General features: G+C 57.4%; 3 protein-coding genes across 3 annotated transcripts; 2 read left to right on the forward strand and 1 right to left on the reverse strand.

The window, feature by feature from the left end:
• Window positions 1–45,493: 45,493 nt before the first annotated feature.
• On the forward strand, window positions 45,494–52,238 carry GLOD5 (glyoxalase domain containing 5). Its single transcript, XM_075345926.1, has 4 exons — window positions 45,494–45,620; window positions 46,112–46,261; window positions 47,949–48,104; window positions 52,003–52,238. Exons 1-4 carry the CDS (start codon window positions 45,582–45,584, stop codon window positions 52,138–52,140), a joined length of 483 nt encoding a protein of 160 aa, XP_075202041.1. The 5' UTR covers window positions 45,494–45,581; the 3' UTR covers window positions 52,141–52,238.
• A 404-nt stretch (window positions 52,239–52,642) lies between these two features.
• PRADC1 (protease associated domain containing 1) lies at window positions 52,643–70,607 on the reverse strand. Its single transcript, XM_075345913.1, has 5 exons — window positions 70,390–70,607; window positions 61,446–61,546; window positions 60,384–60,493; window positions 54,515–54,682; window positions 52,643–52,976 (listed from the first exon to the last, which is right to left on the reverse strand). Exons 1-5 carry the CDS (start codon window positions 70,448–70,450, stop codon window positions 52,856–52,858), a joined length of 561 nt encoding a protein of 186 aa, XP_075202028.1. The 5' UTR covers window positions 70,451–70,607; the 3' UTR covers window positions 52,643–52,855.
• Window positions 70,608–70,908: 301 nt separating this feature from the next.
• Window positions 70,909–121,484, forward strand: CCT7 (chaperonin containing TCP1 subunit 7). Its single transcript, XM_075345940.1, has 12 exons — window positions 70,909–71,012; window positions 78,708–78,861; window positions 78,976–79,082; window positions 79,174–79,299; window positions 83,727–83,779; window positions 83,853–84,024; window positions 84,570–84,734; window positions 84,809–84,998; window positions 85,084–85,174; window positions 119,367–119,505; window positions 119,604–119,810; window positions 120,610–121,484. The coding sequence occupies exons 1-12, from the start codon at window positions 71,007–71,009 to the stop codon at window positions 120,826–120,828; spliced, it is 1,629 nt and encodes a 542-aa protein (XP_075202055.1). The 5' UTR covers window positions 70,909–71,006; the 3' UTR covers window positions 120,829–121,484.
• Window positions 121,485–121,896: the final 412 nt, after the last annotated feature.

Here is a 121,896-nt window from a genome sequence, read left to right on the forward strand (position 1 = left end):
AAGCGTCTGTATGTGAGGAGCTCCCCCTAGTGGAGACTGTACAAGCGTCTGTATGCGGGGAGCTCCTCCTAGTGGTGACTGTGCAAGCGTCTGTATGCGGGGAGCTCCTCCTAGTGGTGACTGTACAAGCGTCTGTATGCGGGGAGCTCCTCCTAGTGGTGACTGTACAAGCGTCTGTGCGGGGAGCTCCTCCTAGTGGTGACTGTGCAAGCGTCTGTATGCGGGGAGCTCCTCCTAGTGGTGACTGTACAAGCGTCTGTATGCGGGGAGCTCCCCCTAGTGGTGACTGTACAAGAGTCTGTATGCGGGGAGCTCCTCCTAGTGGTGACTGTACAAGCGTCTGTATGCGGGGAGCTCCTCCTAGTGGTGACTGTACAAGCGTCTGTATGCGGGGAGCTCCTCCTAGTGGTGACTGTACAAGCGTCTGTATATGAGGAGCTCCCCCTAGTGGCGACTGTACAAGCGTCAGTATGTGAGGAGCTCCCTCTAGTGGTGACTGTACAAGCGTCAGTATGTGAGGAGCTCCCCCTAGTGGTGACTATACAAGCGTCTGTATGCAGGGAGCTCCCCCTAGTGGAGACTGTACAAGCGTCTGTATGTGGGGAGCTCCTCCTAGTGGTGACTGTACAAGCGTCTGTATGTGAGGAGCTCCCCCTAGTGGTGACTGTACAAGCGTCTGTATGTGAGGAGCTCCCCCTATTGGTGACTGTACAAGCGTCGGTATGCGGGGAGTTCTCCCTAGTGGTGACTGTACAAGCGTCTGTATGCGGGGAGCTCCCCCTAGTGGTGAATGTACAAGCGTCTGTATGTGGGGAGCTCCCCCTAGTGATGACTGTACAAGCGTCTGTATGCGGGGAGCTCCCCCTAGTGGTGACTGTACAAGCGTATGTATGTGGGGAGCTCCCCCTAGTGGTGACTGTACAAGCGTCTGTATGCGGGGAGCTCCTCCTAGTGGTGACTGTACAAGCGTCTGTATGCGGGGAGCTCCTCCTAGTGGTGACTGTACAAGCGTCTGTATGTGGGGAGCTCCCCCTAGTGGTGACTGTACAAGCGTCTGTATGCGGGGAGCTCCTCCTAGTGGTGACTGTACAAGACTCTGTATGTGAGGAGCTCCCCCTAGTGGTGACTGTACAAGCGTCTGTATGCGGGGAGCTCCCCCTAGTGGTGACTGTACAAGCGTCTGTATGCGGGGAGCTCACCCTAGTGGTGACTGTACAAGCGTCTGTATGCGGGGAGCTCCCCCTAGTGGTGACTGTACAAGCATCTGTATGCGGGGAGCTCCCCCTAGTGGTTACTGTACAAGTGTCTGTATGTGGGGAGCTCTCCCTAGTGGTGACTGTACAAGCGTCTGTATGTGGGGAGCTCCCCCTAGTGGTGACTGTAAAAGCGTCTGTATGTGGGGAGCTCCCCCTAGTGCTGACTGTACAAGCGTCTGTATGCGGGGAGCTCCTCCTAGTGGTGACTGTACAAGCGTCTGTATGTGGGGAGCTCCTCCTAGTGATGACTGTACAAGCGTCTGTATGTGGGGAGCTCCCCCTAGTGGTGACTGTACAAGCGTCTGTATGTGGGGAGCTCCTCCTAGTGGTGACTGTACAAGCGTCTGTATGCGGGGAGCTCCACCTAGTGGTGACTGTACAAGCATCTGTATATGGGGAGCTCCTCCTAGTGGTGACTGTATACACTTCTGTATGTGGGGAGCTCCTCCTTGTGGTGACTGTACAAGCGTCTGTATGCGGGGAGCTCCTCCTTGTGGTGACTGTACAAGTGTCTGTATGCAGGGAGCTCCCCCTAGTGGTGACTGTACAAGCGTCTATGTGGGGAGCTCCCCCTAGTGGTGACTGTACAAGCGTCTGTATGCGGGGAGCTCCCCCTAGTGGTGACTGTCCAAGCGTCTATGTGGGGAGCTCCTCCTAGTGGTGACTGTACAAGCGTCTGTATGTGGGGAGCTCCTCCTTGTGGTGACTGTACAAGCGTCTATGTGGGGAGCTCCTCCTAGTGGTGACTGTACAAGCGTCTGTATGCGGGGAGCTCCCCCTAGTGGTGACTGTACATGCGTCTGTATGCGGGGAGCTCCTCCTAGTGGTGACTGTACAAGCGTCTGTATGCAGGGAGCTCCACCTAGTGGTGAATGTACAAGCATCTGTATGCGGGGAGCTCCTCCTAGTGGTGACTGTATACACTTCTGTATGTGGGGAGCTCCTCCTAGTGGTGACTGTACAAACGTCTGTATGTGTGAAGCTCCTCCTAGTGGTGACTGTACAAGCGTCTGTATGTGGGGAGCTCCTCCTAGTGGTGACTGTACAAACGTCTGTATGCGGGGAGCTCCTCCTAGTGGTGACTGTACAAGCGTCTGTATGTGGGAAGCTCCTCCTAATGGTGACTGTACAAGCGTCTGTATGCGGGGAGCTCCACCTAGTGGTGACTGTACAAGCGTCTGTATGCGGGGAGCTCCTCCTAGTGGTGACTGTACAAGCGTCTGTATGTGGGGAGCTCCTCCTAGTGGTGACTGTACAAACGTCTGTATGCGGGGAGCTCCTCCTAGTGGTGACTGTACAAGCGTCTGTATGCGGGGAGCTCCCCTAGTGGTGACTGTACAAGCGTCTGTATGCGGGGAGCTCCTCCTATTGGTGACTGTACAAGCGTCTGTATGCGGGGAGCTCCTCCTAGTGGTGACTGTACAAGCGTCTGTATGCGGGGAGCTCCCCTAGTGGTGACTGTACAAGCGTCTGTATGCGGGGAGCTCCTCCTATTGGTGACTGTACAAGCGTCTGTATGCGGGGAGCTCCTCCTAGTGGTGACTGTACAAGCGTCTGTATGCGGGGAGCTCCTCCTAGTGGTGACTGTACAAGCGTCTGTATGCGGGGAGCTCCTCCTAGTGGTGACTGTACAAGCGTCTGTATGCGGGGAGCTCCACCTAGTGGTGACTGTACAAGCGTCTGTATGCGGGAAGCTGCTCCTAGTGGTGACTGTATACACTTCTGTATGTGGGGAGCTTCCCCTAGTGGTGACTGTACAAACGTCTGTATGCGGGGAGTTCCTCCTAGTGGTGACTGTACAAGCGTCTGTATGTGGGGAGCTCCTCCTAGTGGTGACTGTACAAGCATCTGTATGCAGGGAGCTCCTCCTAGTGGTGACTGTACAAGCGTCTGTATGCGGGGAGCTCCTCCTATTGGTGACTGTATATACTTCTGTATGTGGGGAGCTTCCCCCCTCCGCCCAGTGGTGGCTGTATTCACCTCTGAAGGTACTGAGTGACCCCCTGGTCGTGTCTGTGTTCAGTGAGCTCCCCCTCTTGAAGGCTGTATACACCTCTGTAGTTACGGAGTGTCCTCTAGTGGTGTGTCGATGCAGGGAGCTTTTCCTGTTGGTGGCTGTATACACCTCTGCAGGTACTGTGCACCCTCCAGTGGTTTCTATGGAGGGAGCTCACCTTGTTGGTGGCTGTATACATGAAGGGAGCTCCCCCACGTGATGGCTGTATACACCTCTGTATGTACTGAGCACTCTCCAGTGGTGTCTATGGAGGGATCTCCCCTAGTGGTGGCTGTATACACCTCTGCAGGTACAGAGCGCTCTCCAGTGGTGTCTATGGAGGGATCTCCCCTAGTGGTGGCTGTATACACCTCTGCAGGTACAGAGCGCTCTCCAGTGGTGTCTATGGAGGGATCTTCCCTAGTGGTGGCTGTATACACCTCTGCTGGTACAGAGCGCTCTCCAGTGGTGTCTATGGAGGGATCTCCCCTAGTGGTGGCTGTATACACCTCTGCAGGTACTGACCACTCTCCAGTGGTGTCTATGGAGGCAGCTCCCGCTAGTGGTGGCTGTATACACCTCTATCCATTGAGCGCCCTCTAATGGTCTCTTCTTAAGAGAATGTCATCCATCACATGACAGAAGGTCAGGAATAAATGGGGGTTTGACCTCTGATGTATTATTTTCTAATGGTTGGAATTGGGCTCTCTGAGGACGGAGGGTGTGCGCCCCCTGAGCAGCTGCTTCTCTTCTGTTAAATGCAGGCAGGTTCCACAGCGCTGGTCTGTTTCAGCGCGGTCATTTACCTCTGAGCTCTTATAATGTTATGGACTTCAGGTCACTCGTCACCAGATGTCACCATCATTCCTCTGCAGCAGAGATAGCACTCCTGTGCCCGATTTATCCCGGAGTTACCCGGGTCTATTTTCCACTGCTCCTAGGGGGTCACAGAAGCTCCACCAAGATTCCAACTATTCATGTCACATCTGCCGCTGCGCCCCCTCTAGTGTCTCCTCTGCTGCTGCGCCCCTTCTAGTGTCTCCTCTGCTGCTGCGCCCCTTCTAGTGTCTCCTCTTCTGCTGCGCCTCCTCTAGTGTCTCCTCTGCTGCTGCGCCCCCTCTAGTTTCTCCTCTGCTGCTGTGCTCCCTCTAGTGTCTCCTCTGCTGCTGCGCCCCCTCTAGTGTCTCCTCTGCCGCTGCGCCCCCTCTAGTGTCTCCTCTGCTGCTGCGCCCCCTCTAGTGTCTCCTCTGCTGCTGCGCTCCCTCTAGTGTCTCCTCTGCTGCTGCTGTGCTCCCTCTAGTGTCTCCTCTGCTGCTGCGCCCCCTCTAGTGTCTCCTCTGCTGCTGCGCCCCCTCTAGTGTCTCCTCTGCTGCTGCGCTCCCTCTAGTGTCTCCTCTGCTGCTGCGCCCCCTCTAGTGTCTCCTCTGCCGCTGCGCCCCCTCTAGTGTCTCCTCTGCTGCTGCGCCCCCTCTAGTGTCTCCTCTGCTGCTGTGCTCACTCTAGTTTCTCCTCTGCTGCTGTGCTCCCTCTAGTGTCTCCTCTGCTGCTGCGCCCCCTCTAGTGTCTCCTCTGCCACTGCGCCCCCTCTAGTGTCTCCTCTGCTGCTGCGCCCCCTCTAGTGTCTACTCTGCTGCTGCGCTCCCTCTAGTGTGTCTTCTGCTGCTGCGCTCCCTCTAGTGACTCCTCTGCTGCTGCGCCCCCTCTAGTGTCTCCTCTGCTGCTGCGCTCCCTCTAGTATCTCCTCTGCTGCTGCGCTCCCTCTAGTGTCTCCTCTGCTGCTGCGCTCTCTCTAGTATCTCTTCTGCTGCTGCGCTCCCTCTAGTGTGTCTTCTGCTGCTGCGCTCCCTCTAGTATCTCCTCTGCTGCTGCGCTCCCTCTAGTGTATCCTCTGCTACTGCGCCTCCTCTATGTCTCTTCTCCTGCTGTGCTCCCTCTAGTGTCTTCTCTGCAGCTGCGCCTCCTCTAGTGTCTCCTCTGCTGCTGCTCACCCTCTAGTGTGTCCTCTGCTGCTGTGCCTCCTCTAGTGTCTCTTCTGCTGCTGTGCTCCCTCTAGTGTCTCCTCTGCTGCTGCGCCCCCTCTAGTGTCTCCTCTGCTGCTGCGATCCCTCTAGTGTCTCCTCTGCTGCTGCGCCCCCTCTAGTGTCTCCTCTGCTGATGTGCTCCCTCTAGTCTAGTGTCTCCTCTGCTGCTGTGCTCCCTCTAGTGTCGCCTCTGCTGCTATGCCTCCTCTGCCGTCTTCTCTGCAGCTGCGCCCCCTTTAGGGTCTCCTCTGCTGCAGCGCCCCCTTTAGTGTCTCCTCTGCTGCTGCGCCCCCTTTAGTGTCTCTTCTGCTGCTGCGCCCCCTCTAGTGTCTTCTCGGCTGCTGCGCTCCCTCTAGTGTCTCCTCTGCTGCTGCGCTCCCTCTAGTATCTCCTCTTCTGCTGCGCTCTCTCTAGTATCTCCTCTGCTGCTGCGCTCCCTCTAGTGTGTCTTCTGCTGCTGTGCTCCCTCTAGTGTCTCCTCTGCTGCTACACTCCCTCTAGTGTCTCCTCTGCTGCTGCGCCCCCTCTAGTGTCTCCTCTGCTGCTGCGCTCCCTCTAGTGTCTCCTCTGCTGCTATGCTCCCTCTAGTGTCTCCTCTGCTGCTGCGCTCCCTCTAGTATCTCCTCTGCTGCTGCGCTCTCTCTAGTATCTCCTCTGCTGCTGTGCTCCCTCTAGTGTGTCTTCTGCTGCTGCGCTCCCTCTAGTGTGTCTTCTGATGCTGCGCTACCTCTAGTGTCTCCTCTGCTGCTGCGCTCCCCCTAGTATCTCCTCTGCTGCTGCGCTCCCTCTAGTGTATCCTCTGCTACTGTGCCTCCTCTAGTGTCTCTTCTGCTGCTGTGCTCCCTCTAGTGTCTTCTCTGCAGCTGCGCCCCATCTAGTGTCTCCTTTGCTGCTGCACCGCCTCTAGTGTCTCCTCTGCTGCTGCGCACCCTCTAGTGTCTCCTCTGCTGCTGCACCTCCTCTAGTGTCTCTTCTGCTGCTGTGCTCCCTCTAGTGTCTCCTCTGCTGCTGCGCCCCCTCTAGTGTCTCCTCTGCTGCTGCGATCCCTCTAGTGTCTCCTCTGCTGCTGTGCTCCCTCTAGTCTAGTGTCTCCTCTGCTGCTGCGCACCCTCTACTGTCTCCTCTGCTCCAGCGCCTCCTCTAGTGTCTCCTCTGCTGCTGTGCTCCCTCTAGTGTCTTCTCTGCTGCTGCGCTCACTCTAGTGTCTCCTCTGCTGCTGCGCCTCCTCTAGTGTCTCCTCTGCTGCTGTGCTTCCTCTAGTATCTCCTCTGCTGCAGAGCCCCCTTTAGTGTCTCCTCTGCTGCTGCGCCCCCCTTTAGTGTCTCTTCTGCTGCTGCGCCCCCTCTAGTGTCTCCTCGGCTGCTGCGCCCCCTCTAGTGTCTCCCCTGCTGCTGTGCTCCCTCTAGTGTCTCCTCTGCTGCTGTGCTCCCTCAAGTGTCTCAACTGCTGCTGCGCTTCCTCTAGTATCTCCTCTGCTGCTGCACTCCCTCTAGTGTCTCCTCTGCTGCTGCACCCCCTCTAGTGTCTCCTCTGCTGCTGCGCCTCCTCTAGTGTCTCCTCTGCTGCTGCGCCTCCTCTATGTCTCCTCTGCTGCTGTGCTCCCTCTAGTGTCTCTTCTGCTGCTGTGCTCCCTCTAGTGTCTCCTCTGCTGCTGCGCCTTCTCTAGTGTCTGTTCTGCTGCTGAGCCCCCTCTAGTGTCTCCTCTGCTGCTGTGCCCCCTCTAGTGTCCTCTCCTGCTGCTGTGCCTCCTCTAGCGTCTCCTCTGCTACTGTGCTCCCTCTAGTTTCTACTCTGTTGCTGTACTCCCTCTAGTGTCTCCTCTGCTGCTGCGCCCCCTCTAATGTCTCCTTTGCTGCTACACCCCCTCTAGTGTCTCATCTGCCGCTGTGCTCCCTCTAGTGTCTCCTCTGCCGCTGGGCTCCCTCTAGTGTCTCCTCTGCTGCTGTGCTCCCTCTAGTGTTTTCTCTGCAGCTGCGCCCCCTCTAGTGTCTCCTCTGCTGCTGCACCCCCTTTAGTGTCTCCTCTGCTGCTGTGCTCCCTATAGTGTCTTCTCTGCTGCTGCGCCTCCTCTAGTGTCTGCTCTGCTGCTGCGCCCCATCTAGTGTACTCTCTTGCTGCAGTGCCTCCTCTAGTGTCTCCTCTGCTGCTGCTGTGCTCCCTCTAATGTCTCCTCTGCTGCTGTACTCCCTCTAGTATCTTCTCCGCAGCTGCGCCCCCTCTAGTGTCTCCTTTGCTGCTGCACCCCCTCTAGTGTCTCCTCTGCTGCTGTGCTCCCTCTAGTGTCTCCTCTGCTGCTGTGCTCCATGTAGTGTCTCCTCTGCTGCTGTGCTCCCTCTAGTGTCTCCTCTGCTGCTGTGCTCTCTCTACTGTCTCCTCTCTGCTGCTAAGCTCCCTCTAGTGTCTTCTCTGCAGCTGCGCCCCCTCTAGTGTCTCCTCTGCTGCTGCACCCCCTTTAGTGTCTCCTCTGCTGCTGCGCCTTTTCTAGTGTCTCCTCTGCTGCTGCGCCCCCTCTAGTGCCTCCTCTGCTGCTGCGCCTCCTCTAGTGTCTCCTCTGCTGCTGTGCTGCCTCTAGTGTCTCCTCTGCTGCTGCGCCCCCTCTAGTGTCTCCTCTGCTGCTGTGCCCCTTCTAGTGTCTCCTCTGCTGCTGCGCGCTCTCTAGTGTCTCCTCTGCTGCTGCGCCTCCTCTAGTGTCTATTCTGCTGCTGTGCACCCTCTAGTGTCTCCTCTGCTGCTGCGCTCCCTCTAGTATCTCCTCTTCTGCTGCGCTCTCTCTAGTATCTCCTCTGCTGCTGCGCTCCCTCTAGTGTGTCTTCTGCTGCTGTGCTCCCTCTAGTGTCTCCTCTGCTGCTACACTCCCTCTAGTGTCTCCTCTGCTGCTGCGCCCCCTCTAGTGTCTCCTCTGCTGCTGCGCTCCCTCTAGTGTCTCCTCTGCTGCTATGCTCCCTCTAGTGTCTCCTCTGCTGCTGCGCTCCCTCTAGTATCTCCTCTGCTGCTGCGCTCTCTCTAGTATCTCCTCTGCTGCTGCGCTCCCTCTAGTGTGTCTTCTGCTGCTGCGCTCCCTCTAGTGTGTCTTCTGATGCTGCGCTACCTCTAGTGTCTCCTCTGCTGCTGCGCTCCCCCTAGTATCTCCTCTGCTGCTGCGCTCCCTCTAGTGTATCCTCTGCTACTGTGCCTCCTCTAGTGTCTCTTCTGCTGCTGTGCTCCCTCTAGTGTCTTCTCTGCAGCTGCGCCCCATCTAGTGTCTCCTTTGCTGCTGCACCGCCTCTAGTGTCTCCTCTGCTGCTGCGCACCCTCTAGTGTCTCCTCTGCTGCTGCACCTCCTCTAGTGTCTCTTCTGCTGCTGTGCTCCCTCTAGTGTCTCCTCTGCTGCTGCGATCCCTCTAGTGTCTCCTCTGCTGCTGTGCTCCCTCTAGTCTAGTGTCTCCTCTGCTGCTGCGCACCCTCTACTGTCTCCTCTGCTCCAGCGCCTCCTCTAGTGTCTCCTCTGCTGCTGTGCTCCCTCTAGTGTCTTCTCTGCTGCTGCGCTCACTCTAGTGTCTCCTCTGCTGCTGCGCCTCCTCTAGTGTCTCCTCTGCTGCTGTGCTTCCTCTAGTATCTCCTCTGCTGCAGAGCCCCCTCTAGTGTCTCCTCTGCTGCTGCACCCCCTTTAGTGTCTCCTCTGCTGCTGTGCTCCCTATAGTGTCTTCTCTGCTGCTGCGCCTCCTCTAGTGTCTGCTCTGCTGCTGCGCCCCATCTAGTGTACTCTCTTGCTGCTGTGCCTCCTCTAGTGTCTCCTCTGCTGCTGCTGTGCTCCCTCTAATGTCTCCTCTGCTGCTGTACTCCCTCTAGTATCTTCTCCGCAGCTGCGCCCCCTCTAGTGTCTCCTTTGCTGCTGCACCCCCTCTAGTGTCTCCTCTGCTGCTGTGCTCCCTCTAGTGTCTCCTCTGCTGCTGTGCTCCATGTAGTGTCTCCTCTGCTGCTGTGCTCCCTCTAGTGTCTCCTCTGCTGCTGTGCTCTCTCTAGTGTCTCCTCTCTGCTGCTAAGCTCCCTCTAGTGTCTTCTCTGCAGCTGCGCCCCCTCTAGTGTCTCCTCTGCTGCTGCACCCCCTTTAGTGTCTCCTCTGCTGCTGCGCCTTTTCTAGTGTCTCCTCTGCTGCTGCGCCCCCTCTAGTGCCTCCTCTGCTGCTGCGCCTCCTCTAGTGTCTCCTCTGCTGCTGTGCTGCCTCTAGTGTCTCCTCTGCTGCTGCGCCCCCTCTAGTGTCTCCTCTGCTGCTGTGCCCCTTCTAGTGTCTCCTCTGCTGCTGCGCGCTCTCTAGTGTCTCCTCTGCTGCTGCGCCTCCTCTAATGTCTATTCTGCTGCTGTGCACCCTCTAGTGTCTCCTCTGCTGCTGCGCTCCCTCTAGTATCTCCTCTTCTGCTGCGCTCTCTCTAGTATCTCCTCTGCTGCTGCGCTCCCTCTAGTGTGTCTTCTGCTGCTGTGCTCCCTCTAGTGTCTCCTCTGCTGCTACACTCCCTCTAGTGTCTCCTCTGCTGCTGCGCCCCCTCTAGTGTCTCCTCTGCTGCTGCGCTCCCTCTAGTGTCTCCTCTGCTGCTATGCTCCCTCTAGTGTCTCCTCTGCTGCTGCGCTCCCTCTAGTATCTCCTCTGCTGCTGCGCTCTCTCTAGTATCTCCTCTGCTGCTGCGCTCCCTCTAGTGTGTCTTCTGCTGCTGCGCTCCCTCTAGTGTGTCTTCTGATGCTGCGCTACCTCTAGTGTCTCCTCTGCTGCTGCGCTCCCCCTAGTATCTCCTCTGCTGCTGCGCTCCCTCTAGTGTATCCTCTGCTACTGTGCCTCCTCTAGTGTCTCTTCTGCTGCTGTGCTCCCTCTAGTGTCTTCTCTGCAGCTGCGCCCCATCTAGTGTCTCCTTTGCTGCTGCACCGCCTCTAGTGTCTCCTCTGCTGCTGCGCACCCTCTAGTGTCTCCTCTGCTGCTGCACCTCCTCTAGTGTCTCTTCTGCTGCTGTGCTCCCTCTAGTGTCTCCTCTGCTGCTGCGATCCCTCTAGTGTCTCCTCTGCTGCTGTGCTCCCTCTAGTCTAGTGTCTCCTCTGCTGCTGCGCACCCTCTACTGTCTCCTCTGCTCCAGCGCCTCCTCTAGTGTCTCCTCTGCTGCTGTGCTCCCTCTAGTGTCTTCTCTGCTGCTGCGCTCACTCTAGTGTCTCCTCTGCTGCTGCGCCTCCTCTAGTGTCTCCTCTGCTGCTGTGCTTCCTCTAGTATCTCCTCTGCTGCAGAGCCCCCTTTAGTGTCTCCTCTGCTGCTGCGCCCCCCTTTAGTGTCTCTTCTGCTGCTGCGCCCCCTCTAGTGTCTCCTCGGCTGCTGCACCTCCTCTAGTGTCTCCTCTGCTGCTGCGCCTCCTCTATGTCTCCTCTGCTGCTGTGCTCCCTCTAGTGTCTCCCCTGCTGCTGTGCTCCCTCTAGTGTCTCCTCTGCTGCTGTGCTCCCTCAAGTGTCTCAACTGCTGCTGCGCTTCCTCTAGTATCTCCTCTGCTGCTGCACTCCCTCTAGTGTCTCCTCTGCTGCTGCACCCCCTCTAGTGTCTCCTCTGCTGCTGCGCCTCCTCTAGTGTCTCCTCTGCTGCTGCGCCTCCTCTATGTCTCCTCTGCTGCTGTGCTCCCTCTAGTGTCTCTTCTGCTGCTGTGCTCCCTCTAGTGTCTCCTCTGCTGCTGCGCCTTCTCTAGTGTCTGTTCTGCTGCTGAGCCCCCTCTAGTGTCTCCTCTGCTGCTGTGCCCCCTCTAGTGTCCTCTCCTGCTGCTGTGCCTCCTCTAGCGTCTCCTCTGCTACTGTGCTCCCTCTAGTTTCTACTCTGTTGCTGTACTCCCTCTAGTGTCTCCTCTGCTGCTGCGCCCCCTCTAATGTCTCCTTTGCTGCTACACCCCCTCTAGTGTCTCCTCTGCCGCTGTGCTCCCTCTATTGTCTCCTCTGCCGCTGTGCTCCCTCTATTGTCTCCTCTGCCGCTGCGCTCCCTCTAGTGTCTCCTCTGCCGCTGGGCTCCCTCTAGTGTCTCCTCTGCTGCTGTGCTCCCTCTAGTGTTTTCTCTGCAGCTGCGCCCCCTCTAGTGTCTCCTCTGCTGCTGCACCCCCTTTAGTGTCTCCTCTGCTGCTGTGCTCCCTATAGTGTCTTCTCTGCTGCTGCGCCTCCTCTAGTGTCTGCTCTGCTGCTGCGCCCCATCTAGTGTACTCTCTTGCTGCTGTGCCTCCTCTAGTGTCTCCTCTGCTGCTGCTGTGCTCCCTCTAATGTCTCCTCTGCTGCTGTACTCCCTCTAGTATCTTCTCCGCAGCTGCGCCCCCTCTAGTGTCTCCTTTGCTGCTGCACCCCCTCTAGTGTCTCCTCTGCTGCTGTGCTCCCTCTAGTGTCTCCTCTGCTGCTGTGCTCCATGTAGTGTCTCCTCTGCTGCTGTGCTCCCTCTAGTGTCTCCTCTGCTGCTGTGCTCTCTCTAGTGTCTCCTCTCTGCTGCTAAGCTCCCTCTAGTGTCTTCTCTGCAGCTGCGCCCCCTCTAGTGTCTCCTCTGCTGCTGCACCCCCCTTAGTGTCTTCTCTGCTGCTGCGCCTTTTCTAGTGTCTCCTCTGCTGCTGCGCCCCCTCTAGTGCCTCCTCTGCTGCTGCGCCTCCTCTAGTGTCTCCTCTGCTGCTGTGCTGCCTCTAGTGTCTCCTCTGCTGCTGCGCCCCCTCTAGTGTCTCCTCTGCTGCTGTGCCCCTTCTAGTGTCTCCTCTGCTGCTGCGCGCTCTCTAGTGTCTCCTCTGCTGCTGCGCCTCCTCTAGTGTCTATTCTGCTGCTGTGCACCCTCTAGTGTCTCCTCTGCTGCTGTGCTCCATCTAGTATCTCCTCTGCTGCAGTGCTCCCTCTAGTGTCTCCTCTGCTGCTGCGCCCCCTCTAGTGTCTCCTCTGCTGCTGTGCCCCCTCTAGTCTCTCCTCTGCTGCTGCGACCCCTCTAGTGTCTCCTTTGCTGCTACACCCCCTCTACTGTCTCCTCTGCTGCTGCGTCTCCTCTAGTGTCTCCTCTGCCGCTGCGCTCCCTCTAGTATCTCCTCTGCTGCTGTGCTCCCTCTAGTGTCTCCTCTGCTGCTGTGCTCCCTTTAGTGTTTTCTCTGCAGCTGCGCCCCCTCTAGGGTCTCCTCTGCTGCTGCACCCCCATTATTGTATCCTCTGCTGCGCCTCCTCTAGTATCTCCTCTGCTGCTGTGCTCCCTCTAGTGTTTTCTCTGAAGCTGCGCCCACTCTAGTGTCTCCTCTGCTGCTGCACCCCCTTTAGTGTCTCCTCTGCTGCTGTGCTCCCTATAGTGTCTTCTCTGCTGCTGCGCCTCCTCTAGTGTCTGCTCTGCTGCGGCGCCCCCTCTAGTGTACTCTCCGGCTGCTGTGCCTCCTCTAGTGTCTCCTCTGCTGCTGCTGTGCTCCCTCTAATGTCTCCTCTGCTGCTGTGCTCCCTCTAGTATCTTCTACGCAGCTGCGCCCCCTCTAGTGTCTCCTTTGCTGCTGCACCCCCTCTAGTGTCTCCTCTGCTTCTGTGCTCCCTCTAGTGTCTTCTCTGCAGCTGCGCCCCCTCTAGTGTCTCCTCTGCTGCTGCACCCCCTCTAGTGTCTCCTCTGCTGCTGCACCCCCTTTAGTGTCTCCTCTGCTGCTGCGCCTTTTCTAGTGTCTCCTCTGCTGCTGCGCCCCCTCTAGTGCCTCCTCTGCTGCTGCGCCTCCTCTAGTGTCTCCTCTGCTGCTGTGCTGCCTCTAGTGTCTCCTCCGCTGCTGCGCCCCCTCTAGTTTCTCCTCTGCTGCTGCGCCCCTTCTAGTGTCTCCTCTGCTGCTGCGCACTCTCTAGTGTCTCCTCTGCTGCTGCGCCTCCTCTAGTGTCTATTCTGCTGCTGTGCACCCTCTAGTGTCTCCTCTGCTGCTGTGCTCCATCTAGTATCTCCTCTGCTGCAGTGCTCCCTCTAGTGTCTCCTCTGCTGCTGCGCCCCCTCTAGTGTCTCCTCTGCTGCTGTGCCCCCTCTAGTCTCTCCTCTGCTGCTGCGACCCCTCTAGTGTCTCCTTTGCTGCTACACCCCCTCTACTGTCTCCTCTGCTGCTGCGTCTCCTCTAGTGTCTCCTCTGCCGCTGCGCTCCCTCTAGTGTCTCCTATGCTACTGTGCTCCCTCTAGTGTCTCCTCTGCTGCTGTGCTCCCTCTAGTGTTTTCTCTGCAGCTGCGCCCCCTCTAGTGTCTCCTCTGCTGCTGCACCCCCATTATTGTATCCTCTGCTGCGCCTCCTCTAGTGTCTCCTCTGCTGCTGTGCTCCCTCTAGTGTTTTCTCTGAAGCTGCGCCCCCTCTAGTGTCTCCTCTGCTGCTGCACCCCCTTTAGTGTCTCCTCTGCTGCTGTGCTCCCTATAGTGTCTTCTCTGCTGCTGCGCCTCCTCTAGTGTCTGCTCTGCTGCTGCGCCCCCTCTAGTGTACTCTCCTGCTGCTGTGCCTCCTCTAGTGTCTCCTCTGCTGCTGCTGTGCTCCCTCTAATGTCTCCTCTGCTGCTGTACTCCCTCTAGTATCTTCTCCGCAGCTGCGCCCCCTCTAGTGTCTCCTTTGCTGCTGCACCCCCTCTAGTGTCTCCTCTGCTGCTGTGCTCCCTCTAGTGTCTCCTCTGCTGCTGTGCTCCATCTAGTGTCTCCTCTGCTGCTGTGCTCCCTCTAGTGTCTCGTCTGCTGCTGTGCTCCATCTAGTGTCTCCTCTGCTGCTGTGCTCCATCTAGTGTCTCCTCTGCTGCTGTGTTCCCTCTAGTGTCTCCTCTGCTGCTGTGCTCCCTCTAGTGTCTCCTATCTGCTGCTGTGCTCCCTCTAGTGTATTCTCTGCAGCTGCGCACCCTCCAGAGTTTCCTCTGCTGCTGCACCCCCTTTAGTGTCTCCTCTGCTGCTACGCCTTCTCTAGTGTCTCCTCTGCTGCTGCGCCCCCTATAGTGTACTCTCCTGCTGCTGTGCCTCCTCTAGTGTCTCCTCTGCTGCTGTGCTCCCTCTAATGTCTCCTATGCTGCTGTGCTCCCTCTAGTATCTTCTCCGCAGCTGCGCCCCCTCTAGTGTCTCCTTTGCTACTGCACCCCCTCTAGTGTCACCTCTGCTGCTGTGCTCCCTCTAGTGTCTCCTCTGCTGCTGTGCTCCATCTAGTGTCTCCTCTGCTGCTGTGCTCCCTCTAGTGTCTCCTCTGCTGCTGCGCCCCCTCTAGTGTCTCCTCTGCTGCTGTGCTCCCTGTAGTGTCTCCTTTGCTGCTGCACTCCCTCTAGTGTCTCCTCTGCTGCTGCACCTCCTCTAGTGTCTCTTCTGCTGCTGTGCTCCCTATAGTGTCTCTTCTGCTGCTGTGCTCCCTCTAGTATCTCCTCTGCTGCTGTGCTCCCTCTAGTGTCTCCTCTGCTGCTGCGCCCCCTCTAGTGTCTCCTCTGCTGCTGCGCCCCCTCTAGTGTCTCCTCTGCTGCTGCGCCCCCGCTAGTGTCTCCTCTGCTGCTGCACCCCCTCTAGTGTCTCCTCTGCTGCTGCGCCTCCTCTAGTGTCTCCTCTGCTGCTGCTGTGCCTCCTCTAGCATTTCCTCTGCTGCTGTGCCTTCTCTAGTGTCTCCTCTGCTGCTGTGCTCTCTCTAGTGTCTCCTCTGCTGCTGTGCTCCCTCTAGTGTCTCTTCTGCTGCTGTGCTCCCTCTAGTGTCTCCTCTGCTGCTGTGCTCCCTCTAGTCTAGTGTCTCCTCTGCTGCTGCGCCCCCTCTAGTGTCTGCTCTGCTTCTGTGCCTCCTCTAGTGTCTCTTCTGCTGCTCTGCTCCCTACAGTGTCTCCTCTGCTGCTGTGCTCCCTCTAGTATCTCCTCTGCTGCTGTGCTCCCTCTAGTGTCTTCTCTGCAGCTGCGCCCCCTTTAGTGTCTCCTCTGCTGCAGCGCCCCCTTCAGTGTCTCCTCTGCTGCTGCGTCCCCTTTAGTGTCTCCTCGGCTGCTACGCACCCTCTAGTGTCTCCTCTGCTGCAGTGCTCCCTCTAGTATCTCCTCTGCTGCTGCGCCCCCTCTAGAGTCTCCTCTGCTGCTGCGCACCCTCTAGTGTCTCCTCTGCTGCTGCGCACCCTCTAGTGTCTACTCTGCTGCTGCTGTGCCTCCTCTAGCATTTCCTCTGCTGCTGCGCCTCCTCTAGTGTCTCCTCTGCTCCAGCGCCTCCTCTAGTGTCTCCTCTGCTGCTGTGCTCCCTCTAGTGTCTTCTCTGCTGCTGCGCTCACTCTAGTGTCTCCTCTGCTGCTGTGCCTCCTCTAGTGTCTCCTCTGCTGCTGTGCTTCCTCTAGTATCTCCTATGCTGCTGTGCTCACTCTAGTGTCTCCTCTGCTGCTGCGCCCCCTCTAGTGTCTCCTCTGCTTCTGCGCCCCCTCTAGTGTCTCCTCGGCTGCTGCGCCCCCTCTAGTGTCTCCTCTGCTGCTGCGCTCCCTCTAGTGTCTCCTCGGCTGCTGCGCCCCCTCTAGTGTCTCCTCGGCTGCTGCGCCCCCTCTAGTGTCTCCTCTGCTGCTGCGCTCCCTCTAGTGTCTTCTCTGCAGCTGCGCCCCCTCTAGTGTATCCTTTGCTACTACACCCCCTCTAGTGTCTCCTCTGCTGCTGCTTCTCCTCTAGTGTCTCCTCTGCTGCTGTGCTCCCTCTAGAGTCTCCTCTGCTGCTGCACACCCTCTAGTGTCTCCTCTGCTGCTGCGCACCCTCTAGTGTCTACTCTGCTGCTGCTGTGCCTCCTCTAGCATTTCCTCTGCTGCTGCGCCTCCTCTAGTGTCTCCTCTGCTCCAGCGCCTCCTCTAGTGTCTCCTCTGCAGCTGTGCTCCCTCTAGTGTCTTCTCTGCTGCTGCGCTCACTCTAGTGTCTCCTCTGCTGCTGCGCCTCCTCTAGTGTCTCCTCTGCTGCTGTGCTTCCTCTAGTATCTCCTATGCTGCTGTGCTCACTCTAGTGTCTCCTCTGCTGCTGCGCCCCCTCTAGTGTCTCCTCTGCTTCTGTGCCCCCTCTAGTGTCTCCTCGGCTGCTGCGCCCCCTCTAGTGTCTCCTCTGCTGCTGCGCTCCCTCTAGTATCTCCTCTGCTGCTGTGCTCCCTCCAGTGTCTCCTCTGCTGCTGCGCCTCCTCTAGTGTCTGTTCTGCTGCAGCGCCCCTTCTAGTGTCTCCTCTGCTGCTGTGCCCCCTCTAGTGTCCTCTCCTGCTGCTGTACCTCCTCTAGCGTCTTTTCTGCTGCTGTGCTCCATCTAGTCTCTACTCTGCTGCTGTGCTCCCTCTAGTGTCTTCTCTGCAGCTGCGCCCCCTCTAGTGTATCCTTTGCTACTACACCCCCTCTAGTGTCTCCTCTGCTGCTACTTCTCCTCTAGTGTCTCCTCTGCTGCTGTGCTCCCTCTAGTGTCTCCTCTGCTGCTGTGCTCCCTCTAGTGTCTCCTCTACTGCTGTGCTTCCTCTAGTGTCTTCTCTGCAGCTGCTCCCCCTCTAGGGTCTCCTCTGCTGCTGCACCCCCTTTAGTGTCTATTCTGCTGCTGCGCCTCCTCAAGTGTCTCCTCTGCTGCTGCCATTCCTCTAGTGTCTGTTCTGCTGCAGCGCCCCCTCTAGTGTCTCCTCTGCTGCTGTGCCCCCTCTAGTGTCCTCTCCTGCTGCTGTACCTCCTCTAGCGTCTCCTCTGCTGCTGTGCTCCATCTAGTTTCTACACTTTTGTTGTGCTCCCTCTAGTGTCTTCTCTGCAGCTGCGCCCCCTTTAGTGTCTCCTCTGCCGCTGTGCTCCCTCTAGTGTCTCCTCTGCTGCTGCGTCTCCTCTAGTGTCTCCTCTGCTGCTGTGCTCCCTCTAGTGTCTCCTCTGCTGCTGCACACCCTCTAGTGTCTCCTCTGCTGCTGTGCTCCCTCTAGTGTCTCCTCTGCTGCTTTGCTCCCTCCAGTGTCTTCTCTGCAGCTGTGCCCCCTCTAGTGTGTCTTCTCTGTTGCTGCACCCCCTTTAGTGTCTCCTCTGCTGCTGCGCCCCCTCTAGTGTCTCCTTTGCTGCTGCACCCCCTCTAGTGTCTCCTCTGCTGCTGTGCTCCCTCTGGTGTCTCCTCTGCTGCTGTGCTCCATCTAAAGTCTCCTCTGCTGCTGTGCTCCATCTAGTGTCTCCTCTGCTGCTGTGCTCCCTCTAGTGTCTCCTCTCTGCTGCTGTGCTCCCTCTAGTGTCTTCTCTGCAGCTGCGCCCTCTCTAGTGTCTCCTCTGCTGCTGCACCCCCTTTAGTGTCTCCTCTGCTGCTGCGCCTTCTCTAGTGTCTCCTCTGCTGCTGCGCCCCCTCTAGTGTACTCTCCTGCTGCTGTGCCTCCTCTAGTGTCTCCTCTGCTGCTGTGCTCCCTCTAATGTCTCCTATGCTGCTGTGCTCCCTCTAGTATCTTCTCCGCAGCTGCGCCCCCTCTAGTGTCTCCTTTGCTGCTGCACCCCCTCTGGTGTCTCCTCTGCTGTGCTCCCTCTGGTGTCTCCTCTGCTGCTGTGCTCCATCTAGTGTCTCCTCAGCTGCTGTGCTCCCTCTAGTGTCTCCTCTGCTGCTGCGCTCCCTTTAGTGTCTCCTCTGCTGCTGCGCGCTCTCTAGTGTCTCCTCTGCTGCTGTGCACCCTCTAGTGTCTCCTCTGCTGCTGCTGTGCCTCCTCTAGCATTTCCTCTGCTGCTGTGCCTCCTCTAGTGTCTCCTATGCTGCTGTGCTCTCTCTAGTGTCTCCTCTGCTGCTGTGCTTCCTTAAGTGTCTCCTCTGCTGCTGTGCTCCCTCTAGTGTCTCCTCTGCTGCTGTGCTCCCTCTAGTCTAGTGTCTCCTCTGCTGCTGCGTCCCCTCTAGTGTCTGCTCTGCTGCTGTGCCTCCTCTAGTGTCTCCTCTGCTGCTGTGCTCCCTCATGTGTCTTCTCTGCAGCTACGCCCCCTTTAGTGTCTCCTCTGCTGCAGCGCCCCCTTCAGTGTCTCCTCTGCTGCTTCGTCCCCTTTAGTGTCTCCTCTGCTGCTTCGTCTCCTTTAGTGTCTCCTCTGCTGCTGCGCCCTTTTTAGTGTCTCCTCCGCTGCTGCGCCCCCTCGGCTGCTGCGCACACTCTAGTGTCTCCTCTGCTGCTGTGCTCCCTCTAGTATCTCCTCTGCTGCTGCGCCCCCTCTAATGTCTCCTCTGCTGCTGCGCACCCTCTAGTGTCTCCTCTGCTGCTGTGCACCCTCTAGTGTCTACTCTGCTGCTGCTGTGCCTCCTCTAGCATTTCCTCTGCTGCTGCGCCTCCTCTAGTGTCTCCTCTGCTCCAGCGCCTCCTCTAGTGTCTCCTCTGCTGCTGTGCTCCCTCTAGTGTCTTCTCTGCTGCTGCGCTCACTCTAGTGTTTCCTCTGCTGCTGCGCCCCCTGTAGTGTCAAGTCTGCTGCTGTGCCCCCTCTGCTGCTGCGCCCCCTCTAGTGTCTCCTCTGCTGCTGCGCCTCCTCTAGTGTCTCCTCTGCTGCTGTGCTCCCTCTAGTGTCTGCTCTGCCGCTGCGCTCCCTCTAGTGTCTCCTCTGCCGCTGTGCTCCCTCTAATGTCTCCTCTGCTCCTGGGCTCCCTCTAGTGTCTCCTATGCTGCTAAGCTCCCTCTAGTGTTTTCTCTGCACCTGCGCCACCTCTAGTGTCTCCTCTGCTGTTGCACCCCCTTTAGTGTCTCCCCTGCTGCGCCTCCTCTAGTGTCTCCTCTGCTGCTGTGCTCCCTATAGTGTCTATTCTGCTGCTGCGCCTCCTCTAGTGTCTGCTCTGCTGCTGCGCCCCCTCTAGTGTACTCTCCTGCTGCTGTGCCTCCTCTAGTGTCTCCTCTGCTGCTGTGCTCCCTCTAATATCTCCTCTGCTGCTCTGCTCCCTCTAGTATCTTCTCCGCAGCTGCGCCCCCTCTAGTGTCTCCTTTGCTGCTGCACCCCCTCTAGTGTCTCCTCTGCTGCTGTGCTCCCTCTAGTGTCTCCTCTGCTGCTGTGCCGCCTCTAGTGTCTCCTCTGCTGCTGTGCTCCCTCTAGTGTCTCCTCTGCTGCTGTGCTCCCTCTAATATCTCCTCTGCTGCTCTGCTCCCTCTAGTATCTTCTCCGCAGCTGCGCCCCCTCTAGTGTCTCCTTTGCTGCTGCACCCCCTCTAGTGTCTCCTCTGCTGCTGTGCTCCCTCTGGTGTCTCCTCTGCTGCTGTGCTCCCTCTGGTGTCTCCTCTGCTGCTGTGCTCCATCTAGTGTCTCCTCTGCTGCTGTGCTCCCTCTAGTGTCTCCTCTCTGCTGCTGTGCTCCCTCTAGTGTCTTCTCTGCAGCTGCGCCCTCTCTAGTGTCTCCTCTGCTGCTGCACCCCCTTTAGTGTCTCCTCTGCTGCTGCGCCTTCTCTAGTGTCTCCTCTGCTGCTGCGCCCCCTCTAGTGTACTCTCCTGCTGCTGTGCCTCCTCTAGTGTCTCCTCTGCTGCTGTGCTCCCTCTAATGTCTCCTATGCTGCTGTGCTCCCTCTAGTATCTTCTCCGCAGCTGCGCCCCCTCTAGTGTCTCCTTTGCTGCTGCACCCCCTCTGGTGTCTCCTCTGCTGTGCTCCCTCTGGTGTCTCCTCTGCTGCTGTGCTCCATCTAGTGTCTCCTCAGCTGCTGTGCTCCCTCTAGTGTCTCCTCTGCTGCTGCGCTCCCTTTAGTGTCTCCTCTGCTGCTGCGCGCTCTCTAGTGTCTCCTCTGCTGCTGTGCACCCTCTAGTGTCTCCTCTGCTGCTGCTGTGCCTCCTCTAGCATTTCCTCTGCTGCTGTGCCTCCTCTAGTGTCTCCTATGCTGCTGTGCTCTCTCTAGTGTCTCCTCTGCTGCTGTGCTTCCTTAAGTGTCTCCTCTGCTGCTGTGCTCCCTCTAGTGTCTCCTCTGCTGCTGTGCTCCCTCTAGTCTAGTGTCTCCTCTGCTGCTGCGTCCCCTCTAGTGTCTGCTCTGCTGCTGTGCCTCCTCTAGTGTCTCCTCTGCTGCTGTGCTCCCTCATGTGTCTTCTCTGCAGCTACGCCCCCTTTAGTGTCTCCTCTGCTGCAGCGCCCCCTTCAGTGTCTCCTCTGCTGCTTCGTCCCCTTTAGTGTCTCCTCTGCTGCTTCGTCTCCTTTAGTGTCTCCTCTGCTGCTGCGCCCTTTTTAGTGTCTCCTCGGCTGCTGCGCCCCCTCGGCTGCTGCGCACACTCTAGTGTCTCCTCTGCTGCTGTGCTCCCTCTAGTATCTCCTCTGCTGCTGCGCCCCCTCTAATGTCTCCTCTGCTGCTGCGCACCCTCTAGTGTCTCCTCTGCTGCTGTGCACCCTCTAGTGTCTACTCTGCTGCTGCTGTGCCTCCTCTAGCATTTCCTCTGCTGCTGCGCCTCCTCTAGTGTCTCCTCTGCTCCAGCGCCTCCTCTAGTGTCTCCTCTGCTGCTGTGCTCCCTCTAGTGTCTTCTCTGCTGCTGCGCTCACTCTAGTGTTTCCTCTGCTGCTGCGCCCCCTGTAGTGTCAAGTCTGCTGCTGTGCCCCCTCTGCTGCTGCGCCCCCTCTAGTGTCTCCTCTGCTGCTGTGCTCCCTCTAGTGTCTGCTCTGCCGCTGCGCTCCCTCTAGTGTCTCCTCTGCCGCTGTGCTCCCTCTAGTGTCTCCTCTGCTCCTGGGCTCCCTCTAGTGTCTCCTCTGCTGCTAAGCTCCCTCTAGTGTTTTCTCTGCACCTGCGCCACCTCTAGTGTCTCCTCTGCTGTTGCACCCCCTTTAGTGTCTCCCCTGCTGCGCCTCCTCTAGTGTCTCCTCTGCTGCTGTGCTCCCTATAGTGTCTATTCTGCTGCTGCGCCTCCTCTAGTGTCTGCTCTGCTGCTGCGCCCCCTCTAGTGTACTCTCCTGCTGCTGTGCCTCCTCTAGTGTCTCCTCTGCTGCTGTGCTCCCTCTAATATCTCCTCTGCTGCTCTGCTCCCTCTAGTATCTTCTCCGCAGCTGCGCCCCCTCTAGTGTCTCCTTTGCTGCTGCACCCCCTCTAGTGTCTCCTCTGCTGCTGTGCTCCCTCTAGTGTCTCCTCTGCTGCTGTGCTCCCTCTAATATCTCCTCTGCTGCTCTGCTCCCTCTAGTATCTTCTCCGCAGCTGCGCCCCCTCTAGTGTCTCCTTTGCTGCTGCACCCCCTCTAGTGTCTCCTCTGCTGCTGTGCTCCCTCTAGTGTCTCCTCTGCTGCTGTGCCCCCTCTAGTGTCTCCTCTGCTGCTGTGCTCCATCTAGTGTCTCCTCTCTGCTGCTGTGCTCCCTCTAGTGTCTTCTCTGCAGCTGCGGCCCCTCTAGTGTCTCCTCTGCTGCTTCACCCCCTTTAGTGTCTACTCTGCTGCTGCGCCTTTTCTAGTGTCTCCTCTGCTGCTGCGCCCCCTCTAGTGTCTCCTCTGCTGCTGCGCCCCCTCTAGTGTCTCCTCTGCTGCTGCGCCCCCTCTAGTGTCTCCTCTGCTGCTATGCTCCCTGTAGTGTCTCATTTGCTGATGCACTCCCTCTAGTGTGTCCTCTGCTGCTGCGCACTCTCTAGTGTCTCCTCTGCTGCTGCGCCTCCTCTAGTGTCTCTTCTGCTGCTGTGCTCCCTCTAGTGTCTCCTCTGCTGCTGTGCTCTCTCTAGTATCTCCTCTGCTGCTGTGCTCCCTCTAGTGTCTCCTCTGCTGCTGCGCCCCCTCTAGTGTCTCCTCTGCTGCTGCGCCCCCTCTAGTGTCTCCTCTGCTGCTGTGCTCCCTATAGTGTCTTCTCTGCTGCTGCGCCTCCTCTAATGTCTGCTCTGCTGCTGCACCCCCTCTAGTGTACTCTCCTGCTGCTGCGCCCCCTCTAGTGTCTCCTCTGCTGCTGTGCTCCCTGTAGTGTCTCCTTTGCTGCTGCACTCCCTCTAGTGTCTCCTCTGCTGCTGCGCGCTCTCTAGTGTCTCCTCTGCTTCTGCGCCTCCTCTAGTGTCTCTTCTGCTGCTGTGCTCCCTCTAGTGTCTCCTCTGCTGCTGTGCTCCCTCTAGTATCTCCTCTGCTGCTGTGCTCCCTCTAGTGTCTCCTCTGCTGCTGCGCCCCCTCTAGTGTCTCCTCTGCTGCTGCGCCCCCTCTAGTGTCTCCTCTGCTGCTGCGCCCCCTCTAGTGTCTCCTCTGCTGCTGCGCCCCCTCTAGTGTCTCCTCTGCTGCTGTGCTCCCTGTAGTGTCTCCTTTGCTGCTGCACTCCCTCTAGTGTCTCCTCTGCTGCTGCGCGCTCTCTAGTGTCTCCTCTGCTTCTGCGCCTCCTCTAGTGTCTCTTCTGCTGCTGTGCTCCCTCTAGTGTCTCCTCTGCTGCTGTGCTCCCTCTAGTATCTCCTCTGCTGCTGTGCTCCCTCTAGTGTCTCCTCTGCTGCTGCGCCCCCTCTAGTGTCTCCTCTGCTGCTGCGCCCCCTCTAGTGTCTCCTCTGCTGCTGCGCCCCCTCTAGTGTCTCCTCTGCTGCTGCGCACCCACTAGTGTCTCCTCTGCTGCTGCGCACCCTCTAGTGTTTCCTCTGCTGCTGCTGTGCCTCCTTTAGCATTTCCTCTGCTACTGTGCTCTCTCTCTAGTGTATCCTCTGCTGCTGTGCTCCCTTTAGTGTCTCCTCTGCTGCTGTGCTCCCTCTAGTGTCTCCTCTGCTGCTGTGCTCCCTCTAGTGTCTCCTCTGCTGCTGTGCTCCCTTTAGTGTCTCCTCTGCTGCTGTGCTCCCTCTAGTGTCTCCTCTGCTGCTGTGCTCCCTCTAGTGTCTCCTCTACTGCTGTGCTCCCTCTAATGTCTCCTCTGCTGCTGTGCTCCCTCTAGTATCTTCTCCGCAGCTGCGCCCCCTCTAGTGTCTCCTTTGCTGCTGCACCCCGTCTAGTGTCTACTTTGCTGCTGTGTTCCCTCTAGTGTCTCCTCTGCTGCTGCGCCCCCTCTAGTGTCTCCTCTGCTGCTGCGCCCCATCTAGTGTCTCCTTTGCTGCTGTGCTCCCTTTAGTGTCTTCTCTGCTGCTGCGCCTCCTCTAATGTCTGCTCTGCTGCTGCGCCCCCTCTAGTGTACTCTCCTGCTGCTGCACTCCCTCTAGTGTCTCCTCTGCTGCTGCGCGCTCTCTAGTGTCTCCTCTGCTTCTGCGCCTCCTCTAGTGTCTCTTCTGCTGCTGTGCTCCCTCTAGTGTCTCCTCTGCTGCTGTGCTCCCTCTAGTATCTCCTCTGCTGCTGTGCTCCCTCTAGTGTCTCCTCTGCTGCTGTGCTCTCTTTAGTGTATCCTCTGCTGCTGTGCTCCCTTTAGTGTCTCCTCTGCTGCTGTGCTCCCTCTAGTGTCTCCTCTGCTGCTGTGCTCCCTCTAGTGTCTCCTCTGCTGCTGTGCTCCCTCTAATGTCTCCTCTGCTGCTGTGCTCCCTCTAGTATCTTCTCCGCAGCTGCGCCCCCTCTAGTGTCTCCTTTGCTGCTGCACCCCCTCTAGTGTCTACTTTGCTGCTGTGTTCGCTCTAGTGTCTCCTCTGCTGCTGTGCTCCATCTAGTGTCTCCTCTGCTGCTGTGCTCCCTCTAGTGTCTCCTCTGCTGCAATGCTCCCTCTAGTGTCTCCTCTCCGCTGCTGTGCTCCCTCTAGTGTCTTCTCTGCAGCTGCGACCCCTCTAGTGTCTCCTCTGCTGCTGCACCCCCTTTAGTGTCTCCTCTGCTGCTACGCCTCCTCTAGTGTCTGCTCTGCTGCTGCGACCCCTCTAGTGTCTCTTTTGCTGCTGCGCTCCCTCTAGTGCCTCCTCTGCTGCTGCGCCCCCTCTAGTGTCTCCTTTGCTGCTGCGCCCCCTCTAGTATCTCCTCTGCTGCTGCGCCCCCTCTAGTGTCTCCTCTGCTGCTGCGCCCCCTCTAGTGTCTCCTCTGCTGCTGCGCCCCCTCTAGTGTCTCCTCTGCTGCTGCGCCCCCTCTAGTGTCTCCTCTGCTGCTGTGTTCCCTGTAGTGTCTCCTTTGCTGCTGCACTCCCTCTAGTGTCTCCTCTGCTGCTGCGCGCTCTCTAGTGTCTCCTCTGCTTCTGCGCCTCCTCTAGTGTCTCCTCTGCTGCTGTGCTCCCTCTAGTGTCTCCTCTGCTGCTGTGCTCCCTCTAGTATCTCCTCTGCTGCTGTGCTCCCTCTAGTGTCTCCTCTGCTGCTGCGCCCCCTCTAGTGTCTCCTGTGCTGCTGCGCCCCCTCTAGTGTCTCCTCTGCTGCTGCGCCCCCTCTAGTGTCTCCTCTGCTGCTGCGCACCCTCTAGTGTCTCCTCTGCTGCTGCGCACCCTCTAGTGTCTCCTCTGCTGCTGCTGTGCCTCCTTTAGCATTTACTCTGCTGCTGTGCCTCCTCTAGTGTCTCCTCTGCTGCTGTGCTCTCTCTAGTGTATCCTCTGCTGCTGTGCTCCCTTTAGTGTCTCCTCTGCTGCTGTGCTCCCTCTGATGTCTCCTCTGCTGCTGTGCTCCCTCTAGTGTCTCCTCTGCTGCTGTGCTCCCTCTAGTGTCTCCTCTGCTGCTGTGCTCCCTCTAGTCTAGTGTCTCCTCTGCTGCTGCGCCCCCTCTAGTGTCTCCTCTGCTGCTGTGCTCCTTCTAGTGTCTTCTCTGCAGCTGCGCACCCTTTAGTGTCTCCTCTGCTGCAGTGCCCCCTTCAGTGTCTCCTCTGCTGCTGCGTCCCCTTTAGTGTCTCCTCTGCTGCTGCGTCCCCTCTAGTGTCTCCTCTGCTGCTGCGCACCCTCTAGTGTCTCCTCTGCTGCTGTGATCCCTCTAGTGTCTCCTCTGCTGCTGCGCCCCCTCTAGTGTCTCCTCTGCTGCTGCGCACCTTTTACTGTCTCCTCTGCTGCTGCGCACCCTCTAGTGTCTACTCTGCTGCTACTGTGCCTCCTCTAGCGTTTCCTCTGCTGCTGCGCCTCCTCTAGTGTCTCCTCTGCTCCAGCGCCTCCTCTAGTGTCTCCTCTGCTGCTGCGCCTCCTCTAGTGTCTCCTGTGCTGCTGTGCTCCCTCTAGTTTCTTCTCTGCAGCTGCGTCCCCTCTAGTGTCTGCTTTGCTGCTGCACCACCTCTAGTGTCTCCTCTGTTGCTGTGCTCCCTCTAGTGTCTCCTCTGCTGCTGCGCTCACTCTAGTGTCTCCTCTGCAGCTGCGCCCCCTCTAGTGTCTCCTCTGCTGCTGCACCACCTCTAGTGTCTCCTCTGTTGCTGTGCTCCCTCTAGTGTCTCCTCTGCTGCTGTGCTCCCTCTAGTGTCTCCTCTGCTGCTGCGCCTCTTTTAGTGTCTGTTCTGCTGCAGCGCCCCCTCTAGTGTCTCCTCCACTGCTGTGCCCCCTCTAGTGTCCTCTCCTGCTGCTGTACCTCCTCTAGCGTCTCCTCTGCTGCTGTGCTCCATCTAGTTTCTACTCTGCTGCTGTGCTCCCTCTAGTGTCTTCTCTGCAGCCGTGCTCCCTCTAGTGTATCCTTTGCTGCTACACCCCCTCTAGTGTCTCCTCTGCTGCTACGTCTCCTCTAGTGTCTCCTCTGCTGCTGTGCTCCCTCTAGTTTCTTCTCTGCAGCTGCGCCCCCTCTAGTGTCTGCTTTGCTGCTGCACCACCTCTAGTGTCTCCTCTGCTGCTGTGCTCCCTCTAGTCTAGTGTCTCCTCTGCTGCTGCGTCCCCTCTAGTGTCTGCTCTGCTGCTGTGCCTCCTCTAGTGTCTCCTCTGCTGCTGTGCTCCCTCATGTGTCTTCTCTGCAGCTACGCCCCCTTTAGTGTCTCCTCTGCTGCAGCGCCCCCTTCAGTGTCTCCTCTGCTGCTTCGTCCCCTTTAGTGTCTCCTCTGCTGCTTCGTCTCCTTTAGTGTCTCCTCTGCTGCTGCGCCCTTTTTAGTGTCTCCTCGGCTGCTGCGCCCCCTCTGCTGCTGCGCACACTCTAGTGTCTCCTCTGCTGCTGTGCTCCCTCTAGTATCTCCTCTGCTGCTGCGCCCCCTCTAATGTCTCCTCTGCTGCTGCGCACCCTCTAGTGTCTCCTCTGCTGCTGTGCACCCTCTAGTGTCTACTCTGCTGCTGCTGTGCCTCCTCTAGCATTTCCTCTGCTGCTGCGCCTCCTCTAGTGTCTCCTCTGCTCCAGCGCCTCCTCTAGTGTCTCCTCTGCTGCTGTGCTCCCTCTAGTGTCTTCTCTGCTGCTGCGCTCACTCTAGTGTTTCCTCTGCTGCTGCGCCCCCTGTAGTGTCAAGTCTGCTGCTGTGCCCCCTCTGCTGCTGCGCCCCCTCTAGTGTCTCCTCTGCTGCTGCGCCTCCTCTAGTGTCTCCTCTGCTGCTGTGCTCCCTCTAGTGTCTGCTCTGCCGCTGCGCTCCCTCTAGTGTCTCCTCTGCCGCTGTGCTCCCTCTAGTGTCTCCTCTGCTCCTGGGCTCCCTCTAGTGTCTCCTCTGCTGCTAAGCTCCCTCTAGTGTTTTCTCTGCACCTGCGCCACCTCTAGTGTCTCCTCTGCTGTTGCACCCCCTTTAGTGTCTCCTCTGCTGCTGTGCTCCCTCTAGTCTAGTGTCTCCTCTGCTGCTGCGCCCCCTCTAGTGTCTCCCCTGCTGCGCCTCCTCTAGTGTCTCCTCTGCTGCTGTGCTCCCTATAGTGTCTATTCTGCTGCTGCGCCTCCTCTAGTGTCTGCTCTGCTGCTGCGCCCCCTCTAGTGTAATCTCCTGCTGCTGTGCCTCCTCTAGTGTCTCCTCTGCTGCTGTGCTCCCTCTAATATCTCCTCTGCTGCTCTGCTCCCTCTAGTATCTTCTCCGCAGCTGCGCCCCCTCTAGTGTCTCCTTTGCTGCTGCACCCCCTCTAGTGTCTCCTCTGCTGCTGTGCTCCCTCTAGTGTCTCCTCTGCTGCTGTGCCCCCTCTAGTGTCTCCTCTGCTGCTGTGCTCCCTCTAGTGTCTCCTCTGCTGCTGTGCTCCCTCTAATATCTCCTCTGCTGCTCTGCTCCCTCTAGTATCTTCTCCGCAGCTGCGCCCCCTCTAGTGTCTCCTTTGCTGCTGCACCCCCTCTAGTGTCTCCTCTGCTGCTGTGCTCCCTCTAGTGTCTCCTCTGCTGCTGTGCCCCCTCTAGTGTCTCCTCTGCTGCTGTGCTCCATCTAGTGTCTCCTCTCTGCTGCTGTGCTCCCTCTAGTGTCTTCTCTGCAGCTGCGGCCCCTCCAGTGTCTCCTCTGCTGCTTCACCCCCTTTAGTGTCTACTCTGCTGCTGCGCCTTTTCTAGTGTCTCCTCTGCTGCTGCGCCCCCTCTAGTGTCTCCTCTGCTGCTGCGCCCCCTCTAGTGTCTCCTCTGCTGCTATGCTCCCTGTAGTGTCTCATTTGCTGATGCACTCCCTCTAGTGTGTCCTCTGCTGCTGCGCACTCTCTAGTGTCTCCTCTGCTGCTGCACCTCCTCTAGTGTCTCTTCTGCTGCTGTGCTCCCTCTAGTGTCTCCTCTGCTGCTGTACTCTCTCTAGTATCTCCTCTGCTGCTGTGCTCCCTCTAGTGTCTCCTCTGCTGCTGCGCCCCCTCTAGTGTCTCCTCTGCTGCTGCGCCCCCTCTAGTGTCTCCTCTGCTGCTGTGCTCCCTATAGTGTCTTCTCTGCTGCTGCGCCTCCTCTAATGTCTGCTCTGCTGCTGCGCCCCCTCTAGTGTACTCTCCTGCTGCTGCGCCCCCTCTAGTGTCTCCTCTGCTGCTGTGCTCCCTGTAGTGTCTCCTTTGCTGCTGCACTCCCTCTAGTGTCTCCTCTGCTTCTGCGCCTCCTCTAGTGTCTCTTCTGCTGCTGTGCTCCCTCTAGTGTCTCCTCTGCTGCTGTGCTCCCTCTAGTATCTCCTCTGCTGCTGTGCTCCCTCTAGTGTCTCCTCTGCTGCTGCGCCCCCTCTAGTGTCTTCTCTGCTGCTGCGCCCCCTCTAGTGTCTCCTCTGCTGCTGCGCCCCCTCTAGTGTCTCCTCTGCTGCTGCGCACCCACTAGTGTCTCCTCTGCTGCTGCGCACCCTCTAGTGTTTCCTCTGCTGCTGCTGTGCCTCCTTTAGCATTTCCTCTGCTGCTGTGCTCTCTCTCTAGTGTATCCTCTGCTGCTGTGCTCCCTTTAGTGTCTCCTCTGCTGCTGTGCTCCCTCTAGTGTCTCCTCTGCTGCTGTGCTCCCTCTAGTGTCTCCTCTGCTGCTGTGCTCCCTTTAGTGTCTCCTCTGCTGCTGTGCTCCCTCTAGTGTCTCCTCTGCTGCTGTGCTCCCTCTAGTGTCTCCTCTACTGCTGTGCTCCCTCTAATGTCTCCTCTGTTGCTGTGCTCCCTCTAGTATCTTCTCCGCAGCTGCGCCCCCTCTAGTGTCTCCTCTGCTGCTGCGCCCCATCTAGTGTCTCCTTTGCTGCTGTGCTCCCTTTAGTGTCTTCTCTGCTGCTGCGCCTCCTCTAATGTCTGCTCTGCTGCTGCGCCCCCTCTAGTGTACTCTCCTGCTGCTGCACTCCCTCTAGTGTCTCCTCTGCTGCTGCGCGCTCTCTAGTGTCTCCTCTGCTTCTGCGCCTCCTCTAGTGTCTCTTCTGCTGCTGTGCTCCCTCTAGTGTCTCCTCTGCTGCTGTGCTCCCTCTAGTATCTCCTCTGCTGCTGTGCTCCCTCTAGTGTCTCCTCTGCTGCTGTGCTCTCTTTAGTGTATCCTCTGCTGCTGTGCTCCCTTTAGTGTCTCCTCTGCTGCTGTGCTCCCTCTAGTGTCTCCTCTGCTGCTGTGCTCCCTCTAGTGTCTCCTCTGCTGCTGTGCTCCCTCTAATGTCTCCTCTGCTGCTGTGCTCCCTCTAGTATCTTCTCCGCAGCTGCGCCCCCTCTAGTGTCTCCTTTGCTGCTGCACCCCCTCTAGTGTCTACTTTGCTGCTGTGTTCCCTCTAGTGTCTCCTCTGCTGCTGTGCTCCATCTAGTGTCTCCTCTGCTGCTGTGCTCCCTCTAGTGTCTCCTCTGCTGCAATGCTCCCTCTAGTGTCTCCTCTCCGCTGCTGTGCTCCCTCTAGTGTCTTCTCTGCAGCTGCGACCCCTCTAGTGTCTCCTCTGCTGCTGCACCCCCTTTAGTGTCTCCTCTGCTGCTACGCCTCCTCTAGTGTCTGCTCTGCTGCTGCGCCCCCTCTAGTGTCTCTTTTGCTGCTGCGCCCCCTCTAGTGTCTCCTCTGCTGCTGCGCCCCCTCTAGTGTCTCCTCTGCTGCTGCGCACCCTCTAGTGTCTCCTCTGCTGCTGCGCACCCTCTAGTGTTTCCTCTGCTGCTGCTGTGCCTCCTTTAGCATTTCCTCTGCTGCTGTGCTCTCTCTCTAGTGTATCCTCTGCTGCTGTGCTCCCTTTAGTGTCTCCTCTGCTGCTGTGCTCCCTCTAGTGTCTCCTCTGCTGCTGTGCTCCCTCTAGTGTCTCCTCTGCTGCTGTGCTCCCTTTAGTGTCTCCTCTGCTGCTGTGCTCCCTCTTGTGTCTCCTCTGCTGCTGTGCTCCCTCTAGTGTCTCCTCTACTGCTGTGCTCCCTCTAATGTCTCCTCTGCTGCTGTGCTCCCTCTAGTATCTTCTCCGCAGCTGCGCCCCCTCTAGTGTCTCCTTTGCTGCTGCACCCCGTCTAGTGTCTACTTTGCTGCTGTGTTCCCTCTAGTGTCTCCTCTGCTGCTGCGCCCCCTCTAGTGTCTCCTCTGCTGCTGCGCCCCATCTAGTGTCTCCTTTGCTGCTGTGCTCCCTTTAGTGTCTTCTCTGCTGCTGCGCCTCCTCTAATGTCTGCTCTGCTGCTGCGCCCCCTCTAGTGTACTCTCCTGCTGCTGCACTCCCTCTAGTGTCTCCTCTGCTGCTGCGCGCTCTCTAGTGTCTCCTCTGCTTCTGCGCCTCCTCTAGTGTCTCTTCTGCTGCTGTGCTCCCTCTAGTGTCTCCTCTGCTGCTGTGCTCCCTCTAGTATCTCCTCTGCTGCTGTGCTCCCTCTAGTGTCTCCTCTGCTGCTGTGCTCTCTTTAGTGTATCCTCTGCTGCTGTGCTCCCTTTAGTGTCTCCTCTGCTGCTGTGCTCCCTCTAGTGTCTCCTCTGCTGCTGTGCTCCCTCTAGTGTCTCCTCTGCTGCTGTGCTCCCTCTAATGTCTCCTCTGCTGCTGTGCTCCCTCTAGTATCTTCTCCGCAGCTGCGCCCCCTCTAGTGTCTCCTTTGCTGCTGCACCCCCTCTAGTGTCTACTTTGCTGCTGTGTTCCCTCTAGTGTCTCCTCTGCTGCTGTGCTCCATCTAGTGTCTCCTCTGCTGCTGTGCTCCCTCTAGTGTCTCCTCTGCTGCAATGCTCCCTCTAGTGTCTCCTCTCCGCTGCTGTGCTCCCTCTAGTGTCTTCTCTGCAGCTGCGACCCCTCTAGTGTCTCCTCTGCTGCTGCACCCCCTTTAGTGTCTCTTCTGCTGCTACGCCTCCTCTAGTGTCTGCTCTGCTGCTGCGCCCCCTCTAGTGTCTCTTTTGCTGCTGCGCTCCCTCTAGTGCCTCCTCTGCTGCTGCGCCCCCTCTAGTGTCTCCTTTGCTGCTGCGCCCCCTCTAGTATCTCCTCTGCTGCTGCGCCCCCTCTAGTGTCTCCTCTGCTGCTGCGCCCCCTCTAGTGTCTCCTCTGCTGCTGCGCCCCCTCTAGTGTCTCCTCTGCTGCTGCGCCCCCTCTAGTGTCTCCTCTGCTGCTGTGCTCCCTGTAGTGTCTCTTTTGCTGCTGCACTCCCTCTAGTGTCTCCTCTGCTGCTGCGCGCTCTCTAGTGTCTCCTCTGCTTCTGCGCCTCCTCTAGTGTCTCCTCTGCTGCTGTGCTCCCTCTAGTGTCTCCTCTGCTGCTGTGCTCCCTCTAGTATCTCCTCTGCTGCTGTGCTCCCTCTAGTGTCTCCTCTGCTGCTGCGCCCCCTCTAGTGTCTCCTGTGCTGCTGCGCCCCCTCTAGTGTCTCCTCTGCTGCTGCGCCCCCTCTAGTGTCTCCTCTGCTGCTGCGCACCCTCTAGTGTCTCCTCTGCTGCTGCGCACCCTCTAGTGTCTCCTCTGCTGCTGCTGTGCCTCCTTTAGCATTTACTCTGCTGCTGTGCCTCCTCTAGTGTCTCCTCTGCTGCTGTGCTCTCTCTAGTGTATCCTCTGCTGCTGTGCTCCCTTTAGTGTCTCCTCTGCTGCTGTGCTCCCTCTAGTGTCTCCTCTGCTGCTGTGCTCCCTCTAGTGTCTCCTCTGCTGCTGTGCTCCCTCTAGTGTCTCCTCTGCTGCTGTGCTCCCTCTAGTCTAGTGTCTCCTCTGCTGCTGCGCCCCCTCTAGTGTCTCCTCTGCTGCTGTGCTCCTTCTAGTGTCTTCTCTGCAGCTGCGCACCCTTTAGTGTCTCCTCTGCTGCAGTGCCCCCTTCAGTGTCTCCTCTGCTGCTGCGTCCCCTTTAGTGTCTCCTCTGCTGCTGCGCCCCCTTTAGTGTCTTCTCGGCAGCTGCACCCCTCGGCTGCTGCGCACCCTCTAGTGTCTCCTCTGCTGCTGTGATCCCTCTAGTGTCTCCTCTGCTGCTGCGCCCCCTCTAGTGTCTCCTCTGCTGCTGCGCACCTTTTACTGTCTCCTCTGCTGCTGCGCACCCTCTAGTGTCTACTCTGCTGCTACTGTGTCTCCTCTAGCGTTTCCTCTGCTGCTGTGCCTCCTCTAGTGTCTCCTCTGCTCCAGCGCCTCCTCTAGTGTCTCCTCTGCTGCTGCGCCTCCTCTAGTGTCTCCTGTGCTGCTGTGCTCCCTCTAGTTTCTTCTCTGCAGCTGCGTCCCCTCTAGTGTCTGCTTTGCTGCTGCACCACCTCTAGTGTCTCCTCTGTTGCTGTGCTCCCTCTAGTGTCTCCTCTGCTGCTGCGCTCACTCTAGTGTCTCCTCTGCAGCTGCGCCCCCTCTAGTGTCTCCTCTGCTGCTGCACCACCTCTAGTGTCTCCTCTGTTGCTGTGCTCCCTCTAGTGTCTCCTCTGCTGCTGTGCTCCCTCTAGTGTCTCCTCTGCTGCTGCGCCTCTTTTAGTGTCTGTTCTGCTGCAGCGCCCCCTCTAGTGTCTCCTCCACTGCTGTGCCCCCTCTAGTGTCCTCTCCTGCTGCTGTACCTCCTCTAGCGTCTCCTCTGCTGCTGTGCTCCATCTAGTTTCTACTCTGCTGCTGTGCTCCCTCTAGTGTCTTCTCTGCAGCCGTGCTCCCTCTAGTGTATCCTTTGCTGCTACACCCCCTCTAGTGTCTCCTCTGCTGCTACGTCTCCTCTAGTGTCTCCTCTGCTGCTGTGCTCCCTCTAGTTTCTTCTCTGCAGCTGCGCCCCCTCTAGTGTCTGCTTTGCTGCTGCACCACCTCTAGTGTCTCCTCTGTTGCTCTGCTCCCTCTAGTGTCTCCTCTGCTGCTGTGCCCCCTCTAGTGTCCTCTCCTGCTGCTGTACCTCCTCTAGCGTCTCCTCTGCTGCTGTGCTCCATCTAGTTTCTACTCTGCTGCTGTGCTCCCTCTAGTGTCTTCTCTGCAGCTGTGCTCCCTCTAGTGTCTCCTCTGCTGCTGCGTCTCCTCTAGTGTCTCCTCTGCTGCTGTGCTCCCTCTAGTGTCTCCTCTGCTGCTGCGCTCCCTCTAGTGTCTCCTCTGCTGCTGTGCTCCCTCTAGTGTCTCCTCTGCTGCTGCGCTCCCTCTAGTGTCTCCTCTGCTGCTGTGCTCCCTATAGTGTCTTCTCTGCAGCTGCGCCCCCTCTAGTGTGTCCTCTGCTGCTGCACCCCCTTTAATGTCTCCTCTGCTGCTGCGCCTCCTCTACTGTCTCCTCTGCTGCTGTGCCTCCTCTAGTGTCTGTTCTGCTGCAGCGCCCCCTCTAGTGTCTCCTCTGCTGCTGTGCCCCTTCTAGTGTCCTCTCCTGCTGCTGCACCTTTTCTAGCGTCTCCTCTGCTGCTGTGCTCCATCTAGTTTCTACTCTGCTGCTGTGCTCCCTCTAGTGTCTTCTCTGCAGCTGTGCCCCCTCTAGTGTTTCCTTTGCTGCTACACCCCCTCTAGTGTCTCCTCTGCTGCTGCGTCTCCTCTAGTGTCTCCTCTTCTGCTGTGCTCCCTCTAGTGTCTCCTCTGCTGCTGCGCTCCCTCTAGTGTCTCCTCTGGTACTGTGCTCCCTCTAGTGTCTCCTCTGCTGCTGTGCTCCCTCTAGTGTCTCCTCTGCTGCTGCACCCCCTTTAGTGTCTCCTCTGCTGCTGCGCCTCCTCTAGTGTCTCCTCTGCTGCTGTGCTCCCTCTAGTGTCTCCTCAACTGCTGCGCCCCCTCTAGTGTCTCCTCTGGTGCTGTGCTCCCTATAGTGTCTTCTCTGCTGCTGCGGCTCCTCTAGTGTCTGCTCTGCTGCTGCGCCCCCTCTAGTGTCTCCTCTGCTGCTGCGCCCCCTCTAGTGTCTCCTCGGCTCCTGCGCCCCCTCTAGTGTCTCCTCTGCTGCTGCGCTACCTTTAGTGTCTCCTCTGCTGCTGTGCTCCCTCTAGTGTCTCATATGCTGCTGCGCCTCCTCTAGTGTCTGTTTTGCTGCAGCGCCCCCTTTAGTGTCTACTCTGCTGCTGTGCCCCCTCTAGTGTCCTCTCCTGCTGCTGTGCCTCCATTAGCGTCTCCTCTGCTGCTGTGCTCCCTCTAGTTTCTACTCTGCTGCTGCGCTCCCTCTAGTGTCTCCTCTGCTGCTGTGCTCCCTCTAGTGTCTCCTCTGCTGCTGCGCTCCCTCTAGTGTCTCCTCTGCTGCTGTGCTCCCTATAGTGTCTTCTCTGCAGCTGCGCCCCCTCTAGTGTGTCCTCTGCTGCTGCACCCCCTTTAATGTCTCCTCTGCTGCTGCGCCTCCTCTACTGTCTCCTCTGCTGCTGCGCCTCCTCTAGTGTCTGTTCTGCTGCAGCGCCCCCTCTAGTGTCTCCTCTGCTGCTGTGCCCCTTCTAGTGTCCTCTCCTGCTGCTGCACCTTTTCTAGCGTCTCCTCTGCTGCTGTGCTCCATCTAGTTTCTACTCTGCTGCTGTGCTCCCTCTAGTGTCTTCTCTGCACCTGTGCCCCCTCTAGTGTTTCCTTTGCTGCTACACCCCCTCTAGTGTCTCCTCTGCTGCTGCGTCTCCTCTAGTGTCTCCTCTTCTGCTGTGCTCCCTCTAGTGTCTCCTCTGCTGCTGCGCTCCCTCTAGTGTCTCCTCTGGTGCTGTGCTCCCTCTAGTGTCTCCTCTGCTGCTGTGCTCCCTCTAGTGTCTCCTCTGCTGCTGCACCCCCTTTAGTGTCTCCTCTGCTGCTGCGCCTCCTCTAGTGTCTCCTCTGCTGCTGTGCTCCCTCTAGTGTCTCCTCGGCTGCTGCGCCCCCTCTAGTGTCTCCTCTGGTGCTGTGCTCCCTATAGTGTCTTCTCTGCTGCTGCGGCTCCTCTAGTGTCTGCTCTGCTGCTGCGCCCCTTCTAGTGTCTCCTCTGCTGCTGCGCCCCCTCTAGTGTCTCCTCGGCTCCTGCGCCCCCTCTAGTGTCTCCTCTGCTGCTGCGCTACCTTTAGTGTCTCCTCTGCTGCTGTGCTCCCTCTAGTGTCTCATATGTTGCTGCGCCTCCTCTAGTGTCTGTTTTGCTGCAGCGCCCCCTTTAGTGTCTACTCTGCTGCTGTTCCTCCTCTAGTGTCTCCTCTGCTGCTGTGCTCCCTCTAGTTTCTACTCTTCTGCTGTACTCCCTCTAGTGTCTCCTCTGCTGCTGCACTCCCTCTAGTGTCTTCTCTGCAGAAGCGCCCCCTCTAGTGTATCCTTTGCTGCTACACCCCCCCTAGTGTCTTCTCTGCTGCTGCGTCTCCTCTAGTGTCCCCTCTGCTGCTGTGCTCCCTCTAGTGTCTCCTCTGCTGCTGCGCTCCCTCTAGTGTCTCCTCTGCTGCTGTGCTCCCTCTAGTGTCTCCTCTGCTGCTGTGCTCCCTCTACTGTCTCCTCTGCTGCTGTGCTCCCTCTAGTGTCCTCTCTGCAGCTGCGCCCCCTCTAGTGTCTCCTTTGCTGCTGCACCCCCTTTAGTGTCTCCTCTGCTGCTGCGCCTCCTCTAGTGTCTCCTCTGCTGCTGTGCTCCCTCTAGTGTCTCCTCGGCTGCTGTGCTCCCTCTAGTGTCTCCTCAGCTGCTGTGCTCCCTATAGTGTCTTCTCTGCTGCTGCGCCTCCTCTAGTGTCTGCTCTGCTGCTGTGCTCCTTCTAGTATCTCCTCTGCTGCTGTGCTCCCTTTAGTGTCTCCTCTGCTGCTGCGCTCACTCTAGTGTCTCCTCGGCTGCTGCGTCCCCTCTAGTTCCTTCTCTGCTGCTGCGCTCCCTCTAGTGCCTCATCTGCTTCTGCGCTCCCTCTAGTGTCTCCTCTGCTGCTGTGCTTCCTCTAGTGTCTCCTCTGCTGCTACACTCCCTCTAGTGTCTCCTCTGCTGCTGCGCCCCCTCTAGTGTCTCCTCTGTTTCTGTGCCCCCTCTGGTGTCTCCTCTGCTGCTGCGCTCCCTCTAGTGTCTCCTCTGCTGCTGTGCTCCCTTTAGTGTCTCCTCTGCTGCTGCGCCTCCTCTAGTGTCTCCTCTGCTGCTGTGCTCCCTCTAGTGTCTCCTCGGCTGCTGCGCCCCCTCTAGTGTCTCCTCTGGTGCTGTGCTCCCTATAGTGTCTTCTCTGCTGCTGCGGCTCCTCTAGTGTCTGCTCTGCTGCTGCGCCCCCTCTAGTGTCTCCTCTGCTGCTGCGCCCCCTCTAGTGTCTCCTCGGCTCCTGCGCCCCCTCTAGTGTCTCCTCTGCTGCTGCGCTACCTTTAGTGTCTCCTCTGCTGCTGTGCTCCCTCTAGTGTCTCATATGCTGCTGCGCCTCCTCTAGTGTCTGTTTTGCTGCAGCGCCCCCTTTAGTGTCTACTCTGCTGCTGTGCCCCCTCTAGTGTCCTCTCCTGCTGCTGTGCCTCCTCTAGCGTCTCCTCTACTGCTGTGCTCCCTCTAGTTTCTACTCTTCTGCTGTAATCCCTCTAGAGGCTCCTCTGCTGCTGCACTCCCTCTAGTGTCTTCTCTGCAGAAGCTCCCCCTCTAGTGTATCCTTTGCTGCTGCGTCTCCTCTAGTGTCCCCGCTGCTGCTGTGGTCCCTCTAGTGTCTCCTCTGCTGCTGCGCTCCCTCTAGTGTCTCCTCTGCTGCTGTGCTCCCTCTAGTGTCTCCTCTGCTGCTGTGCTCCCTCTACTGTCTCCTCTGCTGCTGTGCTCCCTCTAGTGTCCTCTCTGCAGCTGCTCCCCCTCTAGTGTCTCCTTTGCTGCTGCACCCCCTTTAGTGTCTCCTCTGCTGCTGCGCCTCCTCTAGTGTCTCCTCTGCTGCTGTGCTCCCTCTAGTGTCTCCTCGGCTGCTGTGCTCCCTCTAGTGTCTCCTCAGCTGCTGTGCTCCCTATAGTGTCTTCTCTGCTGCTGCGCCTCCTCTAGTGTCTGCTCTGCTGCTGTGCTCCTTCTAGTATCTCCTCTGCTGCTGTGCTCCCTTTAGTGTCTCCTCTGCTGCTGCGCTCACTCTAGTGTCTCCTCGGCTGCTGCGTCCCCTCTAGTTCCTTCTCTGCTGCTGCGCTCCCTCTAGTGCCTTATCTGCTTCTGCGCTCCCTCTAGTGTTTCCTCTGCTGCTGTGCTTCCTCTAGTTTCTCCTCTGCTGCTACACTCCCTCTAGTGTCTCCTCTGCTGCTGCGCCCCCTCTAGTGTCTCCTCTGTTGCTGTGCCCCCTCTGGTGTCTCCTCTGCTGCTGCGCTCCCTCTAGTGTCTCCTCTGCTGCTGTGCTCCCTTCAGTGTCTCCTCTGCTGCTGCGCCTCCTCTAGTGTCTCCTCTGCTGCTGTGCTCCCTCTAGTGTCTTCTCTGCAGCTGCGCCCCCTTTAGTGTCTCCTCTGCTGCAGCGCCCCCTTTAGTGTCTCCTATGCTGCTGCGCCCCCTTTAGTGTCTCCTCTGCTGCTGTGCCCCCTCTGCTCTTGCGCCCCCTCTAGTGTCTTCTCTGCAGCTGCGCCCCCTTTAGTGTCTCCTCTGCTGCAGCGCCCCCTTTAGTGTCTCCTCTGCTGCTGCGCTCCCTTTAGTGTCTCCTCTGCTGCGGTGCTCCCTCTAGTTTCTACTCTGCTGCTGTACTCCCTCTAGTGTCTTCTCTGCAGATGCGCCCCCTCTAGTGTATCCTTTGCTGCTACACCCCACAGTGTCTCCTCTGCTGCTGCGTCTCCTCTCGTGTCTCCTCTGCTGCTGTGCTCCCTCTAGTGTCTCCTCTGCTGCTGTGCTCCCTCTACTGTCTCCTCTGCAGCTGCGCCCCCTCTAGTGTCTCCTCTGCTGCTGCACCCCCTTTAGTGTCTCCTCTGCTGCTGCGCCTCCACTAGTGTCGCCTCTGCTGCTGTGCTCCCTCTAGTGTCTCCTTGGCTACTGTGCTCCCTCTAGTGTCTCCTCTGCTGCTGTGCTCCCTATAGTGTCTTCTCTGCTGCTGCACCCCCCTATTGTCTGCTCTGCTGCTGTGCTCCTTCTAGTATCTCCTCTGCCGCTGCGCTCACTCTAATGTCTCCTCGGCTGCTGCGCCCCCTCTAGTGCCTCCTCTGCTGCTGCGCTCGATCTAGTGCCTCCTCTGCTTCTGCGCTCCCTCTAGTGTCTCCTCTGCTGCTACACTCCCTCTAGTGTCTCCTCTGCTGCTGGGCCCCTGTAGTGTCTCCTCTGTTGCTGTGCCCCCTCTGGTGTCTCCTCTGCTGCTGCGCTACCTCTAGTGTCTCCTCTGCTGCTGTGCTCACTCTAGTGTCTCCTCTGCTGCTGCGCCTCCTCTAGTGTCTCCTCTGCTGCTGTGCTCCCTGTAGTGTCTCCTCTGCTGCTGTGCTCCCTCTTGTGTCTCCTCTGCTGCTGTGCTCCCTCTATTATCTTCTCTGCAGCTGCGCCCCCTTTAGTGTCCCCTCTGCTGCAGCGCCCCCTTTAGTGTCTTCTCTGCTGCTGCGTCCCCTTTAGTGTCTCCTCTGCTGCTGCGCCCCCTTTAGTGTCTACTCTGCTGCTGCGCCCCCTCGGCTTCTGCGCCCCCTCTAGTGTCTCCGCTGCTGCGCTTCGTCTAGTGTCTACTCTGCTGCTGTGCTCCTTCTAGTGTCTCCTCTGCTGCTACGCTCACTCTAGTGTCTCCTCTGCTGCTGCGCCCCCTCTAGTGTCTCCTCTGCTGCTGCGCCCCCTCTAGTGTCTCCTCTGCTGCTGTGCCCCCTCTAGTGTCTCCTCTGCTGCTGTGCTCCCTCTAGTGTCTCCTCTGCTGCTACACTCCCTCTAGTGTCTCCTCTGCTGCTGCGCCCCCTCTAGTGTCTCCTCTGTTGCTGTGCCCCCTCTGGTGTCTCCTCTGCTGCTGCGCTCCCTCTAGTGTCTCCTCTGCTGCTGCACCCCCTCTAGTGTCTCCTCTGCTGCTGCGCCCCCTCTAGTGTCTCCTCTGCTGCTGTGCCTCCTCTAGTGTCTCCTCTGCTGCTGTGCTCCCTCTAGTGTCTCCTCTGCTGCTGAGCCCCCTTTAGTGTCTTCTCTGCTGCTGCGCTTCCTCTAGTGTCTTCTCTGCTGCTGTGCTCCCTCTAGTGTCTCCTTTGCTGCTGTGCTCCGTCTAGTGTCTCCTCTGCTGCTGTGCTGCCTCTAGTGTCTCCTCTGCTGCTGGGCCCCCTCCAGTGTCTCCTCTGCTGCTGCGCCCCCTCTAGTGTCTCCTCTGCTGCTGCGCCCCCTCTAGTGTACTCTCCTGCTGCTGTGCCTATTCTAGCATCTCCTCTGCTGCTGTGCTCCCTCTAGTGTCTCCTCTGCTACTGTGTTCCCTCTAGTGTCTTCTCTGCAGCTGCGCTCCCTCTAGTGTCTCTTTTGCTGCTGCGCTCCCTCTAGTGTCTCCTCTGCTGCTGTGCTGCCTCTAGTGTCTCCTCTGCTGCTGGGCCCCCTCCAGTGTCTCCTCTGCTGCTGCGCCCCCTCTAGTGTCTCCTCTGCTGCTGCGCCCCCTCTAGTGTCTCCTCTGCTGCTGTGCTACCTCTACTGTCTCCTCTGCTTCTGTGCTGCCTCTAGTGTCTCCTTTGCAGCTGGGCCCCCTCTAGTGTCTCCTCTGCTTCTGCGTTCCCTCTAGTGTCTCCTCTGCTGCTGCGCCTCCTCTATTGTCTCTTCTGCTGCTGTGCTCCCTCTAGTATCTCCTCTGCTGCTGTGCTCCCTCTAGTGTCTCCTCTGCTGCTGCGCCCCCTCTAGTGTCTCCTCTGCTGCTGCGCCCCCTCTAGTGTCTCCTCTGCTGCTGCGCCCCCTCTAGTGTCTCCTCTGCTGCTGCGCACCCTCTAGTGTCTCCTCTGCTGCTGCGCACCCTCTAGTGTCTCCTCTGCTGCTGTGCCTCCTCTAGTGTCTCCTCTGCTTCTGTGCTCCCTCTAGTGTCTCCTCTGCTGCTGTGCTCCCTCTAGTTTCTCTTCTGCTGCTGTGGTCCCTCTAGTGTCTCCTCTGCTGCTGTGCTCCCTCTAGTCTAGTGTCTCCTCTGGTGCTGCGCCTCCTCTAGTGTCTCCTCTGGTGCTGTGCCTCCTCTAGTGTCTCCTCTGCTGCTGTGCTCCCTCTAGTGTCTTCTCTGCAGCTGCGCCCCCTTTAGTGTCTCCTCTGCGGCTGTGCCCCCTTTAGTGTCTCCTCTGCTGCTGCGCCCCCTCGGCTGCTGCGCCCCCTCTAGTGTCTCCTCTGCTGCTGTGCTCCCTCTAGTGTCTCCTCTGCTGCTGCGCTCCCTCTAGTGTCTCCGCTGCTGCGCTACCTCTAGTGTCTACTCTGCTGCTGTGCTCCTTTAAGTGTCTCCTCTGCTGTAGTGCTGCTTCTAGTGTCTCCTCTGCTGCTGTGCTCCCTCTAGTGTCTCCTTTGCTGCTGCGCTCACTTTGGTGTCTCCTCTGCTGCTGCGCCCCCTTTAGTGTCTCCTCTGCTGCTGCGCCCCCTCTAGTGTCTCCTCGGCTGCTGCGCCCCCTCTAGTGTCTCCTCGGCTGCTGCGCCCCCTCTAGTGTCTCCTCTGCTGCTACACTCCCTCTAGTGTCTCCTCTGCTGCTGTGCCCCCTCTGGTGTCTGCTCTGCTGCTGCGCTCTCTCTAGTGTCTCCTCTGCTGCTGTGCTCCCTCTAGTGTCTCCTCTGCTGCTGAGCCCCCTCTAGTGTCTTCTCTGCTGCTGTGCTCCCTCTAGTGTCTCCTCTGCCACTGTGCTCCCTCTATTGTCTTCTCTGCAACTGCGCTCCCTCTATTGTCTCCTTTGCTGCTGCGCCTTCTCTAGTGTCTCCTCTGCTGCTGCACCCCCTCTAGTGTCTCTTTTGCTGCTGCGCTCCCTCTAGTGCCTCCTCTGCTGCTGCGCCTCCTCTAGTGTCTCCTCTGCTGCTGTGCTGCCTCTAGTGTCTCCTCTGCTGCTGCGCCCCCTCTAGTGTCTCCTCTGCTGCTGCGCCCCCTCTAGTGTCTCCTCTGCTGCTGTGCTGCCTCTAGTGTCTCCTCTGCTTTTGTGCTGCCTCTAGTGTCTCCTTTGCTGCTGCGCCCCCTCTAGTGTCTCCTCTGCTTCTGCGCTCCCTCTAGTGTCTCCTCTGCTGCTGCGCCTCCTCGATTGTCTCTTCTGCTGCTGTGCTCCCTCTAGTATCTCCTCTGCTGCTGTGCTCCCTCTAGTGTCTCCTCTGCTGCTGCGCACCCTCTAGTGTCTCCTCTGCTGCTGCGCACCCTCTAATGTCTTCTCTGCAGCTGCGCCCCCTCTAGTGTCTGCTCTGCAGCTGCGCCCCCTCTAGTGTCTGCTTTGCTGCTGCGCCCTCTCTAGTGTCTCCTCTGCTGCTGTGCTCCCTCTAGTGTCTCCTCTGCTGCTGTGCTCCCTCTAGTGTCTCTTCTGCTGCTGTGCTCCCTCTAGTGTCTCTTCTGCTGCTGTGCTCCCTCTAGTGTCTCCTCTGCTGCTGTGCTCCCTCTAGTCTAGTGTCTCCTCCGCTGCTGCGCCCCCTCTAGTGTCTCCTCTGCTGCTGTGCCTCCTCTAGTGTCTCCTCTGCTGCTGTGCTCCCTCTAGTGTCTTCTCTGCAGCTGCGCCCCCTTTAGTGTCTATTCTGCGGCTGCGCCCCCTTTAGTTTCTCCTCTGCTGCTGCGTCCCCTTTAGTGTCTCCTCTGCTGCTGCGCCCCCTTTAGTGTCTCCTCTGCTGCTGGGCCCCCTCGGCTGCTGCGCCCCCTCTAGTGTCTCCGCTGCTGCGCTTCCTCTAGTGTCTACTCTGCTGCTGTGCTCTTTCAAGTGTCTCCTCTGCTGCAGTGCTGCTTCTAGTGTCTCATCTGCTGCTGTGCTCCCTCTAGTGTCTCCTTTGCTGCTGCGCTCACTCTAGTGTCTCCTCTGCTGCTGCGCTCCCTCTAGTGTCTCCGCTGCTGCACTTCCTCTAGTGTCTACTCTGCTGCTTTGCTCTTTCAAGTGTCTCCTCTGCTGCAGTGCTGCTTCTAGTGTCTCCTCTGCTGCTGTGCTCCCTCTAGTGTCTCCTTTGCTGCTGCGCTCACACTAGTGTCTCCTCTGCTGCTGCGCCCCCTTTAGTGTCTCCTCTGCTGCTGCGCCCCCTCTAGTGTCTCCTCGGCTGCTGCGCCCCCTCTAGTGTCTCCTCTGCTGCTACACTCCTTCTAGTGTCTCCTCTGCTGCTGCGCCCCCTCTAGTGTCTCCTCTGTTGCTGTGCCCCCTCTGGTGTCTGCTCTGCTGCTGCGCTCTCTCTAGTGTCTCCTCTGCTGCTGTGCTCCCTCTAGTGTCTCCTCTGCTGCTGAGCCCCCTCTAGTGTCTTCTCTGCTGCTGTGCTCCCTCTAGTGTCTCCTCTGCTGCTGTGCTCCCTCTAGTGTCTCCTCTGCTGCTGCGCCTCCTCTAGTGTCTCCTCTGCTGCTGTGTTCCCTCTAGTGTCTCATCTGCTGCTGCACCCCCTCTAGTGTCTCCTTTGCTGCTACACCCCCTCTAGTGTCTCCTCTGCTGCTGCGTCTCCTCTAGTGTCTCCTCTGCTGCTGTGCTCCCTCTTGTGTCTCCTCTGCTGCTGTGCTCCCTCTAGTGTCTCCTCTGCTGCTGTGCTCCCTCTAGTGTCTCCTCTGCTGCTTTGCTTCCTCTAGTGTCTTCTCTGCAGCTGCGGTACCTCTAGTGTCTCCTCTGCTGCTGCACCCCCTTTAGTGTCTCCTCTGCTGCTGTGCCTCCTCTAGTGTCTCCTCGGCTGCTGCGCCCCCTCTAGTGTCTCCTATGCTGCTGCACCCCCTTTACTGTCTCTTCTGCTGCTGCGCCTCCTCTAGTGTCTCCTCTGCTGCTGTGCTCCCTCTAGTGTCTCCTCTGCTGCTGCATCTCTTCTAGTGTCTCCTCTGCTGCTGTGCTCCCTCTAGTGTCTCCTTTGCTGCTGTGCCTCCTCTAGCATTTCCTCTGCTGCTGTGCTCCCTCTAGTGTCTCCTCGGCTACTGTGCTCCCTCTAGTGTCTTCTCTGCAGCTGCGCCCCCTCTAGTGTCTCCTCTGCTGCTGCACCCCCTTTAGTGTCTCCTTTGCTGCTGCGCCTTATCTAGTGTCTCCTCTGCTGCTGCGCTCCCTCTAGTGTCTCTTTTGCTGCTGCGCTCCCTCTAGTGCCTCCTCTGCTGCTGCGCCTCCTCTAGTGTCTCCTCTGCTGCTGTGCTGCCTCTAGTCTCCTCTGCTGCTGCGCCCCCTCTAGTGTTCCCTCTGCTGCTGCGCCCCCTCTAGTATTTCCTCTGCTGCTGCGTCTCCTCTAGTGTCTCCTCTGCTGCTGTGCTCCCTCTAGTGTCTCCTTTGCTGCTGCGCTCCCTCTAGTGCCTCCTCTGCTGCTGCGCCTCCTCTAGTGTCTCCTCTGCTGCTGTGCTGCCTCTAGTCTCCTCTGCTGCTGCGCCCCCTCTAGTGTTCCCTCTGCTGCTGCGCCCCCTCTAGTATTTCCTCTGCTGCTGCGTCTCCTCTAGTGTCTCCTCTGCTGCTGTGCTCCCTCTAGTGTCTCCTTTGCTGCTGCGCTCCCTCTAGTGTCTCCTCTGCTGCTGCGCGCTCTCTAGTGTCTTCTCTGCTGCTGCGCTCCCTCTAGTGTCTCCTCTGCTGCTGCGCCTCCTCTAGTGTCTCCTCTGCTGCTGCGCCCCCTCTAGTGTCTCCTCTGCTGCTGTGCACCCTCTAGTGTCTCCTCTGCTGCTGCGCACCCTCTAGTGTCTCCTCTGCTGCTGCTGTGCCTCCTCTAGCATTTCCTCTGCTGATGTGCTCCCTCTAGTGTCTCCTCTGCTGCTGCACCCCCTCTAGTGTCTCCTCTGCTGCTGCGCTCCCCCTAGTGTCTGCTTTGCTGCTGCACCCCTCTAGTGTCTCCTTTGCTGCTGTGCTCCCTCTAGTGTCTCCTCTGCTGCTGTGCTCCCTCTAGTGTCTCCTCTGCTGCTGTGCTCCCTCTAGTGTCTCCTCTGATGCTGTGCTCCCTCTAGTGTCTCCTCTGCTGCTGCGCTCACTCTAGTGTCTCCTCGGCTGCTGCGCCCCCTCAAGTATCTCCTCTGCTGCTGTGCTCCCTCTAGTGTCTCCTCTGCTGCGCTTCCTCTAGTGTATACTCTGCTGCTGTGCTCCTTCTAGTGTCTCCTCTGCTGCTGTGCTCCCTCCAGTGTCTCCTCTGCTGCTGCGCTCACTCTAGTGTCTCCTCTGCTGCTGCGCCCCCTCTAGTGTCTCCTCTGCTGCTGCACCCCCCTCTAGTGTCTCCTCTGCTGCTGCGCCCCCTCTAGTGTCTCCTCTGCTGCTGCACCCCCCTCTAGTGTTTCCTCTGCTGCTGCACCCCCCTCTAGTGTCTCCTCTGCTGCTGCACCCCCCTCTAGTGTCTCCTCTGCTGCTGTGCCCCCTCTAGTGTCTCCTCTGCTGCTGCACCCCCCTCTAGTGTCTCCTCTGCTGCTGCACCCCCCTCTAGTGTCTCCTTTGCTGCTGCACCCCCCTCTAGTGTTTCCTCTGCTGTTGCACCCCCCTCTAGTGTCTCCTCTGCTGCTGCGCCCCCTCTTGTGTCTCCTCTGCTGCTGCACCCCCCTCTAGTGTCTCCTCTGCTGCTGCGCACCCTCTAGTGTCTCTTCTGCTGCTGCGCCCCCCTCTAGTGTCTCCTCTGCTGCTGCACCCCCCTCTAGTGTCTCCTCTGCTGCTGTGCCCCCTCTAGTGTCTCCTCTGCTGCTGCACCCCCCTCTAGTGTCTCCTCTGCTGCTGCACCCCCCTCTAGTGTCTCCTTTGCTGCTGCACCCCCCTCTAGTGTTTCCTCTGCTGTTGCACCCCCCTCTAGTGTCTCCTCTGCTGCTGCGCCCCCTCTTGTGTCTCCTCTGCTGCTGCACCCCCCTCTAGTATCTCCTCTGCTGCTGCACCCCCTCTAGTGTCTCCTCTGCTGCTGCACCCCCCTCTAGTGTCTCCTCTGCTGCTGCACCCCCCTCTAGTGTCTCCTCTGCTGCTGCACCCCCCTCTAGTGTCTCCTCTGCTGCTGCACACCCCTCTAGTGTTTCCTCTGCTGCTGCACCCCCCTCTAGTGTCTCCTCTGCTGCTGCACCCCCTCCAGTGTCTCCTCTGCTGCTGCACCCCCCTCTAGTGTTTCCTCTGCTGCTGCACCCCCCTCTAGTGTCTCCTCTGCTGCTGCGCCCCCTCTAGTGTCTCCTCTGCTGCTGCACCCCCCTCTAGGGTCTCCTCTGCTGCTGCACCCCCCTCTAGTGTCTCCTCTGCTGCTGCACCCCCCTCTAGTGTCTTCTCTGCTGCTGCGCCCCCTCTAGTGTTTCCTCTGCTGCTGCACCCCCTCCAGTGTCTCCTCTGCTGCTGCACCCCCCCTCTAGTGTCTCTTCTGCTGCTGCACCCCCCCTCTAGTGTTTCCTCTGCTGCTGCACCCCCCTCTAGTGTCTCCTTTGCTGCTGCACCCCCCTCTAGTGTCTCCTCTGCTGCTGCGCCTCCTCTAGTGTTTCCTCTGCTGCTGCACCCCCCCTCTAGTGTTTCCTCTGCTGCTGCACCCCCCTCTAGTGTTTCCTCTGCTGCTGCACCCCCCTCTAGTGTTTCCTCTGCTGCTGCACCCCCCCTCTAGTGTTTCCTCTGCTGCTGCACCCCCCTCCAGTGTCTCCTCTGCTGCTGCACCCCCCCCTCTAGTGTTTCCTCTGCTGCTGCACCCCCTCCAGTGTCTCCTCTGCTGCTGCACCCCCCCTCTAGTGTTTCCTCTGCTGCTGCACCCCCCTCTAGTGTTTCCTCTGCTGCTGCACCCCCCTCCAGTGTCTCCTCTGCTGCTGCACCCCCCCTCTAGTGTTTCCTCTGCTGCTGCACCCCCCCTCTAGTGTTTCCTCTGCTGCTGCACCCCCCTCTAGTGTTTCCTCTGCTGCTGCACCCCCCTCTAGTGTTTCCTCTGCTGCTACGCCCCCTCTAGTGTCTCATACACTGTGCATTATTGGTATGTAGACATTTGATAATGTATATATCACTAGGGCACTATGTGCGGGGCATTGTATGTTATGGGGGTCTCTAGTCCGTACACTGTATTATGGGGGTGCTCTGGGCAGAACAATGTACGTTATCGGGGGTCACTGATTATCATTGGGACGCTCTGGGCAGGTTACACCTGTATCTCCTCCTGCTCCCGGCTGTGGAGGGGGCGGGGACTTCTCCTCCTCTTCCTCCTTCCCCATCAGGAAGTAAAAACTAATAGAATTCTGAAGAACAGAACGTTCCAGAGAAGAGACCCCAGAGCCGAGACCAGAGACCCCAGACCATGCTGCCCCTGTGCCGCCTGCTCTTACCCAGAGCCCAGGTAATGTGTGTCTCCCCCCCCCCATATATACACCTGAGCAAAGTCTACAGCAGCACAGAGGATGTCAGGAGAGGAGGGAGCAGAGCCCACAGCAGCACAGAGGATGTCAGGAGAGGAGGGAGCAGAGTCCACAGCAGCACAGAGGATGTCAGGAGAGGAAGGAGCAGAGCCCACAGCAGCACAGAGGATGTCAGGAGAGGAGGGAGCAGAGCCCACAGCAGCACAGAGGATGTCAGGAGAGGAGGGAGCAGAGCCCACAGCAGCACAGAGGATGTCAGGAGAGGAGGGAGCAGAGTCCACAGCAGCACAGAGGATGTCAGGAGAGGAAGGAGCAGAGCCCACAGCAGCACAGAGGATGTCAGGAGAGGAGGGAGCAGAGCCCACAGCAGCACAGAGGATGTCAGGAGAGGATGTCACAGGCTGTGGGTTACATAGTGGGGGTGTTGGTTACACAGCAGCACAGAGGATGTCAGCACAGCTCTCTCTTTCAGCTCTGCCCGCGGCTCCTCCGCTTTGTTTCGGACTCTCCGGTTCCGTTTCGTATAAAGCATCTGGATCACCTGGTGCTGACGGTGCGGAGCGTGGAGGAGACTGTCGGCTTCTACACCCGGGTGCTGGGGATGGACGTCGTCACCTTTAAGGTACTGACCCTACTCTCCCCTGGGAAATCCACCGGCTGGAAAAACTTTCTTACTGACAACTAGAAGCTCAGGGCTTACTAACAGCTGGTGGATCTTACTGACACATTATTTTACTGACTGGTAACAGATATTCCTAAATGATCAAATGAATTGCTGACATCTAAGAGATAGTTTTACTGACAAGGAGATGGACATAGTGACAGATAGACGAGTGCTTTTACTGACAGATTATCTTGAAGGAAGGTTTTACTGACACCTAATAGAGAATTTTACTGACAGGTAGTGTGAAATACTAACAGAAAGTATTACTGACGAGACTTCCTTACTGTATTGTATCAGGCATTACTAACGGGTAGAGGATTTACTGACATGTAGATTATGATACTGACAGGTAGAGCTCCTACTGACGGGTATATGATGTTTCTGGCAGGTAGATCTCTTACTGACATGTAAATGACATTATTGACAGGTAGAGCTCTTACTGACGTGAAGATGATGTTACTGACGGGTAGAGTTTTTACTGACGTGTAGATGATGTTACTGACGGGTAGCTTGTTACTGACGTGTAAATGATGTTACTGATGGGTAGCTTGTTACTGACGTGTAAATGATGTTACTGATGGGTAGCTTGTTACTGACGTGTAGATGTTACTGACAAGTAAAGCTCTTACTGACGTGTAGATGATGTTACTGACGGGTAGAGTTTTTACTGACATGTAGATGATGTTACTGACGGGTAGCTTGTTACTGACGTGTAGATGATGTTACTGACAAGTAGAGCTCTTACTGACAGGTAGCTGACCTTACTGGTGGGTAAATGATGTTACTGACGTGTCGATGATGTTACTGATGGATAGATCTCTTACTGATGTGTAGATGATGTTACTGAAAGGTAGATTTCTTACTGACAGGTAGATGAGGTTACTGACGGGCAGAACTCTTACTGACGTGTAGATGACCTTACTAGTGGGTAAATGATGTTACTGAAGGGTAGAGCTCTTACTGACGGGTAGATGACGTTATTGACGTGTAGATGATGTTACTGACGAATAGATCTCTTACTGACGTGTAGATGACCTTACTGGTGGGTAAATTACGTTACTGACATGTAGATGACATAAATGACAGGTAGAGCTATTAATGACGTGTAAATGACGTTACTGACGTGTAGATGATGTTACTGACAGGTAGATCTCTTACTGACGTGTAGATGATGTTACTGACAGCGAGATCATTTACTGACGTGTAGATGATGTTACTGACAGGTAGATTTCTTACTGACGTATAGATGACCTTGCTAGTGGGTAAATGATGTTACTGACGGGTAGAGGTCTTACTGACGGCTAAATTATGTTACTGACGGGTAGAGCTCTTACTGACGTGTAGATGACCTTGCTAGTGGGTAAATGATGTTACTGACGGGTAGAGGTCTTACTGACGGCTAAATTATGTTACTGACAGGTAGAGCTCTTACTGACGGGTAGATGACGTTACTGACGGGTAGATGATGTTACTGACAGGTAGATCATTTACTGACTTGTAGATGATGTTACTGACAGGTAGATCATTTACTGACGGGTAGATGATGTTACTGACAGGTAGATCTCTTACTGACGGGTAGATGATGTTACTGACAGGTAGATCTCTTACTGACGTGTCCCCTCGTGTATTTTCGGTCTCTCCTCAGGGGCACAGGAAGGCGCTGACGTTCGGGATACAGAAGATTAATCTCCATGAATCTGGGAAGGAATTTGAGCCAAAAGCAAAACACCCCAAGCCGGGCTCCGCGGACCTGTGCCTGATCACCGAGACCCCGCTCAGCGCCGTCCTACAGCACCTGCAGGTCTGTCACCGGCGAAACAGCAAGAGAGGGTTAATGAGTCCGCACTCCTCATTATCCAGAGTCAGTGTGTGCTCACTGTTATCAGCCACTATGAGTCCTGTTCACACTATATCAGTCAAGACAATCCCTGAGTCTGGGGCTGGTGGTCCTGATCAGTGAGGAGCGTCCCCTGAGGACGGTGATACGGGGAGGGTCCCTGCAATGATCCCTGGTGGTCCTGATCAGTGAGGAGCGTCCCCTGAGGACGGCGGTATGGGGAGGGTCCCTGCAATGATCCCTGGTGGTCCTGATCAGTGAGGAGCGTCCCCTGAGGACTGTGATACGGGCAGGGTTCCTGCAATGATCCCTGGTGGTCCTGATCAGTGAGGAGCGTCCCCTGAGGACGGCAGTACGGGGAGGGTCCCTGCAATGATCCCTGGTGGTCCTGATCAGTGAGGAGCGTCCCCTGAGGACGGCGGTATGGGGAGGGTTCCTGCAATGATCCCTGGTGGTCCTGATCAGTGAGGAGCGTCCCCTGAGGACGGCGGTATGGGGAGGGTTCCTGCAATGATCCCTGGTGGTCCTGATCAGTGAGGAGCGTCCCCTGAGGACGGCAGTATGGGGAGGGTTCCTGCAATGATCCCTGGTGGTCCTGATCAGTGAGGAGCGTCCCCTGAGGACGGCGGTATGGGGAGGGTCCCTGCAATGATCCCTGGTGGTCCTGATCAGTGAGGAGCGTCCCCTGAGGACGGTGATACGGGGAGGGTTCCTGCAATGATTCCTGGTGGTCCTGATCAGTGAGGAGCGTCCCCTGAGGACGGCGGTATGGGGAGGGTCCCTGCAATGATCCCTGGTGGTCCTGATCAGTGAGGAGCGTCCCCTGAGGACTGTGATACGGGCAGGGTTCCTGCAATGATCCCTGGTGGTCCTGATCAGTGAGGAGCGTCCCCTGAGGACGGCAGTACGGGGAGGGTTCCTGCAATGATCCCTAGTGGTCCTGATCAGTGAGGAGCGTTCCCTGAGGACGGCGGTATGGGGAGGGTTCCTGCAATGATCCCTGGTGGTCCTGATCAGTGAGGAGCGTCCCCTGAGGACGGCGGTACGGGGAGGGTCCCTGCAATGATCCCTGGTGGTCCTGATCAGTGAGGAGCGTCCCTTGAGGATGGCAGTACGGGGAGGGTTCCTGCAATGATCCCTGGTGGTCCTGATCAGTTAGGAGCGTCCCCTGAGGATGGCAGTACGGGGAGGGTTCCTGCAATGATCCCTGGTGGTCCTGATCAGTGAGGAGCGTCCCCTGAGGACGGCAGTACGGGGAGGGTTCCTGCAATGATCCCTGGTGGTCCTGATCAGTGAGGAGCGTCCCCTGAGGACGGCGGTACGGGGAGGGTTCCTGCAATGATCCCTGGTGGTCCTGATCAGTGAGCAGCGTCCCCTGAGGACGGCGGTACGGGAAGGGTTCCTGCAATGATCCCTGGTGGTCCTGATCAGTGAGGAGCGCCCCCTGAGGACGGCAGTACAGGGAGGGTTCCTGCAATGATCCCTGGTGGTCCTGATCAGTGAGGAGCGCCCCCTGAGGACGGCAGTACAGGGAGGGTTCCTGCAATGATCCCTGGTGGTCCTGATCAGTGAGGAGCGTCCCCTGAGGACGGCGGTACGGGGAGGGTTCCTGCAATGATCCCTGGTGGTACTGATCAGTGAGGAGCGTCCCCTGAGGACGGCGGTACAGGAAGGGTTCCTGCAATGATCCCTGGTGGTCCTGATCAGTGAGGAGCGTCCCCTGAGGACGGTGGTACGGGGAGGGTTCCTGCAATGATCCCTGGTGGTCCAGGGCCATCCTGCACAGATTCTCATGGACCCCCGGACTGTGGTCATTAGGGGGCTGATGTCTTCACTCCTGTAGGCTCCAGGATTCACAGTGTTAATGGTATCGATCCTGGTGATTCTCATTAGTGAAGGAAAAAGTATTTGGGGGCTGAGAAGAGATGTCACCCGTCCCTGTGACTGCTTGATCCTGTGTGTGATGAGCGCACTATCAGGATTCCCCGCGGATGAGCGGTCCCGTGATCACACACTATGGATTCCCCGCGGATGAGCGGTCCCGTGATCACACACTGTGGATTCCCCGCGGATGAGCGGTCACGTGATCACACACTATGGATTCCCCGCGGATGAGCGGTCACGTGATCACACACTATGGATTCCCCGCGGATGAGCGGTCACGTGATCACACACTATGGATTCCCCGCGGATGAGCGGTCACGTGATCACACACTATGGATTCCCCGCGGATGAGCGGTCACGTGATCATACACTATGGATTCCCCGCGGATGAGCGGTCACGTGATCACACACTATGGATTCCCCGCGGATGAGCGGTCACGTGATCACACACTATGGATTCCCCGCGGATGAGCGGTCACGTGATCACACACTATGGATTCCCCGCGGATGAGCGGTCACGTGATCACACACTATGGATTCCCCGCGGATGAGCGGTCACGTGATCACACACTTGTGGAATAGATCCTCTCTATGTGCTAGAGGAGACGGCAGTTGGTGAATGTCAGACATAGGCATGAGACGTCCGCCCGCGGGGAACCGGGAGATGATGACCGTGCGCCATCACACACGGCCTGACTCTGCAGTCACGCAGGGGTTAATGTCCGCCCCCGGCTGTCCCGGTTACAGGAGGGGGATCTGAGTTAATTCTTCCAGGGTCTTTCCTGGGTCTCGGGTCGCACCTCCCCCGCTCCACACCTGTTAGTTTTGTCGGAATGTTTCCAGGGGAATTAGAATCTTAGAATTGATCCGGTTTCCATGGTTTCCATTGTTCATCCTCCTGAGAATTTTCAATTCAGTTTACAGGGAACCAATCACCAGATTTGTGGCCTATGAGCTGCGCCCCCACCACCGGGCTCTTATACTGTATACACCATTCCAACACTCTGTATATAAGAGCCACTGGTGGTGGCCGCAGCTTACAGGCCCCAAATCTGGTGATTGGTTCCCTTCAACTCCATATTGGCTTACAGGTAACGTGGGAGAGTTCTATGACCGGCTGCAGAGCGTCACCCTCTCCCCCATGTGACCGGCTGCAGAGCGTCGTCCTCTCGCCCATGTGACCGGCTGCAGAGCGTCGCCCTCTCCCTCCATGTGACCGGCTGCAGAGCGTCGCCCTCTCCCCCATGTGACCGGCTGCAGAGCGTCGCCCTCTCCCTCCATGTGACCGGCTGCAGAGCGTCGCCCTCTCCCCCATGTGACCGGCTGCAGAGCGTCGCCCTCTCCCTCCATGTGAGCGGCTGCAGAGCGTCGCCCTCTCCCTCCATGTGACCGGCTGCAGAGCGTCGCCCTCTCCCCCCCCATGTGACCGGCTGCAGAGCGTCGCCCTCTCCCCCCCCCATGTGACCGGCTGCAGAGCGTCGCCCTCTCCCCCCCATGTGACCGGCTGCAGAGCGTCGCCCTCTCCCCCCCATGTGACCGGCTGCAGAGAGTCGCCCTCTCCCCCCCATGTGACCGGCTGCAGAGCGTCGCCCTCTCCCCCCCATGTGACCGGCTGCAGAGAATCGCCCTCTCCCCCCATGTGACCGGCTGCAGAGCGTCGCCCTCTCCCCCCATGTGACCGGCTGCAGAGCGTCGCCCTCTCCCCCCATGTGACCGGCTGCAGAGCGTCGCCCTCTCCCCCCATGTGACCGGCTGCAGAGCGTCGCCCTCTCCCCCCATGTGACCGGCTGCAGAGCGTCGCCCTCTCTCCCCATGTGACCGGCTGCAGAGCGTCGCCCTCTCTCCCCATGTGACCGGCTGCAGAGCGTCGCCCTCTCTCCCCATGTGACCGGCTGCAGAGCCTCGCCCTCTCCCCCCCATGTGACCGGCTGCAGAGCGTCACCCCTGTGATCTCACATTTCCCTCTTGTTTCCTGCAGATCTGCGGCGTCCCGCTGGAGGAGGGCCCGGTGTCGCGGACCGGCGCAGTGGGGAAGATCCAGTCCGTGTATTTCCGGGATCCCGATCACAATCTTATAGAAGTGTCCAACTATACGGCTGACATCAAGAATCCCTGATACCGGCCCCCAGCTGAAGACCCCTCCATACTGCGCATAGCTGAGGGTTTGCTACATTGTAACCGACTGGATACAACTATCAGGGTGGACCTCGGCTTCTCACGTCTCCAGGACCGGACCTCCACCCCGACAGAGGAATCTGCCATTCACTGAGAGCAAGCAGAGATTTTGAGAACATGAAGCCCTTTATGCTGCAATCATCACTGGTCAGTAAATACCCCTCACCCCCCCTTCCCTCACATCCCGGCCTCTGGGAGCTGCCCCCCTCACATCCCGGCCTCTGGGAGCTGCCCCCCTCACATCCCGGCCTCTGGGGGGGGGGGGGGGGGCCGCACCTCGCTCTGCACTGAATAACATTGTTATCTTCTGAGTGTTACATGCAGAGCGACCGCCATGAGATTATAATGTCATCTTTTCATTAGATGTTGCATTTATCTACATGTGAAGCCTTCAGAGCTGCACTCACAGTTCTGCTGGTTCTTTCTGTGAATAAAAGTCCCCATAACAGCTGAGCTTATTTTATTATAAATGCGGAGTGTCGTGTGTGAGGTCATCGGGGATTTCTATAATAAACACTCAGTCCTGGAGGAAGACGGGAAATACAAAAGTCTGCTGCGTCACAAAAGCGGAAAACCGCCAATAGAAATACACTGATTAGCGCCATCTGCTGGAGAACAGGTGGGACACTACAGGCCACGAGCGGCGGCATCAGAGACTACCAGAAGGTCCATGGCGGCTGCCGGAGCTCAAAGGTGGAGATGCTGCTGACGTTCACCGGGATGGAGATGATCGCCCAGGGAAGGCCGTGCTGCTCCAGGGAGCGCTGGATCATGTACCTGCAGAAGACACGGACATGAGACCCCGCCCTGCTCTCACCCGAGAGAACCAGACCCCGCCCCGCTCTCACCCGAGAGAACCAGACCCCGCCCCGCTCTCACCCGAGAGAACCAGACCCCGCCCCGCTCTCACCCGAGAGAACCAGACCCTGCCCCGCTCTCACCCGAGAGAACCAGACCCTGCCCCGCTCTCACCCGAGAGAACCAGACCCTGCCCCGCTCTCACCCGAGAGAACCAGACCCTGCCCCGCTCTCACCCGAGAGAACCAGACCCTGCCCCGCTCTCACCCGAGAGAACCAGACCCTGCCCCGCTCTCACCCGAGAGAACCAGACCCTGCCCCGCTCTCACCCGAGAGAACCAGACCCTGCCCCGCTCTCACCCGAGAGAACCAGACCCTGCCCCGCTCTCACCCGAGAGAACCAGACCCTGCCCCGCTCTCACCCGAGAGAACCAGACCCTGCCCCGCTCTCACCCGAGAGAACCAGACCCTGCCCCGCTCTCACCCGAGAGAACCAGACCCTGCCCCGCTCTCACCCGAGAGAACCAGACCCTGCCCCGCTCTCACCCGAGAGAACCAGACCCTGCCCCGCTCTCACCCGAGAGAACCAGACCCTACACTGCTCTCACCCGAGAGAACCAGACCCTGCCCCGCTCTCACCCGAGAGAACCAGACCCTGCCCTGCTCTCACCCGAGAGAACCAGACCCTACACTGCTCGCAGCCGAGAGAACCAGACCCTGCCCCGCTCTCACCCGAGAGAACCAGACCCTGCCCCGCTCTCACCCGAGAGAACCAGACCCTGCCCCGCTCTCACCCGAGAGAACCAGACCCTGCCCCGCTCTCACCCGAGAGAACCAGACCCTGCCCCGCTCTCACCCGAGAGAACCAGACCCTGCCCCGCTCTCACCCGAGAGAACCAGACCCTGCCCCGCTCTCACCCGAGAGAACCAGACCCTGCCCCGCTCTCACCCGAGAGAACCAGACCCTGCCCCGCTCTCACCCGAGAGAACCAGACCCTGTCCCGCTCTCACCCGAGAGAACCAGACCCTGCCCTGCTCTCACCCGAGAGAACCCAGGTGTTATACTTCTCTCATAACGAGATCCTGCACTGCTGACACTAAACCAGCAGGGGGCATTTGTGAGGTGAGGACCGACCTAAACTCCCAGGGTCCTGGCTCACTCCACACTCCCCAGACTGACCCCTTATCCACAATCCCACCCACGTCCAGACTCCATCCACATACATCAACCCTTCCACAATACAGACATGCTCCACCAAGCCCCCTCCCCAGATTTAGTCTCACCCACCCCAGTCCAGATTATCTCCATCAACCCTTCCAGAATCCCATTACCGCCTGATGAATCCGGCTGCAGGCGAAACCACAGCCCCCCGAGGCCCGATCCCTCCCACTGACTCCTCATGTAAAGTCTCTGCTCGTTGCTTTTGATAATTACAATATTTGGATCATTTCTCCGGGATCTTCGGTTAATTAAAGTGGTTATTTATTCACGGACTATCGGGGGTCACGATACGCACCCATCTCTCCCCAGCAGGAAGAGAGCCGGGATCTCCGCCGTCCGCCCACTGTTGTCTTGGATCATTTCCACGTACACGCTATCGTTGTCAGATGCATTGTCAGCGATGATCACCGCACGTCCGCCATGTTCCTGGATCACCCGCGTCTTGGAAAGGAAGGAGCAGCCACTGTGAACAGAAGGGGAGACCGTGACCGCGCGGAAGGGGGGAGACAGTGACCGCGCGGAAGGGGGGAGGCCGCGACGGCACCGAAGGGGGGAGGCCGCGACGGCACCGAAGGGGGGAGGCCGCGACAGCACCGAAGGGGGGAGGCCATCCTTATCAGATAGTCAGTTATTGATCTAGGGCTCCATTCACTAACAGCAAATAGTTACCAACTCCCCACCTCCCTCCCCCCCACACAGCTTCTCTTTCCTCCATGACTCTCCCCTCTAGTCGCAGACTCCTCACCTATCCCCTCCCACTACCTCCTCTCTCTCTATTCCGGTCGCCAGCTCTCCGCCTCTGCCACTCCCTTTCCTCCGGTCGCCGCCTCCCCGCCTCTGCCACTCCCTTTCCTCCGGTCGCCGCCTCCCAGCGTCTGCCTCTTTCCTCCGGTCGCCGCCTCCCAGCGTCTGCCTCTCCCTCTCTCTTTCCTCCGGTCGCCGCCTCCCTGCTTCTGCCTCTCCCTCTCTCTTTCCTCCGGTCGCCGCCTCCCCGCTTCTGCCTCTCCCTCTCTCTTTCCTCCGGTCGCCACCTCCCCGCGTCTGCCTCTCCCTCTCTCTTTCCTCCGGTCGCCGCCTCCCTGCTTCTGCCTCTCCCTCTCTCTTTCCTCCGGTCGCCGCCTCCCCGCGTCTGCCTCTCCCTCTCTATCTCTCTTTCCTCCGGTCACCGGCTCCCCGCCTCTGCCTCTCCCTCTCTATCTCTCTTTCCTCCGGTCACCGGCTCCCCGCCTCTGCTTCTCCCTTTCCTCCGGTCGCCGCCTCCCCGCTTCTGCATCTCCCTATCTCTTTCCTCCGGTCGCCACCTCCCCGCGTCTGCCTCTCACTTTACTCCGGTCGCCGCCTCCCCGCTTCTGCCTCTCCCTCTCTCTTTCCTCCGGTCGCCGCCTCCCCGCGTCTGCCTCTCCCTCTCTCTTTCCTCCGGTCGCCGCCTCCCCGATTCTGCCTCTCCCTCTCTCTTTCCTCCGGTTGCCGCCTCCCCGCGTCTGCCTCTCCCTCTCTCTTTCCTCCGGTTGCCGCCTCCCCGCGTCTGCCTCTCCCTTTCCTCCGGTTGCCGCCTCCCCGCGTCTGCCTCTCCCTCTCTCTTTCCTCCGGTCGCCGCCTCCCCGCGTCTGCCTCTCCCTTTCCTCCGGTCGCCGCCTCCCCGCGTCTGCCTCTCCCTCTCTCTTTCCTCCGGTCGCCGCCTCCCCGCTTCTGCCTCTCCTGCTCTCTTTCCTCCGGTCGCCGCCTCCCCGCGTCTGCCTCTCCCTCTCTCTTTCCTCCGGTCGCCGCCTCCCCGCCTCTGCCTCTCCCTCTCTCTTTCTTCCGGTCGCCGCCTCCCCGCGTCTGCCTCTCCCTCTCTCTTTCCTCCGGTCGCCGCCTCCCCGCGTCTGCCTCTCCCTTTCCTCCGGTCGCCGCCTCCCCGCGTCTGCCTCTCCATCTCTCTTTCCTCCGGTCGCCGCCTCCCCGCTTCTGCCTCTCCCGCTCTCTTTCCTCCGGTCGCCGCCTCCCCGCTTCTGCCTCTCCCGCTCTCTTTCCTCCGGTCGCCACCTCCTCGCGTCTGCCTCTCCCTCTCTTTCCTCCGGTCGCCACCTCCCCGCGTCTGCCTCTCCCTCTCTCTTTCCTCCGGTCGCCGCCTCCCCGCGTCTGCATCTCTCTTTCCTCCGGTCGCCGCCTCCCCGCTTCTGCCTCTCCCGCTCTCTTTCCTCCGGTCGCCACCTCCCCGCGTCTGCCTCTCCCTCTTTTTCCTCCGGTCGCCACCTCCTCGCGTCTGCCTCTCCCTCTCTCTTTCCTTCGATTACCGGCTCCCTGCCTCTCTCTTTCCTCCGGTTGCCGGCTCCCTGCCTCTCCCTCTCTGTTCCTCCGGTCGCCGGCTCCCAGCTACTTTCTCTTTCCTCCGGTCCCCGGCTGTCTCTCTCTCTCTCTCTGTGTGTCCCCCCGCCTCTCCACCATCCCGTCCCCCCCCCCACCTCTCCACCATCCCGCCCCCCCCCCCACCTCTCCACCATCCCGTCCCCCCCCCACCTCTCCACCATCCCGTCCCCCCCCCCACCTCTCCACCATCCCGTCCCCCCCCCACCTCTCCACCATCCCGTCCCCCCCCCACCTCTCCACCATCCCGTCCCCCCCCACCTCTCCCCATCCCGTCCCCCCCCCACCTCTCCACCATCCCGTCCCCCCCCACCTCTCCCCATCCCGTCCCCCCCCACCTCTCCCCATCCCGTCCCCCCCCCCACCTCTCCCCATCCCCCCCCCCCCCCACCTCTCCCCATCCCCCCCACCTCTCCCCATCCCGTCCCCCCCCACCTCTCCCCATCCCGTCCCCCCCCCCCACCTCTCCCCATCCCCCCCCCCCCCCCACCTCTCCCCATCCCCCCCACCTCTCCCCATCCCGTCCCCACCTCTCCCCATCCCGTCCCCCCCCCACCTCTCCCCATCCCGTCCCCCCCCCACCTCTCCCCATCCCGTCCCACCTCTCTCCATCCCGTCCCCCCCCCACCTCTCTCCATCCCGCCCCCCCCCACCTCTCTCCATCCCCCCCCCCCCACCTCTCTCCATCCCGCCCCCCCCCCCCACCTCTCCTTATCCCATCCCCCCCCCCCACCTCTCCCCATCCCCCCCCCACCTCTCCCCATCCCCCCCCCACCTCTCCCCATCCCCCCCCCACCTCTCCCCATCCCCCCCCCCACCTCTCCCCATCCCCCCCACCTCTCCCCATCCCCCCCCACCTCTCCCCATCCCCCCCCACCTCTCCCCATCCCCCCCCACCTCTCCCCATCCCCCCCCACCTCTCCCCCCCCCCCACCTCTCCCCATCCCCCCCCCCCCACCTCTCCCCATCCCCCCCCCCCCACCTCTCCCCATCCCCCCCCCACCTCTCCCCATCCCCCCCCCACCTCTCCCCATCCCCCCCCACCTCTCCCCATCCCCCCCCACCTCTCCCCATCCCGTCCCCCCCCCCACCTCTCCCCATCCCGTCCCCCCCCCACCTCTCCCCATCCCGTCCCCCCCCCCACCTCTCCCCATCCCGTCCCCCCCCCCCACCTCTCCCCATCCCGTCCCCCCCCCCCCACCTCTCCCCATCCCGTCCCCCCCCCACCTCTCCCCATCCCGTCCCCCCCCCACCTCTCCCCATCCCGTCCCCCCCCCACCTCTCCCCATCCCGTCCCCACCTCTCCCCATCCCGTCCCCCCCCCACCTCTCCCCATCCCGTCCCACCCCACCTCTCCCCATCCCCACCCCACCTCTCCCCATCCCCACCCCACCTCTCCCCATCCCCACCCCACCTCTCCCCATCCCCCCCACCTCTCCCCATCCCGTCCCGTCCCCCCCCCACCTCTCCCCATCCCGTCCCGTCCCCCCCCACCTCTCCCCATCCCGTCCCCCCCCCACCTCTCCCCATCGCGTCCCCCCCCACCTCTCCCCATCCCGTCCCCCCCCACCTCTCCCCATCCCGTCCCCCCACCCCCACCTCTCCCCATCCCCCCCCTCTCCCCATCCCCCCCACCTCTCCCCATCCCCCCCCACCTCTCCCCATCCCGTCCCCCCACCCCCACCTCTCCCCATCCCCCCCACCTCTCCCCATCCCCCCCACCTCTCCCCATCCCCCCACCTCTCCCCATCCCCCCCACCTCTCCCCATCCCCCCCACCTCTCCCCATCCCGTCCACCCCCACCTCTCCCCATCCCGTCCCCCCCCCCACCTCTCCCCATCCCGCCCCCCCCCCACCTCTCCCCATCCCGCCCCCCCCCACCTCTCCCCATCCCGCCCCCCCCCCGCCTCTCCCCATCCCGTCCCCCCCCCGCCTCTCCCCATCCCGTCCCCCCCCCGCCTCTCCCCATCCCGTCCCCCCCCCCCGCCTCTCCCCATCCCGTCCCCCCCCCCGCCTCTCCCCATCCCGTCCCCCCCCCCGCCTCTCCCCATCCCGTCCCCCCCCCCGCCTCTCCCCATCCCGTCCCCCCCCCGCCTCTCCCCATCCCGTCCCCCCCCCGCCTCTCCCCATCCCGTCCCCCCCCCCGCCTCTCCCCATCCCGTCCCCCCCCCCGCCTCTCCCCATCCCGTCCCCCCCCCGCCTCTCCCCATCCCGTCCCCCCCCCGCCTCTCCCCATCCCGTCCCCCCCCCGCCTCTCCCCATCCCGTCCCCCCCCGCCTCTCCCCATCCCGTCCCGTTCCCCCGCCTCTCCCCATCCCGTCCCGTTCCCCCGCCTCTCCCCATCCCGTCCCGTTCCCCCGCCTCTCCCCATCCCGTCCCGTCCCCCCGCCTCTCCCCACCTCTCCCCGTCCCCCCCCCCACCTCTCCCCGTCCCCCCCCCACCTCTCCCCGTCCCCCCCCCCACCTCTCCCCGTCCCCCCCCCCACCTCTCCCCGTCCCCCCCCCCCACCTCTCCCCGTCCCCCCCCCCACCTCTCCCCGTCCCCCCCCCCACCTCTCCCCGTCCCCCCCCCACCTCTCCCCGTCCCCCCCCACCTCTCCCCGTCCCCCCCCACCTCTCCCCGTCCCCCCCCCACCTCTCCCCATCCCGTCCCGTCCCCCCCACCTCTCCCCATCCCCCCCCGCCTCTCCCCATCCCGTCCCCCCCCCACCTCTCCCCATCCCGTCCCGTCCCCCCGCCTCTCCCCATCCCGTCCCGTCCCCCCGCCTCTCCCCATCCCGTCCCGTCCCCCCGCCTCTCCCCATCCCGTCCCGTCCCCCCGCCTCTCCCCATCCCGTCCCCCCGCCTCTTCCCGTCTCCCCATCCCGTCCCCCCGCCTCTCCCCGTCCCGTCCCCCCGCCTCTCCCCGCCTCTCCCCGTCCCGTCCCCCCGCCTCTCCCCGTCCCGTCCCCCCGCCTCTCCCCGTCCCGTCCCCCCGCCTCTCCCCGTCCCGTCCCCCCGCCTCTCCCCGTCCCGTCCCCCCGCCTCTCCCCGTCCCGTCCCGTCCCCCCGCCTCTCCCTGTCCCGTCCCCCCGCCTCTCCCCGTCCCGTCCCGTCCCCCCGCCTCTCCCCATCCCGTCCCGTCCCCCCGCCTCTCCCCGTCCCGTCCCCCCGCCTCTCCCCGTCCCGTCCCGTCCCCCCGCCTCTCCCCGTCCCGTCCCCCCGCCTCTCCCCGTCCCGTCCCGTCCCCCCGCCTCTCCCCATCCCGTCCCGTCCCCCCGCCTCTCCCCGTCCCGTCCCCCCGCCTCTCCCCGTCCCGTCCCGTCCCCCCGCCTCTCCCCGTCCCGTCCCTTCCCGTCCCCCCGCCTCTCCCCGTCCCGTCCCCCCGCCTCTCCCCGTCCCGTCCCCCCGCCTCTCCCCGTCCCGTCCCCCCGCCTCTCCCCGTCCCGTCCCGTCCCCCCGCCTCTCCCCGTCCCGTCCCGTCCCCCCGCCTCTCCCCGTCCCGTCCCGTCCCCCCGCCTCTCCCCGTCCCGTCCCCCCGCCTCTCCCCGTCCCGTCCCGTCCCCCCGCCTCTCCCCATCCCGTCCCGTCCCCCCGCCTCTCCCCATCCCATCCCGTTCCCCCGCCTCTCCCGTTGCCGACTCCTCATCTGCATATGAGTGTGATTACCTAATTCAAGGAATTGTCCTATAAGCAGTTCTCCCACGCGTCGGTGACAAAGGTGGGTTACACGCTTCCACATACAGCCGCATTACATGGTATTTGATTGCTGCCTCGTGGAAACCACCCCCACCATTGTCATCAATGAGAGCGGCCCCTGCAGTGCACGGGTCACTTACCCCCGCTCCACCAGTGCGATCTGTCCCTGGATGAAGGCGCCATTGTGCAGCTCTCCGCAGGCCTCAGGGGGATCGGCAGGAACCAAGTGGATCTGGTCGTATCGCTGGATCTAGCAAGAAAACAGAGGAGCCAATCAGATGAGAGAAGATGTGGAGGAGACGGAGCTAACAGGATAAGATGCATTGTGCGGCTGGTGTAAGGCTGCGCTACCGGCCCTTTAAGGCATATCTGTGATCAAAAATAATTAAAAAAAAGCACAAACACATTAACAAGAAGAGATCGTAAAAGGGCGGCCGGGGTCACCCCTCTACTAACGCTCTACAACAGGGGTCAAGTGGTTGGTGCAAAGGCCCTGCGCCGTATCCTGCGCAGTGTGCGTGTAGATAGCGTCTCCCGCGCAGTGTGCGTCTATAGCGTCTCCCGCGCAGTGTGCGTCTATAGCGTCTCCCGCGCAGTGTGCGTCTATAGCGTCTCCCGCGCAGTGTGCGTGTAGATAGCGCCTCCCGCGCAGTGTGCGTGTAGATAGCGCCTCCCGCGCAGTGTGCGTGTAGATAGCGCCTCCCGCGCAGTGTGCGTGTAGATAGCGCCTCCCGCGCAGTGTGCGTGTAGATAGCGCCTCCCGCGCAGTGTGCGTGTAGATAGCGCCTCCCGCGCAGTGTGCGTGTAGATAGCGCCTCCCGCGCAGTGTGCGTGTAGATAGCGCCTCCCGCGCAGTGTGCGTGTAGATAGCGCCTCCCGCGCAGTGTGCGTGTAGATAGCGTCTCCCGCGCAGTGTGCGTGTAGATAGCGTCTCCCGCGCAGTGTGCGTGTAGATAGCGTCTCCCGCGCAGTGTGCGTGTAGATAGCGTCTCCCGCGCAGTGTGCGTGTAGATAGCGTCTCCCGCGCAGTGTGTAGATAGCGTCTCCCGCGCAGTGTGCGTGTATCCAGCGTCTCCCGCGCAGTGTGCGTGTAGATAGCGTCTCCCGCGCAGTGTGCGTGTAGATAGCGTCTCCCGCGCAGTGTGTGTATATAGCGGTTACGTATATCTCCAACTCCGCCCCCAGCGCACAGCAATACTCACAAACGCTCCACCGAAGTCCTTGGCCGGGGTGGCGGTGAAGATGTAGCGGATGTCGCCCGGGCTCAGAACCTGGAAATACAGGTAATCCTGGATCCGGAGGCCTAACGGCGAGAAGCGAAAAGTAACCGCGAGCCAGCCAGCACATCCACACTGCACCTCCAGAGCTGTACCCCTGTAATACCTGCTCCAGCACCTCCACATTGCTCCCCCAGAGCTGTACCCCTGTAATACCTGCTCCAGCACCTCCACACTGCACCCCCAGAGCTGTACCCCTGTAATACCTGCTCCAGCACCTCCACACTGCACCCCCAGAGCTGTACCCCTGTAATACTTGCTCCAGCACCTCCACACTGCACCCCCAGAGCTGTACCCCTGTAATACCTGCTCCAGCACCTCCACACTGCACCCCCAGAGCTGTACCCCTGTAATACCTGCTCCAGACCAGCCGAGGGGGCTCCAGCACCTCCACACTGCACCCCCTGTAATACCTGCGCCAGACCAGCAGAGGGGGCTCCACACCTCCACACTGCACCCCCAGAGCTGTACCCCTGTAATACCTGCTCCAGACCAGCAGAGGGAGCTCCAGCACCTCCACTCTGCTCCCCCAGAGCTGTACCCCTGTAATACCTGCTCCAGCACCTCCACACTGCTCCCCCAGAGCTGTACCCCTGTAATACCTGCTCCAGCACCTCCACACTGCTCCCCCAGAGCTGTACCCCTGTAATATCTGCTCCAGCACCTCCACACTGCTCCCCCAGAGCTGTACCCCTGTAATACCTGCTCCAGCACCTCTACACTGCTCCCCCAGAGCTGTACCCCTGTAATACCTGCTCCAGCACCTCCACACTGCTCCCCCAGAGCTGTACCCCTGTAATATCTGCTCCAGCACCTCCACACTGCTCCCCCAGAGCTGTACCCCTGTAATACCTGCTCTAGCACCTCCACACTGCTCACCCAGAGCTGTACCCCCTGTAATATCTGCTCCAACACCTCCACACTGCTCCCCCAGAGCTGTACCCCTGTAATATCTGCTCCAGCACCTCCACACTGCACCCCCAGAGCTGTACCCCTGTAATATCTGCTCCAGCACATCCACACTGCACCCCCAGAGCTGTACCCCTGTAATATCTGCTCCAGCACCTCCACACTGCACCCCCAGAGCTGTACCCCTGTAATATCTGCTCCAGCACCTCCACACTGCACCCCCAGAGCTGTACCCCTGTAATATCTGCTCCAACACCTCCACACTGCTCCCCCAGAGCTGTACCCCTGTAATATCTGCTCCAGCACCTCCACACTGCACCCCCAGAGCTGTACCCCTGTAATATCTGCTCCAGCACCTCCACACTGCACCCCCAGAGCTGTACCCCCTGTAATATCTGCTCCAACACCTCCACACTGCACCCCCAGAGCTGTACCCCTGTAATATCTGCTCCAGCACCTCCACACTGCTCCCCCAGAGCTGTAACCCCTGTAATACCTGCTCCAGCACCTCCACACTGCTCCCCCAGAGCTGTACCCCTGTAATACCTGCTCCAGCACCTCCACACTGCTCCCCCAGAGCTGTACCCCTGTAATACCTGCTCCAGCACCTCCACACTGTTCCTTCAGAGCTGTACCCCTGTAATACCTGCTCCAGCACCTCCACACTGCTCCCCCAGAGCTGTACCCCCTGTAATACCTTCTCCAGCACCTCCACACTGCTCCCCCAGAGCTGTACCCCTGTAATACCTGCTCCAGCACCTCCACACTGCTCCCCCAGAGCTGTACCCCCTGTAATACCTGCTCCAGCACCTCCACACTGCTCCCCCAGAGCTGTACCCCCTGTAATACCTGCTCCAGCACCTCCACACTGCTCCCCAGCACCTCCACACTGCTCCCCCAGAGCTGTACCCCCTGTAATACCTGCTCCAGCACCTCCACACTGCTCCCCCAGAGCTGTACCCCCTGTAATACCTGCTCCAGCACCTCCACACTGCTCCCCCAGAGCTGTACCCCCTGTAATACCTGCTCCAGCACCTCCACACTGCACCCCCAGAGCTGTACCCCCTGTAATACCTGCTCCAGCACCTCCACACTGCACCGCCAGAGCTGTACCCCCTGTAATACCTGCTCCAGCACCTCCACACTGCTCCCCCAGAGCTGTACCCCTGTAATACCTGCTCCAGCACCTCCACACTGCTCCCCCAGAGCTATACCCCTGTAATACCTGCTCCAGCACCTCCACACTGCTCCTTCAGAGGTGTACCCCTGTAATACCTGCTCCAGCACCTCCACACTGCTCCCCCAGAGCTGTACCCCCTGTAATACCTGCTCCAGCACCTCCACACTGCTCCCCCAGAGCTGTAACCCCTGTAATACCTGCTCCAGCACCTCCACACTGCTCCCCAGAGCTGTACCCCCTGTAATACCTGCTCCAGCACCTCCACACTGCTCCCCCAGAGCTGTACCCCCTGTAATACCTGCTCCAGCACCTCCACACTGCTCCCCCAGAGCTATACCCCCTGTAATACCTGCTTCAGCACCTCCACACTGCTCCCCCAGAGCTGTACCCCTGTAATACCTGCTCCAGCACCTGCACACTGCTCCCCCAGAGCTGTACCCCCTGTAACACCTGCTCCAGCACCTCCACACTGCTCCCCCAGAGCTGTACCCCTGTAATACCTGCTCCAGCACCTCCACACTGCTCCCCCAGAGCTGTACCCCCTGTAATACCTGCTCCAGCACCTCCATGTGGCGCCCCTGACCTGGTCAGGCACCACTGAGTACTGCACCCATGCTGGGGACAGTACAACACAGGTAATCCAGAAGGCTGACCGAGGTGTGACTACACAGGCGCATAGTGATCAGGTCTCACACATGTACCTTTGAGAGGACCCCTGGGGATCCCAGGAGGGGGAAAAGCCTTCACCTCCACTTGAGGAGTGGAGGGGGCGAAGCCTCCATCTCCACTCAAGGGGTGTGGTGGAGAGCCTGGTTGCTAGGTGACGTAGGCAGGCAAAAGGGAAAAGAGAAGGAGGAGTAAACAGTCTGAAGCAGAGTGTGGAGGAGTGAGGAGCATGGCAGTGGAGCTCAGACAGGAGCAGCAGTGCAGGTCCCACGAGTGAGCCAGTTTAGTGTGCAGCTCAGGAAGAGCAGAAGCAGACCCTGGAGCTGTTGCAGTCTAACAGCGTCCGCGCAGTGACTACCGACGGGGGAGAACGGTCACCTGGTAGTGCTGCCCGAACACCACACACAGCTGGAGAGAGAGCAGTGTAGTGGAAAGTACGGAGACTGTCAGGGAGTACCAGGCCCAAACGGGCGGCAGATCCCGGTGCGGGGATAGATCCACCTTTCCTTGCTAAACCTGCCGGTGTGGGGCCCTTAACGCCCACACCACAACACCACAAAAGCCGCAGCCACGTAGCCACAGTTAGGGCCCATAGTTCACAGGAGGCAAGCAGCTGGAGTGATCTGGTCCAGGCGACAAGCAAACGGCAAACAAACGAGGGGAGCAGTTACTTCCCTGGGTGACCCCCATAGGGACTAAAAGTCGGGGTTACCACAAACCACAGAAGGGCTAAGGAAGGCGAGTCGGTAGCCACCCTCATCAGTCAGCCTGAAGGATACCTGGTTCCAGCCTGGTTCATCCCAGCTACGCCCGGGTTACTCACCCTGCCATCAACTGTGAGTAAAACCCCTGAAAGACATTCTGATTGTGTGGAGTTATTCTGCGCCTTGTGGTTCTACACACCTACACAGGGTCCTGGGGCTTGCCTCACTCTCAGGAGGCTATTACAACTGACTGCACCCACCATCAGCCCCAGGCATCCCTTAATCTGCAGTGGCGGTCCCCACTGACCGCAATTCTGAGAGTGGCGTCACGACAATCCTAAAAGAAGATCTCCTACCTGTGACAAGATCCAGCTGAGTGGAGTCCCTGAAGGTAATGCACCGACACAGCATTTGTGGGGCTTCACATCTGGCGTCACGAACAGGATAAGGACTAGACCTGTTCAGACAGGTGACCATGTGCCTGGGCGGTCCGCTTGGAAAATTGGAAGCGCCGCCATATTGCCACCATGAAAAGCGCGCTGAAAAACAACAGCAGCCCGCGCTGGGAGAAGTTACCGCCCACGAAGAGGTGTGGCTACCCAGAGATCCCCTGCAGGGTCCTGACCTCGCAAGTGAAGAGAGCGGAGGCGTTCAGAGACGTCGGGACAGAAAGGGAGCCAGAAGCCTGCTGTTAGAGAGAATGGCGTCCGAACACAGAGACCCAGAGCCAGGCTCCACTGCCTGGTGGTGTCGGGAGCTTGCCGAGTTCTGCGATCAACTGGAGGCCAGGGTCGGAAGGCAGATCAGAGAGGGACGTGCGGAGTTTCTGGAAATGACCGCGGCGGTTCAGGCCTATGAGGGGAGAGCCGCGCGCCGAGTGCCAGACCGGGCGGTGACGACTCAGACCCCGATGCTGCCAACGATGGGTGAGTCCAGTGTTGCCCCTGCCAGCGCGAGTGCCCCGATCCCTGCTGCCATGCCCGCGGTCCCTGAAGAGGCGTCCGGCGCGGCGACGCTGAAGCAGGCCGCAGCCACGCCAGGTGCAGCCCGCCAAGCCCAGGCCGCCGCAGCGATGCCCTGCTCGGCCCACCGAGACCCGGTCCCTGCAGCAACGCCCAGTCCGGCCCGCAAAGATCCGGCTGCCACCGCGACCCTCATCCATGCCGCGGGTGTGACGCTGACCCAGGCCGCCGCCTTGCTAGGCCCGGCCCGCCAAGACCCCACCGCAGCAGCGACGCTCGTCCGCGCCGCAAGTGAGACGCTGAACCAGGCCGCAGCCACGCCAGGTGCGGCCCGCCAAGCTCCAGTCGCTGCAGCGACGCCCAGCCCAGCCTGCACAGATCTCATCGCAGCTGCGACGCCAATTCAGGCCGCCGCCATGCAGGGCGCGGCCCGCCAAGACCAGGCCGCCGCCATACAGGGCGCGGCCCGCCAAGACCAGGCCGCCGCCATACAGGGCGCGGCCTGCCAAGACAAGACAGACGTACCATTGTTTACCCCGGCCTGCAAGGCCAGAGCAGACACCGCTCCCCAGTCTAAAGAAGTCCCTGCTAGGAAGTCCCTGATAGGTGCGGACCCCGAATACTGGAGACTGAAGGCTGACCTGGAAGCCAAGTTCCCACAGGAGATGGTGGACCGGTATCTGCTCCCTCCGCATACCCCCAAGGCGACTCCTGCAGCGGCCACGCCAAAGAGTCCCCCACCCGGGCCTGCTGATGAAAGTCCATCCCCAGCACTGCCACGACAGGAGTGTTCAGAAGAACTAAGGGGGAGGGGAGGCCAGAAGGCTGAGAAGCTGACCCCGGAGCCATCAGCAGTGGATCCATACCCCGAGCCAGAGATGTTGCCCTACTCCCGCTGGGACGAAGAAGATCCGATACCTTCCGCTGAAGAAGATCTGCCCAAAAGCCTCACCTGGGAGCTTGTAAGCTGTACCTCGCAGAATCCAGTCCGCAAGACACGGCGCCGTAACAGAACCCAGTCTTTCCCTGCACCGCAGTCCCCAGAGCAGAGAGATGAAATAACGGCCAGAGACCTAGAGGAGAAACGGTTCCTGAGAAGAGCCAAAGCCCAGGTCAGAGGACCCCTTTGTCGAGGAGTAGTGGAAGATTTTAGCCTAAAATCAGGATACGGCTTCATAGTTGCACCTGGTATGAAAGAAGGCATTTTTGTCAACAGAAGAGACGTTAGAGCTCATTTGCCCAGAGGACATCCTGGAAGGAACCTAAGGATGGGAGACACAGTGCAGTTTACCATGCATCAAGGAGAAAGAGGCTGGTATGCGCTAGATGTTACACCATGTTCTAAAGAAAAAGAAACAGACACAGAGGAAGAAAGAAAAGACAGAGATAGAGAAAGAACAGACAAAGAACCCACTGATGAGACCACTACGGACGATGAAAAAGACCGAGAAAGCAGCAGGTGCCGCAGCCCTACAGGCCCAAGCCCTGGTGAGGAGGAATCTGCATAAAATAAAGTAAGAAGTACAACAAGTTACTGTTTTGACCAGTTTGAAAGTTTGCAACGTTACTGTTTAAGAAATGTGCCCACATGAACTAGTGTGAGAAACCCATAAACCTTAAGGCTATGAACTGGCTATAGCCACAAACTCTCGCAGTGTAAATAGTTACCCCAGAGGTACCACCACCAGAGCCAGCCTGTTTAGGGGCTTGGCTCACCTGCAACCAGGGAGCACGTCCGTTTATGGGGCCTTGGCTCGCCTGCAACCAGAGAGCATGCCTGTTTATGGGGCCTGGCTCTCCACCACAAAGAGGGTACCTGGTCAGCACCAACTGTGGAGGCCGCCTCTACATCCTGCCAGAAGAGGCTGAAGGCGCGGCTCCACCAGGCCAGGTATACCCTGAAGACCACCAGCCCATGAAAGCCGCCTCTACATCCTGCCAGAAGTGGCTGAAGGCGCGGCCAACGTGAGAGGGTTTTGGGTGGGTTAACGGACTTGTGGGTGGAGGGTGGTGATGTATGGTACCTGGTGGTTTTAAAATGTTTTACCATGTTTTAATGTTTTATGCATTTTAAAATGTTGTCTTGCAGCCCGAGGACGTGCTGGTGATAACTAAGGGGGAATGTGGCGCCCCTGACCTGGTCAGGCACCACTGAGTACTGCACCCATGCTGGGGACAGTACAACACAGGTAATCCAGAAGGCTGACCGAGGTGTGACTACACAGGCGCATAGTGATCAGGTCTCACACATGTACCTTTGAGAGGACCCCTGGGGATCCCAGGAGGGGGAAAAGCCTTCACCTCCACTTGAGGAGTGGAGGGGGCGAAGCCTCCATCTCCACTCAAGGGGTGTGGTGGAGAGCCTGGTTGCTAGGTGACGTAGGCAGGCAAAAGGGAAAAGAGAAGGAGGAGTAAACAGTCTGAAGCAGAGTGTGGAGGAGTGAGGAGCATGGCAGTGGAGCTCAGACAGGAGCAGCAGTGCAGGTCCCACGAGTGAGCCAGTTTAGTGTGCAGCTCAGGAAGAGCAGAAGCAGACCCTGGAGCTGTTGCAGTCTAACAGCGTCCGCGCAGTGACTACCGACGGGGGAGAACGGTCACCTGGTAGTGCTGCCCGAACACCACACACAGCTGGAGAGAGAGCAGTGTAGTGGAAAGTACGGAGACTGTCAGGGAGTACCAGGCCCAAACGGGCGGCAGATCCCGGTGCGGGGATAGATCCACCTTTCCTTGCTAAACCTGCCGGTGTGGGGCCCTTAACGCCCACACCACAACACCACAAAAGCCGCAGCCACGTAGCCACAATTAGGGCCCATAGTTCACAGGAGGCAAGCAGCTGGAGTGATCTGGTCCAGGCGACAAGCAAACGGCAAACAAACGAGGGGAGCAGCTACTTCCCTGGGTGACCCCCATAGGGACTAAAAGTCGGGGTTACCACAAACCACAGAAGGGCTAAGGAAGGCGAGTCGGTAGCCACCCTCATCAGTCAGCCTGAAGGATACCTGGTTCCAGCCTGGTTCATCCCAGCTACGCCCGGGTTACTCACCCTGCCATCAACTGTGAGTAAAACCCCTGAAAGACATTCCGATTGTGTGGAGTTATTCTGCGCCTTGTGGTTCTACACACCTACACAGGGCCCTGGGGCTTGCCTCACTCTCAGGAGGCTATTACAACTAACTGCACCCACCATCAGCCCCAGGCATCCCTTAACCTGCAGTGGCGGTCCCCACTGACCGCAATTCTGAGAGTGGCGTCACGACAAATAGAAGATTTCCTACCTGTGACAGGATCCAGCAGAGTGGAGTCCCTGAAGGTAATGCACCGACACAGCACTTGTGGGGCTTCACATCCACATTGCTCCCCCAGAGCTGTACCCCCTGTAATACCTGCTCCAGCACCTCCACACTGCTCCTCCAGAGCTGTACCCCTGTAATACCTGCTCCAGCACCTCCACACTGCTCCCCCAGAGCTGTACCCCCTGTAATACCTGCTCCAGCACCTCCACACTGCTCCCCCAGAGCTGTACCCCTGTAATACCTGCTCCAGCACCTCCACACTGCTCCTCCAGAGCTGTACCCCTGTAATACCTGCTCCAGCACCTCTACACTGCTCCCCCAGAGCTGTACCCCTGTAATACCTGCTCCAGCACCTCCACACTGCTCCCCCAGAGCTGTACCCCTGTAATATCTGCTCCAGCACCTCCACACTGCTCCCCCAGAGCTGTACCCCTGTAATACCTGCTCCAGCACCTCCACACTGCTCCCCCAGAGCTGTACCCCTGTAATACCTGCTCCAGCACCTCCACACTGCTCCCCCAGAGCTGTACCCCTGTAATACCTGCTCCAGCACCTTCACACTGCTCCCCCAGAGCTGTACCCCTGTAATACCTGCTCCAGCACCTCTACACTGCACCCCCAGAGCTGTACCCCTGTAATACCTGCTCCAGCACCTCCACACTGCTCCCCCAGAGCTGTACCCCTGTAATACCTGCTCCAGCACCTCCACACTGCTCCCCCAGAGCTGTACCCCTGTAATACCTGCTCCAGCACCTCCACACTGCTCCCCCAGAGCTGTACCCCTGTAATACCTGCTCCAGCACCTCCACACTGCTCCCCCAGAGCTGTACCCCCTGTAATATCTGCTCCAGCACCTCCACACTGCTCCCCCAGAGCTGTACCCCCGGTAATACCTGCTCCAGCACCTCCACACTGCTCCCCCAGAGCTGTACCCCTGTAATACCTGCTCCAGCACCTCCACACTGCACCCCCAGAGCTGTACCCCTGTAATACCTGCTCCAGCACCTCCACACTGCTCCCCCAGAGCTGTACCCCTGTAATACCTGCTCCAGCACCTCCACACTGCTCCCCCAGAGCTGTACCCCTGTAATACCTGCTCCAGCACCTCCACACTGCTCCCCCAGAGCTATATATCCCCCGTCCTGTAATACGCACCCCAGGCCAGCAGGGGGTGTGCGAGCAGCAGGGTCAGCAGGCAGCTCCTCCACTCTCTCATGTCTCCCTGCACTGAATGACCATCAGGAGTCTCCTCGCCGCCGCCACAATCCAGCCGATCCGAGCTCCACCTACACTAATCTTCATTGGTGGAGACATGTGGGAATTGATTGGTTGGTTGGACTGTCAATCGATGACACTGATCGTATTGATCCCAATAGATGCGCAACCGCTTAGTCTCTGTACTGTAGTGAATGGGGCGCAGGCTGTACGATTAGCAACTGAAGTCCCGCCCCTGTATGGTACTGACCAATAATCATCGAGATTAAGAAATTGAGGAACCAATTAGACTTTGCTAGAATGTGAACACGAGGCTTGAGGCGCAGGCTTTCTATGCCCATGGCAACGGGGATATCCGAAATGTTCCTGACAGTGGACCAATAGGAACTAATAGACAAAGTCATCGCCCAATCAGCTGTCCCTTTATCCACGCTTAAGGAGTGGCTTCCGCTGTCACTGTCCATGGTAATGACGTAGCCACGCCCAGTGCCGGTTGGAAGGTTCCGGAAGGTTTCCCGGTGCATTGTGGGAGTGGTGCCGGCGTGCGATCTGACAAGATGATGGTGAGTGAGGAGACAATCCGCCGCCATCCGCAGCGGGAAGCGGCCGCCGGGGCAGTGCGGGGAGGGGCGGGGCACGTGTGCTGCGGCCCGGGACCGGGGGAGGGAAACCGGCGGCCATAACAGCTCCGCCCGATCCGCGGAGGATCCTACAGCCAGCTCAGAGGGGCCGCACTGCGCATAGGGGCCCAGCCTCCTCTGTATATAGGGGCGCAGCCTCCTCTGTATATAGGGGCGCAGCCTCCTCTGTATATAGGGACCCAGTCTCCTCTGTATATAGGGGCGCAGTCTCCTCTGTATATAGGGGGCGCAGTCTCCTCTGTATATAGGGGCCCAGTCTCCTCTGTATATAGGGACCCAGTCTCCTCTGTATATAGGGGCCCAGTCTCCTCTGTATATAGGGGCGCAGTCTCCTCTGTATATAGGGGCCCAGCCTCCTCTGTATATAGGGGCGCAGTCTCCTCTGTATATAGGGGCGCAGTCTCCTCTGTATATAGGGGCGCAGTCTCCTCTGTATATAGGGACCCAGCCTCCTCTGTATATAGGGGCGCAGCCTCCTCTGTATATAGGGGGCGCAGTCTCCTCTGTATATAGGGGCGCAGTCTCCTCTGTATATAGGGGCCCAGCCTCCTCTGTATATAGGGGCGCAGTCTCCTCTGTATATAGGGGCGCAGTCTCCTCTGTATATAGGGGCGCAGTCTCCTCTGTATATAGGGGCGCAGTCTCCTCTGTATATAGGGACCCAGCCTCCTCTGTATATAGGGGCCCAGCCTCCTCTGTATATAGGGGCCCAGTCTCCTCTGTATATAGGGGCCCAGTCTCCTCTGTATATAGGGGCGCAGTCTCCTCTGTATATAGGGGCGCAGTCTCCTCTGTATATAGGGACCCAGCCTCCTCTGTATATAGGGGCGCAGTCTCCTCTGTATATAGGGGCGCAGTCTCCTCTGTATATAGGGGCCCAGCCTCCTCTGTATATAGGGGCCCAGCCTCCTCTGTATATAGGGGGCCCAGCCTCCTCTGTATATAGGGGGCGCAGCCTCCTCTGTATATAGGGGCCCAGCCTCCTCTGTATATAGGGGGCGCAGTCTCCTCTGTATATAGGGGCGCAGTCTCCTCTGTATGTAGGGGCGCAGTCTCCTCTGTATATAGGGGCCCAGTCTCCTCTGTATATAGGGGCCCAGTCTCCTCTGTATATAGGGGGCGCAGCCTCCTCTGTATATAGGGGCCCAGTCTCCTCTGTATATAGGGGCGCAGTCTCCTCTGTATGTAGGGGCGCAGTCTCCTCTGTATGTAGGGGCGCAGTCTCCTCTGTATGTAGGGGCGCAGTCTCCTCTGTATGTAGGGGCGCAGTCTCCTCTGTATGTAGGGGCGCAGTCTCCTCTGTATGTAGGGGCGCAGCCTCCTCTGTATGTAGGGGCGCAGCCTCCTCTGTATATAGGGGGCGCAGTCTCCTCTGTATGTAGGGGCGCAGTCTCCTCTGTATATAGGGACCCAGTCTCCTCTGTATATAGGGGCGCAGTCTCCTCTGTATATAGGGACCCAGCCTCCTCTGTATATAGGGGCCCAGCCTCCTCTGTATATAGGGGCCCAGTCTCCTCTGTATATAGGGGCGCAGTCTCCTCTGTATATAGGGGCGCAGTCTCCTCTGTATATAGGGACCCAGCCTCCTCTGTATATAGGGGCGCAGTCTCCTCTGTATATAGGGGCGCAGTCTCCTCTGTATATAGGGGCCCAGCCTCCTCTGTATATAGGGGCCCAGCCTCCTCTGTATATAGGGGGCCCAGCCTCCTCTGTATATAGGGGGCGCAGCCTCCTCTGTATATAGGGGCCCAGTCTCCTCTGTATATAGGGGCGCAGTCTCCTCTGTATGTAGGGGCGCAGTCTCCTCTGTATATAGGGGCGCAGTCTCCTCTGTATGTAGGGGCGCAGTCTCCTCTGTATGTAGGGGCGCAGCCTCCTCTGTATGTAGGGGCGCAGCCTCCTCTGTATGTAGGGGCGCAGCCTCCTCTGTATGTAGGGGCGCAGCCTCCTCTGTATGTAGGGGCGCAGCCTCCTCTGTATGTAGGGGCGCAGCCTCCTCTGTATGTAGGGGCGCAGCCTCCTCTGTATGTAGGGGCGCAGCCTCCTCTGTATGTAGGGGCGCAGCCTCCTCTGTATGTAGGGGCGCAGCCTCCTCCTGTATGTAGGGGCGCAGCCTCCTCCTGTATGTAGGGGCGCAGCCTCCTCCTGTATGTAGGGGCGCAGCCTCCTCCTGTATGTAGGGGCGCAGCCTCCTCCTGTATGTAGGGGCGCAGCCTCCTCCTGTATGTAGGGGCGCAGCCTCCTCCTGTATGTAGGGGCGCAGCCTCCTCCTGTATGTAGGGGCGCAGCCTCCTCCTGTATGTAGGGGCGCAGCCTCCTCCTGTATGTAGGGGCGCAGCCTCCTCCTGTATGTAGGGGCGCAGCCTCCTCCTGTATGTAGGGGCGCAGCCTCCTCCTGTATGTAGGGGCGCAGCCTCCTCCTGTATGTAGGGGCGCAGCCTCCTCCTGTATGTAGGGGCGCAGCCTCCTCCTGTATGTAGGGCGCGCAGTCTCCTCCTGTATGTAGGGCGCGCAGTCTCCTCCTGTATATAGGGGTCCAGTCTCCTCCTGTATATAGGGGCCCAGCCTCCTCTGTATATAGGGGCCCAGCCTCCTCTGTATATAGGGGCCCAGCCTCCTCTGTATATAGGGGCCCAGCCTCCCCTGTATATAGGGGCCCAGCCTCCCCTGTATATAGGGGCCCAGCCTCCTCTGTATATAGGGGCCCAGCCTCCTCTGTATATAGGGGCCCAGCCTCCTCTGTATATAGGGGCCCAGCCTCCTCTGCATGTAGGGGCCCAGCCTCCTCTGCATGTAGGGGCTCCCCGCTGTTATAGGGCGCAGCCTCCTCTGTATGTAGGGGCTCCCCGCTGTTATAGGGGCGCAGCCTCCTCTGTATGTAGGGGCTCCCCGCTGTTATAGGGGCGCAGCCTCCTCTGTATGTAGGGGCTCCCCGCTGTTATAGGGGCGCAGCCTCCTCTGTATGTAGGGGCTCCCCGCTGTTATAGGGGCGCAGCCTCCTCTGTATGTAGGGGCTCCCCGCTGTTATAGGGGCGCAGCCTCCTCTGTATGTAGGGGCTCCCCGCTGTTATAGGGGTTCAGTCTCCACTGCTGGACCCCACTTTTATAGGGGCTCCACGCTGCCTTAGTAGGAGACTGTTAGGGGCTGGGCTAGTGTTATGTGAGGATTATAGCCATTGTCCGATCACTGTATTGAATAATGGGCCTGGCCATGGAGGTGTAAACACCCTAATTATTTAGGTGCCCCCCAGTTCCCCGGGGCTATCCCTATTAAAGTCCTACCCTTCCACTAGGTCCTGTAGCCTCCACCGGTAAAAGCCTCGTGCAGTGCTAGTGCGTGTGAACAATGTATCACATTCGCTGGGTGACATCCACTGTAAGTGCAGCTGCTGATAAATCTGTACAGTGTTACCAGTGAGGGTACCCCAAAATACAGACCCACAACAGGTGGAATAAGGATAATCACCCAGCGGGGAATACGGATAACGCCGTGTAGGTCCCGATGGAAATCTACCACGCCAAGTAGATCCCCCAGAGGTGTTCAACAATTCCTGACGTGTTTCACCCCTTCTTTGGGGTTCATCAGGGGTGAAAGGACCTCAAAATATATGAAAAAGTCCTTGTAGCAACGGGCCACCTGCATATGTTGTTGCCATGCTGGAAAGATGCGTGCCCGGGATCTCTAAGCCATAAATCTACATGAAGGAGCACTTTCTCTGTTTTGTACCTGTGTATGTTTGGGATTTTAGCAGATTATTAATAAAGTATTGTGTTTTTAGTGGTGGGATTCGGTTCACATAGGTCAGGTGGGGGGGTAGCGTGAGGAGGAGCAAGGATGATGGATTCTGTTTTGTCCATGCTAGGTTTTAGAAATCGAGCAGAGAAGAAGGATGAAATAGCATTGTGGGGTTCTGGTTAGTAGGGAGGTGAGGTCCGGTGCAGAGAGGTAGATCTAAGTATCATTGGCGTAGAGATCATACTGGAAGCCATGGGCCTCTATGAGCTATCCCAGGCCAAAGGTGTAGATGGAGAACAGCAGGGGTCCAAGAACCTTGGAGGACACAAGACGGACAGGGGGCGAGATGAGGAGGTGGTGTGGGAGACGCTGAATGTCCGGACGGTGAGGTATGAGGAGATCCAGGGTAGCGCCACGTCTGTGATGCCCAGAGATGAGAGAATCTGTGGTAGAAGGGAATGGTCTGCTGTGTCAAAGGCAGAGGACAGGTCCAGGAGGACAACAGAGTAATGTAGAAGACAGGTCCAGGAGGAGGAGGACAGAGTAGTGTCACTTGGCTTTGGCGGTTAGTAGGTCATTGGTGATCTCGTAAGCCAGATTGTAACCGGTTGAAGAGGGAGTAGGAGGACCGTTCAAAATGGACATGGTGTTCTAGTAGTTTTGAGGCATAGCGGAGAAGGGATGTAGGGTGTTAGCTAGACACAGAGGAAGGGTCAAGGGGGGGCTTATTGAGGAAGGGTCAAGGGAGGGCTTATTGAGGAAGGGTCAAGGGAGGGCTTATTGAGGAAGGGTCAAGGGAGGGCTTATTGAGGAAGGGTCAAGAGAGGGCTTATTGAGGAAGGGTCAAGGGAGGGCTTATTGAGGAAGGGTCAAGGGAGGGCTTATTGAGGAAGGGTGTGATTGAGGCTTGTTTGAAGCTTGAAGGGAAGACTCTATATAGTGTAGTGATAAGTTGAATAGATGGGTTAGGGTTGGGATGAGGACTGTCATGAGGTGAGACGTTAGCGAGTCAAGTGCGCAGGTGGTGAGATGTGATCAGAAGAGAGGAGAGCTGATCTGTCATGATGGAGAAGTTGGTTATGGAGAAGGATGGCTCAGTAGTTAGGGGCAGGGGGGAGTGAGGGCCACAGCTTCCTCTGTCTCTTTTTTTCAAGATCAAAAACAATAAAGTCTTCAGCTGTAATGAGAGGAGAGGGAGGTGGTGCCGGGGGACGGAGGAGTGGAGAGGGAGGTGGTGCCGGGGGACGGAGGAGAGGAGAGGGAGGTGGTGCCGGGGGACGGAGGAGAGGAGAGGGAGGTGGTGCCGGGGGACGGAGGAGAGGAGAGGGAGGTGGTGCCGGGGGACGGAGGAGAGGAGAGGGAGGTGGTGCCGGGGGACGGAGGAGAGGAGAGGGAGGTGGTGCCGGGGGACGGAGGAGAGGAGAGGGAGGTGGTGCCGGGGGACGGAGGAGAGGAGAGGGAGGTGGTGCCGGGGGACGGAGGAGAGGAGAGGGAGGTGGTGCCGGGGGACGGAGGAGAGGAGAGGGAGGTGGTGCCGGGGGACGGAGGAGAGGAGAGGGAGGTGGTGCCGGGGGACGGAGGAGAGGAGAGGGAGGTGGTGCCGGGGGACGGAGGAGAGGAGAGGGAGGTGGTGCCGGGGGACGGAGGAGAGGAGAGGGAGGTGGTGCCGGGGGACGGAGGAGAGGAGAGGGAGGTGGTGCCGGGGGACGGAGGAGAGGAGAGGGAGGTGGTGCCGGGGGACGGAGGAGAGGAGAGGGAGGTGGTGCCGGGGGACGGAGGAGAGGAGAGGGAGGTGGTGCCGGGGGACGGAGGAGAGGAGAGGGAGGTGGTGCCGGGGGACGGAGGAGAGGAGAGGGAGGTGGTGCCGGGGGACGGAGGAGAGGAGAGGGAGGTGGTGCCGGGGGACGGAGGAGAGGAGAGGGAGGTGGTGCCGGGGGACGGAGGAGAGGAGAGGGAGGTGGTGCCGGGGGACGGAGGAGAGGAGAGGGAGGTGGTGCCGGGGGACGGAGGAGAGGAGAGGGAGGTGGTGCCGGGGGACGGAGGAGAGGAGAGGGAGGTGGTGCCGGGGGACGGAGGAGAGGAGAGGGAGGTGGTGCCGGGGGACGGAGGAGAGGAGAGGGAGGTGGTGCCGGGGGACGGAGGAGAGGAGAGGGAGGTGGTGCCGGGGGACGGAGGAGAGGAGAGGGAGGTGGTGCCGGGGGACGGAGGAGAGGAGAGGGAGGTGGTGCCGGGGGACGGAGGAGAGGAGAGGGAGGTGGTGCCGGGGGACGGAGGAGAGGAGAGGGAGGTGGTGCCGGGGGACGGAGGAGAGGAGAGGGAGGTGGTGCCGGGGGACGGAGGAGAGGAGAGGGAGGTGGTGCCGGGGGACGGAGGAGAGGAGAGGGAGGTGGTGCCGGGGGACGGAGGAGAGGAGAGGGAGGTGGTGCCGGGGGACGGAGGAGAGGAGAGGGAGGTGGTGCCGGGGGACGGAGGAGAGGAGAGGGAGGTGGTGCCGGGGGACGGAGGAGAGGAGAGGGAGGTGGTGCCGGGGGACGGAGGAGAGGAGAGGGAGGTGGTGCCGGGGGACGGAGGAGAGGAGAGGGAGGTGGTGCCGGGGGACGGAGGAGAGGAGAGGGAGGTGGTGCCGGGGGACGGAGGAGAGGAGAGGGAGGTGGTGCCGGGGGACGGAGGAGAGGAGAGGGAGGTGGTGCCGGGGGACGGAGGAGAGGAGAGGGAGGTGGTGCCGGGGGACGGAGGAGAGGAGAGGGAGGTGGTGCCGGGGGACGGAGGAGAGGAGAGGGAGGTGGTGCCGGGGGACGGAGGAGAGGAGAGGGAGGTGGTGCCGGGGGACGGAGGAGAGGAGAGGGAGGTGGTGCCGGGGGACGGAGGAGAGGAGAGGGAGGTGGTGCCGGGGGACGGAGGAGAGGAGAGGGAGGTGGTGCCGGGGGACGGAGGAGAGGAGAGGGAGGTGGTGCCGGGGGACGGAGGAGAGGAGAGGGAGGTGGTGCCGGGGGACGGAGGAGAGGAGAGGGAGGTGGTGCCGGGGGAGGGAGGAGAGGAGAGGGAGGTGGTGCCGGGGGAGGGAGGAGAGGAGAGGGAGGTGGTGCCGGGGGACGGAGGAGAGGAGAGGGAGGTGGTGCCGGGGGAGGGAGGAGAGGAGAGGGAGGTGGTGCCGGGGGACGGAGGAGAGGAGAGGAGAGGGAGGTGGTGCCGGGGGAGGGAGGAGAGGAGAGGGAGGTGGTGCCGGGGGAGGGAGGAGAGGAGAGGGAGGTGGTGCCGGGGGAGGGAGGAGAGGAGAGGGAGGTGGTGACGGAGGAGAGGAGAGGGAGGTGGGGCCGGGGGAGGGAGGAGAGGAGAGGGAGGTGGGGCCGGGGGAGGGAGGAGAGGAGAGGGAGGTGGGGCCGGGGGAGGGAGGAGAGAGGTGAAAGTGTGGAATAGCTGTTTAGGGTTGTGGGATAGAGCGGATATGAGGGATGAGCAGTAGGGTTGTTTTGCAGCAGTGAGTGTGGACTTGACAATATTGACGAGCTTTTTGTATGTGATGAAGTGGTCGGTGTACTGAGACCTCCTCCATCTCTGTTCAGCCAGGCGAGGCCGCGCCGGAGGGGGTCTCATCATCGCCTCCTGCACCGCCACCGCTCTGTGCACCATCGTCCCCTAATCTCCGGAGACCGCTACGTCACATGTGGGCAGATGGGATCTCCAGGGAGAGGCGCGCTTTATACACGTAACCTCGCCACTGACTATGCTAACACAGATGCTACTATGAGTACTGTACACTGCACAAATAATACCGCCTCTGTGACTATTGTATATGTGGGGCGCGCCCTGCTTTATACTATATGTCCGGGCAGTGGCCCCCGCCTGTTCTGACCCCTCCCCGCGTTGTCTTTCTTTCGCAGCCCACTCCAGTCATCCTCCTAAAAGAAGGCACAGACACGTCTCAGGGCGTCCCGCAGCTCGTCAGCAACATCAATGCCTGCCAGGTGATCGCGGAGGCCGTGCGCACCACCCTGGGCCCCCGGGGCATGGATAAGCTGATCGTAGATGACCGAGGTGAGTGCGCCCTGGTGGTCTCCGCTCCACCCTTCTGTATCCATCCGAGGGTCAGCAGCTAATCTCTTAGTACACGAGGATATCCCTCCCCTCACCCCATGCTCCTCATCACAGGTAAAGCCACGATTTCCAATGATGGCGCCACAATCCTGAAGCTCCTGGACGTCGTCCATCCTGCAGCCAAGACCCTGGTGGACATCGCCAAGTCCCAGGATGCGGAGGTAACGCAGATGAGGGGTCACCGGGGGGTCTTGGTGGTTGTAGCCCCTCCTGAGGACGAGGCTTGTAATGACACCTTTCTACACATAACAGGTGGGAGACGGCACCACGTCCGTGACGCTGCTGGCAGCCGAGTTCATGAAGCAGGTGAAGCCCTATGTGGAGGAGGGGCTGCACCCGCAGGTGATCATCAGGGCGTACCGCACCGCCACCCAGCTGGTGAGTATCCGATCCGAGCGTATCCCCCAGGGCCGTGTACTCAGGATTACACACAGCCTATCCCCCAGTATCAGGGCCGTGTACTCAGGATTACATACAGCATATCCCCCAGTATCAGGATTACACACAGCCTATCCCCCAGTATCAGGGCCGTGTACTCAGGATTACACGCAGCCTATCCCCCAGTATCCGGGCCGTGTACTCAGGATTACACGCAGTGTATCCCCCAGTATCAGGGCCGTGTACTCAGGATTACACGCAGCCTATCCCCCAGTATCAGGGCCGTGCACTCAGGATTACACACAGCCTATCCCCCAGTATCTGGGCCGTGTACTCAGGATTACACATAGCGTATCCCCCAGTATCAGGGCCGTGTACTCAGGATTACACACAGCCTATCCCCCAGTATCGGGGCCGTGTACACAGGATTACATACAGCCTATCCCCCAGTATCAGGGCCGTGTACTCAGGATTACACACAGTGTATCCCCCAGTATCAGGGCCGTGTACTCAGGATTACACACAGCGTATCCCCCTGTATCTGGGCCGTGTACTCAGGATTACACACAGCGTATCCCCCAGTATCAGGGCCGTGTACTCAGGATTACACGCAGCCTATCCCCCAGTATCAGGGCCGTGCACTCAGGATTACACACAGCCTATCCCCCAGTATCTGGGCCGTGTACTCAGGATTACACACAGCGTATCCCCCAGTATCAGGGCCGTGTACTCAGGATTACACACAGCCTATCCCCCAGTATCGGGGCCGTGTACACAGGATTACATACAGCCTATCCCCCAGTATCAGGGCCGTGTACTCAGGATTACACACAGTGTATCCCCCAGTATCAGGGCCGTGTACTCAGGATTACACACAGCCTATCCCCCAGTATCCGGGCCGTGCACTCAGGATTACACACAGCCTATCCCCCAGTATCCGGGCCGTGCACTCAGGATTACACGCAGCCTATCCCCCAGTATCAGGGCCGTGTACTCAGGATTACACACAGCCTATCCCCCAGTATCAGGGCCGTGTACTCAGGATTACACACAGCCTATCCCCCAGTATCAGGATTACACACAGCGTATCCCCCAGTATCAGGATTACACACAGCGTATCCCCCAGTATCAGGGCCGTGTACTCAGGATTACACACAGCCTATCCCCCAGTATCAGGATTACACACAGCCTATCCCCCAGTATCAGGATTACACACAGCGTATCCCCCAGTATCAGGATTACACACAGCGTATCCCCCAGTATCAGGGCCGTGTACACAGGATTACACACAGCGTATCCCCCAGTATCTGGGCCGTGTACTCAGGATTACACACAGCGTATCCCCCAGTATCTGGGCCGTGTACTCAGGATTACACACAGCCTATCCCCCAGTATCAGGGCCGTGTACTCAGGATTACACGCAGCCTATCCCCCAGTATCCGGGCCGTGCACTCAGGATTACACGCAGCCTATCCCCCAGTATCAGGGCCGTGTACTCAGGATTACACACAGCCTATCCCCCAGTATCAGGATTACACACAGCGTATCCCCCAGTATCAGGATTACACACAGCCTATCCCCCAGTATCAGGGCCGTGTACTCAGGATTACACACAGCCTATCCCCCAGTATCAGGATTACACACAGCGTATCCCCCAGTATCAGGATTACACACAGCGTATCCCCCAGTATCAGGGCCGTGTACACAGGATTACACACAGCGTATCCCCCAGTATCTGGGCCGTGTACTCAGGATTACACACAGCGTATCCCCCAGTATCAGGGCCGTGTACTCAAGATTACACACAGTGTATCCCCCAGTATCAGGGTCGTGTACACAGGATTACATACAGCCTATCCCCCAGTATCAGGGCCGTGTACACAGGATTACACACAGTGTATCCCCCAGTATCAGGGCCGTGTACACAGGATTACACACAGCGTATCCCCCAGTATCAGGGCCGTGTACACAGGATTACATACAGCGTATCCCCCAGTATCAGGATTACACACAGCGTATCCCCCAGTATCAGGATTACACACAGCGTATCCCCCAGTATCAGGATTACACACAGCGTATCCCCCAGTATCAGGGCCGTGTACTCAGGATTACACACAGCGTATCCCCCAGTATCAGGGCCGTGTACTCAGGATTACACACAGCGTGTCCCCCAGTATCAGGGCCGTGTACTCAGGATTACACACAGCGTGTCCCCCAGTATCAGGGCCGTGTACTCAGGATTACACACAGCCTATCCCCCAGTATCAGGGCCGTGTACTCAGGATTACACACAGCGTATACCCCAGTATCAGGGCCGTGTACTCAGGATTACACACAGCGTGTCCCCCAGTATCAGGGCCGTGTACTCAGGATTACACACAGCCTATCCCCCAGGGCCGTGTACTCAGGATTACACACAGCCTATCCCCCAGTATCAGGGCCGTGTACTCGGGATTACACACAGCCTATCCCCCAGTATCTGGGCCGTGTACTCAGGATTACACACAGCGTGTCCCCCAGTATCAGGGCCGTGTACTCAGGATTACACACAGCGTATCCCCCCAGTATCAGGGCCGTGTACTCAGGATTACACACAGCGTATACCCCAGTATCAGGGCCGTGTACTCAGGATTACACACAGTGTGTCCCCCAGTATCAGGGCCGTGTACTCAGGATTACACACAGCCTATCCCCCAGTATCAGGGCCGTGTACTCAGGATTACACACAGCCTATCCCCCAGTATCAGGGCCGTGTACTCAGGATTACACACAGCGTATCCCCCAGTATCAGGGCCGTGTACTCAGGATTACACACAGCCTATCCCCGAGTATCAGGGCCGTGTACTCAGGATTACACACAGCGTGTCCCCCAGTATCAGGGCCGTGTACTCAGGATTACACACAGCCTATCCCCCAGTATCAGGGCCGTATACTCAGGATTACACATAGCGTGTCCCCCAGTATCAGGGCCGTGTACTCAGGATTACACACAGCGTATCCCCCAGTATCAGGGCCGTGTACTCAGGATTACACACAGCGTATCCCCCAGTATCAGGATTACATACAGCCTATCCCCCAGTATCAGGATTACATACAGCCTATCCCCCAGTATCAGGATTACACACAGCCTATCCCCCAGTATCAGGGCCGTGTACTCAGGATTACACACAGCGTATCCCCCAGTATCAGGGCCGTATACACAGGATTACACACAGCCTATCCCCCAGTATCAGGATTACACACAGCCTATCCCCCAGTATCAGGGCCGTGTACACAGGATTACATACAACCTATCCCCCAGTATCAGGATTACACACAGCCTATCCCCCAGTATCAGGATTACACACAGCCTATCCCCCAGTATCAGGATTACACACAGCCTATCCCCCAGTATCAGGATTACACACAGCCTATCCCCCAGTATCAGGATTACACACAGCGTGTCCCCCAGTATCAGGGCCGTGTACTCAGGATTACACACAGCGTGTCCCCCAGTATCAGGGCCGTGTACTCAGGATTACACACAGCGTGTCCCCCAGTATCAGGGCCGTGTACTCAGGATTACACACAGCGTGTCCCCCAGTATCAGGGCCGTGTACTCAGGATTACACACAGCGTGTCCCCCAGTATCAGGGCCGTGTACTCAGGATTACACACAGCGTGTCCCCCAGTATCAGGGCCGTGTACTCAGGATTACACACAGCGTGTCCCCCAGTATCAGGGCCGTGTACACAGGATTACACACAGCGTGTCCCCCAGTATCAGGGCCGTGTACTCAGGATTACACACAGCGTATCCCCCAGTATCAGGATTACACACAGCGTATCCCCCAGTATCAGGATTACACACAGCCTATCCCCCAGTATCAGGATTACACACAGCCTATCCCCCAGTATCAGGATTACACACAGCCTATCCCCCAGTATCAGGATTACACACAGCCTATCCCCCAGTATCAGGATTACACACAGCCTATCCCCCAGTATCAGGATTACACACAGCCTATCCCCCAGTATCAGGATTACACACAGCCTATCCCCCAGTATCAGGATTACACACAGCCTATCCCCCAGTATCAGGATTACACACAGCCTATCCCCCAGTATCAGGATTACACACAGCCTATCCCCCAGTATCAGGATTACACACAGCCTATCCCCCAGTATCAGGATTACACACAGCCTATCCCCCAGTATCAGGATTACACACAGCCTATCCCCCAGTATCAGGATTACACACAGCCTATCCCCCAGTATCAGGATTACACACAGCCTATCCCCCAGTATCAGGATTACACACAGCCTATCCCCCAGTATCAGGATTACACACAGCCTATCCCCCAGTATCCGCACTGGGTTTTGTGCTCCGTCTTTTCTGTTGATCTGCAGATTTTGGGGCTTTCTGTAATTTTCATGGGTTTTTTTCAGGCCGTCAGTAAAATTAAGGAGCTTGCTGTAACTGTGAAGAAGGAGGACAAAGAGTAAGTGTCTCCTCCTGTGTGAGATCTGTGATCTGATGGCTGCCATGTTCTAAATTCACCATCTTGCCTCCAGAGAACAGCGACGTCTGCTGGAGAAGTGCGCGGCCACCGCCCTGAGCTCCAAGCTCATCGCTCTGCAGAAGGACTTCTTCGCCAAGATGGTGGTGGACGCAGTGACCATGTTAGATGATTTGCTGCAGCTGAAGATGATTGGGATGAAGAAGGTCCAGGGAGGGGCTCTGGAGGTGCGTACTGTTGCCCCCGGGGGGTGGACGTGCGGTTGCCGTCGGAGGGGGGGTGGATGTGCGGTTGCCGTCGGAGGGGGGGTGGATGTGCGGTTGCCGTCGGAGGGGGGGTGGATGTGCGGTTGCCGTCGGAGGGGGGGTGGATGTGCGGTTGCCGTCGGAGGGGGGGTGGATGTGCGGTTGCCGTCGGAGGGGGGGTGGATGTGCGGTTGCCGTCGGAGGGGGGGGTGGATGTGCGGTTGCTGTCGGAGGGGGGGGTGGATGTGCGGTTGCCGTCGGAGGGGGGGTGGATGTGCGGTTGCCGTCGGAGGGGGGGTGGATGTGCGGTTGCCGTCGGAGGGGGGGGTGGATGTGCGGTTGCCGTCGGAGGGGGGGGTGGGATGTGCGGTTGCCGTCGGAGGGGGGGGTGGATGTGCGGTTGCCGTCGGAGGGGGGGTGGATGTGCGGTTGCCGTCGGAGGGGGGGTGGATGTGCGGTTGCCGTCGGAGGGGGGTGGATGTGCATGTCCACCAGGTACTGCAGACACTGACTCTCTGTATCCTCAGGATTCTCGGCTAGTGACTGGAGTCGCATTCAAAAAAACCTTCTCCTACGCCGGCTTTGAGATGCAGCCCAAGAAATACTTGTCCCCGCGGATCGCTCTGCTGAACGTGGAGCTGGAGCTGAAGGCCGAGAAGGACAATGCTGAAGTCCGGGTCAACAATGTGCAGGTAAGGGGTGCAATAAGAGCGGGAGCAGGTGGTGTATACCGAGCTGCAGTGCCATCGTCTGCCCTCTATCACAGGAATACCAGGCCATCGTGGACGCTGAGTGGAATATCCTGTACGACAAGCTGGACAAGATCCACAAATCTGGAGCCAAAGTGGTCCTCTCCAAGCTCCCCATCGGGGATGTGGCCACGCAGTACTTCGCTGACCGGGATCTGTTCTGTGCCGGCAGAGTCCCCGAGGAGGACCTCAGGAGAACCATGATGGTAGGAGACATGTCCTGCTGTACTAGTGGGGGATGGGGATTACCTCTGTTCCCGGTGTCCTAACACCCGCTGCTTCTTTCCCAGGCCCTGTGGTGGCTCCATCCAGACCAGTGTGAACTCTCTGAAAGACGACGTGCTGGGCCAGTGTGCGCTGTTCGAGGAGGCCCAGGTGGGCGGAGGAAAGGTGAGGGCTGTGATAAAATGGGGAAAGCTGGGGAATTGTTTGAAATTTAGTGATAACGCTTCCAACATCTTAAGGCGTTATTACTTATAGGGTATAATATTTTACATTTACTGTCCAAGCATATAGTAAGTTATGCACACGGTATGATGAGGCTTCTGCCTCCTCTAGTCTCATCCAGGGCATTTTAGCAGCTCACCCCAACCCACTGAGATAGAAATGTGGACGGCCATGTAATAGTTCCAGTATATTCGGAATACCACGGGCACCGGTGTTTTTTACTTTTGATTAGTATCTGTGCTGCTATTCTGGGTGTGGGAAGTTTCCAGATAAACCTGGAAGTTATTGCCTGGGAGGAATATAGGAGGCATCCTAAATGGGTAAAGGATTTTGGGTAGGATCAGCATTTTGAAGGTCGCTGTCCTTCCCACCCAGGACCCGTCTGCTTTACCGAGATTTTATAATTTGAGATGACACTTTTGCTATTACTATTTGACGCGGATGAAACAGAAGGGGTTAACTTCACCCCCAGATAAGTGATCTCTTTCTTCAGCGCTCTATTGGGAGACCCAGACGATTGGGGTATAGCTACTGCCCTCCGGAGGCCACACAAAGCACTACACTAAAAAGTGCAAGGCCCCTCCCCCTCTGGCTATACCCCCCCCGTGGCATCACGGGTTCTCCAGTTTTAGCTTTGTGTGCGAAGGAGGTCAGACATCCACGCATAGCTCCACAGATTTTAGTCAGCAGTAGCTGCCGACTATTTCGGATGGAAGAAAAGAGGACACATATAGTGTCCCCAGCATGCTCCCTTCTCACCCCTGGATGGTGTTGTAAGGTTGAGGTACCTATTGCTGGTACGGAGGCTGGAGCCCACATGCTGCTTTCCTTCCACATCCCCCTGAGGGGCTCTGAGGAAGTGGGATCCTGCCGGCCTCAAAGCTCTGACGCCGGGCTCCATCCACAGACCCATTTGAACCTGCTGGATACGGAGCTGGAGTACCGTTCAGGGACATGGCCCTGCACCATTACAGGTACTCTGTGTCCCCGTACACACAGGCACAGCACACTCCAGACTTGCTGGGTGTGCTAGTGCGCCGGGGACAGTAAAGGGTTACAGTCACTGCAGCTTTGCTGAGTGACTTTGTGTTTTGGGAACTACCGCGCCGGACGCTCCGGGAGCGGCGGCGCGGCTGGGACTTGTAGTTCGCCGGGGACTGGGCGCTGACCGCGCTTTTACGGCGGCGGCGCTTATAACTCCAGTCCCCGGCTTCTGCGGCCTAGTGCCGCTTCGTTCCCGCCCCCTCCCTGTCACTCAGGGAAGGGGACAGGCGCTGAGCAATCAGCAGCGCCGAGGGCTGGAGCCTTTTTACATGCTCCAGCCCTCTCACTGCACTCTGTCGGACGCCGGATTCCCGCTCTGCCTTGGGGGCACGCCCACGGCCCGCCCCTCCTCACACGAGCTGGGGAAGAAGCCGGCAGCCATTACTGCAGAGCTCGGGGCACCAAGGCAGGACAGTGGCGATCATACACCCGCTTATAGGCGGGCGGTAAGCGGCACACATAGTGCTGACCACGATATAACTGCAGTGTATACATGTGTTGTTTTTAACTACATAGGTCGCTATATGCCCGCTGGGGGAGCGACACATCAGCAGCAGGAAAGCAGGTGTGCTAAAGCACAGGCTTTCTATGCTGCTTGTTTTGCACGACTGAGGTGTTCATTTGTGTTTATGCTGATATGCTATACATTGCACTGTACAGTCGCTAGTCTTAGCTATATTCTTCTGGAATGGCTAGACTACAGCAGCAGAAAACCAAGGGTGCTGGGGCACAGGTTTTTTTCTATGCTGCTTGTATTGCATGGGCTGCAGTGTGCATTTGTACTTGTGCTTGTATGCTATACATTGCACTGTATGGTCACTCTTCTGGGCTATATTCCCCTAGATGACCAGTCTACAGCAGCAGAAGAGCAGAGGTGCCAGGGCACAGGCTTCTATGCTGCTTGGATTGCATGGGCTGCAGTGTTCATTTGTACTTGTGCTTGTATGCTATACATTGCACTGTAGGGTCACTCTTCTGGGCTATATTCCCCTAGATGACTAGTATACAGCAGCAGAAGAGCAGGGGTGCCAGGGCACAGGCTTCTATGCTGCTTGTATTGCTTGTGCTGCAGTGGTCATTTGTACTTTATGCCTGTATGCTATACATTGCAATGTACGGTCACCAATCTTGGCTATATACTTCTAGATAGCTAGTCGGCAGCGGCAAAAAAGCAACACAGATTTCAGTGCTGTTTTTACTACATGGGATGCTGTTCATGACACCGTCCCATTGTGTGCATGCTCCCCTGTAGCACGTCGTCTGCCGGGGTCTCTAGCACTTCGTCTGCTGGGGCTCTACTAGTTGTGGCCAAAGAAACCTCCTGTCAACCCTGTCCATGGACAGGGACGGAGTAGTCATAATATAGAGACTTGCAGTCCAGACAGGCCATGGGCAATCTACTTGACCAAAAGGCAGCTCTTCAGGGCTTTGATCCTGACATCGCTCTCAATCCGGATACACCGGGTGGTAACGCCATACGGAATGATCCTATACCGTCCATCAATGGAAGGTTGGATCTTTCTCCCTCAGCTCCCCCAGTGGAGATAGGAGACGAACAGGAGAAGTTCCTTTTCAGTGTCTCACGCAGATATTGAGTATTTTTCTGGCCACGCTGACTTCAGAGAAGCAGTCCAGGAACACCACGCTTACCAGATAAGCGTCTTCTCCAAACGTTTTTAGGATACATGTTATCCCTTTTTTCCCCTGACGTGGTCAGCGCTGGACCCAGGGTCCAAAGGTGGATTCTCCAATCTCCAGGCTTGCATATAGAGCCATAGTTGCACTGGAGATGGGGCTTCACTTCAAGATGCCATTCACAGACAGATGGACTCTGGTTGAAATCTGTCTAGGAGGCTATCGGCGTGTCGGTTGCTCCGGCATCCACAGCCGTATTGGCAACCTAACCTTTTCTGCTGTTCTTGCGCAGCTGACCTTGAGCAGGGACATCTGTACCGCAGAGGCGTCCGTAACCCCGCAATGTCTGCACTGCGACTTACCCTGTTAATGCTGTCCTAAAAGTACAGTCGAGGTTTCGGTCCTTCCCAAGCTCCGGCAGGTCCCAATTGTCCTCGTGCAAAAGGGCTACAAAACCTCAGACGGGCTCAGATTCCGGCCGGGCTCAATCTCGCCCAAGGAAGGCAGTCGGAGGAACCGCTACCAAGGCGGTCTCCTCAGGACTCTCAGCTCTCTCTCTCTCTCTCCGCATCCGCGGTTGATGGCAGACTCCCCCGCCTTTGGCGACATTTAGCTGCCACAGGTCACAGACCGGTGGGTGACGGACATTGTGCTCACGTGCACAGGACAGTGTTCTGTTCTCGTCCTCCGACTCCATTCTTCAGAACGGCCCCACCTCTCCACCGAGCAGATGCCCTGCTGCAGGCGGTGGACGCTCTAAGAGCAGAAGGAGTGGTGATCCCTGTCCCCCCTCAGGAACGAGGGCGAGGGTTTGTACTCCAATCTCTTTGTGGCTCCAAAAATGGACGGTTCCTTCCGTCCTGTTCTGGTTCTGAAACTGCTCAACGAGCATGCGAACGCCAGGCGGTTCCGGATGGGATCCCTCCGATCCGTCATTGCCTCAATGTCTCGAGGAGACTTCCTTGCCTCAACAGACATCAAAGATGCCTATCTCCACGTGCCAATTGCTACGGAGCACCAACGTTTTCTACGTTTTGTGATAGAAGACGAACATCTTCTGTTCGTAGCTCTGCCATTCAGTCTGGGACAGCCCCACGGGTGGGCACCAAGGTCATGGCAGCAGTGGTAGCAGTCTTGCACTCTCACGGACACCCGGTGATTCCGTACTTGGACGATCTACTCGTCAAAGCAACCTCCCTCGAGGCATGCCAACGCAGCCTGAATGTTACGCTGGAGACTCTCCAGACTTTCGGGTGGATCATCAATTTGGCAAGGTCAAATCTGTCTCCGACTCAATCACTAACGTATCTCGGCATGGAGTTTCATACTCTATCAGCCATAGTGAAGCTTCCGCTGAACCAGCAGCGTTCACTGCGGACAGAGGTGCAGTCTCTCCTTCAAGGCCAGTCGCACCCCTTAAGGCGCCTCATGCACTTCCTAAGGAAGATGGTGGCAGCCATCGAGGCAGTTCTCTTTGCGCAGTTTCATCTGCGCCAACGGCAATGGGACATTCTCCGCCAATGGGATGGGCAGTCAACCTCCCTGGACGGGAAGTCTCCCTTTCCCTGACGGCCGAGGACTCTCTGCAATAGGGGCTTATTCCCACCTCATTGCCATAGCCCCCATCCTGGGCAGTGGTCACGACAGATACGAGTCTGTCAGGGTGGGGAGCAGTTTGTCTCCGCCACATGGCTCAGGGGTCGTGGACTCAGCAGGAGTCCACCCTTCAGATCGATGTTCTGGAAATCGGGGCAGGGTATCTTACCCTATTAGCTTTCCAAAAGTGGCTAGAAGGGAGCAGATCCGAATCCAGTCGGACATCTCCACAGCGGTGGCATACATCAACCACCAAGGAGGGACACGCAGTCAGCAGCCTTCCAGGAAGTCCGGCGAATCCTCATGTGGGTGGAGGACACAGCATCCACCATATCCGCAGTTCACATCCCGGGCGTAGAAAACTGGGAAGCAGACTTCCTCAGTCGCCAGGGCATGGACGCGGGGGAATGGTCCCTTCACCCGGACGTGTTTCAGGAAATCTGTTGCCGCTGGGGGGGGTCGGACGTCGACCTAATGGCGTCTCGGCACACCAACAAGGTCCAGGCATTTATGGCACGATCGCGCGATCACAGAGCTCTGGCGGCAGACGCCTTAGTGCAAGATTGGTCGCAGTTCCGGCTCACATATGTGTTTCCACCTCTGGCACTCTTGCCCAGAGTACTGCGCAAAATCAGATCCGATTGCAGCCGCGTCATACTCGTCGCACCAGACTGGCCGAGGAGATCGTGGTACCCGGATCTGTGGCGTCTCACGGTCGGCCGACCGGGGTCACTACCAGACCGACCAGACTTACTGTCTCAAGGGCCGTTTTCTCCATCGGAATTCTGCGGCCCTGAACCTGACTGTGTGGCTTGTGTGTCCTGGATCCTAGCGTCTTCAGGATTATCCCAAGGGGTCGTTGCCACCATGAGACAGGCTAGGAAGCCCACGTCTGCTAAGATCTACCACAGAACGTGGAAGGTTTTCTTAATCTGGTGCTCTACTCAGGGAGTGTCTCCCTGGCCATTTGCATTGCCTATCTTTCTTTCCTTCCTACAATAGGAGTTAGAAAAGGGCTTGTCGCTAGACTCCCTCAAAGGGCAAGTCTCAGCACTATCCGTGTTTTTTCAGAAGCGTCTAGCACGTCTTTCTAAGGTGCGCACGTTCCCGCAGGGGGTTTGTCATATCGTACCCCCGTACAAGCGGCCGTTGGATCCATGGGATCTGAACAGGGTTCTAGTTGCTCTCCAGAAGCCGCCTTTCGAGCCTCTGAAGGAAGTTTCCTTTTCTCGCCTGTCACAGAAGGTGGCGTTTCTCGTTGCGATCACATCGCTTCGGCGAGTGTCTGAGCTGGCAGCTCTGTCATCCAAGGCTCCCTTCCTGGTGTTTCACCAGGACAAGGTAGTGCTGCGCATCATTCCGGAGTTTCTCCCTAAGGTAGTATCCTCGTTTCATCTTAATCAGGATATCTCCTTACCGTCCTTTTGCACTCATCCGGTTCACCGGTATGAGAATGATTTACGTTTGCTAGATCTGGTGAGAGCACTCAGAATCTACATTTCCCGCACGGCGCCCGTACGCCGTTCCGATGCCCTTGTCGCTGGTACGCGCAAGAGGTTGCAGGCTTCTAAAGCCACCCTGGCTCGTTGGATCAAAGAACCAATTCTGGAAGCCTACCGTTTTGCAGGGCTTCCGGTTCTTTCAGGGCTGAAAGCCCATTCAACCAGAGCCGTGAGTGCGTCCTGGGCGCTTCGACACCAGGCTTCGGCTCAACAGGTGTGCCAGGCAGCTACCTGGTCGAGTCTGCACACTTTCACCAAACATTATCAGGTGCATACCTATGCTTCGGCGGATGCCAGCTTAGGTAGAAGAGTCCTGCAGGCGGCAGTGACATCCCCGTAGGGGAGGGCTGTTTTGCAGCTCTAACATGAGGTATCTCTTTACCCACCCAGGGACAGCTTTTGGACGTCCCAATCGTCTGGGTCTCCCAATAGAGCGCTGAAGAAGAAGGGAATTTTGTTACTTACCGTAAATTCCTTTTCTTCTAGCTCTTATTGGGAGACCCAGCACCCGCCCTGTTGTCCTTCGGGATTTCTTGGTTGTTTGCGGGTACACATGTTGTTCATGTTGAACGGTTTTTCAGTTCTCCGACGTTATTCGGAGTTAATTTGTTTAAACCAGTTATTGGCTTCCTCCTTCTTGCTTTGGCACTAAAACTGGAGAACCCGTGATGCCACGGGGGGGGTATAGCCAGAGGGGGAGGGGCCTTGCACTTTTTAGTGTAGTGCTTTGTGTGGCCTCCGGAGGGCAGTAGCTATACCCCAATCGTCTGGGTCTCCCAATAAGAGCTAGAAGAAAAGGAATTTACGGTAAGTAACAAAATTCCCTTCTTTAGGTTAGCCCTCAGATTGGCGAGCAGATCTTGTGGGATCTTACACGGCAGCACCTGGGTTTTCGTTTGTAATAAGAACGGATTACAAAGTAATTCAGTAGGGTAACGCCGCAGATAGTTTTCAGGATCTGACAATGTTAATATAACTGTAAAAGTGGGTCCCTCCCCCGCCTGTGCTCATGGTGTAATAGTCTGTCTCTTTTTGACTGTCCTGTATGTACTACTGGTGGGGGATTGTTTGTTCCTCTCAGCATGGGACTTCTCCAATCCACAACTTGGTAAACAGAACAAAGCCAAGAGTCTAAAGTCCATTCATGTATCAAATGTCCAGGCGGAGTTGGGCCCACCTTGGGAAGAACAATGAGACCCATGTTAGGTCAGTTAGTTGGATCTCGGCTGGAGAAGGACTAGGATCTATAGCTGAGGCTGGATCCTAGAGCCTGTGTATGGACTGTTACAGACTCGAGATCAGTGGCCACGTGGAATTGTGTTTTGTTGTTCACCCTGTTGGACTAAAGGAACTTGTATTTTTCCAGCACCCATGACGGCACCACGAGAGAGGGGATCCGCCCTTCAAGGACAGGAAACCTCCAGAATAAAAAGGGGCGGCACCTCTCCCCGCATCAGTTGGTTTCCTGTCCTTGAACAGGGAGCCTCCAGAGATCTAATCGATTCCAGAAGGTCCTGAGGGGCCGAAGATTCAAGTCCGGCGCCCGGTCGACCGGCTCTGGCAGCGGCACGGGTCCTGCTGCGGTCGGCCGCGGTGCTGAGGAGCTGCCGCATCAGACCCACGGGGGTCCGAAGTGCGTGCAGCACGCCCGATTGGAGCACCGGGAGCCTGCGGGGCAATGGTAAGTGAACCTCCAGGGGACCTGTCCGCAGGGCTCTCCTGTCGCAGCATACCCACGGGGGTTATGCTGGCGCACGGGCTCCTTCCCTTCCCCCCCCCCCCCCCTCCTCTCCTTACCGGCGTCCTGTTTGTTGAGGAGCTGTCAGTGGTGAGATGTGCCCGCGACGCCTCTGGAGGACGCAGTGTCCGGGCGCGTGCCGGCCGAGATGGGGGGGGGGCGGCTGCTGCAATCCCTGCGGGGCGTCCTTGTGGCAGCTGAAGATGTGGCACTTCCAAGGAGCGCCATATTGTGGATGCGCAGGCGCGCGTTTGTTCCAATGTGCGGCCTGTGGAGCCGGATGGGACGTCCGCCGGAAGTGGGGGCGGAGTCGCCAGCATGTCTTTGAAAATTAGAGCGGCAATCCTCTCATGGTGCCTGTGCTCTGTGGCCATGATGGACAAACAGTCAGCAGCGTCTCCTTCGCCTCCCTCCTCTCCAAAACCTCCCTCTGATCATGATACAGCCTCCCTGAAGCGGCAGCAGAAGGGGGGAAAGGAGGACGGTGTCGCTGGCTCAGGGGGCAAGCGTGGGGGGACGGATGACCGGTCCTCCAAGCGAAAGGAACCTGACTCTCCTGACAGAAGACGGCCTTCTAGAGGACGGAAGTCAGATGAGGGCCCTGCTGAACCGGTATAGCCTCTGGGCATCGGTGGGTGAGTGCACCTCAGATGTTCCGCTTTTAATGGCGGTTATATTGTCTGTGTTTTTTTTATAGGAGCGCAGTAAACCTAAGAAGTGTTTATCTAAATCCAGACATAAGGAATGTGCCTTGTGCTGTAAAGAACTTGCTGGTTCTTGGACTAAGAGATTGTGCAAAGGCTGCATTCAGCAAACCTTGTCAGAGGAACAGCCAGGATTTGCCTCCGACCTCAGGTCCCTCATACGGGAAGAGGTCAGGGACTCCCTCCGATCACTGTCTGGAGCACAAAGTGCTGGGGGTTCTCAGGCTCCTTCGCCGGTCCACGAGGACTCTGATAGGTCTGATGGGGAATGTGATTCCTCTGGCTCTACTTCCCGCTCCTCCTCGGATAGTGACTCAGGGGGTCGCCAGTGCTTCCCACTCGATAATATGAAGAAGTTAGTTAAGGCGGTGAGGACCACCATGGGCCTCACGGATGAGAAGCCTGAAAAGTCTATCCAGGATAGGATGTTTGGGGGCATGGAGCAGAAGAAACGACGCTCCTTCCCGGTGGTGGATAAAATACAAGCCTTGATTGCCCGGGAGTGGAAGAGGCCTGATAAGAAGCATTCCATTCCTGGCGCCTTTAAGAGAAAATACCCGTTTGAGGAAGCCTCCTGCTCCACATGGGATAAGGCGCCAAAATTGGATGTGGCTGTCGCTAAGGCTTCCAAAAAGTTTGCCTTGCCATTTGAGGACATGGGCTCCCTGAAAGACCCCTTAGATAAGAAAGCTGATCACTTCCTAAAAAATACCTGGGAAGCTGCTGCCGGAGGACTAAGACCCGCCATTGCGGCTACCTGTACGGCTAGATCCCTGACTATATGGATTGACGAACTGGAAGACCAGTTTAAATCCCGAGCACCTAAGGAGGAGATTGCATCCTCCCTCTCCAAATTGCGGGGGGCGGCGGCCTTCCTTGCGGATGCCTCGGCAGACTCCACTAAGTTGGCTGCAAAGTCAGCATCCCTCTCCAATGCGGCTCGAAGGGCTCTCTGGCTGAAATGCTGGCCAGGGGATCTGCAGACTAAGTCTAAACTCTGCAATATCCCTTGTCAAGGTGAATTTCTGTTCGGGCCGGTGCTGGATGATATCCTGGAAAAAGCTAGCGACAAGAAGGGCGGCTTTCCCTTTCCATCATTTCCTTCTTCACGGCGGTCCTTTCGGAGGAAGCCTGTTCGTCGCCCCACCCGACCGCGGGATCGGAATACCTGGTCCGATAGAAAGACTCAGGGGAAGGGGTTCATGTTCAAGGGCCCCTCAAAAGATCAGCATAAGTCGTCCAAGTGACTCGCTTTCCCAGGTCGGAGGGAGGCTCTCTCAGTTCCTTCCGGCTTGGGAAAGGATTTCCTCCAGTGCATGGATACGGGCCCTGATCCGCTCTGGCCTCCGGCTCCCCTTCCTTCGGCCTCCTTCTCCCCGGTTCGTGGTTACCCCTCTGCGTCGTTCTCCGGCGGAACAGCTGGCGTTGGAAGCAGAGGTTCGTCTCCTCCTCTTCAAGAGGGTGCTAGTGGAAGTTCCCACAAGGGAACAGGGAGAAGGGTTCTATTCCACCCTTTTTCTGGTAGGGAAGCCCGACGGTTCCTATCGCACAATCATCAACCTGAAAGCCCTCAACCGGTTCCTTCAAATAGACAGCTTCAAGATGGAGTCCGTGCGATCCATAGTGAAATATCTGTATCCCCACTCACATGGCGGTCATAGACTTACGAGATGCATATTATCATGTCCCAATCCACTCTCTCTTCCAATGCTTCCTCAGGATAGCACTCCACATGGGCGGTCGGGTCTGCCATTTCCAATACAGAGCCCTCCCCTTCGGTCTGGCCATCGCCCCGAGGATTTTTACAAAGATAATAGCAGAAATGTCGGCATATCTGCGTCAGAGAGAGGTCCTTCTGATTCCTTATCTGGACGACTTCTTGATTGTGGGCGCCTCAGCTTTTCATTGTGCGGCCCTTCTCCGGCAGGTGCAAGCTTCCCTGCGGGAGTTGGGCTGGTTGATCAACGAGGAAAAGTCCAGATTAATTCCATTAAAGGTTCAGCTGTTTCTGGGACTCACTTGGGACTCCAACACTCAACTCTGTCGGTTGCCTCCTTCCAAAGTAGAAGCCCTTCGGGCCCAGATAGACCGGACTCTGAGGCACCGGCGTCTGTCTCTCCGGGGTGCGATGTCCCTCCTGGGCTCCCTGACTGCGGCCATCCCGGCCGTCAGATGGGCTCAGGCTCACACCAGGGTCCTACAGTGGAATATCTTACAGCATCGGACGGTTCACGGGGACCATCTGGACAGACTCATCATTCTCAAACATCGCACGTTGCAATCCCTCCATTGGTGGCTAGATCCGGTCCACTTGGGCAGCGGGGTGCCTTGGAGGGCGCCAGAGCCCGTGGTGGTCACCACCGACGCCAGTCTCTACGGTTGGGGGGCACATCTGGACGCTCATTTCATTCAGGGACGATGGTCTGGAGAAGAAGCTCAAAATTCCTCGAATACAAGGGAATTGCTGGCGGTGGAAAAGGCATTAGGTCATTTCATGCCGTGGTTAAGGGGTCGCCATGTGAAAGTTCTGTCGGACAACCAAGCGACCGTAGCTTATCTCAACCACCAGGGGGGTACTCGATCCAGACACCTCATGTCCGTCTCCAGCAGGATCATGTCTCAGGCAGAGGCTCATCTGAGTTCCCTGTCGGCTGTGCATATCCGAGGGAAGGAGAACGATTTGGCGGACTTTCTCAGTCGCACCCAGTTTCACCAAGGCGAATGGTCTCTAAATCAGTCCGTTTTCGACCGGATAACGGAGATGTAGGGGGTTCCCGAGATAGACCTATTTGCAACTCGAACCAACAGGAAGGTTCCCCGATTCTGTTCCCTGGATCCGAGGGATCATCCCCACTCGGTAGACGCACTATTACTCAAATGGGACTTCCGCCTCGCATATGCCTTCCCTCCACTCATCCTCCTCCCGGCAGTGCTCAGGAAGATACGGGAAGATCAAGCAGTCGTGATTCTCATAGCACCCTTTTGGCCGAAGAGGCCTTGGTTTTATTGGCTGACGCATCTGTCCGTCACCGATCCGTGGGTTCTCCCGGACCTACCGGATCTCCTATCCCAGGGTCCAGCCTTCCACCCGCAGCACACCAGGTTACATCTGACGGCGTGGCTCTTGAGCAATCGCTGTTAGGCAATATGGGATTTTCTCAAGGTCTGATATCCACCTTGATGCAGTGCAGAAAGCCTGTCACTACTCGCATTTATGGGCGCATTTGGGCCAAATTCCTGACCTCTACGGGTGCGGATCCTACTAAACCTCCCTCCGTCCCGGTTGTCCTGGAATTTCTCCAGAAGGGTTGGGAACTGGGTCTATCCGTTAGTACCCTTAAGGTGCAAATCTCCGCACTGAGCGCCTTGTATAACCATGCCCTGGCCGGAGATCCCTGGATATCTAGGTTCGTTAGGTCCTGTGCTAGGTCTAAGCCTCGGGGAACCATGCCACTACCGTCCTGGGATCTTAACTTGGTCCTTTCAGCTTTAACGCGGCCCCCATTTGAACCCTTAGATTCTATCTCTATCAAGCATCTGTCCCTTAAGACGATTCTCCTGGTCGCCCTCACTTCTGCCCGTAGGGTTAGTGACCTTCAGGCCTTATCCATTTCTCCTCCGTATACCCAGTTTTTTGATGACCGAGTTGTGTTACGAACTGACCCTGCCTATTTGCCGAAGGTGCATTCCCACTTCCATAGATCACAGGAAATAGTGCTCCCCTCTTTTTATGCCAACCCTTCTACTCCGGAGGAGGTGGGTTGGCACTGCCTGGATGTTAGGCGTTGTCTTCAACGGTATCTGTTGGTCACCTCGGAAGGGAGGAGGGATAAGTCTCTGTTTGTAGTCTTCCAGGGTTGTAGAAAGGGGCTTAAGGCTTCTAAATCCACCTTGGCACGGTGGATCAGGGATGCCATCTCGGTTGCCTACGCGGCCGGGGGGGAAGACGTACCTCCTGGTTTGAAGGCACACTCCACGCGAGCGATGGCATCTTCCTGGGCGGAGAGTTCGGAGGTCTCCATCGAGCAGATATGTAAGGCGGCAACCTGGTCTTCTCCGTCCACCTTTTTTAATCACTATCGCCTTGATTTGTCGTTCACCGACATCACCTTTGGGAGGCGGGTTCTGCAAACTGTTGTCCCTCCCTAGGTCTTCCTCTCTGAAATTCTCTCGTGGTGCCGTCATGGGTGCTGGAAAAATACGTAATTACTTACCGGTAATGTGTTTTTTCTGAACCCATGACGGCACCCTTACATTCCCTCCCTGCACTTGGGGGTTGCTAGTTTGCTTCCCTTTTCACTCCTCTTCACTGGGCGGTTATGGTGGCGGGATATGTTTTTTTTTTTTTTTTTAACGATGTTGCTTGTTTCGGAGGTCCTGTCATGCTCGGTAATCAACTGATGCGGGGAGAGGTGCCGCCCCTTTTTATTCTGGAGGTTTCCTGTCCTTGAAGGGCGGATCCCCTCTCTCGTGGTGCCGTCATGGGTTCAGAAAAAACACATTACCGGTAAGTAATTACGTATATAAGGACCATTGCCATATTTTCCCTGCCGTCGGAATATCGGGAGGCGCCCCTGGATCTTTTGTTTTGTTGTGGACTCCTTGCAGACTTTAAGGATATATATTTATGTTTGGTGCTTTATCTTTGTGGTTCCAATAAAGCCCCTTGGATTGTTCCTTGGCCTGGTGTCTCTCACTGCTCTATCGCATACCCCATCACAATAATGTCAGCCGCGTAGAGAGCGAGGAAATGATCCTCACTCTCTGTGCCACCCCAGAGGCCTTTAATGTCACGGCGGTGGCTCCGAGCGGCGATGTGGCCATAACGGGCTCGAGCGACAGGCTTGTGTAATGTGGAGTAAGAATAATATGTAAAAAGAAAATAGAGTTTTTGACGCCAGTTGGGATGTTTGGCTGTGGTATGACCGGGCATTGCAGGAGGGCCCCAGTAGTTAGGTGGTGATGCACAGTGCCAAAGAGTTGTCCTCTTGGCCCGACCCCCCCCCCCAACTAGGACTTGGTCCTGGGGGATGTGTTGAGCTAGGGATGATGACGGTGTTGGGAATAATTCAGTCAGAGACAGGACAGGGAGCTTTTACTGACGCTCTGCAGGGTGATAACACCGCATACGACGATGGGGGAACTTCCTGCCCTGATGAGAGTTGGTTCCTCTGCTGTATAGTGATGGTGTCCTTTTCCTCTGCTGCTGTTTCCCTATCTGGGAATAGGGACCTTGGTATTCTGGGATTCCCAAGACCAGAACAATCTGGACTGATTTTCCCTTCTGGTGACTGGAATCCTGAAGGAAGACTATTCTAGAAGCTTCCAGAATCACATGTGCCACTGAGCTCCCAGGAATTTCACTGCCCCTTGTAAAAAGGCTGCAGTCTCTCAGTTTTGTCACCAGTGACCGTGACCCAGGGACTGATACCCTGACCAGTGTAGCTGCCCCTCCAGAGGTATTAGAGATCACCTCAGGCAGGAGCTCTCCTCAGTGCACTCCTCACTTCACCTCACACGAGGACTAACTGCTCCTGACTGAAATTTACCTCAGAGCTAAGCTCCTCCCCTTTCTCCTTATAGGGCTCTCTCAGCTTTGGTTTTAGCTCGACAATGTGCCGCCCCTGCAGCAGTCAACTGCTCGGATCCGGGGTTGCTGTGGCTCGAGGGTCTCCGGACCCGGGGGCTTGTGGCCTCTTGTTTTAAAATATTTTTATTAGGGATTATATAACATATATGGGAAAGGTCATGTAAAAACATCATATTAATTTGTAATAAGTCAAATGATTTCTTACAAGTAATAATTGTTGATGGATAGGGAAGGAGGAAGAGAAGGGGATGTTAGGATGTGAAGGATTTGAAAAAGTTTAATAGGGAAACAGGCTAAAAAAAAAAAAAAGGGTGAAGGGGAGGAACAAGGGAGTAGGAGAGCCATATATCATGAATCCTTAAAAAGAAAGGAAAATATCATAGCTATTTATAAAGAATACAATTACACACTAAAAAAAAACACAACTATGTACAAAATTTCTGAAACCACTTTGCTTCAAACTTTTGGTCTTTATTTGCCAATGAAATGAAGGAGGAGATTCCTTTCAGGCATGGGGAGCGAGCTGACCAAAATACATGAAAAACAAACTGGTTAGAAATTCCGATAGACCTTTCTGGCAGCTGCTCCAAAGATGCCATTGTTCGTGGTATCTAGAAAACGAGCTATTGAAAGTAGCAGATCTTTCTTCAAATTTATTATGTAAGTTTAATGAGTTAGTTAAAATGGTAAGGGGTGGGGGATTCTTCCATGAGGCCGCTATCAAAGATTTAGTGGTTAGGAAAATATGGATAACCAAGTGCCTATAAACTGGGTCCAAAGAATCAGAGTCCAGAGAAAGAAGGACCAATTGTGGAGTTAATATTAGATTTGAATGGGTGACCTCATTAACCAAGTTAGAGACTTCTTTCCAAAAATTCTGCAGCACCGGACAGTCCCAAAAAATATGTAATAAAGTGCCTGGACTACCACAGTTCCTCCAACACAAAGAACTATTGTGATTGAATTGATGAATTCTATCGGGAGTGAAATACCATCTGGATAATAACTTAAAATGTGTTTCCAAAAGCGAGGCGCAAATAGAGGATGCATTAGTTGCTTTTATGGAGGTCTGCCAATTGTCTTCTGGAAACTGTTGCGGAAGGTCATTCTCCCAATCTATCATGTATTTTAATTTTTCAAAGTTATAATCAATCAAATGACGGTATATGTTTTTTGTACTCCAAAGTAGTGCACTATCGGGAGAGCAAAGCAAAGGATCAGTAAGCTCATGTATGGGATTTCTTGACATCAAAAGCTTCCGAAGCATAGTTCTTAAAGTCATAAGAGTTCTAAAATCTGAGTCAGGGATTTTGTGAAGAATCTTAATGTCAAGAAAGGATATAAAATCTTTGCCGTTATGGATGTTACTTATTGTTTTTAAGTTTGAGGAATGCCGGTTACTAGGAAGATCAACATCAGCCAATAATGCTAAAAATTTTAACGAAAAGTTTATTTGAGAAAATGTATCATTTCTCTAGTCCCTTCCACGACAGCATAGGAGGTTGTCTCTCCACGCCCTAATTGGGACAGGAAGTTCAAGAGGTTTAAAAGGACCCTCCCACCTCCCATAGCCAGTGTCTTTCCTGTCCCCATGGGGCATGGAGAGGTTTTTATTTTCTCCTATGCTGTGGTGGCCGGCGAACTACAGTATAATATTTTTTTTCTTTTTCGCTCCTAATTGGGAGACCCAGACAATTGGGTGTATAGCTACTGCCTCCGGAAGCCGCACAAAGTACTACACTTAAAAGTGTAAGGCCCCTCCCCTTCTGGCTATACACCCCCCCGTGGGAGCACGGGTCCCTCAGTTTTTGCTTTGTGCGAAGGAGGTCAGACACGCACAGCACAGCTCCACAGATTGGTCAGCAGCAGCTGCTGACTATGTCGGATGGAAGAAAAGAGGACCCATACTAGGGTCCCCAGCATGCTCCCTTCTCACCCCACTTTCTGTCGGCGGTGTTTGTTAAGGTTGAGGTACCCATTGCGGGTACGGAGGCTGGAGCCCACATGCTGATTCCTTCCCCATCCCCATTAGGGCTCTGGGCGAAGTGGGATTTTACCGGTCTCCAGGCACTGAGACCGTGCTCCATCCGCAGCCCCTGCAGAAGCCGCTGGATATGGAGCTGAGTATCGTCAGGGACATGGCCCTGCTCCGTCAAGGTACTCTGTGTCCCCGTGCATACGCGCGCACACCGCAGCATTGCTGGGTGTGTTAGTGCGCCAGGGACAACAGCGCTGCTGCGCTTGTGCCATTTCCTCACTTCAGCTTAGCTGAGTGGGTAGACTCAGGGAGAACGGTCGCGCCGGCCGCTGGGACTGCGACGCGGCTGGGACTTGTGGTGCGCCGGGGACTTCCGCGCTGGCCGTGCATATATCACGGCCGCGCTTATTACTACAGTCCCCGGCTTTTTGCGGCCTAGTTCGTTCGTTCCCGCCTCCGCACCTGCCAGTCAGGAGGAGGGCGGGACGCTGTACAGAGCATCAGCGCTGAGGGCTGGAGTCGTTTTTACATACTCCAGCCCTCACACCAGGCACAGTAGGACGCAGTTTCCCGCTCTTTGTTTGTGGCACGCCCACGGTCCGCCCCTCTTCACAGAACGCCGGCAGCCATTCCTGCCTGCACGCTGAGCTGGAGACGGGGAGACCCAGACACGGGATTCTACGGCCTCATACCCGCTGTTCAGCGGGCGGTAAGCAGCCTCAAGGGCTCACCCCCACTTGTGCCATTTGTATACTGAGTATTTTGTGTTTGCAAATACTTTGTACTGTACGGTCGCTGGTGATTCTCGGCTATACCCCCTCCTAGATTACAAGGAGGCAACAGCATGTCGTCCGCAAAACGCAAGGGTGCCAAGGCACAGACATTATATACTGCCTGTACCGCATGTGGGGCTGCTCTACCGGCAGGTTCCACTGACCCCCATTGTGTGCAGTGCTCGGCTCCTGTGCAACTTGCACAGCCGGGGCCTCTGCTGGACGTGACCCAGGGTGTACCACCTGGGAATACTGTCCAGGTGACAGGAACGGAGTTTGCAGCTTTTGCTGACAGATTGTCTATGACCATGTCAAAGATTCTTGAAGCATTGCAGTCTAGACCAGTAACTCAGACCATGGACACTGTGGCATCATTGCTCCCTGGTCCCCCTCAGCTGGAACACTTCCAAGCTCCGGGGGTGTCACATGCACCCCAGGGTGACGATTCTGACTCGGACGACAGTCCCAGACAACCTAAGCGGGCTCGTTATGAGGGGCCCGCAACTTCGTCTCACTGGTCAGGATCCCAGCGGGACGAATCTATGGGTAATGAGGCGGATGTAACTGATCAAGATTCTGATCCTGGGTCCGCTCTCAATCTGGATACACTGGATGGTGACGCCATAGTGAATGATCTTATAGCGTCCATCAATAGAATGTTAGATATTTCTCCGCCAGCTCCTACTGAGGAGGAGGCAGCTTCACAGCAGGAGAAATTCCATTTCAGATATCCCAAGCGTAAATTAAGCACTTTTCTGGACCACTCTGACTTTAGAGATGCAATCCAGAAACACCACGCTTATCCTGAGAAGCGGTTTTCTAAACGGCTTAAAGATACACGCTATCCTTTTCCCCCTGACGTGGTCAAGGGTTGGACCCAGTGTCCCAAGGTGGACCCTCCAATCTCCAGGCTTGCAGCTAGATCCTTAGTTGCAGTAGAAGATGGAGCGGCACTTAAAGATGCCACTGACAGGCAGATGGAGCTCTGGCTGAAATCCATCTATGAAGCTATTGGAGCGTCGTTGGCGCCAGCTTTTGCAGCCGTATGGGCACTCCAAGCTATTTCAGCTGGGCTTATACAAGTCGACTCGGTCACACGTACATCTGCCCCGCAGGTGGCACCATTGACCTCTCAAATGTCTGCATTCACGTCTTACGCGATTAATGCTGTCCTGGACTCTACGAGCCGTACGGCGGTGGCGTCAGCCAACTCCGTGGTTTTGCGCAGAGCCCTGTGGTTGAGAGAATGGAAAGCAGATTCTGCTTCCAAGAAGTGCTTAACCAGTTTGCCTTTTTCTCGTGACCGATTGTTTGGTGAGCGTTTGGATGAAATCATTAAACACTCCAAGGGTAAGAACTCATCCTTACCTCAACACAGACAAAACAAGCCCCAACAAAGGAGGGGTCAGTCTGGTTTTCGGTCCTTTCGAGGCTCAGGCAGGTCCCAATTCTCCTCGTCCAAAAGGACTCAAAAGGATCAGAGAGGCTCAGATTCTTGGCGGACTCAGTCACGCCCAAAAAAGACAGCAGGAAGAACCGTTACCAAGACTGCTTCCTCATGACTTTCAGCCTCCTCTCTCCGCATCCTCGGTCGGTGGCAGGCTCTCCCGCTTTGGCGGCATTTGGCGGTCACAGGTCAAAGACCGTTGGGTGACGGACATTCTGTCTCACGGGTACAGGATAGAGTTCAGCTCTCGTCCTCCAACTCGTTTCTTCAGAACTTCCCCACCGCCCGACCGAGCCGATGTTCTGCTGCAGGCGGTGGCCGCTCTAAAGGCGGAAGGAGTGGTGACTTCCGTTCCTCTTCAGGAACAAGGTCACGGTTTTTACTCCACTCTGTTTGTGGTGCCAAAGAAGGACGGGTCCTTTCGGCCCGTCCTGGATCTAAAGTTGCTCAACAAACACGTAAAAACCAGGAGGTTCCGGATGGAATCTCTACGCTCCGTCATAGCCTCAATGTCTCAAGGAGATTTCTTAGCATCAATAGACATCAAAGATGCTTATCTTCATGTGCCGATTGCGCCAGAGCATCAGCGTTTTCTACGCTTCGTTATAGAAAGCGAACACCTGCAGTTCGTAGCGTTACCTTTCGGGCTGGCATCAGCCCCTCGGGTCTTCACCAAGGTCATGGCAGCAGTAGTAGCTGTCCTGCACTCGCAGGGTCACTCCGTGATCCCGTATTTGGACGATCTACTTATAAAGGCACCCTCTCAAGAGGCATGCCAACACAGTCTGAACGTGGCACTGAAGACTCTCCAGAGTTTCGGGTGGATTATCAACTTTTCAAAGTCAAATCTAATCCCGACCCAATCACTAACATATCTTGGCATGGAGTTTCATACTCTCTCAGCGATAGTGAAGCTTCCACTGGGCAAGCAGTGCTCTCTGCAGACAGGGGTGCAATCTCTCCTGCAGAACCAGTCCCACTCCTTGAGGCGCCTCATGCATTTCCTAGGGAAGATGGTGGCAGCAATGGAAGCAGTCCCTTTCGCGCAGTTTCATCTGCGCCCTCTACAATGGGACATTCTCCGCCAATGGGACGGGAAGTCGACGTCCCTCGACAGGGATGTCTCCCTCTCTCAGGCAACCGAGGACTCTCTCCGATGGTGGCTTCTTCCCACCTCATTGTCAAAAGGAAAGTCGTTCCTACCCCCATCCTGGGCGGTGGTCACGACAGATGCGAGCCCATCAGGGTGGGGAGCAGTGTTTCTTCACCACAGGGCTCAGGGTACGTGGACTCAGAGAGAGTCCACCCTTCAGACCAATGTTCTGGAAATCAGAGCAGTCTATCTTGCTCCGCGAGCCTTCCAACAGTGGCTCGACAAGCCTTTCAAGAAGTCCGGCGGATTCTGACGTGGGTGGAAAACACAGCATCCACCATATCCGCAGTTCACATCCCAGGCGTGGAAAACTGGGAAGCAGACTTTCTCAGTCGCCAGGGCATGGACGCAGGGGAATGGTCCCTTCACCCGGACGTGTTTCAGGAGATCTGTCGCCGCTGGGAGATGCCGGACATCGTCCTGATGGCGTCACGGCACAACACCAAGGTCCCGGTTTTCATGGCACGGTCTCACGATCACCGAGCTCTGGCGGCAGACGCCTTAGTTCAGGATTGGTCGCAGTTCCGACTACCTTATGTGTTCCCACCTCTGGCATTGTTGCCCAGAGTGCTCCGCAAAATCAGGTCCGACTGCCGTTGCGCCATTCTCGTCGCTCCAGACTGGCCAAGGAGGTCGTCGTACCCGGATCTGTGGCATCTCACGGTAGGACAACCGTGGGCGCTACCAGGCCGTCCAGACTTGCTGTCTCAAGGGCCGTTTTTCCATCTGAATTCTGCGGCCCTGAACCTGACTGTGTGGCCATTGAGTCCTGGATCCTAGGGACCTCAGGTTTATCTCATGATGTTGTTGCCACCATGAGACAGGCTAGGAAACCATCCTCCGCCAAGATCTACCACAGAACGTGGAAGATATTCTTATCTTGGTGCTCTGCTCAGGGAGTTTCTCCCTGGCCATTTGCATTGCCTATTTTTCTTTCCTTCCTGCAGTCTGGGTTGGAAAAAGGTTTGTCGCTTAGCTCCCTTAAAGGACAAGTCTCTGCGCTATCCGTATTCTTTCAGAAGCGCCTGGCGCGACTTCCTAAGGTACGCACGTTCCTGCAGGGGGTTTGTCATATCGTTCCCCCTTACAAGCGGGCATTGGAACCCTGGGATCTGAACAAGGTTCTAATTGCTCTCCAGAAGCCACCTTTCGAGCCTATGAAGGAGATTTCCTTTCTCGGCTTTCACAGAATGTGGCTTTTCTGGTGGCGGTCACGTCTCTTCGGAGAGTGTCAGAGCTGGCGGCGTTATCTTGCAAATCTCCCTTCCTGGTGTTTCACCAAGACAAGGTAGTTCTGCGTCCAATTCCAGAGTTTCTTCCCAAGGTGGTATCTTCCTTTCATCTCAATCAGGATATCACTTTACCATCTTTGGGTCCTCATCCAGTTCATCAATGTGAAAAGGATTTGCATTCGTTGGATCTGGTGAGAGCACTCAGAATCTACATTTCCCGCACGGCGCCCCTGCGCCGCTCGGATGCACTCTTTGTCCTTGTCGCTGGTCAGCGTAAAGGGTCGCAAGCTTCCGAATCCACCCTGGCTCGGTGGATCAAGGAACCAATTCTTGAAGCCTACCGTTCTTCTGGGCTTCCGGTTCCTTCAGGGCTGAAGGCCCATTCTACCAGAGCCGTGGGTGCGTCCTGGACATCACGGCACCAGGCTACGGCTCAGCAGGTGTGCCAGGCGGCTACCTGGTCGAGTCTGCACACCTTTACCAAGCATTATCAGGTGCATACCTATGCTTCGGCGGACGCCAGCCTAGGTAGACAAGTCCTGCAGGCGGCGGTGGCCCACCTGTAAGAAAGGGCTGCCTGACAGCCCGATCGCGAGGTATTCTTTTACCCACCCAGGGACTGCTTTTGGACGTCCCAATTGTCTGGGTCTCCCAATTAGGAGCGAAAAAGAAGGGAATTTTGTTTACTTACCGTAAATTCCTTTTCTTCTAGCTCCAATTGGGAGACCCAGCACCCGCCCTGTTTTTTCTGAGGGTATTTGTTTTTCGGGTGCACATGTTGTTCATGTTGATAAGTTACGTTCTCCGATATTGTTTATTGGATTGAATTTGTTTTTGAAACAGTTATTGGCTTTCCTCCTTCTTGCTTTTGCACTAAAACTGAGGGACCCGTGCTCCCACGGGGGGGTGTATAGCCAGAAGGGGCCTTACACTTTTAAGTGTAGTACTTTGTGCGGCCTCCGGAGGCAGTAGCTATACACCCAATTGTCTGGGTCTCCCAATTGGAGCTAGAAGAAAAGGAATTTACGGTAAGTAAACAAAATTCCCTTCTTTTTTTTTTTTTTTCTTCCCCTGTTACCTTAAGCCGGACAGCATCGGTCGGGCCTTCACCGCTCCTCCCTTGCTGTTCCCTCACGCTGTGGGGGACCGCTGCTCCAGCCTTCCGGAACCTCCTCTGGGGTGATGCAGGCTGTTGAGCTCCCCGGCCGGCGTCCTCCCTGAGCCGCCGGCCGCTTCCTGCATGCACGCTGCCGGAGCGATCCGGAAGTGCTCCCGGGGGCGGGACTTCCGGTCTTGCGAACTTCCGGTTGAGCGCTTCCGGTTTGCGGAGGCAGCGTGGAGGACACGCCGCCGCTGACACTGCCTGTCGGGGACCTGCTGCAGGAGGCGGGGAACATTACCAGTCGCTGGGGGGGGCAGGCCTTTCCACAGGAAGGCTGCCCGGAAGGCATCAGAACCACGGTAAGGTTTCTTCTGTGTGCACTGTCAGGTCTTCCTCTGCTTCTGCAGAGCCCAGCGTTTCCCCTGCTTCAGTAAGAGGCTGAGGGACGGTCCCTTATGCCTGGTATCAGGCTGACTTGGTGAGTGGTTTCCAGGAGGATGTGCCTGCTGGTATTTGTGTCAAGTCTGACAAGTGTGCAACGGAAACTTTGCCAGCAGTGTACGTCTGTCCCTTCCATGGGCTACTGGGAGTTGAATCTCAGTGGACACTCCTGGATATTGCTGTATCAGGATATGGGCTGGCTGCCTGGTCTGATGACGCCTCTCTGTTCCGTTGAGTGGAGAGGGCAGGCATCGTGTATATAGACACCGTCCCTTGTGCCAAGCTACGGTCCATCTTGATACAGGAGCTTCAGGCCTCGCTGGCCTCCCTCCCTGCTGCTGACCCTTCTGCCACAAAACAGTTACCTCCAGTCGTCTGATCCTGAGGCTGATTCCGCCTCGGTGGGTCCCGATAAAGGTTTTCCTCCGGGAGGCCTGACCGGTCTTTTCTTTTTCCCTGAGATGATTGGGGGATCTTAATGGAGCAGTTGGGTGCACTATGGGGTTGGAGGATGAGTAGGTCCTCCCCTCCGTTCAGGGCGCAATATTCGCGGACCTGAAAACCACTGGGCATGCTACTGTCCTGGATCTTCTCTCTAGAATGGGATTTCCTTGAGGAGCTTTCTGGAGTGTCCTCTGACACAGTTTCCCCTGGAGAGTTCTGGGTTGCTTTGGGAGATTCCCATGCAGGTGGCCAAGGTCGCTCTACAAACGGCACTCCCCCTTGCGGACGATTACCAGCTTGGGAATCTGATCGTTAGGTCAGGAGTCTCAGGAAGAAGTCCTAGGAGGCTTCGTCGTCTCCCATCGGGCCCATACTGCCTCCTCTTCGGTCCCCCTGTCCCTCCTTCGCAGGCTCGACCAGTGGAGGCTCATTTCCTGGGGTGCTCCTAGGGTTGAGTACTGGAATCCCTTCCCTTACTTAGGAAGGCAACTAGTTTGACAGGTACCTCTGTGTAGTCGGTCCGCCTGGCTGCCAGGACCTCAGTCTTGTCTAACTCGGACAGACGAGCTCTAGGCTAAGGCTTGGAGTAGGGACTCTCCTTCCACACTGCGTATTGCTCCCGTCTGTTTCAGGGTTGGGCCTGCCCTGGATGATATTCTGGACAGGGCGACTGATCGTCAGGCCAACCGGATACACCCTCCAGGCAACGGTCATTTCGTCCCTCGATACCTCGGGCCTCCCAGCCCAAGGGGTGAGGTGAGTCTGACCGTGGGAACTACCCTTTGGGTGAGGGGAGTACTTTTCTCATCCCTTCCCATCCACAAAGTCCTCAGCATGACGAACAGTGTGTCGGCTCGGGTGGGGAGACGGCTCTCTGCCTTTCTTCCCCAGTGGCGGGCCTTCTCCGCCTGGCCAGGGGTCCTACAAGCTCTTCTCAGAGGGTCTATTGGTCTCTTCCCCCAACCAACCCCCCCCCCCCCCCCCCCCCGGCCTCCGCGACACACCATCTGGAGACGTCCGTTTTTTTTTTCATCTATCTGAGGCGTCTAATTCCAGCGGGTCAGATGCCGTCGTTTCATGCATGGAGTCTGGGAACTCTGTTGTTCCCCTGCTCGGTCTCCGCCACCTGTTGGCCTCGATTGCCCTGAGGGACGCCTAGTTCCATGTGCCCTTCCATCCTTGTCTCCGGCAGTACCTCAAAATTGCGGTTCTGCACGGAGGGGCCATGCTTCATTTCCACTTACAGATACTTCCCTTCGGGTTCTTCTCGGCTCCAAGGCTCTTTCAAGGATCAGGGTTGAGGTGGTCACCTTCCTCCGTTGCAGAGTTGGCCTCATCCTGACAGGCATCCTTCCCCCAGAGGATCACAGATTGACGCTGCTGGCCAAACTCTCTATGTTCATAGACAAGCGCGCCCGACCCTTCGAGGCGCTATATCGGCCCTGGGTTTATGACGTCCTGCATTCCCTCAGTCTTGTGGCCTCCGGCCCACTCTTGTTGTCTATGGGATCATATCCTGGTTCATTGGGTCGGACTCCCTTCCTTCCTGAACTCCGGTTTCGCCTGTCGGCACCCGTCTTCTCGTCCCTTCTCTGGTGTGTCCCTACAACCTGATGGTTGGGGTTGCCTGGACCCGGTCACCCCTGGTTACACTGGCAGCCGATGCCAGCCAGAGGGGCTGGGGGGCTATGGTGGACGACTATCAGTTCAGGGGGGCTGGAGCCCTTAGGTCGGCACCCAGTCCTCCAACTACCGGGAACTCGGGGTGGTCGGAGAAGCCCTCCTCGCTGCCCAGGATCCCATCCGGGACACTCATGTCCAGGTCTACTGGGACAATGGCTCCACAGTGGCACATCTCCGCCATCAGGGCAGTACTAGGTCGGCGCCCTGAAGTCTGTGTCCTCCCGGATCTTCCACTGGGCAGGGCAGTCCCTGCTGTCCCTTTCTGCAGTCCATCTACAAGGGTCCCTACACCTTCCAGCAGACTTCCTGAGTCGTCAGGATGTTCACCCAGAGGAGTGGAGTCTGGCCCAAGCGGTGTTCTGCTCTCTGGTGGCAAGGTGGGGTACTCCAGAGGTGGACCTCTTTGCTTCAGCAGGAACTCGCCAGGTCGCAACATTGTCTCCCTGAACCCTCGGGGCAACGCGTTGGGGGTGAACGCCTTCTGCCACGATTGGTCCTTTTTGCCTCGATACGCCTTCCCGCCTACTCCTCTTCTCGCACGAAGCCTGAGGACGATCAGGGACGACGGAGCCACGACCATCCTGGTCGCTCCTCTGTGGCCGCGACGGAGTTGGTACTGCCTGATCCTGACTCTCAGCCTCGACGGACCGGTCCTCCTGGGTTCAGACCCCAGTTTCCTGTCTCAGGATCCGATATTCCATCCGGTCCCCCAGGAGCTCCAGTTGGCTGCCTGGCTTCTGAGGCCCGAGCACTGAAGGCCCAAGGACTTTCTGACTAGGTCGTGGCTGCTCTACAAAAGGACCGTACACCAGTGGCTAGTAGTATTTCCCCTGAGGTCTGGATGAGATTTCCTCCTGGTGTGGTTCTCGGCCTCCTGACCCGCTCCGGCCTACCATTGCGCAGATTGTCGAGGTCATCCAGAGTGGATTGGACTTAGGCCTTCGGCCCAGCGCCCTGAGGGTGCAGATCTCGGCGCTTCGTACAGTCTTGTCCCGGCTCTGGCAGATCGTCGCTGGATCCACCGTTTCAGGGTGTCCGCTAGTAGGCTCTGTCCGCGGCGGAGGATCCTGACGCCTTGCTGAGATCTCAATGTGGTCCTTACCGGATTTTCTCGGTCACCCTTTGGGCCACTGTCCTCTTGTAACATTCGTTCTCTTTCTCACAAGACTGCCTTTCTTGTGGCTATTACGTCTTCTCGTAGAGTCGGGGAACTTCAGGCTTTGTCTATTCGGGAGCCTTCCGGACCGTCAGAGATGACAGCATTGTTTTCAGCTGGACCCTTCCTTCCTTCCCAAGGTGGTTTCGGCTTTTCACCGTTCTCCGTCCTTCATCCTGCCTTCCTTCTGTCAGAATCCTCCGGGTGAGGAAGGGTTTCATTCTTTGGTTGTTCGTCGGACAGTGTTGCACTACCTGGAGGTTACTGCTTCCTGGCGCCTTGATTATATCCTGTTCATCCAGCCCTTTGGCCGACATAAGGGCAGGAAGGTGGCTAAGAGTGCTGTCGCCAACTGGATTGTGCGGGCAATTTGAGACGCCTACCTCGCTCAGCATCTCTCTCCGCCTACCGGATTCACGGCGCACTCCACCAGGGCTACCTCTGTCTCCTGGGCTGCATGGGCAGGGGCTTCTCCTGAGCAGATCTGCAAGGCGGCTACGTGGTCTTCCCTCCATACTTTCACGAAGCATTATTGTCTGGATCCGGATTCCAGCAGGGATTGGCTTTTGGCAGGACAGTCCTGCAGGCTGTGGTCCCCCCCTAGGTATCAATTCTTTGGTATTCCTCCTATGCTGTCGTGGAAGGGACTAGAGAAATAAGAATTATTCTTACCGTTAATTCGATTTCTAGGACCTTCCACGACAGCAGGTAATTCCCTCCCCTTTTATATTCATATATTCATGGATATGTTGTACTTCTCATTTGCTATGGGTTCTTTGTAAGACACTGGCTATGGGAGGTGGGAGGGTCCTTTTAAACCTCTTGAACTTCCTGTCCCAATTAGGGCGTGGAGAGACAACCTCCTATGCTGTCGTGGAAGGTCCTAGAAATCGAATTAACGGTAAGAATAATTCTTATTTTTGGGACAGTGATGTGGCCTCTTGAATGTAAGGGGGTATTTACAGGGGATAAATGTTCGTGACGCCACCTGCGGGTGGCGGTAAGGGGAGTACCGTCGCTGCCGATAGGAGTACTGGGGCTGATGGTGTGGGGCAGCCAGATGTCAGTCCCTCCGCAGGTAGGGAAGGCCCCGGATAGTGGGGATTTGGTGAATGGGTGGCTTGACCTTGGAAAGCAGGGTGCAGGGGTCAGATTACTCGCTGCGGTAGTCGTGGTGCTGGATTAGGTGGAATAAGCAGACACACAAATGGTAAACCAAAGTCTCTGGGCACCGCAGTTTCTGCGGGGGGAGCCCATCCAGGTCCCGCTCCACCCGGTGTCACTTGGTAAGTCCGGAGCACTGCCTCCATGCACAAATTGGTTGACCGTTGTGGCCCCTTGGCTTGAAGCTTTCGGGGCCCCGCTCACTATGTGTAGTGTACCTGTGCTCTTGATGGCTGGCACTTGGGATTTTAGTGGGTTTTGTACTTTGGAGAACTTTATCCCCCATGTTGTGCTGATGCCTCCAATCTCTGAGCTCTTGGGGAAAGTTCATAAAGAGACTATCCTCCACAGGTTAATTATCAAGGCGCCTGAAGCTCTTCCCTGATTTAGGGTCCTGTAGCCCGCCGTGCTCTGTACCGGTTAGTTCTTTTGGGGTCTTGATGCCGACAGTCCTCCTAGACTATGTCTGCCGCTCCCTCTCCAATGTCACTGACACCGGTCCCAGACTCCAGTGGTCCCGGACCACTGTCTGCGACCCAACCTGCCTGAACCTTAGGTGGGTGGCCCTGCTCCAACTTGACCAAACCCACTGGTGTGTCTGTATAGGTCATGGTGGTTGGGATTTGTAGTGCAGATGTTAGTGACACAGTTGTTTGGAACCTGGAACCATGGGGGGGTAGGCCCTGCACCCCGGGGGACAGGATGCAGTTCCCTGTAGCACCCTGATGCATTCAGGGTGCTACAAAAATAACCCCACTAAGGGAGTGGGTGCAAATATGTGTTTTGCAGTGAGCAGAAGAGAAAACCCAAATTCTCATTAAGACCAACAATACATGTTATAGAGATGGAAATACACACGTAATTGTGATCTGTGGCGACTAGGCACGGGGGTGACGCACCATCCCCTGGAATGGCCTGGGCGAGTGGTCAAGGGATAAGGTAAAGATCAGAGGGGATAGTGGGCCTCCCTGTCTGGTACCGTGTGAGAGGAGGAAATAGAGATCCATTAAAAACCCTACAGACGGGGAGGAGTGGAGCGTTGACACTGCCCTCAAGATGTCACCTTTAGGCTATGTTCACACTAGAAAAATGATTTTTCTTAAGAAATTTCTTAAGAGTGAAGGATTAGTGCACCTGCGTTTTCGGTGCGTTTTTGGTGCGTTTTTACCGCTGGTTGCTCCCTGCGTTATTGTGCCAATTATCTATGGCAAATAACGCAGTTAGCTGCAGAAAAGAAGCGACTGCTCATTCTTTTTCTTAAGAAAATTCTTTCAGTAGATTTTCTTAAGAAAAAAACGCAGTGTGCGCACAGCTAATTTTTTTTGCTATAGGTTTTGCTGGGGAATGTCTGCAGAAAGGTTACAAGAATTTCTCAAGAAATTTCTGCAGCAAAAACGGACCAAAAACGCAGGTAAAAATCGCAGTGTGTGAACACAGCCTTAATACCAAAGCATTCCAGAGCCGAGAAGGCGAACGCCCACAAAATGCGGTCACACGCCTCCTCAGCGTCTCGTGAAACCGCTAAGAACGGGGTGTTTGTTTCCTCTATTCTATGTAGGATGAGTCTTGAGTTGTCCGCACCTTGTCTTCCCGGTATGACACTCACTTGATCGTCTCTAATTAAACAAGGCATGATTGGGGCCGGTCTGAGGGCGAGGAGGTTACCATAGATAGTGAGATCGCAATTCGGGAGCGATATTGGGTGAAGGTCTGTGGGGAATCTGGAGGCTTCCCTGGTTTGGAATAGTTATTATAAGGGCCTCTTGGGTTTCTCTGGGACATTTTCCTGCCGTCACGGCTTGTGGGGATAAGCCAGAGGAGAAGGTCTTATGTGCATTACAGAACCCATTGGGGCCGGGAGCTTTACTCTGCGGGAGCTTTTTATGATGGCTTCTATTTCCTCCTCCATCTTTTTTTTTTTTTTTTTTTTTTTTTTTTTTTTTTTTTTGGGGGGGGGGGGGGTCTTTGTTTTTTTTTAACATTCAATTTATATTGGAATATAAAATCATATTACAACATATATGTTTGAACAGTGATGATACTTCTTATCAAGTTATTTGGAAAGGAGGGGGGAGGGGTGATGACATCAGATTGTACCCGTGTTAGGCTACTTTCACACATCCGGTTTGAGCCCTGCGGCTCAATCCGGCTGTGAAAACTATGCAACGGATGCGGTGAAAACACCACATCCTTTGCATAAGTTTTTTTACATGCGGCCGGTCCGGTTTTTTCCGGTTGCGGCATGCTACTGAGCATGCGCAGTGGAAAATACCGCATGCGGCGACTGGATGCGTTTTTTGCCGCATCCGGCCTCCATAGGGATGCATTGAAAAATGCGCCGCAGCGGCCGGATGCGGCGCGATGCGGTGTTTTTTGCCAGAGCAAAAAACGTTGCAGGGAACGTTCGATCCGGCCGCCGCATCGGCTACATCTGCCGCATGCGGCAAAAACCGGACCGAACGCAAGCCCCTGCGGCACAATGCGGCACTAATGTAAGTCAATGCAAAAAAAAAACGCAATCGGCGTTACAAAAGCCGGTTGCGGTTTTTCTGCAGAACGCCGTATTGTGCCGCAGAGCAAAAATCCGGATGTGTGAAAGTAGCCTTACCCGTAATGTTACATCTCTACATCCACAGTGTGTAATCTGGAGGATAGCCAGCTGTCCCATATTTTGAGGAATGTTGAAGTCAGTGGAAGAGGCGATTATTATCTTGGACAGACGGTTGTCATTGACCAGTGCAGTAATTTCGGCCAGTGGCGGTCACTCGGGGTTCCTCCAGTAACTCGCTATTTTGCTTTTGGTGGCTATGAGGACGTCACCATCACTGTCCGGAATTCGTACGGGACTAAGTCCAGGTCAATGGCGAGAAGTGCCTGTTCTTTAGTGATTTCCATTAGAATATTGCTAATTTGGGACATTAATAATTAATTGCATTCCACAATAATTTGACCTTATCATAGGTCCACCAGACGTGCATCATGTCTGCGTTAGTGTCTCCGCACCGCCAGCACACGTCAGAGGACTTGCGGTAAATCTGCGACAATCTATATGGGCGGAGATGCCGCCTGTACAGGACTTTCCGTGCATTTTCTAGGTAGTTTACGCACTTGCTGGTCGTCTTCTCCCTCAATATTCAAATCCTTTATAATTTCTTTGAGTGACATCACAGTCCCATGGGATCCCAGAATAATTGCTTACTTTAAAGCCAGAGTGAAAGGGTTAAAACGCATTTATACGGATGTAGATGGAAACTCCGAGGTATCCCTGAGGAAGCCGCCCAGGCGGCCATACGCGTTGGTCCGCTCACCCTGAGCAATCCTCATACCCCACTTATGCCTGGCCTGTTGACCCCCGGGTTGTGTCCCTGTGACCCATCGATTTGCATCTATTGATCTTTATCTTGGGTATTGTACCTGCTTATGGCGCTGTTTTTTGGTCCACGGACACAGTCCTGGATACTGTGCTGGGTATCACATTTGCATTACGCTGATCACTGGGTCTTGTGCGTCATTGAATTCCATCTCCAGGGGCTTTCTTTAATATGGACCATATCAATACATACTCCTTTTGTTGTGATAGCGTATATGGTTTAACTAGAATGTTTGCATAAAGTAATTTATCTATATTTGTATGTATTTTATATGAATGTGTCCATAACATAATTTGCCCCTCGGGTGGTTTTCTCTGACTGGTCCTATTATTCCCGAGATCAGTGATTTTGTCTTGCTGGTCTACTAGGCATTGCTCCCACCCGGCCAGAATCCTACTCCACACTGATGAGGGGCAATACCCCAAAACAGCTGTCTGTGGATGGATACCTGGCCTCGGTATTTCCCTTGTCATATCGTTAAACTTGTCAAAAAGTTGGATATTGACTAAAAGGGCCACTTAATATGGTGGTTATGGTGGTCTCCTAAAAAGAGCCACCCCTTGGCTGGGTCCTTCCCGGAGGGATATCTGGCTAGTTTCTGTGTCGAGACTCCTAACAGAGGCTCCAAGGACTTTCTTGATTTGGTCCCATTATTGACAGACCCCTTTGGTCATCTTGTTTGGGGGTATCTCCCATACACAGACTATTACTTTGTTACATTTTGATTCTTATACTTTTTCATGTTGATCGATCCATTGTCCTGTCTTCACACCCCTGGGTGCAGACTTGTACTTGGACCTGGATATATTTCATCATATATATGTATATTTTCATATATTAATGTTTACAGTGCTTGCTCATACTAACTCATGGTCGGCGCCATCCTCGCATGCTGGCACTGTCCTCTATTAGGGTGATTACTTGATAAACCCCCTGAATCAAGCTTGATCCTTCCAGCACCTTATAAGTTTACTAGAAGGTGGCCCGATTCTACGCATCGGGTATTCTAGAATTTACGTATTGTGTAGTTAATGTATGATTTTTGTTTATATATATATATATATATATATATATATATATATATATATATATATATATATATATATATATAATCACGTTGTTGTGTGTAGTTACCAAGTGTTTGTGTAGGGCGCTGTACATGTTCTGGGTGTGGCGGGGGGTGAGAGCGGTGTTGTATGTGTGTTGCGTTGTTTGTGGAGCGCTGTGTGTCTGTAGCGTTGTGTGTGTTGCGTGGTTTGTGTGTGTGTGGTGTGTTTTGGGGGAGGTATGTTTTGTGCAATGTGTGTTGTGCGGTATGTGCGTATATTTATGTATGCCGCGGTGTTTGTGTGTTGGGTGTTGTGTGTGCGCAGCGTTGTCTGTGGGTGTCTGTGTAGGGCGGTGTTTGTGGTTCCCAGTGTGGTGTGTTGTGTGTGTGTGTTGGGGGGAGGTGTGCACCTCCCATCGTGCTCCATCCCCCATGCTGCGTACCCCCCATCGTGCTCCCAAACGTGGTCCATCCGCCATGCTGCGCGCTCCCAAACGTGGTCCATCCGCCATGCTGCGCACTCCCAAACGTGGTCCATCCGCCATGCTGCGCACTCCCAAACGTGGTCCATCCGCCATGCTGCGCACTCCCAAACGTGGTCCATCCGCCATGCTGCGCACTCCCAAACGTGGTCCATCCGCCATGCTGCGCACTCCCAAACGTGGTCCATCCGCCATGCTGCGCACTCCCAAACGTGGTCCATCCGCCATGCTGCGCACTCCCAAACGTGGTCCATCCGCCATGCTGCGCACTCCCAAACGTGGTCCATGCTGCGCACTCCCAAACGTGGTCCATGCTGCGCACTCCCAAACGTGGTCCATGCTGCGCACTCCCAAACGTGGTCCATCCGCCATGCTGCGCACTCCCAAACGTGGTCCATCCGCCATGCTGCGCACTCCCAAACGTGGTCCATCCGCCATGCTGCGCACTCCCAAACGTGGTCCATCCGCCATGCTGCGCACTCCCAAACGTGGTCCATCCGCCATGCTGCGCACTCCCAAACGTGGTCCATCCGCCATGCTGCGCACTCCCAAACGTGGTCCATGCTGCGCACTCCCAAACGTGGTCCATGCTGCGCACTCCCAAACGTGGTCCATGCTGCGCACTCCCAAACGTGGTCCATGCTGCGCACTCCCAAACGTGGTCCATCCGCCATGCTGCGCACTCCCAAACGTGGTCCATCCGCCATGCTGCGCACTCCCAAACGTGGTCCATCCGCCATGCTGCGCACTCCCAAACGTGGTCCATCCGCCATGCTGCGCACTCCCAAACGTGGTCCATCCGCCATGCTGCGCACTCCCAAACGTGGTCCATCCGCCATGCTGCGCACTCCCAAACGTGGTCCATCCGCCATGCTGCGCACTCCCAAACGTGGTCCATCCGCCATGCTGCGCACTCCCAAACGTGGTCCATCCGCCATGCTGCGCACTCCCAAACGTGGTCCATCCGCCATGCTGCGCACTCCCAAACGTGGTCCATCCGCCATGCTGCGCACTCCCAAACGTGGTCCATCCGCCATGCTGCGCACTCCCAAACGTGGTCCATCCGCCATGCTGCGCACTCCCAAACGTGGTCCATCCGCCATGCTGCGCACTCCCAAACGTGGTCCATCCGCCATGCTGCGCACTCCCAAACGTGGTCCATCCGCCATGCTGCGCACTCCCAAACGTGGTCCATCCGCCATGCTGCGCACTCCCAAACGTGGTCCATCCGCCATGCTGCGCACTCCCAAACGTGGTCCATCCGCCATGCTGCGCACTCCCAAACGTGGTCCATCCGCCATGCTGCGCACTCCCAAACGTGGTCCATCCGCCATGCTGCGCACTCCCAAACGTGGTCCATCCGCCATGCTGCGCACTCCCAAACGTGGTCCATCCGCCATGCTGCGCACTCCCAAACGTGGTCCATCCGCCATGCTGCGCACTCCCAAACGTGGTCCATCCGCCATGCTGCGCACTCCCAAACGTGGTCCATCCGCCATGCTGCGCACTCCCAAACGTGGTCCATCCGCCATGCTGCGCACTCCCAAACGTGGTCCATCCGCCATGCTGCGCACTCCCCATCGTGCTCCATCCGCCATGCTGCGCACTCCCCATCGTGCTCCATCCCCCATGCTGCGCACCCCCATCGTGCTCCATCCCCCATGCACCACCAGCATCAGCCTCTCTGCCCCCAGCATCAGCCTCTCTGCCCCCAGCATCAGCCTCTCTGCCCCCAGCATCAGCCTCTCTGCCCCCAGCATCAGCCTCTCTGCCCCCAGCATCAGCCTCTCTGCCCCCAGCATCAGCCTCTCTGCCCCCAGCCTCCTCCAGCACACCGTGCTCCTCTGCCGACACTCAGATCCGATCGCATACACTCACACCCACCCGATCGCATACACTCACACCCACCCGATCGCATACACTCACACCCACCCGATCGCATACACTCTCAACATCCGGAGATACCACATGCTTCTGGCCATGTGATCCTCATGCAGGTCCTGGAAGGTCACTGCAGCACAATATCGCCGCCGAGAAGCAAGCGATATCTCCGGATGCTGTGAGTGTGTGGATGCGATCTGATGTGTGTGTGATGTGTGTGTGTGAGAGTGAGTGTGATCTGATGTGTGTGTGTGTGTGTGTGTCTGTTATGTGTGCGTGTGTGTATGTTCCGCTGCTGCAGGACCTTGATGCGCTGGTAACTATGCTACCATGGTTACCAGCGCATCCCGTCCCCCACTCGCACGGGAGCCCACACCAGCATACGGCGGCAAACCCCAGCAATGCGAGGGTTTGTGTCGGCTGGGTTGGCGGCGTACGCTGGTGTGGGCTCCCGGGGGTACAGTACTCACCTGGGAGTCGTGTCTCCGTGTCAGTTCGGGGGATGCGTGCGGGGGGGCGGGGCCAGAGCTAGCAAGCATTGCGTGAGGGGGGGCGGGGCGTGGCCGAGTTGCCAATACGTGCAGGGTGCCTGGGCGAGAGGCCAATCCGTGTGGGGGGGCGGAGCCTGTGCGAGCGGCCGGCCAATCCGTGTGGGGGGGAGCCAGGGCGAGCGACCAATCCGTGCGGGGGGGTGGGGCCATGGCGAGGCCAGCGGCCAATCCGCTTTGTGTCACCGTAAGGACACAATTTTGGAGCAAGACAGACAGACAGACAGAATAAGGCAATTATATATAGATAGATGCACCCCTATATTTCCTGTTTTTGAGTTTTGTGTTATTGTATACATATGATTGGGGTACGATACGCTCGGGGTGACCTGATCTCTTTTGTATGTATTCTGAATTGTTTTTAATATCCCCGTTTGGTATATAATGAAGGCGTTTGTTACATTATATATTTTTCACCGCAGATATAACTTCTTCAGCGGGTGCCCGAAAGCGAAAACCTGTACCATAATCCTGCGAGGTGGAGCCGAGCAATTCATGGAGGAGACGGAGCGATCTCTGCACGACGCCATCATGATTGTGCGCAGAGCCATCAAGGTAGGTGTGCGCATCGGTGTCCGCTATGGTGTGCGCAGGCGACATTTCCCACAAGGCCAGGGACTCGCCGCGGGCTGTAACTTCTCCTTTCCCTCTAGAACGACTCTGTGGTCGCTGGAGGAGGTGCCATTGAGATGGAGCTGTCCAAGTACCTGCGGGATTACTCCAGGACCATTCCTGGCAAGCAGCAGCTCCTCATCGGTTCTTACGCCAAGGCTCTGGAGATCATCCCCCGCCAGCTCTGCGATAACGCCGGCTTCGATGCCACCAACATCCTCAACAAGCTGAGAGCAAAGCATGCCCAGGTGAGCGATAACTGCCTGTCACACATGTGCCCCCGCCGCTCCCTACCTGCCTGTCACACATGTGCCCCCCGCCGCTCCACACCTGCCTGTCACACATGTGCCCCCCGCCGCTCCACACCTGCCTGTCACACATGTGCCCCCGCCGCTCCATACCTGCCTGTCACACACATGTGCCCCCGCCGCTCCATACCTGCCTGTCACACACGTGCCCCCGCCGCTCCCTACCTGCCTGTCACACATGTGCCCCCGCCGCTCCATACCTGCCTGTCACACACATGTGCCCCCGCCGCTCCATACCTGCCTGTCACACACGTGCCCCCGCCGCTCCATACCTGCCTGTCACACACGTGCCCCCGCCGCTCCATGTTTCACCTGAGAGTGATGAGGGTCCGTCCCATAGACGGGTGGATTAGGGGTCATGTGCGAGTCTCCACCTCCATCTGGCCACGGTCCTGCTGTCTGGAGGAGCTAGACACACGGTAGGACATCTAGTCCAGGCCTGCACTGATCCTCCGTTATCACCTACCCAGTGGGTTGGTGGTAATTGTTGGGGACTGGCGTACCCCTTTTAATGCATATTTAATAATGACTAGAATAAAACATCAGTTTATTACACAGCCGGGGTCCGCATCGCCCCCTCTCCGGGCGGAGCCCCTCCGCTCTGTACATCCCCTCTATATCGCGCTATCATCCGACTCAAATCCTATGTTTGGCATTGTGGAGCTTTCTTGCACTCTCTTTAGGGCATCTGATTGGTCCGGTGATTGCTGTTAACCCTCCATGTGCTGGCTGTTTACAGGGTGGTACGTGGTTCGGAGTGGATGTGAACAATGAAGACATTGCTGATAACTTCGATGCCTGTGTTTGGGAGCCGTCCATCGTGAGGATCAACGCCCTGACCGCAGCCTCCGAGGCCGCCTGCCTCGTCCTATCCGTAGACGAGACCATCAAGAACCCACGCTCGTCAGCAGACGGAGCCCCAGGAGGCCGGGGAAGGGGAAGACCGCACCAACATTAACCCCACCAAAGGGAGTGTGACCAGCGGGGGGAAGGGGAAGACCGCACCAACATTAACCCCTCCACAGGGAGTGTAACTGGCGGGGGGAAGGGGAAGACCGCACCAACATTAACCCCGCCCCACAGGGAGTGTAACCGGCGGGGGGAAGGGGAAGACAGCACCAACATTACACCCCACACCCACCCACAGGGAGTGTGTCCGGCAATGGGACGGGCGATTACTCCGGGACAGTAACCACCACCTCGAGGGATTGGCAATCTTCTGTACACCTTCTGCTGTGCAGCTACAACTCCCCACTCTCCCTTTAAATGGTTCTTTGCTGGGAGTTGTAGTTCCACGGTATCCAGTGGCGGCTGATTCGTGTCCTAGAATCACCATTTCCTCGTGTGGCGGCGGGTGCTGGATATCTCCTGTGCGGTCCCTCGGCAGGACGGGACCCTTCCTCCCGGCGTTGCACCAGTATTGCTCCGAGATTTCTCATGTTCACATTTTTGTTACTGTATTTATTTTCTCTGAAGATTCTCGATAATAAACGCACTTCACTGAGTAACAAGCTCCGCGCCCGCGTCCTATCCGCAGTGTATGACGGGGTAACCGCTTCTCAGCTGGGTGGGGGGGGTGTCAAACCAGTATTATTAAAGCTTTCACTTACCTGCCTTTTCTGGTTAAACCCTATTAAATATGTCTTCTATCAGTGCAGCTCAACTTCTGGACCTCGAACAGTTACAAAAACGGTTCCAAAACTCCAGTGTGAGGGGCAGGATGGTGGTGCTTGTGGAGGCGCGGGGGTCAGTGGGTGCTCTCCTGTGGAGGCGCGGGGGTCAGTGGGTGCTCTCGTCCACTTGCCCGGCCGCCTTTAGAAAGACAGCGTGGCCCAGGGCTCATCCCAACTGAACGCCGACCTCCTTAACCGTGGTCGGAACACTACTCAGACAACACAGGGTCAGGGAATCACAATATTAAGACTTTATTGGATCCCCAAACAATTAACGGCACATAACACATAACCAGCAAAACACACAAGTGTAACAGGCAACAGTTTCTCACCCTTCCGCTGGCTCACCAGGG

The sequence above is a fragment of the Anomaloglossus baeobatrachus genome, chromosome 1, assembly GCF_048569485.1.
Source record: "Anomaloglossus baeobatrachus isolate aAnoBae1 chromosome 1, aAnoBae1.hap1, whole genome shotgun sequence".
NCBI lineage: Eukaryota > Metazoa > Chordata > Amphibia > Anura > Aromobatidae > Anomaloglossus > Anomaloglossus baeobatrachus.

Bases quoted from the DNA above. Each gene is read 5' to 3' on its own strand.
- GLOD5 (XM_075345926.1), top strand. From the start codon at position 45,582: ATGCTGCCCCTGTGCCGCCTGCTCTTACCCAGAGCCCAG. The intron at 46,262-47,948 runs GTACTGACCCTA...GTCTCTCCTCAG, and splicing joins TGGACGTCGTCACCTTTAAG to GGGCACAGGAAGGCGCTGAC. The intron at 48,105-52,002 runs GTCTGTCACCGG...TGTTTCCTGCAG, and splicing joins CCGTCCTACAGCACCTGCAG to ATCTGCGGCGTCCCGCTGGA.
- PRADC1 (XM_075345913.1), bottom strand. From the start codon at position 70,450: ATGAGAGAGTGGAGGAGCTGCCTGCTGACCCTGCTGCTCGCACACCCC. The intron at 61,547-70,389 runs GTGCGTATTACA...TCTCGCCGTTAG, and splicing joins ACACCCCCTGCTGGCCTGGG to GCCTCCGGATCCAGGATTAC. The intron at 52,977-54,514 runs GTGCGTATCGTG...TGTCTTCTGCAG, and splicing joins TTCCTGCTGGGGAGAGATGG to GTACATGATCCAGCGCTCCC.
- CCT7 (XM_075345940.1), top strand. The intron at 79,300-83,726 runs GTGAGTATCCGA...GGTTTTTTTCAG, and splicing joins ACCGCACCGCCACCCAGCTG to GCCGTCAGTAAAATTAAGGA. The intron at 84,735-84,808 runs GTAAGGGGTGCA...CCTCTATCACAG, and splicing joins TCCGGGTCAACAATGTGCAG to GAATACCAGGCCATCGTGGA.